The sequence below is a fragment of the Canis lupus genome, chromosome 26 (genome assembly GCF_048164855.1).
Source record: "Canis lupus baileyi chromosome 26, mCanLup2.hap1, whole genome shotgun sequence".
Lineage (NCBI taxonomy): Eukaryota > Metazoa > Chordata > Mammalia > Carnivora > Canidae > Canis > Canis lupus.
Window position 1 is genome coordinate 38,483,539 of NC_132863.1, and position 105,404 is coordinate 38,588,942.

The window sequence follows — 105,404 nt, forward strand, 5'->3', positions numbered from 1 at the left end:
ACAGACCAAAAACACACGTACTAGAAAGTGAAAGCAGGTAGGACAGCCTGTGCTGAGGCCAGGTGCGGGCCTTCCGGCAGGGAAGCCAGAGCTAGACCTCTCCGCGCCTTCCACTCCTGCTCCCCCACCCCCAGCCGAAGAAGGAAGTGGGGAGATTAGATCACACCTGGGACCCAGCTGTGCCCGGGCTGCCAAACCCGGTGCCCAGACATGCTGCTGGGGTCGGGGACAGGGAGCCGCAGGGTGGGGGGAGGCACTCGCACCTTCATCAGCTCCCTCTTCCACCTTTGAGGAGACCTGGGTTCAGAGAATCGTTTCTCTACATAATCAAACTGTGAGTGTGATGATGGGTGGCACTGGAATGAGGGGGACTGTGGCGGAGTCTTCTCAGGCCACCGCTGGCTGCAGGGGAGGCCGGGCAACGGAGCTGTGCCAAGCAGTGTCAGCTTGGATAAGGGAGTCCTGGTAGTAAAAGGAGAATGGATCTCAAGTGGCCCCCCCAGAGGGAGCTGGTATTTTTCGCTCACATTTCAACCTCTTCTCAACTCCTAGGAGAAGCACTCAGGGTGGAAGGGAGCGGGGCAGGGGAGTTTTTCCTTAGAGGCCAGAAAACTCTGGGGGAGGGCCGTACACAAAGGTCAGGGCCCCATAATCCCCTGGATGTCACTTGCAGCAGAAATAACGGATACAAATTCCTGAAGGGAGACAGATTCCAAAACAATAATATATAGCATTAGCCTCTAACAATTAAATTAATGGTGTGTGTATAAATAGGAAACGGTCCAGAAGAACAGGTGCCAAGTTTTTGGTTCTCTGAATGGAAGGATGATGGCAACTTAAAACCTCTTGTTGTTTGCATATCCTTCCTATCCTTCAGAAAGCACAGTCATTCAGTACTCAGGAACACACTGCACGGCATCTTCACGTTTCATAATGTGATTACAAATGAAAACAAATGAAACCACAGCTACAGGAGCAATGCAGTAAGGGGAGAGATTTGATATGATAGAGCACTCGGGAAACGAAGTCTCACTGTCACCGGAGGTGAGAGTCCAAACTGAGAGAATCACTTAGAAAAGCATCTGGCAATGCCTAGTAAAGTTAAAGACATCTGGGATCCCTGCGTGGCGCAGCGGTTTGGCGCCTGCCTTTGGCCCAGGGCGCGATCCTGGAGACCCAGGATCGAATCCCACATCGGGCTCCCGGTGCATGGAGCCTGCCTCTCTCTCTGCCTATGTCTCTGCCTCTCTCTCTCTCTGTGTGACTATCATAAATAAATAAAAAATTTAAAAAAAAATTTAAAGACATCTGTCACCCTTCAATCCAGGAATTCCCCTCCCAGGACAATGCCCTGGAGAGCAAGCAGGAGCAGACGACTGTCGGAGGACCAAACCCCAGCCTGCCTGCCTACGCTCTGTACTACCAGAGAGTGAAGAATGGTTAACATCTCCAAATGGTTGAAAAAAAATTCAAAAGAACATTTCATGACCTGAAAACTATATGAAATTAGAATCTCAATGCCTATAAATAAAGCTTTTAATTTTTTAATTAAAAGTCTATTGGGGGAGCTGAGTGGCTCAGTGGTTGAGCAACTGCCTTTGGCTCAGATCATGATCCTGGAGTCGTGGGATCGAGCCCCACATCAGGTTCCTTGCAGGGAGCCTGCTTTTCCTGCTGGCTATGTCTCTGCCTCTCTCTGTGTGTGCCTCATGGATAAATAAAATCTTAAAAAAAAAAAAAGAAAATCTATGGAAGGGGTGCCTGGGTGGTTCAGTTTGTTAAGTGGCTGCCTTCGGCTCAGGTCATGATCCTGGAGTCCTAGGATCCACCCCAGAGTTGGGCTCCCTGCTCAGTAGGGAGTCTGCTTTTCCCTTGTCACCCCACTCATGGTCTGTCTCGCTATCTCTGTCTCTCTCTCAAATAAATTTTAGAAATCTTAAAAAAAAATTATGGAAAATTTTTTCTCTCTTGTTATGTAAGTACCTACATAACTTTTTTTTCCTCTTGGCTCCCGAAGCCAAAAATACTCACTACCTAGCCATTTACAGAAAAGGCCTGCCCACCCCTGCCCTAGAGAAATTCTTAACACACTCTTGCACCAGGAAATACCCGTGAGAATATTTGCAATAGCACCTGATTGGAAACAAGCGAAATGTGTCTCACCAAGAAAGTGGATAAGCAGTTACCCTCCCCTTCTCGCTTGTATGTGGGGGGGGGGGGGGGGCGGGGGGGGGGTAACTGAGACTCCCTCTCAGTCAAAATTAGGTCTGGTCATAGGTGGCAAAATTAAAATCAGTAATGGCTTTCCTAGAATCCTTGAGAACCAAGATTCTTAGGAAAGAGGTGAAGTAAAAAAATCCCTTGGTCCTAAATTTTAATTAAAGTATAAATATGAACTTATGATGTATTTTGTTTTTTAAAAAATGTAAGTTCTGTTCATTAAAAAGACCTAGAAGCGGGCAGTCCGGGTGGCTCAGCGGTATAGCGCCGCCTTCAGCCCAGGGCGTGATCCTGGAGTCCCGGGATCGAGTCCCACGTGGGGCTCCCTGCATGGAGCCTGCTTCTCCTTCTGCCTGTGTCTCTGCCTCTCGCTCTCTTTCTCTCTGTGTATTCTCATGAATAAATAAATAAAATCTTTAAAAAAAAAAGGACTCAGGAAGGACTGGAAGAGGTCCCTACTGGCCAAAGACAGGAATCTGAGCATCAATAGCAATAATGTAAAGAACTAAAGTATTTAAAATATACTGAAATAGGGGATCCCTGGGTGGCGCAGCGGTTTGGCGCCTGCCTTTGGCCCAGGGCGTGATCCTGGAGACCCGGGATCGAATCCCACGTCAGGCTCCCTGCATGGAGCCTGCTTCTCCCTCTGCCTGTGTCTCTGCCTCTCTCTCTCTTTGTGTGACTATCATGAATAAATAAATAAATAAAATCTTTAAAAAAAATAAAATAAAATATACTGAAATTAAATATATATATACATATATGTATGTATATATATACATATATGTATATATGTATATGTATATATATACACATAGACACATATGCTGAAATCAATGAGTTAATGATACTTTTTTTAAAAATAGTCACTGTTGGGGGACCCTAAGGCATCAACTCATTAAGTAAAAATAAAGACAAAGAGGAGCACTTGGCTGGCTCAGTTGGTAGACCATGTGACTCTTCATACCAGTTGTGAATTCAAGCCCCACACTGGGCCAAGAACTTGCTTAAAAAAAAATAGTAATAAAAAATGATTAAGCATTTATCTCATTTAAACTACTCCTGATGGTCAAGTAACAGCTAATGGCAGTTTCTTTTTCTTCTAAAAAAATAATTATAAACTTACAGGAAGTTGCAAAAAAATAATACAAAAAGGCCTCGTGTACCCTGCACTGTTTCCCCAGTAGTAACATCTTGCACAGCTACAGAATAATATCACACCTGGGAAACTGACATTGGTACAAGCCACAGACCTTGTTCAAATTCTATCAATTTTACATGTACTCCTGTGAGAGAGAGTGTGTTTAGTTCTATACAATTTTATCACATGTGTAGAGTCACACCACTACAAGGAAGTTTCTTTTTATAGAAGTATTCTGGTTGCCAAAAGGAATACTAAAACAATCTACATTTTGCAACTTCCAATGAAATGACTGATCTAAGCACCAAATAATAGTTCTAAAGGCTGATACTGTTCCAAAGGGAGAAAATTCAACATCACGTGCCTTCTGGTGAAGGAATACAACATCTATGAAGTATTCTTATTCCCCCCAAATCAGACCCAAATCTGAGCAAGCCTTAAAAGTCAACTGCCGTGTGATGTACCTCAGTTATAGAATGAAGGACGAAAACCACATGGTTGCCTCAACTGATGCAGAAAAAAAAATTTAACAAATTTCAACACACATTCATGATAAAAACACTCTAATAAACTAGGAATAGAAAGAAATTACCTCAACATAATAAATGCCACATATGAAAGTGTATGTGCCACAGCGAACATCCTACTTAATGGTGAAAGACTGAAAACTCTTCCTCTAAGATCAGGATCAAAGCAAGGATGCCCACTCTTGCCACTTGAAGTCAACACAGAACTGGAAGTCTTAGCCAGAGCAATTAGGGAAGAAAAAGAAATAAAAGGCATCCAGACTCGAAAGAAAGAGGTAAAACTGTATCTGTTCTCAGCATGATCTTATATGTAGAAAACCCTAAACATTTCACATACACACACACACAACTCTGTTAGAACTAATAAATAAGGGCACCTGGGTGGTTCAGTGGTTGAGTGTCTATGCCTTTGGCTCAGGTTGTGATCCCCGAGTCCTGGGATCGAGTCGCACATCAGACTCCCCCACAGGGAGCCTGCTTCTCCTGCCTATGTCTCTGCCTCTATGTGTGTGTCTCTCATGGATAAATAAAATCTTTAAAAAAAAAAAAGAATAAAAGAAATTAACCAACTTGCAGGATACAAAATTAACACATAAAAAATCAGTTGTCTTCTATCCAAACACAATGAGCAATCTGAAAAGGAATCAAAAACAAATCCATTCACAATAGCATCAAAAAGAATAAAATACTTAGAAATAAACTTAACCAAGGAAACAAAAGACTTGTACACTGAAAACTATAAGGCATTACTGGAAGAAATAAAAGAAGACACAAATAAATGGAAAGACATCCTGTGTTCATGGGTTAGAAGACTTAGTATCGTAACATTGTCCATACTACCCAAAGCATTCTACCAATTCAATGCAATCCCTATCAAAATACCAACGGCATTTTTTGCAGAAATAGAAACAGTCCTAACATTTATCTTGGATCTCAAGGGCCCCTGAATAGTTGAAACAATCTTTAAAAAGACAATTTTCGATTCTCACACTTCCCGATTTCAAATCCTATTACATACAAAGCTATGGTAATCAAAATACTATGGGACTGGCATAAAGATAGATTTATAGACCAGAATAGAGCCCAGAAATAAACCCTCACATATATGGTCAAATGAGCTTCAACGACAGTCAAGAACACACAGTGGAGTACGGACGGCCTCAACAAATGGTGGTGGAGGAACTAGATAGCCAAATGCAAAAAATCGAAGTTAGACCCTTACCTTTCACCACGTGTAAGACTTAAAATGGAATAAAGACCTAAATGTAAGACCTAACGCTATAAACTCCTAGAAGAAAACACAGGGAAGAGTTTCGGGACGCAGGGTTTGGCAAGGATTTCTTGGACAGGACACCGAAAGCACAGGTGACCAAAGCGAAAGTAGACAAAGGGGACCCCAGTGAACAAAACGTGCCTCAAAGGGAAGCCCTCTCTGCCGCACCTCCCAGCCTGCACCCCACCGGAGCCACTTTCCTGTCCCTCTACCGGTCTCGGCCTCAGTACGGGGCTCCCCAAAGCCAGCTAGCTGAAGGCTGCCCCAGAGGGTCCTAATCCGAAGATTGTCCAGGCACGGGGACTTCTCCAAAACCAGGCGTCCTCCTATGAGTGAATTTCAGTTTCTCTTTCCTTCTCGGCACAGGTCCAGGGAAGGGACTTGTGGGATACCTGGTCTCTGTGACTCAGGCAGCCTCGCCCAGCCCCATGTGCTCCCCTGGTTCAGGACTGGCCCCACCTACGTGTGTCTGCCTCTCCTGTGGAGATTCCAATTTTCATTTGCCTTTTCACTTTACATACCTCAGCTGGGATTGCCCAGTGAGCCTGGCTAAAAGCAGAGCCATGCGGCAGGGAAAGCAGAGGAGAGTTGGCCATGGCTACAGCTCGGGTCCTGGTGCTGGTGACCGTGGTGCTGGGCTTGACCAGAGCCGGCCCTGTCCCTACTTCCAAACCCACCACAACCAGGAGGGGCTGCCACATGGACAGGTTCCAGTCTCTGTCACCCAGGGAGCTAGAAGCCTTCAAGAAGGCCAAGGATGCCTTGGAAGAGTCGCTCTCCCGGAAGAACTGGAGCTGCAGCTCTCGCCTCTTCCCTAGATCCAGGGACCTGAGACTCCTGCAGGCCTGGGAGCGTCCTGTGGCCTTGGAGGCTGAGCTAGACTTGACACTGAAGGTCCTGGAGAACATGACTGACTCATCGCTGGGGGTCACCCTGGACCAGCCCCTCCGCATGCTGCACCACATCCACTCGGAGCTCCAGGCTTGTGTCCCGGCTCAGCCCACAGCAGACCCCAGGCCCCACGGCCGCCTCCACCACTGGCTGCACCGGCTCCAGAAGGCCCCCAAGGAGTCCCAGGGCTGCCTCGAGGCCTCCATCACGTTCAACCTCTTCCGCCTCCTCACACGGGACCTGAAATGTGTTGCCAGTAGAGACCTGTGCGTCTGAGAACCTGGACCTGCCCCCAGCCCGTCTGGGACCCAGGCCTTATCCAGGCACCAGCCTCACCCTTGCCTTAAGTTATTTCCTCTCAACCCCTTATTTATGCAGCCCTGCCCTGTACCCCTAAGTAAAGTTTATTTTTCTACTTTTGTACAACATGCAGCATATAAAGAATGGAGAAAAAAAAAAAAGAGCCACAACTCTGGAGACTGAGAAAACAGCGGAACGTGTTGAACAACAGTGCAGGCTGCAGTCAGCAAAATGCAATCTCTGACAAACTATGAAGGACTAAAAATCCAGCTCAACTAAAACATTTCAAGAGGAAAAGAAAGAGAAAGCTGGGGTCCCTATACTCTGTGGGGACAGCCTTTAGGGTAAAAGTGATTTAAAGATCTAACTACCAATTGCATTTTGGAGAATTATTTGAGCACTGATAGTTTTTAAAATATGGATTTCTATGCAACCGGACATCAGAACATTGCATACCTATTGCTATTAAAGAATTCTAAAAACTTAGATGTGATAATGGTATGGTGTTTTAAAAGTCCTTGTCTTGAGTTGGCTCAGTCGGAGGAGCATGGTGACTCTTATTGGGGTTGTGAGTTTGAGCCTCACAATGGATGTAGAGATTAAATAAATAAAACTTTAAAAAATAAATAAATGGAAGTCCTTGTCTTTTAGATACACATACTGAAATATTCACAAGTGAAACAGATGTCTGGAATTTGCTTCAAAGGAATTTAGGAGGGAAGTGGATGGACAGGTAGAAAGGAAACCAGGTTGGCTGCAACCTGGTAAAACTGTTAAATTGGGGAATCCCTGGGTCGCTCAGTGGTTTAGCGCCTGCCTTCAGCCCAGGGCGTGATCCTGGAGACCCGGGATCCAGTCCCACATCGGGCTCCCTGCATGGAGCCTGCTTCTCCCTCTGCCTGTGTCTCTGCCTCTCTCTCTCTCTCTCTGTCTCTCATGAATAAATAAAAATCTTAAAAAAAAAAAACAAAAAACCTGTTAAATTGTTGAAGCCAGGTTCAAGGTACATGAAGTTTGTAAATAAAAAGGTTTTTTATTTATTTTTTATTTTTTAAAATTTTTATTTATTTATGATAGTCACACAGAGAGAGAGAGGCAGAGACATAGGCAGAGGGAGAAGCAGGCTCCATGCACCGGGAGCCCGACATGGGATTCGATCCCGGGTCTCCAGGATCGTGCCCTGGGCCAAAGGCAGGCACCAAACCACTGCGCCACCCAGGGATCTCCAATAAAAAGGTTTTTTAAATGAGAAAGTGGGAAAATGTGGATTAAGCAAAGTAATAGCTCATTCCTCTTGTACCTAAGAATTCTGGAGGTGGGCAGGGCAGGCTGGGTCTGATGGCAGCTTCCTAAGCACCTAAGCTTCCTGGCCCCTTCCAACTGCTACCCTGCCCTCTTCCCTTGGCTTCCGCCTCAGTGTCTTCATGGCTGCCCCATTCCAGCCAGCACAGCCCTTCCAGCCAGGAAGGAGGATCAGGGTGGGAGGACAAGATCCTTTGAAAAACACGTCTTGGAAGACACACAAACCACGTCTCTGTCCCAGTGACCAGACACAGCCATGTAGCCATGCCTCACCACAGGAGAGCTGGGAAAGGTAGTCTTTACCATGGTCTTCTGTTACCAAGGGAGAAAGGGTGAGAGGAATTTGAAATGTCTGCCACAGCCCTTATCCCTCTGAGACTGGTAATCAGGCATGTGGGGCGCCACAGATGGGTGCTCAGAGCTGGCAGCAGAGCTAACGGACAGCTGGTGGGCCTGATGATGTTAAATATGCTTGTCATTTATATTCACAGATGAAGCAATCTGCTCTGAAGTCACCACGCTGCTTTGGGTGCAGGAGTGTCTGGCTTCCTCCGCTCCCCCGAGCTGGGTGTGCACCTATAGGAAACCGCCGTTCCCAGCAGCGCCATCTCCTATGTTGTAGCTAAAACCAAACCCAACACTTGGGCCTTTGGCCTGAGGCCGTTGGAAGAGGCTGGGTGTGGCAGGAGGGCTCATTTCACAAGGCTGAGGTGCCTTTGAAGGGCCAGCCCAGCAGTGGTCACTATCATGTGGAGACCATGCTGCTACTGAGCCTGGATGTCTTGAACCACAGCCGCTTGTATACTGCCCTCAAGATTTTTGCCATACATCTTGCTTTTAAAAAACACTTAAATTGATTTTTTAAGTGATCTATCATTGCTGTAGATGGAAGACAGTACAACCTGCTTCAAATAGAAAGTAACTGATTACTTAGCTAAGATTCAGCCTGAGGCTCTGTGCCTAACACCTCCTTCCTCTTTGGTCCAGACAAGCTAGCACTGAACTTGTCTTCCCGATAAGAACTTCCTCCTTAAGGCATTTAAATGGATCAAAAGAATTAAAGATGTCATTAATTTTTTCATTATGTCCTTCAATGTTATTTAATGCCTGCCAATCACCACCAATAATTTCTCCTAGAGTTTGGAGTCCCACTCCTGAGAAACATGGCTGAACTGGCCATGCCTCAGTTTCCCCGTCTGTAAGAAGGGAATCATACATAACACTACCTACCTAGCTTACAAGGGGGCTGAAGACTGTTACATGGAATCATGCAGGTAAAGTCTCAGCATACAAAGTACCTGGCTCACAGGACGAGCACTTGGATGCCGAATGCCGACTATTATTACATATCAGTTTCGTGGAGGAGAAAATGTGAGTCCTGTCATTGAAGGATGCAGCTTAAGCAAAACAAACAAAAAAACCCAATCAACCCAAACTTCAAAAGCAGCAGGGCAGGAGGGACATAAAACCTCAAACACTTGGTTTAATAATGGAAGACGCTTTATTATTTTTTAAATCATCTCTCAACATTTCAATTCTTGGTAGAAATCAAATGCAAAACATCTGCCTTTTTAAATTAGTATATATTTATCCAGCTCAATCACAGCAACCTCATACAATAAGGTACACACCAAAGACAGGGTCAGAGCATTTTCTATTCCAGTCTGTGAACACAATATCTCCGTGATGACACACGCGTGCCGGACTTTCTCTCCCAGGACAAGGTGGGCACTCCTGCTTCTGCCCACCGTACAAGTTACCGGGCATCACGGTTTTTTAAGAGTTCCTGTAGAGCTGGAGCGATCTGGAAATGGAAAACTAGAAAACTAGAGCTCTCGGGAGTAAAACAGGCATCGACACTTCGGAAATGTGGAAAGAAGAACGTCAAAGATGATGACCCCAGAACGGGCTGGTCTTAGTAATAAAGGTGGTTGAAAGTCAGCTGTACATACACATTGAATATCTACATGTGCTCTACCAGACATATAAAAAAGAGCCATAGATTTGGAAAACCTTAAAATCACTCAATTGAGTTGGAAGAACATGAGCAAATTCACAGTGGCCTCAGGATTCAGCCAGATTTAAATTTGTTCAAGAGCTGAATACCTCCTTCTACCAGAAAACCCACTGCATGTAAATTCCTATAATACTCTGTACATCACAAACACTTATGGCTAAAATATAGTAGTTCACAAGGAAGCGGTTCTTTTTTCGAATTCTTGCCCCACTCCTGCTCTGCACCCCAAAAGCAAAATCCAGGGGACAGTCATTCACATGAGGAGTTTAAGGGGCCCTCAGGTTTGGAAGCACTGAGGCTCAGCTGAGTATCTCAGGAGACATCTGTCTGATGGGCACACGCTGACTTGGGCCCACGTTAGTGCAAAAAGATCACTGATGTTGCAGAGGAGTCCTGGAAACAGGCGAAGAGGGCTGAGATTGGGGGCGGGGGAGGAGGCAGGGGAATCCCATAGGATTTTCCTTCCGAAACAAGACTGGAGACATTTGGAGTGCAAGGTTCACACGCAGCAAGTGGCAAAGACCAGGCTGTAGATCTGCAGAGTGAGGATCCTGAAGGTCACCAGGTCATCACAGTCCGCAGGCACACAGACCTCCTGGCCCGCACTAGCCCCCTAAGTGTACACTGGAGGTAGGTATATAGAGATTTATTGTAGGGAAGACAGTGGCTCTCCATCAGCTCAGGGGCATTGTCTGTTCCTCCTCGGCCCCCGCACTCTCCGCCCTACCCTCGGGCTGTGGTGTGTGTAGGATACATGGAAGGGCATGAGACCCTCCCTTGGAAGACTAAAGGACCCAGGTCATTTGTATAAATAGCTACATAATTAATGTTTTAACCACTTTGAAACACACGGCAAGTTGAATATTTATTTAAAAATAAATCTCAAAAATATCTATTTACAGTACAGTAAGAGGGGCATGTGCAAACAACAGAAAGGGGAAAAGTCTATCCCGCCGTGGAAGGTCCACACTTCGATGCGCTGGAGCAAAGTGCACGAACACCACGGGCTGCACTGAGCTGTGCTGGCAACAGGATGCCATTCAGTGAATACTGGACACAGTCCACCCTTGAGACTTAGGTGGAAGTCAGCGTTGGGGGGGGGGGGTTCCAGGTGGGAGATCCTTGTATTTGGGAAGGGGGCGGCCAAAGGATGAGCCATTGGAAGAGGCCCGGTGTGGCAGGAGGGCTCATTTCACAAGCCAACAGGCCTCTAGCTCGGCGCTCCAGGTGGGCATTTGGAGGGCCCTTCCCAGTCCAAGTTGGCTTTGCAGTGGAAGAGGTGGGTGTGGCAAGAGTCTCAGAAATCCTCCTCGAAAACAAAACAACGGAATAGGGAGTGGAGAGATTAGCAAAATGAATCTGAACGGAAGTGCCACCCTCTCCCTTGTCAGGCGACAAAGCAGCCATCAGTTGAAGTATCTGGGTCACCATGGGAACTCCCACATGGTGCGGCCAACCCCGCGATCCCCTGACACCTACATAGTCAAATGCAGGTCTCGGCTTCTGAGATCAACACATCAACACTACTTCCCAGGGGGGAAACCAGAAAGTCAGTGCTGTAGCCCTTGGAGCAGGGGATGCCAGGTCCAGTCTATCTATACACGAGATGGGAGAGCTGGGTGGACTTGTAGTTCAGCTGGTTGTTGGGCATGAACTTGTGCAGCTCATTCTTTTTGCAGCAGGGGTCGTAATGGTAGGCGCTGAGACAGCCGTCGCAGGAGACTTTTGAACACTGGGTGCAGGTGTTGGTGGCACCCGGGCGGTTACAGAAGCCACAGCGGGAGGTGGCTGTGGTGGAGGGCTTGGATTTGGGGTGGAGGTGCGGCAGCCGCTCGAGGCCCTGAGTCTGGCCTGCATACTTCTCCCGCAGAGACGACCCGTGGGCCAGGCTGTCGTGGGCAGAGGACTTGCCAGGGAAAGCGCCTGGCTTGGAGGCTGGGGGACAGGCAAGCAGGCTGTCACAGCGCTGGCAGAGGGAGGAGCTGCAGGACAGCCCGCAGTTTTGGCACTTGGACAGGGAGGACTCTTTGGCGGGGGGTGAGCGCTTGTGGTAGAGGGGGTGGGCGTCATTCCTGACCAGCCACACGTCTGGCCTCAGGGCATCCTGCCTCCGGTATGTGGCCCTAGGCTCTGAGTCTGTGTACAGATCCACGTCTTCCTGAGCGGAGAAGTACGTGCCACGCAGGAGGCCGAGGCCGTTGTTGGGGGAGGGGGATGGCTGGTCATCCGGGCTTCCATGGGGGGAGCTAGATATGGTCAGGAGCGAGGGGGATGGGCGGATGATCTCATCCTTGAGGTCATCTTCCAAGTCTGGTGCCATGGGCTCCTTCCGCAGGCTCAACGAGGCCTTCAGGGGTGGCTTCCGGCTCTCCCAGTAGCTGTCATAGGCATCTACTGACCTCGAGGGCTTGGTCACCCGAGGCTTGTAGTAGTCCTTGGCTGCCCGCTCGCTGGCAGACTTCTGGAGTGCCACACGGGCCATGGAGGCCGTCAGGTGATCCCGGCCCTCAGCCCGCCGCCGCAGGGCCTCAGAGCAGCCACGCACATCCTCCGCACTGCTCTTGCGCTCGCTCACCACGTCCAGCTCGGAGTAGCCCTTGTCCTTGACTTGTGAGTGGATTTCCAGCATCTGCTCACACTCCACCTTGGCCAGAAAGAGCTCAAAGGAAACCATCTTCACCTGGAGGGTCTCTACAAGCTCTTTGAGTTTATACGCAGTCCCTAACTCAGGCACGTAGCCCATGTAATGCAGGATGGCTCGGATGTCCTCTTCCAGTAACGACGACTTGACATAATAAACGAAGGGGCCCGTGTAGGTCTAGGAGAAGGGAGGGGGCAGAAAAAGAGAGGCACGATTTGCTGAGACACACAGGGAGCTGGCTTCAGTGCCCAGTATGCCCAGGGCGGAACGGGAGCACAAGGAGGGGAGGAAGGATCTCAGCAGCTCCTCGCTGCAGCAGGCGGAGGCTACTAGCACATGGCGAGGGGAGCCGCACGGCACTCCTGCCCTGAGCTGAGGGCACAAAGCCACCAGCTTCCCATATGGGGCTCAGCGGCTCTGCTCCACAGGAGGAGGAAACAGGGCAAACGCACAAGAAGAGAAGGGATCAGAGTGGGGGAAGAATGCCCAATGAGCAAGAATATTCCTCTCTGGCATCTCTGCGAAGTTCTGAAGAATAACAGACTGGCTTTGTGGAAACTCTCCTGAGCCACCACTGCCTTCAGAATGATTCAGAATTTTCTTTCTCTCTTAAATCCATCCTCCACCCTCCTGTCTGCTACTACTTAGTCCAAACCTGCTCTCAGAGTACTCCAACATCCACGGCAGCTTCCTAACTGTTCTCGCCGCCCCCCTAGGCTATTTCCCATACAACAGCCAGAGGGATGCTTTCCAAATGGAAACCTGACCCTGACCTGCCTTGCTTCTCAGCCTACTTAGGGCAGATTCAAGCCCTTTGCCCTGGGCTTCAAAGCCCTGCATAACCAGGGAGCTGCCTACCTTTCCAACCTCACAACTTCAGGTGGGAGCTGCCAGGGGCAGGGACCCAGTAAAGAGATGACACTTGTCAGACAGCAAGGTAGGGAGCCTCAGGGAGGGGGGTACTTCTAGTTGTTACATCAAAGGCAGTGGGGAAGACAGGAGGGTCTGCGGGCAGAGGAGGCATGCAATTGGCACAAGCCCTCTCAGGTTGGACCAGGAGGTGAACCAGGGAGACCGGTGTGGACGGCCCTTCCTTAGACCTTACCTTGATGCTTCTGAATTCCTTCTTCCAGGGGTAGAGGAAGAGGTTGACGCCCATCGTTTCCAGCACACTGAAGGCGCAGTGCAAAGCCCGCAGGCTGGAAGAACTGAGTGAGCGCAGGGAACTCTCCACCACTTCATAGAACTGGATCAGCCGGAATCGATAAAAGGGATCCACCTTGTGTAGACTGAGTAGGGTCGAGGCTGCCACCCGAAGGTACTCATCACTGCCAGGCCGCTGCTTGCTGGGGGTGGTGTCCACTCTGCCCTCATGGAACTGCACGTACTTCCGAAATAAGTCATCCTTATATTTTGTATCCATCGAACTGGGCTTCCCCATCTGATTCAGGGACAGGGCAGGGCTACCTTATCTCCTCCATGGTTTCTGGGTTCGAGGCAGGGCCATTGCTAAAAGCACAGACATGCTGCCCACCTGGAGTAGAGGGGCGTGCTCTGGAAGGGGAAGAAAAAAAGCACATCATTTCATTCCTGAAATGGTCCATATACCAGCTTGTGGCTGCTGAGACAAAACCAGACCGACCTGGCCTGAGCCACACCGGGCATCGCCAGCCCTAGGCCCCTTTCTGCTCATCCATTCTGCTAACACACTGACTGAACGCAGACTATGTGCAAAGTTGTAGTGGAAACAAGACAAACAGGTCCTGGACTTTGTTGAACTCAGATAAAGATATGATTAGAAGCACCTAACCTGGTTTTGTGGGGAGGAGAAGTTTTTAAAAGTCCCACCTCCATCCCCACCCCAGGCAGTGACAGTTAGGCTTGAAGCATGAAGAGTTTGCCAAGCAAAGAGGTGGGCGGAGAATGTAACAGCAGCAGTGTCGCCAGGGAGGAAGGCCCAGAGCTAACACTATCACTCTTACTACGCACCGGGCACTGATGCATGTGAATGCATTTCGTCTTCTCAAACAACGCTAGGAGATAGGATCCCCATTTTACAGATGTAAAAATGAAGACACAGAAATGTTACAAGTGTCCAGGGTTACAGAACCACGAAGAGGCAGAGCTGAGAGCCCTGGCAGCCTGGTTCCAAAGTCTACGCCCTTAACCACCACGCCCTGCTTTCCTGAGGCAGGAAGGAGCTTGGCCTATGAACAGAAAAAGGGCCAATGCGGCTGAGGCAGCAAGGGGAAGGGAAGGGAGTGACCAGAGATGAAGCTGCAGGCACCATCAGGACAGGATCCTGTGCCCCAACTGTACATTTTATTCAAGGAGGCACATGAAGCACCTGAAGAGTTCAAAGCAAGGGGGAGAGGGACATGATCTTATCTGCCACTTTAAAGAGAGATCATGCTGGCTGCTGACCCCTGGAGAACATTTTCCCTGGCTCTGACAGCCTGCATTCCCCTCTACCTTAGGAGAGGTTCACAGTCCCACTGGAAGAGGACAAGACATTCTGAGCTGGGGTACACCAAATTTGTACATTCTTGCTGTCTGCTTGGCCCCCAGTTAGTAGAACATGCACAGAGCAAGCAATATTTTTGGTGCCACAATGCCAGGAGCAATCTGGATTCATCGAGGGTATTGCCAGGGCCAGGAGGACAGCACAGCACAGGGGTTACGAACAGATCCCCAAGCCAGACTGTCTGGGTGTGAATCTTGGGTCTGCTTCTCGAGGCTACCTGGGTGAACTACTCAGCCTCTGTGGGCCTCAGTGTTCTCATCCAAAAATGGGGGTTGACAATAGTACTTAGAGTCCAGAATTGGTGGAAGGGTTATGTGCAATCAGTACAGAGAGCTCTTCACAGAGGGCTGGCTGGAAATAAGCCTTTGATACACATGAGCAGCTACTCCTGCTCTCTGAAGGTGCCATTCCCCTGCCACAACGCCAAGCATTCTCAAAGAGGTAAGATCAGAGCGGGCAAGTATGTCCACCCAGGTGGTGGATGAGCATCTTCACCCTCGCCAAGCTCCATGGGCACAGCAATCCCAACTGAATTACTCGTTAAGGTAACCCAAGCACAGAGCCAGACATGGGGTACGTGCCTCCTAGACATCTGCTGTCTAAGTGAAGGAGGCTGCTGCTGGCTGTGCACATAGCAAGGGACCGAGAAGGAAGCTGCAGGGATGGGACAGGCCTGTGCCAGCCTTTAGCACAACTGGCTTCAGCTCAGGAAGTGCTAAAGGCCTATGAATCCAGTGGCAATCAGGAGCTGAATAAAATCATCTACATCTTGAGCCACTCGCCTGGGTTCTCTGGTTTTTGGGGAGACTCCTGAGTATCTTAACTATGAGGTGAGGGGTGAGATGTGCGAGAGAACTGGGGACAGAGAGGCCACCTTCTCCTACCCACTGCCCTGCCAAGGGAGCCCAATTATTCAGGAACAAATACACGTGAGGGGCACAGGGGGCAAACCTAAGTCCATTAGGATAAAATCCCACCTTCTGACCAAAGGTCAAAGGCTTCATACGGTCTACCCCTGCTCATGGCCGTCTTCCCCTTCCCTCTTCCTTCCCTTCTGCTCACAGGGACCCTTCTGTCTGTTCCTCAAACACACCAAGCTCAGTCCTGTCTCAGGACCTTTGCCCATGTTGTTCCTTTTGCCTGTTCCTTCTCTGATCCTTCCCATAACTGGCTCACTCTCATTACTCAGGCCTTAGCTCAAATGTCACCCCTCAGAGGCCTCAGTGACAACCCCAGCTCTAACTCCCACCTTCCCAGTCCCTCGTTATCCCATTATCCTGGGATCATCACCCTCTGACGTTATCACTTTTATTTATTCATTTACTAACTTCCTCTCTTTGTGCCCCCTATTACCCAGGAAGCTCCACAAAGGCAAAGACCATATCTGTTTTGTTCCGTGGTGCCTAACACACAGCCTGGCACACAGCAGGTGTTTGAGAAAACAGGTGAAATGAATGGTGCATTCACGATGCCACTCCTTCAGTTTCTCACTGAGCTCTCCAAGAATCCCGGGAGATCAGCTGGAGAGAGAAGGGACAGAGGCTCCATGATATGACATGCTGTAAGCTGCCAGAGTTAGTGAACCCAAGATTCCAAGCCTGACCTTCTGTGGCACCTGTGTTCCGCCCCATACCCCCACAATTCCTGAGTTCAACAAGTATTTTATGCAGCTCCTTTCTGGTGCCAGGCCCTAGGATGGGTGCAGTGGGGGGATGTAGGGTGGGTAGTGGGGAGCAGTTGGAAAGCCACAGCCCTGCCCTCAAGTCTAGCTGAAAGAACTTCTTATCAAAGTTTGCACTGCAACCTGAAAGACGTCAGTCCTTGCTAATAAAAACCTGTAAGTATTTACCATTTTTTATTCATCTAAGAGAAACGTCCATCCCAGGGACTATTTTTTGATACACCTGAGAAGAATTTAAACAGAGGGACATCAATCCTCCTAAGTACCGCTGTGATCTTTCTCCAAGGAAGTCAGCTTTGAGCTTATAGAGGCTGATTTTTTTTTTTTTAACAAAGTCAGCCACCCTCAAGCTCAGCGTCTGCTGCTCTGTAATCACACCACAGTCCACACCCTTGTTTGTTGCTGGCACACAATAAACAAGGAAAAGGAATCCGAATAGCCCAACTGGTGTTCTAAATCCTGAAGTCAAGGATAGGAAACCAATCTATGATGAATCTTGAACCAATATAAGTAGGTGAACAGAAAAGTGAAAGGAAATGAACACTATGAGAGAATTAAGGAAGGAGAGGGAAATGACTGATTACTGAGGTCCTACTACGCACTAAGCACAGGGCCTTCCACTTTAATTGCATCATCCCATTTAATCCTCACAACAATGCTCGAAGGAAACCAAAGTTCGGCCATGAATCCAGAGAAGCTTCCAACGGTCAGAGCTGTAATTTGAACTTCAGCTGGCAGGCCCTCAGGCCTGGGTTTTTTTCCCCGTTTATCTTACTCATTTATTCTTATAATCTACCATTCACCAAGGGATTAGTACATGAGGGTCCTCTGCTAAGGGCTTGATAAAAATCAACGAAACTCACAGGACAGCCCAAGGTTAAAGAGGAAACTGAGGCTCAGCGAGGCCAAAGCACTTGTCCTAAGTTACAGGAAAAAGGGAATCTGAAGTCCAAACCTAGGACCAATGCCAAAACCCTGACTCAAAGTCTGAGTTGGGGTGCTTCTAGGCAAAAGGTGTCCTGTGGCATCTGCTGGACAGCTCTACTTGAAAGGGCTAAGTTAGAACGTCCTATGGCAGGGAGAGCGGAGTTGAGTTCTAAAAATTCCTATAGTAGCAAAATTCACATCTTCCCACACAGAACGGGGCTAGAAGAGCCACAAATCTCTTTATGATGTAAGCTCAAGGGCCAAGGGAAGAGGCTGGCCAGACACCGGCCAGTGGTGAAGCAGCTGACATCATCCCTCCTGAATACATTTTCTGAGAATACAGGCTGCATTGTAGCTGGCCATAGCTGGTGTCTTTTCTGAGCACAGAGCCAGCAATTTATTCCCAGCACTCTGCAAGAACAACAAAAAACACGCTCTCTGCAAAAACAGCGTGGTTACAGGAGACTAGACAGCGCAATGACAGAAGCCGTTAATTTCTCTAAGCAACCCAAAGATTGGAACACCATGACGTGCCAGTCTGGTGGGGGAAAAAAATGGCACTGTGAACATCCCTAACAGCATCAGGCGGGTGCCCAGAGCCAACAGGCCTGGTCAGCACTCCCTGCGCCCACAATCTGGACTCCCTTTGAAAAACAAGTCAATGAAGAGAGAGACAGTACAAGTACATACACAGTCAGGGAGGTGGTAGCTTTTTAAGGATTATTAGTTTTCCGATGATTATTTTTTTAAGCATCCAAAGGAAAGCTGTACCTGTTTAAAACCCCACTGAAAGGAGCTGAAATGATTTGGAGGTAGCAAAGCATTAGCTTGGCTTTACCTCAGCTGGCCCATTCAAGCAGAAACACTCCCCAGGCAGCATTTGGAGGCGCCCCCTCCCTGCACAGGCAGAAGCTATTTTGGTCCCAGCATCGCCCCAGTCCACAGGTTTACAGATCTCTGGTCGGGCTCCAGCCAGTTCAGAGTTCCCTCGGCCTCCAAACAGCGGCCAGAGGAGAGCCAGCAGTTCAACCCCCTCCATCTCCGAACCGCCACTCCTTTGCACTCATTCCAAAGCCGAGGTTCCTAAGACACAGCGGAGGCACCTTGCACTGGCTGTGAAACACCTGAGGGTCCCCCAGACCCCAATCAGACTCCAGGGAAATTCAGAGAGAGAGAAAGAGGCCTTGCACACCTCTGAACGTAACCTCAGCGCTGCTGAACACGGCCTTCCCCACGGGCAGCTGCGTCTCAGAGGGGCTCTGAAGGGAGCAGCTCCCCCTCCCTGCCGGAGACCGAAGCTGGAGGCTGCTCTTATACCCCACCTGGTAATTCCTACAGCCTCTGAGAGTCTATCCGGTCGTGAAAAATACTCCGGTCCCAAACTCTGGCCCTTTCCGGGTGAGTGAGCGGACAGCAGCTCTCATTTATTGGACGCCTGCTGTATGCCGGAGGCCGCGCTTCACCAGCATCCTCTCATCTCGCCCCCACCACGGCCCCGGCAGGCACGTTCACGCCCATTTAACAAATTAGGCCAAACGACGCTCAGAAGATGAAATGACTTGTCCAAGGTCACACAGCGAGCACAGACCCGGGTCTGGGGCCCGAGACGGGGCTGGAGCCCGCTGCGCGGTAACGGTCTCACGGGGGGCTCGGGGTGGCCAACTGCCTGGTTCGTCGCCGAAGAGGGGGTGTTCCTCCCGAGCTGCCCCGGGCCACCCATGCCGGCCCCAGGAGTCTGCGAGGCAGCCCTCGGGGGAGCGGGGATCCCGGGGACCAGCTGGGCCCTCCGGATGCCGGAAAGGCGGGGCCACCCGTCGCCCCCGCGGGCTGCGAGGGGACCCCCCGCTCCCGGGTCCGCCGAGCCCCGCCGAGTCGGCGCCCCCTGCGCCCTGGGAGGCGCCGGAGGCCGTGTTGGCCCGCGGCCGCCCCGCACTCACCCCGGCGCTGCCGCCGAGGACGCCCCGGCCGAGGAAATCCACAAGGAGCCGCGGCCGCCGCCGGAGCCGGGCCCGGCTGGGCTCTCGTCGCTCCGGCCGGCTGCAGGGGACCGAAGCCAGTACCCCGGGACAAGCGGCGACCCGGAAACACTCGGCCAGGAAGTGACGTCTTAGGGGGCGGGCCCAAAGGGAGGCAGGGCCGCGGCTGCGCGTTGGGCTGGGGAGAGGCCGGTCGTTACGGGAGGCTGAGGGAGAAGCGGGAGGCAGAAGAAGGAGCCGAGGAGTCGCGGGCTCCGGCCCTGGGGCTTGGAGGGCCGCCGCCGCGGCTGACGCTAGACCCGGAAACAAACGGGCCGGACGTGACGCACGCCGGCCCCAGGATGGTGGCTGGCCGGGTTGCCATGGGAACGGGTCTGGAGCCGGGCGGTGGAGGCTGGGAGCTGCGAGCGCAGACCGGGTGATCCCCGGCCCCCGCCTCCCCGGACTTGTCCCTTGTCCACCGCCCGCGAGTGGCGCTCCAGGCTGCACCTGAGCAGGAGCTAACAGTTGGAGCCCTCGCCCCATTTTACAGATGCAAATACGGAGGCTTAAAGAGAGCAAACGAGGGCAGCCCGGGTGGCTCACCGGTTTAGCGCCGCCTTCAGCCCAGGGCCTGATCCTGGAGACCCGGGATCGAGTCCCACGTCGGGCTCCCTGCATGGAGCCTGTCTCTCTATCTCTCCCCTTCTCTGTGTCTCTCATGAATAAATAAATAAAATCTTAAAAAAATAATAAAGAGAGCAAACGAGAACCCCAGCATCATAGATGGAATCTAGCCTTGAGGGGACTGTTGATGTCACTGGCTAGCGTTAAGAACGGGGCTCCCAGCTTTGCTGTTGCCGCTTTACTGGCAGCGTGATCCTGGGCAAGTTACCTAACCTTTCAGAGCCTCAGCTTTTTCACTTGTAAAGTGGAATACTAATAATACCGCCTGCTGGGACCCCTGTGAGAATCAAGTGAGTTAACACATGGGGAAAGCTTATTACAATAATTATTACAATAATTGGCATATAGTAAAGATCTAGGTATGTTTTGTTTTTAAAACCGGGTGAAGTCCAAGGAAACGACCTCTCTCTGCCCTCGATGTCCCTAAGTGGAAGCCAGCGTCGAGGAAGACCAAGCCAAAATATAGCCTCCTTGCTCTGTGACTTTTCACCAGACATCTGGAGTACCTGAATGGTTTACACTGGCATCAGTCATGGTGGCTTCGACTCATGGATTTGTCTATGTACTCCCACCAAACCGTGAGCTCACCGAGGACTCAGCTTTTGTGGGTCACCACTCACTGAATCCTTACTGATTGCAAAGTGCCTAACATACACAAGACCTTGTCCAACATATTTGCGATTGGATCATCATTCTCTCTCTCTAACTTACCCTAGACACTTGTTGAAGACTCAGAGTGGGGTCCCTGGGTGGCTCTGTCAGTTAAGCGCAGAACTCTTGATTTCACCTCAGGTTGTCATCTCAGGGTTGTGAGATCAAGCCCTGCATGGGGCTTCATGCTCAACCTGGAGTTTGGGATTCTCTCTCTCTCTCTATCTCTCTTCTCCCTCTCCCTCTCCCTCTGCCCTGCTCTTGCGCTCTATCTCTCTCTCTCTAAATAAGATCTTTAGTTGGGGCGCCTGGGTGGCTCAGTTGTCTGCCTTCGGCTCAGATCATATGATCCTGGAGTTCTCGGAACTAGACCTGCATCTGGCTCCCTGCTCAGGGAGGAATATTCTTCCTCCCTCTCCTTCTGCCTCTCCCCCAACTCAAGTATGCTTGGTGTCTATCAAATAAATAAAATCTTAAAAAAAAAATCTTTAGTTTAAAAAAACTCAGAGCCCACTCCATGCCATGGCCTCTTCCTCCAACGTGCTCTTCTACCCTTCTTGCTTCTGTGCCTGTAAATGCTGTTCCCTCACTGTAAATGTTCTTCCCCTCATCTCTTCCTTTCTCTCTCTCTCTCTCTATATATATATGGCTCCCGACCCATTCCCATTCAAATAATATATGAATATATATATATATAAATATATATGTATTCATTCATTCATTCATTTTAAGCCTGATACCCCCACAAGACCTGAACTCCTTACTCATCTATGTTATCTGTGTTTCCCCTGAGCTCTACACATGTCTGATCAGGATGTGCCCCACAGATGTTCCTTGATTGCAGGATTCTCTCTCTTAGCCTTTGTGTCCCCAGCTAAAGCTGGGGGTCTTGTCTCAGAGGAGTCAGTGACAATTCACAGGGAAGCATTTGGAGAACCAGCAACCTGCTATTCGAACAGCAGTGACTACTGTATCTGTTGCTATCTGAGCAGTACTCAAGATCTTTGTGTGCTTCATCCTTTATCAGCTCAGGCTTAAGCTCCTCTCTTAATCATCTGCAAATTATTGGTGTTTATAGGAATTTCAGCTGAGAAAAACTGTCCAACAGAACTCTCTGCCTTTGCAACAACTCAAAACTGTCCTTTGGAAACTGTCACAAAACAGCATGAGACTGTTAAGAAGGCCCTTACAGCTCTGTGGTTCCGTGGCAGCCAAAAGGGAAATAGATTTTTAGGGAGGCTTTACTAGTAGGAAACCCTGGTCATTGAGGTATAGTGACATTTTATATCAGAGAGGGCTCAAAGTCTTTGAACAGAGCCATGTTTCTCATCTTTTAGGCAGAGTTGAAGGCCTGAGATTTCTCTGCTTGATGATGTGGAATTATAGAAGCATCCTTTTCAGATTTCATTACATAATGATTAGCAGATTATATAATAGTCATGTGACAATGATTAGGCACCTCTACTTCCTAAGAGCCAACAACACAAAAATCTACCTACTTCTTTCTATTTTTTACTTTTTTTATTACAAAAATAATACATGAATTCCAATGATATGGATGTGTTTAGAACAAAAAATGAAAAAAGAAAGCAATCCTATAACCTAGGAATTTAATGTCTTGGAATCTACTAGATAAATAAGCATCAGTACACAGAAACCTGTTGCATCCTTGTTTATAATGCAAAAGTGAAAACCAAAAACATTCTAAATGTCCAACAATAGGGAAATGAAGTGTCCATACTAATAACTATGACATATCACTTTAAAAAGATGATATAAACCTACTTAATCCTGCAAGATATATCGTGGAATGAAAAAAGAAAGACATCCTCTGAAATGAAAAACAAAACAATAATATATATTTTCTAAAAGTATGTGTATATGGGGGCTCCTGGGTGGCTCAGATGGTTAAGCATTTGCCTTCAGCTCAGGTCATGATCTCTGGGTCCTGGAATTGAGCCCCACATCATCCTCGAGCTCATTGGGGAGTCTGTTTTCTCCCTCTTCCCTCTCCCCCTGTTCTCTCTCTCTCTCTCTCTCTCTCACACACACACACAGACACACAAATGAATAAAAATCTTCAAAAAATAAAAATAAGACAAAAAAGCAAAGGTATGTGTTTATGTATAAAGTCAACAGGGGGCAATAATGCAAATATAGATCATTTGTTTTTTAAGTCAGCCCATTAATATATATAATGTGATTTTTAAAAGATTTTTTCTTATTTATTTATTAGAGACACAGACACAGAGAGAGAGAAAGAGAGAGAGAGGCAGAGACACAGGCAGAGGGAGAAGCAGGCTCCACGCAGGGAGCCCGATGTGGGACTCGATCCTGGGTCTCCAGGATTGCGTCCTGGGCTGAAGGCGGCACCAAACCACTAAGCCACTGGAGCTGCCCATAATTTGATTTTTATTAATATATTTTCCCCCCAACAGTCAATAAGCTCCATAAGGACATAACTGTATGTTTTGCTTACAATTATATCAGCATTATCTGCCATATATACACTACCCCACATGAAGTAGGAGGTTCAACAGTACTTGTTTCTGATGGAAATTATCACTGAATACCAGGTTTGATGTTAACATTTAAGGGACATATGATGAGCAAGATGGACATAGCCCCTACCCTCAAGGAGTGTATAGTCTTCTTATCAGAAGGAGAATAAGAGTAGATGAACTAAAAACCTATAATTCAGGATAGAAGGTGGTAAATGTTAGGAGAAGGGTGTAGAGCTTAGAGAACAGAGAAGTGACTGCCAACAGGGTAAACTGGAGGCAGCCTCGAGGTGGAGGCATTTGAGCTGGGCTTTGAGTGAGCTGAACCTGTGAGGATGTCCAGCTTTCCTTGCAGCTAGATGGAAGAAAGCAATCAAAAGCAAGGATCAGGGGCACCTGGGTAGCTCAGTGGTTGTATGTCTGCCTTTGGTTCAGGTTGTGATCCTTGGTCCTGGCATCGAGTCCCACATCGGGCTCCCCACAGGGAGTCTGCTTCTCCCTCTGCCTGTGTTTCCGCCTCTCTCTCTGTCTCCCATGAATAAAAAATCTTAAAAAAAAAAAAAAAAAGGCAAGGACCAGAAATTAAAACTCAATTGCCTACAAACATATAAAATTGACATAGCTAGGTACTAGAGTACTACATTCTCATATGGTACCAGATATTAGTAGTAGTGTTTTTCATGCTATATAAAAATTAAGGATTTTATTATATGAGAATATATCCACAAGTGGTAGAACTATGAAGGGAAGGGAAGGGAAGAAGAGAAGGGAAGGATTCTGGATAGTGGGATGGGATTGGAAAGAAGCATGTTACAGGTAACATCAGTGTTAGAAATAACAGTCTTTGTGTAGTGAGGTCACAAGTATTCATTTCCTTATGATTCATAACTTGCTTGAATATTTTACATATTCTTTTATTTTTTACATAACAATCTTATTAAAAAAAAAGCCAAAACCAGATTTATATTATTCCCAACCTAAGAGGTTAGTTAGTTTCTTTCTTTCTTTTTTCTTTCTTTCTTTCTTTCTTTCTTTCTTTCTTTCTTTCTTTCTTTCTTTCTTTTCTTTCTTTTTTTCTTTCTTTCCTTCTTCTTTATTCTTTTTTCTGTATTTCCTATCTTGGTTTATGTCGACATCATTTATCTATTTGCTCTGGTTAGAAAATTTAACCACATTTTAAAACTGCTTTTTGTGTCCCACATTCAGTTATAAAACATGTTACCAAGTTCCATCAATTTGATTTTACATAGACTTAGCCCTCGAGTCTAACTCCTTGTCTCTATTCCCACGATAACTGTCATACTCAAGTTTAGAAACCCATCAAATGTGCTCCCTGTCTCCTGTAATTTCCCTGAGGTCTTGTCTCCAACACAGATTTGACTATCATTTTATAAGTAGTAATGTTATTTAGCATATTACCTGGCTCACAATAGGCATTCAATACAAATTTTAGAGAGGACACTATTGAATCTCTACTGTGCTCCAGCTGATTATTGCCAATTTCCCTGCTGATCAGATTAGATATTCAGACTTCTAAAGAGGGAAGTCCAGATTTTTAGGCGAACTTTCCCAATAATAAATTCCATGTGTAATTATACTTCCTAGTTCTGTCTGCTGAGAGAGCCTACAAGAAACAACATCCTTGCAATGATAAGCACCTAGCACCCAGATCTTGCTTTCTAAATGCCATCTTCCACTAAAAATAATCAAGGCTTCTTGGAGAAATGACTGATTTTTCAGGACTGAGGCAGGAAAATTCCAACATGAGCCTGGACCATTTTATTGAGCCAGAAAGTGAGGATATGCCAAAAGAATGATGGGACATATCAAAAGGACTCAAAAGCCAAATTGGAGGGGTTCCCACTGGCCAAATCTGGGACAGTTTGAACATCAAAATAAGTAATGATAGTAATGAATTATAATATTTTAATGGGAGTCAAAGAAACCATGATCCCGTACTGATACTAAATATAACATGAAGTACTATGTTTGCCAGAGAAACACGTCTAGGGACTATATGTAGCTCCAAGTGCCAGGTCTGCCCCCTGTACTAAGGATGGATGAGAAGTAACAAGTAGTTCATCTAGTTAGAGAGATGAATGCACAAGGTGAGGTGAGAATGAGATGATGGGAGATCAGCCCAGTCTCTGAGGACCTTGGAAGTCAAGCCAAGAGTCTGGATTTGACCCTGTGAGCACAGAGGAACCAGTGAAGGTGTGTGAGCCAGATGGATGACAGTTATAGCCCTTGTTCTCCAGACCAGGTGTCTAGTGCTTGGTAGATAAGAGTATGGTGCATGAGAAACCAACATGTAAGGCCCCAAGAAACATGGCACATTGGAACAGAAATGACTGCAGACAGTACACCTGGGTTCAAGTCCCTGGTACTGCATTACATGGCCCCATGAGTTGGACGAGCCCCTCAATCTCTCTTAGCTCCTCTACAAGGCCAGACTCCAGAGCCAGAATGCCTGGATTTGATTTTGCTGCTTCCTATGTATGACTTTGAGCAAAATGACCTAACTTCACTGTACCTCAGTTTATCCATCTTTGAAATGAGAAACATGACAATAGTGCCTACTTCCATACAGGTTGTGAGATAGTCCCTGCAAGCACTTGGCACAGTAAGTACTCAGTAAGCATGATCTGCCATCAAGCCTTTTTCATGAAGTGGGATAATTCATGGAAAGAACTTCACCTTGGGAAGTCCCAGTGCTTGGAAGGGAGTCAACCTGCAACTAATGTTATCCATGATTAAGATCATTGCTGTGCAATGTAAATTTGCTGGGAGCAAAGAATTCCATCTGCTTCTCAAAGCTCAAATTTTATTTATTTATTTATTTTAATTTTTATTTATTTATGATAGTCACACAGAGAGAGAGAGAGAAAGAGAGAGAGAGAGGCAGAGACACAGGCAGAGGGAGAAGCAGGCTCCATGCACCGGGAGCCCGACGTGGGATTCAATCCCCGGTCTCAGGATCGCGCCCTGGGCCAAAGTCAGGCGCTAAACTGCTGCGCCACCCAGGGATCCCTCAGAGCTCAAAATTAAAAAAAAAAAAAAAAAAAAAAAAGAGCCTCAAAATTCATTCTGATCTCCACTGTCAGAGGCAGGACCTGGGGGAAGCTTGTAACCCCAAAGAAAGCATGTCTAGAAATGAAAGCTGGCAAGTCCCAATACTTCACATTCAGTACAAAAGTCTTTCTTCCCCCTTTCCCTTTAAATATAAACTCAATTTGCCAATCACTTCAAAGTCTTTGCCTCTGCCTGGAAGCTGCCCACCCCCAAGTCCAAAGGTAACTCAACTGACTTAAGGCTGTGTATTAGGAGAGCCTTCTAGCCCAGCCCAGCTCCAAGGAGACATAGCTCCTGGGGTTGGATGTGGAAGACTCAGCCAGCACGTCAGCACTTCTTGTGGATGATTCTAAATTGCTGATGAGAACAATAACCCAGAGTTTATGAGCTCCTGCTATTTACTCTACCAGTTCCTTAAGGGATTGGGTTTCAAAGGACCGTTAGCTAGAATCGATCATCTTTGTCCTTGAAGCAGGCCAGGTCTTTGTTCTATAGCTACAATCTCGCAAGGCAGGAAGGTAAAGTAGACTGAAGCCAAGAGGCCTGACCTGAGATACCAGTTCTGCTGCTTTCCAGCTGTGTGACTACGGACAAGCTATATAACTTCTCTGGGCCTAAGTGTCCTTATCAGTGAGGTGGGATACACAAACAAGGATTAAAAAGTATGGCCTCCCCCGGGATGCTGGGGTGGCTCAGTGGTTGAGCATCTGCCTCTGGCTCAGGTCATGATCCCAGAGTCCTGGGATCGAATCTCACATCAGGCTCCTTGCAGGGAGCCTGCTTCTCCCTCTGCCTGTGTCTCTGCCTTTCTCTCATGAGTAAATAAATAAAAATCTTAAAAAATAATGACAATTAAAGATTATGGAAACAATTGCTAAAATATGAAAGCCTATAGATTAGATAATAGCATTGTATCAATGTCACCTTCCTTTTGATATTTGTACTATGGTTTTTTTTTTTAAATTTTTTATTTATTTATGATAGTCACAGAGAGAGAGAGAGGCAGAGACACAGGCAGAGGGAGAAGCAGGCTCCATGCACTGGGAGCCCGATGTGGGATTCGATCCCGGGTCTCCAGGATCACGCCCTAGGCCGAAGGCAGGCGCCAAGCCGCTGCGCCACCTAGGGATCCCTGTACTATGGTTTTGTAAGTAATGTCTTTATTCTTAGGAAATACACTCTGATACAGTTAGAAGTATAGGAACATCATGTCTACAACTCACTCTCCAATATTTCTGGAAAAAGAGCATATGTATGTACAATATATATAAAAGCCAGCCATATGTGTGTATGTGTATATATATATATAAAGAGAAATGGAACAATAAAGCAAATGTGATAAAATTGGGGAATCTGATGAAAGAGGTCTCTGGGAGTTCTTTAAACTATTTTTGCAACTTCTCTGTAAGTCTAAAATTATTTCAAAATATGAACTTACAAAAAGAAAGACCTAGATATAAAATAGTATTTTTTCTGATTTCTTAATAATGTAAAAACTTTATTGTGCTAACAACAGATATTATTATTTTAAAGATTTTATTTTTAAGTAATTTCCACATCTAACAGAGGGCTTGAATCTACAACTCCACAATTAAGAGTGCATGCTACACTGACTGAGCCAGCCAGATGCCCCCAATAAAGATATTATCAATAAAATATTTTTGTGAGAGGAATGTGATTGAAAATATTTCATTATTTTTTTAAAGATTTTTTTTATTCATGAGAGACAGAGAGAGAGAGAGAGAGAGAGGCAGAGACACAGGCAGAGGGAGAATCAGGCTCCATAAAAGATCCTGATATGAGATACCATCCCAGGAGCCCAGGATCATGACCTAAGCCAAAGGCAGACACTCAACCACTAAGCACCCAGGCGTCCCTATTTCATTATTTTTAAAATCTTAGTTCACATTTTTGTGATATGGCCAATTGGGAATATGTTCTTTAGTTTATTTTGATACTCACTTTCTTAAACTTAAAAAAAAAATTTAACTTGGAGAAAGGTGCAGGAATAATGCAATGAACTTTGGGGGAGCAGCAGGCAGAGGGAGAGGAGAAGCAGACTCCCCACAGAGCAGAGCCTGATTCCGGATGGGGGGTTGGGATGGCTCAATCCCAGGACCCAGGGATCATGACCTGAGCCAAAGGCAGATGCTTAACCAACTGAGCCACTCAGGCACCCAACAAAGGTATTTTCTTAAATGACAACTGAACAATTATCAAATAAGAAGTTTTTTAAAAAATGAAGTTTAATACTGATAGGATACTATTTTTAATATACAACCCATATTCACATTTTCCAATTTCCCAATATTTATTTTGTTACTTATTTTTAATGGAACTCCTAGTTGAGAAATCTTCCTTAGAAAGATAAATGATTCCAGATGAAAGCGAGAGTCTCTGCCTAGGCTTACCAAATCAGGATATGCTTTTTCTATTTTTTTAATCTCATCAACCAGTTGGCAAGGTTTGTCTTCATGTTGTGGATGCTTGGGAATTTTGTTGTTGCTTGATGTTTTGCTGTTATTTTAAATGTGGCATTAAAAAAAAGACACAGCTAAGAAGATGGATAGGCAACCCACAGACTGGGAAAAAAATATTTGCGATACATATTTCTGATAAAGGATTTGTATCTGGAATTTACAAAGTGTCCAAAAATTTGGTGCAGTTCTAAGAGTTAGGCCTGAAATAGCTTTAAAGAATTTAAAGCTCACAATCGCTCGTGTGCCATATGTGTGAGTAGGTCTGTAGCAGCACTGTCCACAGAACTTTTTGTGGCTGTAGAGATGTTCTAGATTTGCTATGTTAAATACATACCTGCTACGTGTGGCTCATGAGCTCTGGAAATAATGGCTAGGGAGCCAGAGGAACTGACTCTTTAGATTTGTTTTTAAATTTATTTAAATTTAAATAGCCACAATATGGGATGGTGCAGGTCCAAGGGATAAAGTCTTGAAAATAGAATATGTAAACCAAAGAGTATATGCTCTTGTAACTTAGATAAGTATAGGCAAATTGCCTGTTAAGGAGATTGTATAATCTGTGGCTATGTAATAAATGACCACAAACTTTTTTTTTTTTTTAAGATTTTATTTATTTATTCACAAGAGACACGGAGAGAAAGAGGCAGAGACACAGGCAGAGGGAGAAGTAGGCTCCATGCGGGGAGCCCAACGTGGGACTCAATCCCAGGATTCCAGGATTCCAGGATCACACCCTGGGCCAAAGGCAGGCTCTAAACCGCTGAGCCACCCAGGGATCCCCAATGACCACAAACTTAACGCATGTTGATTATCTCAGTTTCTCATAGGCATGGTGTGATTGGTTCACCTCACACTAGCACAGCCAGATCTCCCTGTGATTTTCCTTAAGATCATTATTTAGTTGAATAACTTTTAGAAGTATCTGCCACCACCCACCTACCTCACTGCCAACTAAAGACCCCATATTTCTCCTCTGAACCCTGCAGAGGGCCTGGCACACAGAAGGCCCTCGGGGATTCCTTGCTTGTCTGAATGAATGAGTCCACACTGGTGGTAAAAATCTCGTCTGCAATGCCTTTGAGCAGGACTGATTTCCCCACTCTGGGCTCACAGCAGATCTTAGATGATGTGGGCAGCCTGAGAGAGGCTGGCCAAAGCTAAAGAAGAGGAAGAGACAGTTGTGGGAAGTAGTTCCCTTAAGAACGTTGAGAAGGGAAAGGTTCACTCATTTCACACACATTATTAGGTTGATTGTGGTTGAAAAACAGCGAGTATTGAGTGTGGAGATGAGGACTGGCAATGTATTTGCAAGCTGAGAAGGGATAATGGGAAGGGATATTGGGAAAGCCTAGGAAAAACAGGAAGGGATAGAGTACATTCAGGCTAGTCCAGCACTGATGGGGGAGAGGGGGGAGGATAGTGTAGGCTAGTGGTTCCCAAAGTATGGCCCCTGGTGCAGCAGCATCAGCCACACCTAGAAAACTGTTAGAAATGCAAATCCTTGGCTCTACCCCCACTGACCTGCTGCATCAGAATCTCAAGGGGTTGTCTCCCACTACTGGTTTCAGAAACCTTCCAGATGACTTAGAGAGGTACTCTTAAATGCACAGGTTCCAAAGCCAAACTGTATGTGTTCAAATCCTGACTATCATTTTCCATCTCTATTAAAAGGTAATTTAATCTCTTCAATTTGCACAGTTGTAAAATGGGGATAATTGACCCTAAGTGATAGGTTGCAATGGGGATTTATTCATGTAAAATGCTTAGGCCAATAAGCACCAAAAAGTTCACTATTAATATCTCAATCCTGCCCTTTTGACTCTATAACTAAGTATATGAGCTCATGGCAAACTCATTCCAAGAGACCAAACTGGAGGCAGTCAATCCGAAGCCCAGGTCTGGGGCTTTCCTGTCCTCACCCCAGGGTCTGGCAGCAGCTACAAGGCTAACACAAAGTCTTGTAAATACCTACAGCACACCTCTGCCCCTGCCAAGGTAACCCCATTCCTGGAGGGGGAATGGCATATTTGGCTGGGAGGAGATCAGATGCACTGGATGCCTGCCATTGGAACAGGAAAAAGAAACAAAGTATAAAAATTGTCTCCCTTGGGCTGCTGTGCATACATGCCAAGTTATTTATCAGTGAAAAGATGCCCACATGGATAGCTAAAAACAATCCTCCTACATTCAATTAACCTGGTTAACAAACAGGATTTACTTGTCCTGTATAGACTCCATACTGTCAGGCCTCTGTGGCCTTTCATAGCAGAGGCTTACTTGATAGTTTATTTCCCTGGTTAAGAAAACCAGGTTAGAATTGTTAGCAGAGCCTGCCTTTTAACAAGATGTATCTTTTGTTCAATGGGCTGTCTACAAGAGCCAATTTGGTGCAGTAGAAAGTGGATGAAGTTGGCATTCAAAAGATCTGGGCTCCAGGTCCTCCCAGTTCTTGTGAGGTTGAGGTTTAGACTATCTCCGGAGGCCTCAGCTTCCCCATCTCTACAGAGCGGGAGTTGGGCCCCATGGCCACGGGTTGGGTGAACACAGCACCAAAGCTTGGTGACTCACTCCCTGAGGGAGACCAGCCTCCCACTTCTGCTTTCACTAGGCCGGCTCGTTTATGGCCATAGCCTGTCTTCAACACCTCTAGTAATGGCTAATCTCCTTTTTCAGTGTCAACGGTATCCGGCATGCGTTAATAAGGCTGTCTTGTTTCTACTTTGTGTTTACAATGCTCTTAGAAATAAGTGATTATTTTCTTATCATAGTTCAGGAGTGATGACAGATCTCCCTTTAAAATTTCCTTTAAAAAAAAATTTTTTTTAATGAGATTTGTTTGCCTAAATTTAAAGAAAAGGCAACTCGATGTGGGGTGAAATCTCAAGTAACAGTAATGATTTAAATTGAGGAAACAGCCGTTGAAACACAAAGCCTGTTCCAATTCTGCAGGTGTCTGGATCTGACTTCCACATTTTCCAGATTTCCCGCGGCCTCGCGCCCCCCTCCCTCCCTCCCGTCCGTCGGGGGTGGTGAGGGGGAGGGGCAGGGGGCGTGGCCCGCCCACAAGCCCCTCCCCAGCCGCGCGTCCTTTCCATCAGCCCCGCCCCGAGCGTCCCTCGCCGCGCAAGGTCCCGCCTTAGCCCCGCCCCGGCGGGCGCAAGCCCCGCCCCGAGCGCGCGCCAGCCCGCGGCCTCGGCCCCACCCCCTCGGGCTCCTCCTTCTCGGCCGCCGTTGCGCCGCTCGGCGCGGCAGCAAGATGGCGGCGCAACAGCAGGAACGTGAGGGTTGTGCGCAACGGGCTGGGCCCGCAGCGGAGTCCGACCCGCTGGGCCGCTTCACGTGTCCCGTGTGCTTAGAAGTGTACGAGAAGCCCGTGCAAGTGCCCTGCGGTCACGTGTAAGCGGCGAGCCAGGGCCTGGTCGGAGGTGGGGGGTGGGGTGGGGGAGACCTGAATGGGGAGGGGCGCGGCCCGGGCGGGGAGGGTCTCGGAGCGGAAGCGCGAAAGCGCGAGGACCGGGCCAGAGGGGCCTCTTCCTGGGGCCCAACGGGGCTCCTGAAGGCGCGTGGAAGTCGGCGGGGCGCTTCTCGGTCCTGCTCGCTTCCAAGTAGCGCGTCGTCTGGTGAGCGCCTCCTGTGAGGGGGCCTGTGAGACTCCTCACCCGCGATAGTGGAAGTCGCACCCTGTCGGGGATCAGGTGGGGCGCCTGGCTCGCTCCTTCAGGTAGAGCATGTGACTCGGTTCTGGAGGTCGTCATTTCGGGCCCCGCTTTGGGCGTGGAGTTCACTCGAAAAATATAAAATCGGCCCTCGGAGAGCCACCGTTATCCTTGAAAGCCTGAGCGTTGCTTCCGAAGTACATGGTACGTATATGGCGCCAGGTGTCCAGTTCTGCCAAGTAATTCGAATGTGCACTGAAGTTGGAAAAACGCCGAAAACTAGACTAAAAGAACAAAAGGGAAGTCTTGATGGTAGAATCTCACCAGGCTGCCATCAACGGAAAGGGGTTGGGAGTCACAGATAGCGATTGTTAGCATTCCTGCTTGTGTCCGAGGTTTGCTGCGTTTTGTTTGAAATTAAGCCTCCCTGGCCCGCATGCCGCTAATACGCTGGTCACAACGGCTGAAGGGGATGTGTGTGAAAATTGCCAATACAGACCCTCGGCTGGGGTAGGTGCTCGAGGTTGTTGGGATTTTTTTTTTTTTTTAAAGCTTTTATTTATTCACGAGAGACACAGGCAGAGGGAGAAGCAGGCTCCATGCAGGGAGCCCGACGTGGGACTCCATCCCTGGTCTCCAGGATCACGCCCTGGGCCGAAGGCAAGGCGCTCAACCGCTGCGCCACTCAGGCGCCCCCTTGGGATTTGAATCTAAGCCTTGCTCCATCAGACACGCCAACACCTCAGTTGAGAGGACTGTAGAAAATGTGGTCACTTCTTGCCACTGGGGGGTTGGCATTTCCTCAGTGGTCTCCTGCAGTGCTTATTATCTTCAGCATCACCTTGGCATTGGTTTTAGGACACCTTTACTGGAGAGTAGACAAGATAGGCACCTGCTGGGCCTCACAGGTATTCTTACTCCTACAGCAGTACTGCAGGGAAAGAGGGTTGGCAGCCATATGGCAGGTGAGGGAACTGAGGCTCACATAGGTCAGGCTCACTATTGTCTAACTCTTCCCACATGAACTGCAGGTGTCTCCTTGCCAGCCCAGAGAATAATTTGGCACCTGGCAAGGGCTCCCCAGCCACAGAGTGCTTTTTGCTTCTTCAAGTACTCTTAAGCTTTTTCTAGTTTTGGGCTGTTCCCACTTGGAGTTCAGGTAGCCTGGAACTCTTCCTGCTCACCTGCATCTCCCCTGCCAGCTACCCCAAATCCTTTCCAGACTTTAAGTCCCAGTTTAACTTAACCTCCCTTATCACTATCCCTACTCGAATTACTTCCCTGCTTCACTCCTGGGGTTTCCTTCTTCCTTGCATAAAGCCAGACTTAGGGATCATGAGGGGCAGTGATCCTATCTGTGTTGCCCCTCTCTGTATCCCCATTGCCCAGCAGTGTCTGAGCATCCATCTTCCAATCTTATATTCAACTGACTAAAGTATTTGTGTGCTTACCATGTGCCAGTGTCTTGGCACAGTAAGAAACAAGATGATTCTGCCCTCAAAGTGTACAAGCCAGTGAAGTGATACTTAGACTAACAAATGTTCAGACTACTGGGAAAATTCAGTGTGGAATGGAGGGTCATAGGGATCAAACTGGTTTGTGGGGGAGAGATCAGGTAATGGATGAATGAACTAAGAAATTGGTGGTGGAAACAAATTTCATGAGCATTAAAGTGAAGGCTAGACAGTGTTTTTATTGAGTCCTTTTTTCTTGGGATCAGCCCCTCACTGCTTTTACCTGATTTTGTGTTAATTCACTGGATTTCATTCACAATAGTTATAAAGAGGCTTGACTCAGCACAGTTTACCAACTGAAGAGCAGCAAAAGTTGAAGTTTCCTTGAGCCACGTGAACCTTCCCTAGGTCAGAGGTCAAGGGGCAGTACTGGGTTTCAAAACTTGGTTCCTTTCTGCACTCACCACACTAGTTTCACGTGTTCATCAATTTTGATGCTGATTGAAGACAGAAGAATACAGCTCTGTGAAGGGAGCACAAATCTCCCTTAGCTCCAGCCAAGTGCTTTTTGCTCAGGCTAGTTAGTGGCAGATTTTTGCTAACTTTTATGCTTAGAAACCAGCATCGTAACTTTGGCTGGCTGGGGTGTTGAGTTTTTATAAAACTTTATTTTAAGCCCTGAATGACTGTGTCCCTCCAGTTTAGCAGAATATAGCTGGAGAGGGGTAGGTGTTGGGAGCCCAAGAGAAGGAACTCTTTACACAGCACTGTAGCAGAAAGGATGGAGCACCTAAAAGGCTCAATTGTATTAAGGCCTATGAAATAGGAAAGGGAAACTGAAAGCCAGCCCAAGATACAGGCACTTTTTAAAACCAGGCTTGCATGTTGGGGATGACTGGAGCACAAAGTGACTCGTGAACATTTGGTCAATGAATTGTCCTGGTGTGTGCTTGAAGCTGCTTTTTTCTACCAGCTGGGATTGGTTTCTCTGGACCCTCTGCTCTCTTGGGTTCTTCTTGTGATCTGCCTTTGAGAATAGTTAAGTCAAATGATGGCCACAAGCCTGTCTACCTGTCCAGCCTAATCACTTAACATCTTCCAGTGGTCTTCATATCATGGTCCCAAAGGCCTCCTTTCTGCTTTTTGGAAATCCCTTTGTACTTGGTATATCCTCTCTTTGTGGAACTTTTTGTGTCCAAGTTCGTGTGACTGTCTCCTCGGAGTTTTAGGTCTTAGCTCAAATATTGCCTCCTTAAAGAAGCTCAGTATGATCCACCTTGGCTGATCTCTTTGCCTTGTTTTATTTCCTTCCTATACTTTTTTAAAAAATATTTTATTTTATTTATTCATGACAGAGAGAGGGAGGCGGAGACACATGGAGAGGGAGAAGCAAGCTCCACGCAGGGAGCCCGACAGGGAGCCCGACGACGTGGGACTCGATCCCTGGTCTCCAGGATCACACCCCAGGCTGAAGGTGGCGCCAAACCGCTGGGCCATCAGGGCTGCCCTATTTCCTTCCTATACTTAAATCACTATCAGAAACTAACTTTTTTTTTTTCCCCTCCACTTTGGAATACAAGCATTAAGAAGACAGGGATTTTGTTTCTTTCTCCACTTTGCTCTCAGTGGTAAATCATTAGGGCCCCTCAATTTCTCCCAGCCTGTTTTATTTTGTGTGGCAGTGTTAACATCTAGCTTTATCACAAAGAGGAAGAAAATACTTAGATATGGTAAAAATTTGTCAGATGGCATAGGTTACCTTTGATTATACATCCTGAGTTCTTCCTGGCAAGTTTTGTTATCTTGCCTTAAATCCCAGGTCAGGTATGTAGCCAGGCTGTTTCCATCCCTTTATTGTCCTTTCTTTCTGTATACCTTATCTCAGCATCACTCCCTGCATAGGTTTCAGGATAGAAACTTGGCCTTTTTTGACTTTCCTTCTCCAAATTTAGTAAGTTCCCAAGTATTACTGACTCCATTCTGAATCATTTCCTGAGTTAATTCTCTGTTGCCTCAGGCCCTTAGAATTCCTTGCCTTTAAAAAAAAAAAAAAAAAAAGAATTCCTTGCCTTAGCCAATCTGTTTGGTTTCTACTTCAAGGCTCCTGTCTTTTCTCACCTAAAAATATTTTTTGAAAACCAACAACTCTCTTGTCCATGATAACCTCAGCTATTTTTCTAAAACTTGGATTTGGCCTTGTTGATATCTTTAAACATCTGGGTTCCTACCATTCATGAGGAAAGATGTTAGACTTTTATTTCCTTAGGTGCGTCATGAATTTTTAAGTCTAAGTGCCTGGAATGCTTTTACCTTCCTCTGCCAGCTGAGCTCTTTTAAGGCTGTTTTGTGAATGCTGCTTCTGAAGTCCTACCAGCACTGTCCTTCTTGGGTCACAACTAGGTGGTCTTATCTCTGTCTTCTCATAGTGTTTTACATTCACCTCTGATGATATAGCACCTCCTATTTGTGGTGCATTTCATATGTGTTTAACACTGTACTGAGGGGCTGCTAAACATACTCCATTCCAGTAATCCCAGAGGTGGCTACTACTGTCTCCATTTCACAGAGGAGAAACTGAGATTCAGGAAACCCCACCAAGATCCCTCAGTGGCAGGTGCTAAGGTTTGAAGACTGTGCCACAAAACCTTTTCACTGTGTATCATGATAGTTTGTGTTTGTTTCTGTTGTTGGACCTGTGTGTTCTTTGCAGGACACTCCCCCATCCCCTTCCTGGCACGGGAAGACTCAGTATTTGAATCAGGAACAGGGAGCAATATGTTTATAATCCATTATTCATTGATGTCTTTTTAAAAGTTTATCCATTTTTGTTGTCTTGTCTCCACAATGCATGACGCAGGTTCTCTGTATGTCTTGTTCTAGCTTTTGCTCTGCATGCCTGCAGGAATGTCTGAAGCCGAAGAAGCCTGTCTGTGGGGTGTGTCGCAGCGCTCTGGCACCTGGCGTCCGAGCCGCGGAGCTCGAGCGGCAGATTGAGAGCACAGAGACTTCTTGCCATGGCTGCCGTAAAAATGTATGTGGAAGTAAAATGGAAGAGTCAGTGTCTTTCTGCAATGAGAGGGGGTAAAACGCAGAGCTGTTGCCACGTTGTTCCTGAAGTTAGAGCATGACTAGGTGACTTACAGCACGTGTGCATGCTAGTTATCTGTGGCAATGGCTGTGCCGGTTCATCTTAGTGACCTTATTGGTTTTGCTTTGTTCTTTTAACAGTTGGTTTAGTGTATTATATATTGTAGCTTTGAAAACCATAGAAGTCCATTATCCTAGTTTTTTCCCTATAAAAGAGCCACTTTTCCAAAGCAGTATGTGTAATTTCCATTAGAATGTAATGACAGAATGCTATTTCTTAATTTTTTTAAGTGTAAAATAAGATAAACATCTCGAAGTTACCTGCTGCAAAAACAAAAACAAAAAAAAAAAAAAGGAAGTCACCTGCTGCAGTGAGCTAGAGGGGAAATTTTACAATCTTTATCATTATAGATATAAAAAATATTTGAATTTTTTAGTACTTGACAGGGAGGAATCATGACATAAAGATTAGGATGAAATTATGTGATTGTAAAAACAATACCTAACATTCGAAATGCACCCGTGCTTTTTTGTATAATCATGCTAGAATCAAGTGTATTTCAACATCTATTATAATTATAAAGGAGAAAAACTACAATCTCGTTTTCCAAGCTATACACACACACAGTCTTACAGGTTTCAAAATTATGATTCTGTTCATTTCAGACCGTAAAGCATATGAAATACTGTAGGCTTGTTTCCCACTCCAGAGATTACCTGTTTAAAAGTGATTGGGTTTAGAAGGCTGCAAAATATTTTCTGCCCTTTGACAAACACAGATGTAGGAATTTTACAAAATAGGAGCATACTCTAGTTCTAGAGCTTTTTCTCACTTTTGAAAAATTTTTTTCACTTAATGACTTACTAGACAACCTGTCCGTTTCATTACTAACATATTAGTATGGATGGCCATAGAATGGATATACTTTACCTTCTTTCTTTCAGAGTGATTTAGCACTAGGGCTGCAGAGTGACTATCATTCTGAATAGGGCTGTTTCCTATCCCTTTTAATTGGGAGCTCTTTGGTTGGCAGCTTGAAGTCAAGTTCTTTAGCTAGAGGTAAGACAGAAGGGAGCATTATGGTAAGCTGGAGCTCAAATAATGAAGCTTTCTTTTTTTTTCTTGTGGTTTCCTTTCATTTTGAAACTCAGGATATTGAAATGAAATTACCCGTTACTTTATCCTTGTACTACATGCATGATGGATTTTTTTGTTTTATTCTGTATACTTTTGATTTTTCTCCATTTTTAAAGATTAGTTATTATATTGTATTATATTTCCAGGTGTACTACTATACCTCCAAAAATGTCTTATCTTCCCTTTACCTCTTCTCTTTCTTCATTCCTTATACTTTTCCTTTGCTTTTAGAACACCTGCGATGAAGCACTCTCCTCTAGGTTTTCTTTCTCTTTCCATCTTGCAAGGACTAGATTTTATAGGGGAAATGGAATTCAGATTTCAGTTTTTTTTTAAGATCATTTATCACAATGTGGCATTCTGTAACTTTAATTAGAATTACTGGTGTTTATCTCTTTTATTTAAATGATTACTTTTTTTTTTTTTTTTTTTACTGCTGTACATAATGAAATGTGTTCTTGGCTTACTATGAGGAGCTAGTTTATTTTTAAAAATTTTTTTTAAAGATTTTATTTATTCATTCATGAGAGAAAGAGAGAGAGAGAGAGGCAGAGACACAGGCAGAGGGAGAAGCAGGCTCCATGCAGGGAGCCCAACCTGGGACTCCATCCTGGGTCTCCAGGATCACACCCTGGGCTGAAGGCGGTGCTAAACCGCTAAGCCACCCGGACTGCCTAGAGGAGCAAGTTAGAATGCTGTGTGGAAAACTTTTAAACCTTCACTGCATTTGGAGTATGTGAGCAGAGAGCATACCTTGAATAAAAGCAAACCTCTAGGAGAGTTATTTTAGAGTGGAAGCAGATGTCCTGGGTTGGTTAAATAAGATTATCAGCCTTGGTATTAACAAAAAGCCTGCAACAAACTTGCTTTCAGCCCTGTCAGCATAGCCAGGAGTCTGGTGAGATTGTTTGCCAGAGTGGTTCAGGTCTGGTTTTCATTTTGACCTTGCTTTGGGACTGTGTTGGTACTGACTAACTTGTGGGCTCTGATTCTTCCTGTCTAAGTTCTTCCTATCCAAGATCCGGGCCCATGTGGCTACCTGTTCCAAATACCAGAATTACATCATGGAAGGTGTGAAGGCCACCACCAAGGATGCCTCCCTTCAGCCAAGGTAAATGACTCAAACACTCCTTTAGGTGGAGGTCATCTTTGCTATGAAGACAGTGGACACTTTGCATGTTGAAGGGTTTAGTTGTAGGAGTTTGGGGAAGTAGAGGTATAATTGTTATTCTGGCTACAGCTGATGTCAGTTTTTGTGTTAGGGGTGGGGTGGGGTGGGGGGTTGTGTGGAGGACTCTGATGCTCACTTCAAGTATTAGCTCTATTATTTTCAACATTTGATCTCATTCTGAAGTGATTGTCAGAATCCCTGTCATAACACATTGCACTTTGCTCCTTTTTTGGGGGAGTACAGTAGTCGAAATGTGGAAAAGTACTCAGGTTTCTTCTGTTTTCCTGCCTTTCATCTTCCAGGAATGTCCCCAATCGCTACACCTTTCCTTGCCCTTACTGTCCTGAGAAGAACTTTGATCAGGAAGGACTAGTGGAGCACTGCAAGTTATGCCACAGCACGGACACCAAGTCTGTGGTAAGATGACCTGGACTTTGTAAATTTTCTTTTATATACACTGATCTCCTGTGTATCCTTCACCTGGATTCACAGATGATAACATTTTACCATATTTGCTTCATGATACTCTATATGTACATATTTTTTGCAGTGATAAGTTGCAGTGATAAATTGCAGGTACTATGACTTTTTGCTCCTGTATACTTCAGCATGTATCTCCTAAGAGCAAGAACATTTTCTTAAAAAATCATGTAAAAAAAAAATCTTATTTTTTGTGTTTGTCACACTCAGGAAGTGTAACATTGACAGAATCTAATATTTAATACAGAATACGTGTTTAAATTTTAACAATTTTAGGGGGTGCCTGGCTGGCTCAGTCAGTATAGAATGTGACTCCTAATCTTGGACTCCTAATCGTGAGTTTGAGCCCTGCATTGGTCATAGAGATTACTTAAAAAAAAAAAAAAAGGGGGGGGGGCGTGGAATACCTTGAAATTTTAATATTGGAATATCCTTCATTGCAATATCTTCCCCCCAAATCCTGGATCTTTGTGTTATATGTAGTTGTCATGTCTCTATACCTCGGCCTTTCTTTTGTTTTTCTTTTCTTTTTTTTTTTTTTTTTTTAAATTTATGATAGTCACAGAGAGAGAGAATGAGAGAGGCAGAGACACAGGCAGAGGGAGAAGCAGGCTCCATGCACCGGGAGCCTGACGTGGGATTCGATCCTGGGTCTCCAGGATCGTGCCCTGGGCCAAAGGCAGGCGCCAAACCGCTGCGCCACCCAGGGATCCCTCCCTCGGCCTTTCTTCGCCATTCATTACTTTAACATAAAGAGGACAGGCCAGTTGTTTTGTCAGATGTCCTTCAATTTGGGTGTGTCTGATTCTTCATCATTAGAGGTGGAGAAGTTCCATGAGCGATGTGTGCTCCGGGTGCCACATCAGGGGTCATGGGATGTCTGTTGCCCCTGTCATTGGTTATGTTAACTTGGATCCCTTGGTGTCCACAAAGTTTGTCCTCTGCAAAGCTACCATTTCCCTAGTTTGTCTGTAGTTGTGGGGAAAGAGAATGTATGAAATGATTAAGAAAGTGCTTATCAGTCTTCTCAGTTTAAGTATCAAGACTGGCATGTGGTTTTGTTTTAATGTGGTCTATGTCTGCAGTATTACCCTTTCCTCTTTTTTTTTTTTTTTTTTTCCCCAAGTAAGCCCTATGTTCATCATAGGGCTTAAACTGAACAACCCCAAGATCAAGAGTCACACACACCACTGACTAAGCCAGCCAGGCGCCCCCTTCCCTCTTAATGTCATTGACAGGCTAGATCTTGATACAACCTCCTCCATAGTTTTCAGTTTTTCCATTTATTTTAGGCTGCTCTCTTGACTGTATACCTAGATTTATAGGCAAACGTCAGCTCCCTTGGCTTAAAAGGTGGTGCATAGACTTTAGTATTTGCATGAGCTTTTGTTAATTGGATTAGGTCTGGTGGCATTCTTTATTTTTCTTTTGCTGCAAATTTTAAGATACAGGTGGCCTGTTTGAGAATACCCTAGATCTTCTCTTGACTTTATTGAACTCCTTACCAAGCCCACATTCCGGTTAATACAGCCACTTTTTACACTGAGCTCCCTGAGCTCTTACTGTTGTGCTGTGACAGATTTGACAGATAAATTCCCTCTGGTTTGCTTTTCCCAACTCCTCTCACTGGGGAACTTGGCCAGTTTAGCTCATTGTGGGTCATTTTCAGCCAGGCCCTATTGCTGCTAGGCACACACACTCTCTGATGGCTGTTCTGAGCACTGTTTGCATTAAATTCGGAGCATGAACTGTTCTCAACCTTTCCACAGGTAACACTAAATCCTGCTTTTAACTTACTTCGGAATATCAGGTGTGAATTCCTTTCTTCCTCCTTCTGTCTCCATTGCTCTCTGATCTACCTCTGAGGTTACAGACTGGCAGTCTGTGGGATACATCTGACCTGTACACATTTTAACTTCCTTTTTAATCTTTAAAAATCCGAAGATTTCTCAGTCTTGATGCTCTACATTTGAGAAACTGGGAGTTCAGGCAAGAGCCAGCTGGCCTAGAGTAGTTGCTGCCCACCTAGATGGGATGGGTTTATACTCATTCTCCTTTGCTCTTGTGTCTTACTAATCTGGTCACTGTGAGCACTTGAATTTGCAGCCCTTCTTCCTTGTCCTTATCATTCCATTTTGTACTCAGGAGAAGGATGCTTTCCAAGTCTGACTCTTACGTGTGTCCTCAGACCCATAGAGAGGACTGAACTTAGGGCCTAGCACAAAGTAAGACTTCCCTGCTCCTGTGGCTTGCCCTATCCTGTGTCTTCACTCCTCTCACCTCAGCTTTGCCCTCTACCGATGCCTCGCCCTTGTTTTCCTTAGATATGCCCATCTTCCCTGGCTCCTTAGTGGGAGGAATATTCAATCTGTGCTCTCTAGTGTTTAGTTGATCTTTTCCATCAAGCTTGTCATTTTCCAGCTGCTGCTGCTGTCTCTTCAAACCCTTTATTCCCTCCAGATTCAGCTTCCACCCCTGATGACATCATGTTCTCCATGGTCCCAGCTGGCTTCTTGAGTCCTTGCTTTCTGAACCATTGCAATTTTTTTTTTTTTTTTTAGATTTTATTTATTTATTCATGAGAGACACAGGGGGAGAAAGAGGCAGAGACATAGAGGGAGAAGCAGGCTCCATGCAGGGAGCCTGATAGCGGGACTCGATCCCAGGTACTCCGGGATCACACCCTGAGCCTAAGGCAGGCACCCAACCACTGAGCCACCCAAGCATCCCTGTAATTTTCTTTCTTTCTTTCTTTTTTTTTTTTTTTATTTATTCAGAGAGAGAGAGAGGCAGAGACACAGGCAGAGGGAGAAGCGGGCTCCATGCAGGAAGCCCGACTCGGGACTCGATCCTGGGTCTCCAGGATCAGACCCTAGGCTGCAGGCGGCGCTAAACCGCTGTGCCACCGGGGGTGCCCCCTGCAATTCTCTTAAGCCTTTTATTTATTAATTAGCGAGCAAGCACTAGCAGGGGGAGGGGCAGAGGCAGAGGGAGAAGCAAGACTCCTTGCGGATCAGGGAGCCAATGTAGGGCTGGATCCAGGACCCTGGGATCATGACTCAAGCCAAAGGCAGATACTTTTGACTGAGCCACCCAGGCGCCCCACTTCTGTACAATTTTTTAAATATATCTTCTTCATATGTAGTCAGTTCATGGTGTAAAAAGTGCCTCTCTGGCCTGCCAGCCTTTCCTGAGATCACTCAGAAAGAATTGATTATTCTCACTCAAAAGTAGCCTCACCGTTTGATACTAATCTTCATCTAACATTTATATCTTTGTTACAGAAACGACTTTTGAAATTTCTGTAGGCAGATGCTAACCTGAAGTGGTCATTGAACCTGTTACTTTTCTGTGGTTCCAGAAACTTCATAGTACATGTTCTTTGGCTTCAGTAGGCAAGATAAGAGTTATGTTCCGTAAAAAACAGAAACAAAAACAAAAAATACCCATAGCCAAGGTTTTAGCCATTTCTTCAAGATGTTTTAGTTGTGGTTCTTAATAACTGATTACTCAGAGGCACCTAGGTGGCTCAGCAGTTGAGCATCTGCCTTCGGCTCAGGGTGTGATCCCGAGGTCCAGGGATTAAGTCCCACATCAGGCTCCCTGTGAGGAGCCTGCTTCTCCCTCTGCCTGTGTCTCTGTCTCTCTTTCTCTGTGTCTCATAAATAAATACTTTAAAAATAAAATATAAATTAAATATAAAAAATTAAATATAAAAATAAAAATCTTTAACAACAAAAACTGATTACTCATTGAAAGAGCAAGTGCAGAAAGGTACAAACACCACCCACCTGCCCTCACTATGCATTTTCCATTTTAAATTTCGCCAGATAAGCTTAACTATGTTAGTAATTATGAAAACGATAATGGATGTTAATGAAGTAAAGTGATAGAGACTGAAATTCATTTCCTATCACCATCCTGCCCTGCACTTCTTAGACGGGAGTGAAGGAAGAAATTTTTGTGCCATCCAAGTTAAGTGGATTGGTCACATTATAGAGCTATTTAGCAGCAGAGCTGGTACTGGAACCAGTGTCCTAGCTCCTAAACCAATTTTCTCTCCAAAACATCAGAAATGGTTCTCTTTTATGCTCATTGGCAGGTCAGTAGTGCTCAGCTGTGTGTGGAAAAATGGAAACTCGTGTAATTCAAAGACATCTGTAGTTTCCAGATGTTCTTGGGAGATTCCTGTATTTTCCCCTTTTTTAAAATTTTTTTTATTTTTTTTTTATTTTTATTTTCCCCTTTTTATGCAAATAACAGCACATTCTACACACTGAATCAGTGTTTTTAACATCTACCCCCACATCTGTACATGTAGATCTGCTTTTTTAATGAGCGTCACAGTTTTCTGTTACCTGTCTGTGCTGCAGTTTAATTGGTCCCTTATTAATGAACACTGAGGTCAGTTTTAGACTGTATCAGGAAATTTGAGTGAGGATTGGGTATTAAATGCTTCTAAAGAATTGTTGACAGGTGGGATTATGGTATGGGATACATAAAGGAAAGTTCCTGTTTTGAGGACTAGTGAAACAGTTACAGGTGAGATAGTGTGTCTTACTTTAAAATGTCTGATTTTTTTCCGGAAATAAGTATGCCAAACTAAAATCTAGGTGTTGGGGATGAAGGATGGATCATCAACGTGCTATCTGCTTTTCTGTAGGTTTGAAATTAATTTGCATGGTAAGTTTTAAAATGCAGCCATAAATTTTTAACACATCTTTGCTTGTGTTTTTTAATAAAGTACAGTCTTAGATGTGTGTTAATTTGGTTAAAGGCTAAGTGCACTCATAAATTTGATAGTGCTAGAGTATTCTGCGGTTTCTGGTATTGCAACCCAATTTTCTCTTTTCTTTCCTCTTTTGGCTTCCTGAAATTCCTCTGGTTGTTCTGTGTCTGTTGAAGCCTCTCTTCCATCAGCTGTTGGCCCTCTGTTCTGTTCCCTTTCCATCTATATATTCCGTAACCGTTAATGTTTCAGCCCTTCCCATTGGAAGCCACTTCTCCGTCTCTGGACCTGACCCACATTCCAGCACCAGCCCAGCTCCTTCCACCAAGGAGTCTTACACCATTTCAGATTGACCTCTTGCCACTCACTTTTGTCATCCTATCTTACTTGTAAATGGGTGGGGTTCTATCTCCACGCCACCACTTAGGCCTGCTGCTTCCCCTGGCCCAGCTCTTCTTTCCACCTCTGAATTTTGCATTCTAGCCAGACCGATCGCCTGGCTGTTGGCCTCTATTGCTGCCGCCTGGCTTCTCTGTGCAACTGCCTGCCTGCTAAAGCACCCTTTCATGTTCTTTTTGTCATTCCAAATACCTCCCAATCGTCAGAGCCCAGATCAACTTATGTGAGGGGTTTTCAGCCTTAGCCCTCTCATCTGAGCGTTGACTTTATAAAAGTAGCACAGGAGGCTGTGTTTTACTTCTTCAGGATATGGTTCATTTGTCATTTCCTTGATTTTCTTTGTGTTTTTGGATTATTTTGTGTGCTGGGTTTAGGCCCTTATTGGGCTGATACACGTCCTGGTCACAGTAGGGTATCAGAAAAGGGTGGTATCATAGCCAAAGCTTTTTTGCATTCTCAGTGTCATTGACCTGAGTAGGAGGCTGACACTATTTTCTAGGATACTAATGTGCATTTGAAGGAATGGCCAGGCCACGGGTGTGTTAGGAAGACTGCCCTGGAAGAAAGGAGGCCAGATACAGGCCACAGAGGGCTAATGTCAGCTCAAATGTCAGGTGTCTAAGACTGTGCTTCTTTGTTGAAAGGTTTGCCCAATATGTGCCTCGATGCCCTGGGGAGACCCCAACTACCGCAGCGCCAACTTCATAGAGCACATCCAGCGCCGGCACCAATTTTCTTATGATACTTTTGTGGTGAGTCTGGAGCCTGGGCCCTGATCCTTCCCCTGGGGGTACAGCACAAGGACCTCCCTTCTCTTGCCTAGAGAACTATGGGTCTCATTGTTGAGTTTGTCACTGATATGATGGGCTCCCAGGAACAGCAGCTGTGTGGTCTATACTCGGGAGCCCAGTGAGTGGCCAGAGCCTTTGTTGTGTGGTATTTATGAAAGCAAACTGGCCAGTCATTTGCAATGAAACATAGTGAAAGCTTGCTCCCTGGGTTTTTTCCCGAAAATTCTTCCCACTTTCTTTTGGTATGTGTAGTTTTTACCTATTACAGAACCTGGCTTAGGATCCTGAAGCTCAGATGCCCATGGGGACCTGGCAAGTAATGGCAGTGGTCATGAGGATTTGAAAGCTAGGCAGTATCCGATATATGCTATGTTGCCATCAGCTCCAGCTGATCGTTACTATATGGAGATACAAGCACAGTAGTGCCAGTCTCCTCCACCTAGCTCAACCCCAAGAAACTGGAAAGGTAGAATTTCATAGGAAGTATCACATTTCTTAAAGTACTTCAAGTCCAACAAGACACCTCCACTCACCAGAAGTGTTCATCTGGTTTGTAGCCTCTCCCTAGAGCTGAGCAGGGTTTTTTTTTTTTTTTTTTTTTTTAAAGACATTTATTTATTTATTCATGAGAGACACAGAGAGGCAGAGACACAGACAGAAGGAGAAGCAGGCTCCATACAGGGAGCCCGATGTGGGACTTGATCCCGGGACTCCAGGATCATGCTCTGGGCCGAAGGCAGGCACCAAACCATTGAGCCACCCAGGGATCCCCAGAGCTGAGCGGTTTTGTTGTCTTGGCATAGTAGTAATAGATTAATTTGGCCAATTACTCAAAGTAAACCATTTGTTTGTTTATAAATATATGTCATGAGGATTTCAGAGTAGTATTCAGTCTTAATGGCTGTATTTCAGGACCTGAGAAGGAAAGCTTGAGTCTTTCCTAAGTTGTCATAAGAATATTTATTCTTAGTCTAAGAGAGTGTCTGAGATTTAGACTTCAAAATAGCTGTCCTTTTTGTTAATGCTGTGAAGAGGCATAAGATTCCCAGGTTCTACCAAGTGGATAACTTGGCCTCATTGAATTAAAAAGGCAAGTTTCACTCCAGTGTACTCCCATTCGAGCACTTGGTCTGTGCCTTGCTCCATGCAGGTGCCCTCTGGTCCTCAAGGTCTGTGCCTGAGGGAGCCATCAGTATGTTCATGGTCAGGATGAGACAGCAAGGGCACAGAGAGGTCAAGCAGTTTGCCCACAGTTACGTGGCTGGCCTTGCAGACTGGAGCTGGGATCAGTCCTGGGCTGTCCTCTACAGAGCCCATCCCACTTCTCCTGCTGAATGTGAGTCTGCCCTGTACCCGGTGCTGAGGCCTAGTGTCTGTGTTTCGCCCATAGGATTACGATGTTGATGAAGAGGACATGATGAATCAGGTGTTGCAGCGCTCCATCATCGATCAGTGAACAGTCTCTGCTGTCCGTCTCATGTTCCAGACCTTCCATTGTGTGTTAGGCGTGAAACATGTGACTCATATACCTTAAATGTACAACAGACCTGGAAGTGAGCTGTGGTGTTAGGATAGGCTCACTTCTAACAGGGAAAGAGGTCTCTAAGTCAGAGCCGTCCTTTCCTTGGGGTCTTCCCTACCGTTAATTTTGTTACATGTCTGGTCTTGCTCCTCAGCTACTTCCTGGAGCTGCATCTTCCTCTCCTGGAGGAGACGCCAGCTTCTCTACCTGTCCCTGTTTCACACTTGTTCCTCTCATTTAGTGTTCATCTCTCAGGTCCTCTGAGCCAGCCAGGACCTTTTCTAGGTCATGAATAGCACAAATGAGACCAGCATCTCCTCTCCTTGTCCCTGAGGTGTGTGACCTCTGGCAGTAGCGTGTCTGATCACTGATGGAGCTCCTTCTGTGTGGTGTAAGTTCTTGTTAGTCGGTCCTTAGCAGCAGCTGCCAAAAACGAGTTTACCTCCTGGGAAACATTTCAAAAGGCCTGTTGGGGTGAATGTTCTGGGTTTAGCATGATCTGATGCTGGAAGTTTTGATTAGTGATATTTTCCTGCCACTCCTGCACACCCGTAGAATTAACTGGTTCAATCTTAAATGCCTGCATGGTGCCTTTTTAGGATAAGGTGTAACCATATATTTTTAGTGAGAATAAGTGTTTTCTAGGTTAGGAAAGTTAAACTCCATTTATCCATAAGTGGGGAGGAGGGTCAGTCAGCTAAGAGCAGTGTGAGGGCCATAGTTTTTTGGTTTTGATTTTTAAACTAATGCAGTATTTTCAAATGACTGGGTCACGTTTACCTTTCTCTTTCGGAGCCTGCTTACGTTCTTGTCCTTTCAGCATGAGGAGTCCTCAAATGAATAAGAAGGAGGGGGTTTAGGGGCTCCGGTGGATACTGTAGTTTGTGTTTTTTTTTTTTTAATTTGGTAACTTAGATTAAACTGACTATTGCTTTTCTATCACAAATGGTTTCCTTATGAAACTGGTTTCCACATGAAAACTTGCTCTCTAAAGCAGAGGTTATAGGAAATCTAGTATCACAGCCTGCTCTTTTTGACAAGACAACACTGTTCAGAAGGCAAATACGTCTCTTGTGGGCACTTGTTGTTGGAAACTGTCTACTGGAAGCTTGCTTTGATAATAGCTCAAAAAACTTGAAGTTCACCATGTTTTGCAAATACTAATAAATACAAGGCTAAGACCTGTCAGTCTAATCTGTAGGAGCAGAACCTCTGATTGACCAAAAGGCATGTGGATTTAGGTTCATTTTTTTTGTGTGTCAGACCTCTCTATACTGACCATGGCAAGTTTTTCTGGTCAGTGGCTGAGGTTGCAAGTGGCAGAGAGCTTTGGGCCTGTGTGTACTGCTGTCGTGGGCCTCTCCCTCTGCCAGTAGGGGCTGCAGATGCCTAGTAACCAGCAAAGACGGGGCCCTTTGGGGGCAAAAGAATTTTTTCTAATGTGATGTTGCTTGGGAGGGCCCAAATGTTAAGGTCCGTGTCTTCACTGTAATTTCTGGAAAAAGTTAACTCAGACCTCCCTGAATGGAGAGGTCTAAGTTTGGAGGGAAATTTGACAAAGCCTTCATTTGAGGGAACGGGTGAGTGTGTGTCCATTTCTCTGGTGGTACCAAGAAACTGAATTCCTTGTATTAAGTGCACTTCATGTATTTCTAATAAGAAGACTTTCCAGAAAGTGAAATTTGTTATGTTCTGGCTTTTAAATGGTGAAATATAAATAAATTTCATAATTTATCTGATTTGCAAGCTGTAATGCCTGTTTTCATTAACCACTTTTTGCTAAAATCTGGGCCTGTGAGACTCCAGAAGATTGTTGCTCTTTATAAGGAGAAGTTCTTGTCTGTCATGAGTCCCATCTGGCTCTGATCTCAGTTCTGACACTTCACCAGCTGGGCCTCACCAAGCTTGTCCTCTCTGGAAAATGAACACAAACCTCCCTTCTCACAGCTGGGAGCTCCGGTGAGGTGAGAAACAACCAGGCTCCATAATGTAAGGCTTTATTTAGACACATGGTTTCAGCTCCATTCTGAAGATTGAGCAGCAGCCCTGAGATGTAGTAAAGGGTTTTGTGCATTAAGATTCGAGGTCATGGAATGCTTTAGTTCTGCACTGTGCCAGTGGCTGTGGGACATCTGGCAAATACTTTCCCTTTCTCAGCCTGTTCCCTACAGTAAAATGGAAATCATTTTCTGGCTTCTAATTTCTTTATAAAGGGGGAAGTATTTACTATATATTAAATAGCTACCATTTATTAATACTTTACTTATCGGTTTATAATTATATAGTTGATTAATGTGTGCCTAGCACAGTGCTGGCACATAAAAGGTGCTTATTAAATAGCATATATGCCTGAATATAGAAGGAGGTCGTTTCATTTTTTCAATAAGGAAATTATAAAATTTTTTTTTTAAGATTTTATTTATTCATGAGAGACAGAGAGAGAGGCAGAGACACAGGCAGAGGGAGAAGCAGGCTCCATGCAGAGAGCCTGATGTGGGACTCGATCCTGGAACTCCAGGATCACACCCTGGGCTGAAGGGAGGCGCTCAACCGCTGAGCCACCCAGGTGTCCCAAATTATAAAAGGTTTTTGACCAAATTGAACATAGGAACTTTTTTTTTTTTTTTAAGATTTTGTTTGTTTATTCATTAGAGACACAGGCAGAGATACAGGCACAGAGAGAAGCAGGCTCCTCACAGGGAGCCCAGTGTGAACTCGATTCCCGAACCCAGGATTACACCCTGAGCTGAAGGCAGACACTCAACTGCTGAGCCACCCAGGCATCCCGCACATAGGAACTTTTACCATTGCAAATGAACTCAAATGTCTACTTACTATTTTTATTTTTTTTTTAATTTTTATTTTTTGAAAGAGTATGGGCACAGCAGCAGGGAGAGGCAGAGGGAGAGGTAGATACAGACTCCCATCTGAGCAGGGAGCCCAATTTGGGGCTCAATCCAGAACCCTGAGATCATTACCTGAGCTGAAGGCAGATGCTTAACCGAGCCACCCAGGTACCCCAAATGTCTACATGTTTATTAGACATGTAGTTACATGTATTTGAACCAAATTTAGAATTATTACTTTTATTTAGCTGTACATTTCCAGGAATAGCTGCCTCTTAAGGATTTTGGGATTCAAGAAGCAGTGTATACAACCCTGGTGTGGTGCCTGCTAAATTATGGGTACTTGCTGTGGTACTCAGCTACTAGACTTATCTCCTGGGTGTACCCATTCCAATCCCAATCCCATAGGAACCTTAAATTTACTATGGCCCAAACTGAGCTCAGCATCTCTAGTTTCCTCCCTCCACACATCTCCCTCTTTACCATTCCCTTTTGCTATGGACAGTACCAGTAAGTACTCAAGCCAGGGATCCGTGAGTCTTCTTAGCCCACCTTCATACATCCACCTTTGGCTAACTACCAGTTAAGTCCTGGACTCTGGTTATATGTGAGAAAGTCACAGTCTGTGCCTCCCCGTCCTCCGGGTCTAACATCACACACAGTGGCTATTATTTGAAATCCCTTGTCATCCAAAACAGGTCAGGAAAGTGACATTTGAGACCTGAGTGACCAGGTAGGGGAAGAGCATTCTGAGAGGGAACCAGTGCAGAGGCCCTAAGGTGGGAGCTCATGTGTTACTCTGGGCCATTGCATTGAGGGAGCTGTCGTGAGGCAACGGGGCTGCGGAGGGCAGATCTGGGGCTTTTCTGTAGGTGAGATGGAAGCATTGGGTGTAGTGAGTGGCAAGACCTGGCCCAGGTTTAAGGAGGAATCTTGTGGCAGCATGTGGAGAAAGGACCATAGTGGGAGGGGTGTGGAGAGTGGAAGCAGAGACCAGGGAGGCTGGTGGCTGCCTGACTCGGCCAGGTGTTTTCTAAAAGGGAAGTGTGAAAGCAGGTGAGTGGGTCAGGAACCACACCAGGGTTTAGGGCCTCGACGATTTGGTCAGCACAGCTGTCTTTCTGATTTGGAGAGAGAACTCCGTGAGCAGCAGTTGTAAGGGAATCGGATATTTTGGGAACGGGTGCTTTGGAATTAGGCTCAGACTTCAATGTTCCATCATCACATAGAGAAAGTGCCAGCTCTCAAGAAACTCCAGGATGTCCCTGGAATGCTGTTAAATAACTAAAAATTACTCTGATGACATTTATTACCTTGGTGCCAAAGATGGGTATAGATCAATTCCTTAAAATGTATGACTAGACAAAATATTTCTACGTTTGATTCAGGTATATAAGTAAGGAAGAATCAGTAGGCATCTGAGTGTTTCTTTTGCAGTGATGAAAGCTCTCACGTTCAATTTTTTTTTCTTTTTAAGATTTATTTATTTATTCATGAGAGAGAGAGGGAGAGAGGCAGAGACACAGGCAGGGGGAAAAGCAGGCTCCATGCAGGGAGCCCGATGCAGGACTTGATCCCAAGACTCCAGGATCACTCTCTGGGCCAAAGGCAAGCACTCAACCGCTAAGCCACCCAGCCATCCCTCTCACATTCAATTTGGCCAAAAAATTTTTTTTAATTTCCTTATTGGAGAAGGATCATTTCCTTATACTCAGACATAGATGGTATAACTGACTAGGTGTTCATGGTAAGGAAGGGATTAATAAATGGTAGTCATTTAGTAAATAGTAAATATTCCTATTTTATAAAGGAACTAGAAGGGGATCCCTGGGTGGCTCAGCAGTTTGGCGCCTGCCTTTGGTCCAGGGCGCGATCCTGGAGTCCCAGGATCAAGTCCTGCGTCAGGCTCCTGCCATGAGCCTGCTTCTCCCTCTGCGCCTCTTTCTCTGCCTATCATAAATAAATAAATAAATAAATAGATAGATAGATAGATAGATAGATAGATAGATAGATAGATAAATAAATAAAATCTTTAAAAAATAAAAAAAATAAAGGAACTAGAAGCCAGAAGTCCGTGGGCCTGCAGTGTCATCTAGACCTTCTCTCCTTTCTCCACCTGGGCCTTCTCCCTCATTCTCCTGCGACATGAGTGTCCCCTACTACTGGCTCTCCTCCCAAGCCATTTGAACATGATTGGATTTCCTCTACCATCTCACTACTGGCCCATCTCTCTCCCATATTCATACTCAGACATCTTGAACCTGTTGTCCTCACCCACTGTTTCAATTTCTCTTATTTCCCGGTTGTACCCTTGAACCACTCCCACGTACACTTTGTACTCTGCCCCTCACCAGAGACGAGACAAGACATGTCACTCATTCCAGCAGATGTGTTAGTCCTCCACTTCCATCTTCAAACTATTTAGTACTCCTGACTCCTCCCTCCTTTCAGAAATAGTTACTTCTGCTGATTTTTCTCTTGTGACACCATCTGGTTTCTCTTCCTGTTTCTTTGCCGGGTTCCTTTTCCTTTTCCTTGGCAGCTGCTGTCTCCTGATTCCCTCCTTTGGCTGTTGGAATTCTTCGGGCTCAGCCCTAGACTCCATCTCATCTCACACCCTGTCCCCAGGCAGACTCCTCCCCAAATCCTCACTCTTCCCTTGGCTTTCACTACAGTCCACGTACTTCTGGGCACAGATCCATAGTCCCAGAGCAGACCGCGCTCTGGTGCTCCAGGCCCACAGAGCCAGCTTCTACTTAGAGCTAGCCAACGTGTGACTGGAGGGCATCTTCAGTTCTGCATGGCCCAAACTAGCTCATCCTCTGCCCTCTTACTACCACACCCTGTGCTAGATCCTTCTTCCCCCACCACCTTGGGGGAGGTGGTGCCACCATCCCTCCAGTTGCTCAAGAGTTAGCCTGAGCATCATCTTTAATTTCTTTGTCCCCTGCTGACACTCTATATTACAAAACTGTGTTGATTTTAGCTCCCATATAATGCATTTGTGTTTTCTCACTATTCCATTGCCATCAGCATCTCAAAAACCACCATGAATCTCACCTGAATTACTGCCACAACTTTCCTTCTGGCCTGTCTAGTGTTCTCTAGCCAACATTCAGTGCATCTTCCACCAAATAGCCAGAAGAATCATATCCTTTAAAACCCTTCAAAGGCTCTAGTTACCCTTGGATAAAGTCCCAACAACTGGACATGGCCCTATGCTCTGCTCCCTGCTTGCCTCTCCAGCTTCAAACTCTTGACACACTCATTGTGTTCCTGCACCTCGAGTGTGTTGCATCTCCCATCTTTCCTCTGGAGGATTCGGTGCTGCCGCCTCCCCCCCACCCTGCCACTTCCCCCATGGTCTTTGCCTCCCAATTGCAGTTTGGATGTCTAGATCAGAATTCCATGTCTGAAGTTCCTGTAGAAACTTCTGGTCCTAATCAGGATATTTATTAAACTCTTGTGTAAATACCCCTCTGTACCCTAAGTTCCTTGAAGGTCAGGATTCTTGTCTTATTTACCTTTGTGATGCCATTGCTCAATATTTGGGTAAATTCCAGGACTCCCATTTATGTGTTAATTTTAAGCAAACAACAAATAACTTTTTAATATAAATATGTATCAAATATTTCACATAAGTATAATTCACTCAAGTCAGGAAATGAATGCCAGGAATATTCATGCTGAAAAATTGTTTGTTCGGGATTCACATTTAACTGGGTATTGTGTGTTTTTATTGGTTATGTCTTTAAACCCTATCAATATGTATTAGAATAAATGTTCTGAACATCTGCTATGTGCTAGGCAACTCACACCTCGTTAAATTATTATCTGTGCAATTACTCATTCTCTTAATATCAAGAAGCTAAGCTCTTGAGGGCAAGGAGTATGCCTGTCTTGTGCACTTCTGTCCTCTGTACTTAGCCCCAAGCACCTTCAATGGTGGAATGAAATGGAACTAGCATTGAAATGGCACTAAAAGGAGGGGCTCTCTTAAAATGGTATTTCTGTTGCCTGGAATCAGGTGCCTGTGCAGTGGTAGGGAGAGCCTGCAGGGAGCAATGTCTCTTAGAGTCTAGAATGGCCTCACTCTCCGTGGGGAGGCTGGTCTCCAAAGTGGCAGCACAGGAGCAGGGCTTGCTGGGCAGAGGGGGCAAGACTCAGGCATGCAGACAAGATAAAATAGCTGCTGCCTGGTGGAAACCTGATCTGTCCACGCCCTCAATGTGTTCCCTGGATGCTTTCTTGCCTATATTCATCTTGTTATCACCTGACCTTTCCCAGTGTGTGTTGAGCGTCCCATATGGGGCTCAGTGAGGAATAACAATGATAGGGACGCCTGGGTGGCTTAGTGGTTGAGCGTCTGCCTTTGGCTCAGGGCGTGATCGAGGGGTCCTGGGATCGAGTCCCACATCGGGCTCCTTGCGTGGAGCCTGCTTCTTCTGCCTGTGTCTCCGCCTCTCTCGCTCTTTGTGTCTCTCATAAATAAATAAATAAAATCTTAAAAAAAAAAAGGAATAACAATGATAATCCTTCTCATCCCTTTTCCTAACACAGTGCCTACCCTCAAATAATTTTGATTTAATCCTCTAATTCTTGAAAGGTGATCAAAGCCAGGCACTCTGGTTACTCTGGAAGTTCATTTCATTGAATCCTCCTAACCAGCCCTTCAGGAGAGACATAATAGCATTCCCATTACACAGATGAGGGAGTGGAGGCCCCAGGGGATGAGTAATTTGCTCAGGCAGAGACCCAATGACTTGGTGTTGTAGCATGAAAGTGTGATTGGATGCATGGTCTCAGGCACCCTGCACAGCCCCCTATTCCCAGCACCCACACTGCTAGCTCCGTGACCTTGGACAGGTTATTCTTATCTCTGCTTTGGTTTCCTTATCATCAGTAAAATGGGGTGAGAAAGTGTCTTCCTCATAGTTATGGGAACCTACTTTAATCACGTAAAGCATTAATACAGAGCCTGGAACAAAGTAAGTGCTTAATACTTAATAAATGAGCTACCAGTGTCACTACTATTTCTCTCATCCATTTCTGAGACCACCCAGTGCCTGGCCCTTCCTAAGCAGCTAGCAGCTGCAAATGTTTGATGACTAAATGCTATTATTTAATGGGGTGTTTCCCAAACTTGGCCTGAAGACGTGAATTACGTGGGAGTCACTTGCTATAAAATAGATTCTCAGGCCCTTCCCTTGGAGATTCTGATTGGTAGGTGTGGGTGGGGCCTGGGAGTCTGTATCTTTTAGAAAGAACCTCAGGTAAAATGCATCCTTAGGCTAGTTTAGGAAATCCTTATATAATGTAAAGGCAGGCTAGTGTTACAACAAACTTCTTGGTGGGGCCCGCAGCTCAGGTGATGTTAGAGTCAGGCGGATAAGCTTAGTTCTTACGGTTGCAAGACTGCAGTTATATCTTGTCTGATTCTAAAAATCATCTCAACTATTTGGTCACAAATTATCTTCAGAGGGAACATTACTGACTTTGTAGTGAAGAAACCTAGCAGACATCTTCACCAAGTGATTAAAGATGGTATCATTGATAATGGGACAAAACATGGATGACTTGATGGGATTCACTGAGGACACAGCTCCACTTCTGAGGTTCCCAGATGAAAAATTTATAATTTGAATCTAGTCATAAGGAATCATCAGGCAAGTAATCCAAATTGAGGGACATTCTACAAAACAGCCAGAACTCTTCCTGACTGTCAAGGTCAGATTAAAAGAACCTACAGAGGTATGACAGCTGGCTGCCATGCTGTGTGATTCTGATTGGTTCCTTGATAGGTGGGGGTTACCATAAAGGATGTTACTGGGCCAATTGCTGACATTGGAAAATGGACTGTGTGTAAGGAACAGTATTTTATCAATGTTAGATTTCCCAGTTTTGACAATTATATTACAGAAGGGGAATATCCTTGTTCTTAAAATATATGCATAGAGGAGTTTAAAAGTAAAGGACATGATGTCTCTATTCTGAAATGGCTCAGAAAAAAAGTGATGCCTGTGTATAAGTATGTAGATAGGACAGGAAATAGGCGCAGTGTTGAAAATTATAAAGCAAATATGCAGTGTTAAAAATTACAATGCTTATTATTTAAAAAAAAAAAAAAAAGCAGAAGACATGTAGGGCAGAAAAATATAAAGAAGAAAGTCGAGACCATTCACTCCACCCCAGACAACCCATCCCATCAGTAGTAGAATACTTACATGTCCTTGGTTGAAGCTTAAAATGGGCGAATGCTCTACTTGCTGTCTGTAACGTGCATTTTCACTCCAACCAAGATGTATCCACCCACATCTTCCCATATCGGTGTGGTGTTATTTTAATGGCTGTGTGTGATGCTCCTGGTGAGGGTGGACCATATTTTCTTTATCAGTGGGTATTTAGATTGTTTCCAACTTGTCTGTTCCAGACTATACCACAGTGAGAATCCTTGCAAATGCATTTTTGCCTGAGTATTTTATAATGCAGAGCTACTGGATCAAATAGAGTTGAGAGAGGCAGAAGTAGGGAGTTAGAGACAGGCAGAGTCAGGGGAGAAACAAGTGAGCCTGAGGAGACAAAGGGAGCCTATGTGAGGCATAGAGGTCTCAGCAGCCTGGCCGCAGGAATCCCAACAGAGAAGTGACTGAGTCACTTTTTGGAACACACCCTACAGATACATTTGTAGGTAAGGTCAGAGTCCTTGATGCAGGGATTTTCATGGGACCATTGTTCTTGAGAAGCAACCATCAACGGGGCTGGTTATAGATTGTGCTGTGCTCATTGACAGTCAGTCTCCAAGTAGGGCTGCCAGATTTTAGCAAATGAAGATACAGAAAGCCCAATTTATTGTGATTTTCAGATAAAGAGTAAGTCTATCCCATACAGTCTTATTTTAAAAGTGTGTTTGTTGTTTATCTGAAATTCTAATTTAATTGGGCTTCTGTATTTTATCTGGAAACGCTGTCCCCAAGAGCAGTGAGAATAGCAAGGTGAGGTTAGGATAGAGGGTGTGCGTGTGTGTACACTTGTGCATGGAGGGCTTCTGAGGTGGCTCTGGAGGTTTTAGCTCCTGACCTGGGTTGCAGTTGTAGCTGAGGGGAAGGGACTTTTCTAGGGTCTCACAACCATGGGTGATAGAGCTAGGCTGGGCCCCAGCTTTGTGCTCTGCAGTAATTTGTGTATGTATCTTAAAAGTGTTAATATAATAAGGACATATATTAAAAAACATTACAGTTTCCTAAACTCCACTTAAACATTTTTGGTTTTAAAAAGTACTGGCAGGGGGGCACCTGGGTGGCTCAGTGGTTGAGCATCTGCCTTTGGCTCAGGTTGTGATCCCAGCGTCCTGGGATGGAGTTTTGCCTTGGGCTCTTGGCAGGGAGCCTACTTCTCCCTCTCACTATGTCTCTGTCTCTCTCTGTGCCTCACATGAATAAACAAATAAAATCTTTAAAAATAAAAATACGAAGTCCTGGCAGGGTCCTGGGGCTCTGCCTTCTGTACTGTTTCCACATCCTGGAATAGTCATTGCCTGCCCATGGTGGCTGTTGGTCACTGCTACCTGAATGTCCTTTCATTTTCCTTCCCCTCTCACCTGCCCTTCCTTGTGACATCAACCTGGATCGGTTTGGATCTCACTCTTCTGACTCACCCTGAGTCCCTTGGGGCTGGTGAGTTGTCTGTTACTGTCTTCCTCACCTGTGAGCTCCATGGGCACAGAGATCTTGTTTGTGTCCTGTTGGGTTATGGCAATATCTTAGTCCCCTAGATCAGGGACCCTCTGCGGCTCACTCACTGTGATTTGGGTGTATCTTGCCTCTGAGCCTCAGTTTCCTTATCTATAAAAAAGAGCTAATAATCTTGCCTACTACTGAGGGCTTGCTGTGGGAGTCAGATGGGCCAGTGTGACAGATGGGAAAGCAAGATGACACTAGGGTCTCTGAGGTGATATTGGAACTGAGGCCAGCTCTAGGAAGAACTAGGGAGGGTGTCCTGGGCAGAGGAGCAGTAAGGGCAAAAGTCCTGCTATGGGAAAGAACCTGTGTGAAGAGGAGCAGAAAAAACGCCAGCAAGGCTGGATGAACAAGGGGGAGAGTGGAAGTGTTATAGCAGCTTGGAGGCCACGAGCAAGGTTTGGGTTTTGTTTTGAGTCTGAAACTAAGAGCTGACTCTGACCTGAGCAAATCATTTGTACTCACTTTCCCCTGCTTGACAATATCTCCCACACAAGGGAGATAGGCACAGGGGTCTACCGGTGTGAAAGGTGGGTGTGGGTGGGGGAGAGAGGAGGCTCCTGGGATTTTTCCTGGAGACAGGGTCAGCCTTCTTCCAGGAAGATGGAGATAACAGGGTGATAGCAGTCCAGTCCAAGGGGTGAGGCTTCCAAGGCCAAATTAACGTTAGAGATGGTTAGAGAGATAGTAGTTTGAGAGCTAGTGTGTGTATGTGAGCCCCTGGTGGTGAATGCATGGGGAGATTAGCAGGGAAGGGTGCACTCCGCACCTAGGAGAGATCCTGCACCAGTGCTGCAGGTGTGGAGAGGCCTGGCTCCAGGGCATCACTCAGCCTACACACACCTACCACCCTTGAGGTCTTAGACAACTGTGTGATCACCTCCTCCTGGTTCCCCAGGACTGTTCCAGAACTCCCCCTTCTTATTACTCCCACTGAATAGATGAAGAAACCACATCTCAGCGGCAGTCAGTGGTTGTTTTTTCTTTTCTTTTTTTAAATTTTTATTTATTTATGATAGTCACAGAGAGAGAGAGAGAGAGGCAGAGACTCAGGCAGAGGGAGAAGCAGGCTCCATGCACCGGGAGCCCGACGTGGGATTCGATCCCGGGTCTCCAGGATCGCGCCCTGGGCCAAAAGCAGGCGCCAAACCGCTGCGCCACCCAGGGATCCCTGTTTTTTTTTTTTTTTCATGAAAAAGTAGTTTATTTGAAATTGTGACACATGTATCTGAAATAAAAGTTTATTTGAAATTGTGACGCCATGTATTTGAAATAAAAGTTTATTTGAAATTGTGATGCATGTATCTGAAATAAAATATTCATACTCTTCAGAAAAGGTTAGGAGACAAAAGAAGCCTCATTCCTACCCTTGTCCATTTCCCTCCTCAGACACAACCAGATTCTTGGGTCACCTTTCACAGATAGTCTGGGCCCATGAGGTGGATATTATTTACTTTTGCACAAAAGGCAACGTATTGGATATGCTGTTCCCTTGAATTTTTTTCACTTAAAAGTCTTACTTTTTCATGTATCCATTCAGCTGATATTTATTAGGCATCTACTGTAAAGCAGGCCCTGTTGGGGTGCCTAGATCACAGTAGTGAGTGAGCCAGTTCCTTCTGCCTGGGTGGAGCCATCTAGAGTAGAGAGTGAATATTTAGGTTTTGGAGGCCTCAACAGTGAGGGGGTGTTCTCTATATAACAAGAGAAACATTTCTGCAAATTTTTTTATTGACAAAATAATATTTAGGGGTGCCTGGCTGGCTCAATTGGTAGAGCATGCAACTCTTGATCTCAGGGTTGTGAGGTTGACCCCCATGTTAGGGGTAGCGATTACCTAAATACATTTTTTTTAATGTAATATTTAGGGGCTCCTGGGTGGCTCAGTGGGTTAAGCATCTGCTTTCCGCTTGGGTCATGATCTCAGAGTCATGGGATCAAGCCCTAGGTCCGGCTCCGCTAGTCAGGGAGTCTGCTTCTTCCTCTGTTCCTCCCCCACTCGCTTGTGCAAGCTCACTCTCTCAAAATCTTTTGAAAAATGTAATATTTAAATAAGATTTTTTGGTAATACAGGTCTAAGAATTCTCGAGAAGAGTGGAATTCACTTTTGAAGATTTACATTTCACTTTGAGATTCCAAGTTAGTGTTCCCCATCCTCAAATCGATTGCAAATGTTCCATCTGTAAAAGCCATTCTTAGTGCAAGGGCCATACCAAGACAAACCTCAGTTTGGATTTGGCCCACAGGCTGTATTTGCCAACCTCTGGTCTAAAGGGCAATCAGCAAAATAAGTAAAACATACACTATGTCAGATAGTGGTCAGTGCAGGGGAGAAAAGTCCAACGGAGTGGGATAAGGAGTCTGAGACTGGAGGGAAAATGGGTGGGGAATGAAATGGTGCCAGAGAAGGCTTGCCTTGAGATGAGAGGGTGAGCCTGGAGGCCATCTTGGGGGAGAACATTCCAGGGAAAAGGGAGCATCACATGCAAAGTCGCTGAAACTGGAGCATGCCCGTAGGTCTATTGTGGCTGGTGCCTCCTTTGCTCACAGGGGCCACAAGGGCCAGACCCTGCAGAACCTCCTGGTGTAGTGGATGGGGGAGATCTAATAGGGAGATCTCTACTAGAAAGATGGGAGCCGTGGAGGATTTATGTACGCAGATAGGCTTTGACATTTTAACAGCTGTAAAATATTCCATTGATTGGACTGTTATGTATTTAGTAAGTCTTCTCTTTTGCTACCCTATTAAAATTAGGCTAATACTTGCACATGATAAAAAAAAAATTCAGACAAGGGATGGGGCATGTAGTAAAGCCTCTCCCTCCTATCCCTGCCTGGCAGCCTCCCAGATCCCCTCCTCAGAGACAACCACCATTACCAGTGTCTCCCTCCAGAGGTGCTGTGTCTCTAAGAAATATCTATATATTTCTCCCTGTTTATATGCAAATGGTATCACAGTGCATGCTGTTCTGCACCTGCACCTTGCATCCATTATGGGTAGTGCTTTGTCCTTTTTGAAAGATGTGTAATATGACTGCACTGTCATATATTAACTGGTCTCCAGGGGGGCCTTGGCCTGAGTGGAGGAGCATCAAATACCACCTTAGGATGCTCAGGAGATATCCATATGAGTGAGGCTCCTACACAGAACCAGGCACACAGCAGGTGCTCAGCAAATTGGAATGAAAAGGGTTTGTACATCTTTTCTTGGAGTCCCTAACTCTGGGCCACACACAATAGACTTGGACCCCAAAACTCCCTTGAAAGCCATTTATATCCTGGGATGGTGATTTTCACTCCTTCAGAGGGCCTATGGAGTCAGGCCCAAGGCTGAATCATTACAAGTGCAAGACACTCAATAAGTTTTGTTTTTTAAATCAAGGAAGGATAAGGGTGGAGATTGAGCCTTGACTCATTCCTTGAACTCTCTGTAGACAATGTCTTCTTCCTGGTCAAGATTAACTCTTTGATTTGCTCACGGATGAATGATCTAGTCAGCAGGGGCCAGTTGGCCTAATAAACAAAGTGAGCTTAGCAGTTAAGAAATTCATCAACTCTGTGACCAAAGGACTTGAAGGGATTCTTTGGGACATGGAGAAACAGAAGGGGGTTTGGAGCATGTAAAAAATGCTCCACCCCAATCATGTGAAATGCACGTTGTAACTAGGAGGTCTCACTTTCCCTTATCAGATGGGCAAAGATAAAAAAGTCAGACAATACCCTGCCTGGGCCAGGTTTTAAAAAGGGGCCCTCACCTCACTGCTGCTGGAAGTATAATTTAGTTTAACCTTTTTTGGAGGACATTTGGACAAATGTATCAACACTTTATATAACATACTTTTGACCCAGAGTGCAAAGATGCGTGTGCAAGATAGTCATTGAAATTGCCACTTTGTTTATAGTAGCAAAAAATTGTAATCTAACTGAAAGGCTCAGCACCAGTCCTCTTGTTAGATAAATTGTGTGATGGTGGTATACTCCATACAATGGAAGAGTCCTGCAAAAGATTAAGGAAGCTGGTATAATGGAACAATTTTCTTTTCTTTTTAATATTTATTTATTTGTTTATTTATCTATTTATGATAGACCTAGAGAGAGAGAGAGGCAGAGACACAGGAGGAAGCAGAAGCAGGCTCCATGCCGGGAGCCCAACGTGGGACTCGATCCCGGGACTCTAGGATCGCGCCCTGGGCCAAAGGCAGGCGCTAAACCGCTGAGCCACCCAGGGATCCCCTGGAACAATTTTCAAGACACTGAATATTGTTACTTGGGAGGAAGAAGCAAAGTGTAGGCTAGCATGTGGGCTCCCATTTATGGTACATAAAGAAGGTATATATATATATATATCCTTGTTTCTATAAAGGTCATCTCTGGAAGGCCCTGCAAGACACTGGTAGAAATGGTTGCCTTTGGGGAGGCTCTATGGGATGAAGGGGACTTTCTGCTTTGGTTGTCAGTCACGTTTTTAGTTATTGTTTAATTTTTTTTAAGATTTTATTTGAGAGAGAAAGTGCTCGAGAGAGCGAGCACGGGGGTGGGGGGGTGGGGACGAGGGGTGTGGGCAGGTGTAGAGGGAGAAGCAGACTACCTGCTGAGCGAGGAGCCCTTTGCCAGCCTCCATCCCAGAACCCCGCCCTGGGATCATGACCTGAGCCCAAGGCAGACCCTTAACCCACTGAGCCACCCAGGCGCCCCTATTGTTTTTGCTTTTGGTGGGGGATGGACACGTGTGGAAAATGCGAGCCTGTGTTCAAATTTATCTTCCCCCTCCGAGGCCTTTCCTCATCACATGAGGTAGTCCCAAGCTGTTCTCCAAGGCAGGTGTACCAGATTTCACCCCCCTTAGTGGCCTGCGTGCCCGGCCCCGAGGAGGGGTGGCCCAGAAGCGGGCTCAGGGAGCACCCGGGCCAGCAGAGGGCGCCGGAGGACCGCGCCCTGGGGCGTGGGGCGTGGGGCGTGGGGCGTGGGGCGTGGGGTGAGCGCCGGTCCCGGCGGGGTCCGCTGGGCTCCGCCGCAGAGGCCGCCCACTTCCGGGAAGACGTGACACCACAGCATCTCAAGGGTCGCCTGGCCCTTCCCTGCTTGGCAGCCTGGGGGCAGCACCCCGGAAAGCTGGTCTGTGGCCCCGGGGCCTTGTTCGAAGCCCCCTCCCACCTCGCCGTCTCCGCCGCTTCCAGGACGAGGGGAGCGGGGCGGGGCAGTTCAGTCTTGAAAGGAGGGGACAGCCCGGATCTGAGAAAGGGACCTCCGCCGCCCTAGACCCCCTCCCGGGCGCAGGTACCTGGCCAGCCAAGGACGTGGAAAGCCAGACGCCCAGGCAATGGTGTCAGCACTGGCGGCCCCTGGGCTCTACCCATCGGCGTCTCTTCCGTTATGGGCTTGTATCGTGGGGTTGTTAATCCATGATATCGTTAAACATTTGGGTCGCTTCCAGATTTTTGCTATTGGAACAAGAGTTCAGTGAATATTCTCGTTTCTTCTGAGTTTAGGGCTGGGCAGCAGTTCTAAGCGTTGCTCACTAGAATCACCTGGAGAGTTTTTAAAAAATGCTAATAAGGGAGGCCACCCCCACCCCTACCCCCACCCCTACCCCCACCCAGGCTAATTAAATCAGGATGTCTGTGGAGGTGGGGCCCAGCCTTGGGTGTTCCCTAGCGGAATCTAATCTGTGGCCTGGGCTGAGAATCCCTGGGAGCAGATTGGCCTAGGAGTAAAATGGTGGGAGGAGAGTCACCTGTTACTAGCTGATGTCAAACCTTTTCAAAGTGGTCATGCCCATTGACACTCTCCTCAGCATGGGACAAAAGTCCTGCTGCCCTCACACCCTCATCAACACTTGATATTGACCAAATTTTAACTTTTTGTTCTTCTGATGGGTGTGAAATGGTATCTTGCTGTGGTTTTAATTTGCATATCTCTCATTACTAATGAGGCATTTGGTGAAAATGATGAAACAGACAGAGAAGGAGCCTGCCAGGTGAAGATCTAGGGAAGAGGTAGGTGGAGGGGTGGCTGGCAGGTGCCAAGGTCCTGTGGTGGGAAAGGGCTGGGATGTGGAGGACTCCAAAGAAGTGTGGAAGGGGTATCACTGTACCTGGGGAGTGGGAAGAGTGGCTCAAGACAGGGTAGCATAGGTCAGATCAGCTGGGCGGAGGGCTGTGGCGAGGACTTTCTTTTACTCTGGGTGAGACAGGAACATGGGAGGGTTTGAGCAGGGGGAAATGGTCTTACTCCTCCCTCTGGTTTCGTGAGGAGAATTAGGATATTTGGGAACTAAATTGACATAGGAGGGGAGGGTGTTCTGTATGGCCTGTCTCCCCCACCCTACCTTCGACTCACCAACTAGAATACAAGTTAGCCATGCAAACAGACAGCTGTCCTTGCCCTCATTCTAGGTGGTGAGTAGGGGGACTTACAGGTTTTCATAGTCCTTGCTTCACAGATGGAAACCAGTTGGGTGGGACCTGTGGATTTATTTCTGTGCCCCCACCCCTCACCCCAGGCCCGGCATGGCCTTGTCTGGAGTTGGTGGGCTCACAGCAGAGCTGAGGGCGAGGCTCCAGCCTTAGGTCCTTTAGACACAGGATGGATGACCCCCAGGCAGGTGAGAAGACCCACCTCGGCCCCTCCCTTCCCTACTTCTTTCTCCCACCTGCCGGAGTGATCTTTCTCAAGCAAGCTCTAAACAGGTCCATTCTCAGCTGAAAATCTTGTCTTGGCTCCCACTGTCCCTGGGGCAAAGTTCAAACTCCTCTAGGCCCTGCAGGCCCAGCAGATCTGACCTCTCCCGCTTGCCCACCCCACCCCCATCCCTGGGAGCTGCTCTCAGTGACTCTGAAGTAGTTACTGATTCTAACCTCGGGCCTTTCCCCTCGGTATTTCTTCACTTCCTCTGGGAAGTTGCCCCGGACCCCTGTCAGGTGACCCGCTTCTTGACACAGCGCCCTGTGGCCTCCCCCCCATCAAAGCACACTTCCCTTTGCTTAACAATGTTCACTTCGTCTCTCTCTCTCTTCCCCACCGAAGGGAGGTGCCCTTCGGTAGAGACCCCGAGCATTTTGTCCAGAACTGTGTCCCCAGCTCCGGGAATAGTGTGACTGGCACGTAGCGGGTGCTCGGTAAACATTTGCGAAGTGGAGGAACGGATGCCTTCTGCTAGATGATGCCAGATTGCTTTGCAAAAAGGCTGTGGCATTTCACACTGCCGGGAGCCACGTGAAGGTGTTCATTTCCTCGCATCCTCCCCCGAAATGTGTATCGTCCCTCGTCAATCCTACGCTCTTCGCGAGGCGCCAGCCTGACCGAGGAAATTTCCGCCCCCCTCCCCGAGCCCGAGGCGGGGGCGGTTTCGGAACATCAGGTGCCCAGACCCGCGGCTCGCGCGGCACAAGGGGGCGCCAGAGGCGGACGACCGTGCCGCGCTGAGCTGGCGGGCGCGCGGGGTCCCGGAGGGGGTCCGGCCTCGCTTGGGGGCTCCTGGCGCCGAGCGCGCGCCCCCGGCGGTCCGCTCGCGGCGGGGAGATCCGCGCCGCGCCCGCCGCGGGGCCTCCGAGCCGCCCGGGCCCGGCCCCCAGCGCCACGCGGCGCTGGCCCCGCCAGCCCCCGGCGCACCTGCTCGGGGCGTGGCCTCCGGCGAAGGCGCGCCTCGATTGGCGGGAGGTGACAAGGGGCGTGGCCCCGCCCGGCCCCGCCCATCCGGGGGCTGGAGTACTTAAAGGAGTTGGCGGCGCGTCTCCACTCACAGCGCAGCGGCACGGCCTCACGGGTAGAGTCCCGCGACCCCTGCGCGACCCGGCGACCCCGGCTGTGTCGGCCACCATGCCGCGCTCTTTTCTTGTCAGAAAGTCCGCCTGCTCCCGCCGGAGGCCCAACTACAGCGAGCTGCACGACTCTGCTCCAGGTGCGTGGAAGGGGGAGAGGCCCGGGGGGCTTCGGGAGACCCGCGAAGGCCGCGTGGGGGCGCGGGGCGCGGGGCCCAAACCAGGCCGCAGCTCGGGGCCCGGGGGGGCGGGAGGGCGTGAGGAGCTCGGGGCAGGTGGATGCGGGCGGCTGGGGGAGGGCTTTCCGAGGGCGGGGGTCTGGCGAGAGGAGGCTGCGCGGCGGCCGAGCCCCGACGGCGGGGAAGCCGGGAGGCTCCTCTGGGGGCGGGGAGGCGCCGGCGGGGGCGGGGGCGGCGGGGGCGGCGGGGGGAGCGCCCCGAGTCGGGGCTGGACGGCGGCGCCCGTCGCGAAGATCTGGAGGCCGGGGCGGCCCCGTGAGGAGGGGCCCGGGCAGGACGGGCCGCCCCGGCCGGCCGTAATCCTTTCATTCCTCCAGTAAGTACTGAGTGCCGGCCCGCGGCCCCCGCCCGCAGCAGGCTACTGTTTGTTGACTGACTGCTCGACCGCATGCCTGACCCTGCCCTTTTCTCCGTCTCCCCTCAGAGTTTACCTTCCAGCAGCCCTACGACCAGGCCCACCTGCTGGCGGCCATCCCGCCTCCCGAGGTCCTCAACCCCACGGCCTCTCTGCCCACGCTCATCTGGGACTCTCTCCTGGCACCCCAAGCCCAGCCGATGAGCTGGGCCGCCCTTCTGCCCCAGGAGGTCCCCAAGGCCGTGGAGCTGACCTCCCTGTCGGACGAGGACAGTGGGAAAGGCTCCCAGCCCCCCAGTCCCCCCTCACCGGCTCCCTCGTCCTTCTCTTCCACCTCAGCCTCTTCCCTGGAGGCCGAGGGCTATGTTGCCTTCCCAGGCTTGGGCCAGTTGCCCACGCAGCTGGCCGGGCTCTCCGTGGCCAAGGACTCCCAGACTCGCAAGGCCTTCAACTGCAAATACTGCAACAAGGAATACCTCAGCCTGGGTGCCCTCAAGATGCACATCCGAAGCCACACGCTGCCCTGCGTCTGTGGCACCTGCGGGAAGGCCTTCTCCAGGCCCTGGCTGCTGCAGGGCCACGTCCGGACCCACACCGGTGAGTGTCCCTGCAGGCCCCGCTCTTCTCACCGCTGCCCCCCCTGCCTTCTCTGCCATCCCTGGGTCGGGGGTGGGGTGGAGACCGGGCTTGCTGTGATTTTCGGAGAGTAGAAACTGAGGCCAGAGTCTCCTCTGACTTCTGGCTCTCTGAAATGTTTGGCAGAAACATTCATTCATTCATCAGCTAAGCAGATGGGTGAAGTAGGTAACTTTTTAAGTCTCCGAAGTCTCCATCTCTCCACCAAATGGATTGGAGTCGGATATGGGAGAGGTGCAACCAACACCTTGCTGCCGGGGCCAGGTGTGAAGGGGCCCCCCCCTCTCTCCACCTTCCCCTGGCCCATCCCCACCCCAGCCAGGCAGGATGTCGTCAGACCCCCCACCTGGCTCTAAATCCTGCTTCCAGAACTTCACACCTTGAGCCAGTGTTTCACCTCTCTGAGCCTCAGTTTCCACATCTGTAAAATGAGCATAAGGACATTTTGTGGGGTTTCTGTGCCAGTTAAATGAAAGAAAGCGTGCGGAAAGCACGTGGGCCACTGCTTGGTACATGATAAGTACACAGAAATGGTTTTGATATTTGCTCTGCTTCCATACTGCTTGACCTTGGGCAAGCAATGTCATGTCTCTGAGCCTCGGGATTATGCTGGCATAATCATATGGGGTGGATTCTGATAGCGTTTTATAGGGTGGCCGTCAAGATTCAGTGGGTCCTTAATCACTTCATGATAATTTGTTATCATGCTTCTCAGATCTGCTCTCCCCATCCCTGCCATGTAGTAGATAAAACTCAGTCTTACTACACAGACCTAGGAAAACAGTTATGTCTTGATGTTTCAAAAACAACACTAAATGTGTAGAAAATTGTGAAAAGAAGGCTTTTCTATCCTCTGACTTTCTGGAAATGTGAAAGAGGTAAACACAGTAGCCACTGTGTTTTCAGAACTTGAAAGGTGGAGGCTCCCATATTTGGGGCTGCTCTTTGGGGAGTGACTTTGGGAGAAGGTTCAAGGGTCATAGCTATCAGCTTTGGGGTCAAGCTGACTGGGTTGGAGACCTTAGTTCTGGCATTTCCTGGCCCAGTGGCTGACCTCTGAGCTGTGAGGGTCAGTGGGGCAGTTTGTTAGGCCTAGTGTTTCATTTTGCAGGCATTATTGATGTTGTCATTACTCCTCCAGAGTGTCCCTGGCATCCTCCCCACCTTGCAGACTATGGCTCCCTGTTTCTCTTACTTTGTGCACACATAGCCCTGATTTCAAAGGGACCTGACGTAAAGGTCCAACTGCCTGGCCTCTGTCCAGGGTGGTTGCCCAGCTGAAGAGGGCTCTCTTAGGAGGAGTCAACCCTTGGGGTCCTCCCCTGAGCCCCCCAGCTTCCCCTCCCCACACACATTATTTTCATGTAAAGGCACGGCTGGGACACAAAAAGCCTGTTGAAATGCACCATCACCATCTTCATTGACTCCCATTGTGTGCCTTAATGGTGGGCCCAGTGGGTGGGGGCTGGGGGTGTGGAGCAGGTGCATGGGCCAGTGGTGCCCAGCACCTGTTCCGGGCCGCAGCTGCTGGCCCACAGCGTGTCAGGCCCCTTTAATCCGGGGAGTATCGCATGTACAGTGCCCCCCTCGGCGGCCTTTGTCCCCGCCGGCCTGGTGCCGATTTCACACTCGCCAGGATCACCATAAAGACGTCTGCGGGGGTGGGGGATCTGCAAGGGGTGCAGGTTTGTGCCTGCTGCTTAAACACACAGACCTCCACCCCATCGCATCCTATAAGGCCTCCTTCCTCCTTTGTTCACGTTCATGTCTAATCATACATGACATAAAGGTAATGTTCACCAAGCACTTGCTGGATGGGAGGGGCAGGGCATTGCCCAGGTCTTCCATCACCTGGGTTAATGCAGTGAATCGACAGCCCTAGGAGGGGAGGTACTGTTGTAACTGCCACCTTACAGATCAGAAAACTGAGGCACAGAAGGAAATCACTTTCCCAAAATCTCACCTCTGAGGGCTGGAGCCAGGGCTCCTTAACCTCTGCCAGGCAGGTGAGAGGGAAGTGGCTTTCTGCACCTTGGGGAAAACAGGACTCCTTGCCCTTATCCATATCTGCATACAGTAAGCCCTTCCTTCACAAGGGAGGGTGTGAAGGAGGAAGAACTTCACTTGGGCCTTGTAGTGCAGTTAAGTCCTTCAGGCCTAGTATGCAGAGGGTGCTCAGTGTCAGAGCCAATTCACTCAGACATCCCTTCCCGAGTCCTGCTAAATCCCCTATCTCCGTGGGCCTGTTTCCTTGTGTATCCATAGTCAGCCTCAGGCCTCTGACTCCCGGACTCCTCCCTCCCGGTGCCCAGTACAGGGCCCCTGGTACCCAGTAGGCTGAGGCCATTCGCTTATTCCCTGCTCTTGAATTCTGACACTCGGGTTTAACAAATGGCCTGTGGCCTCAAGGCATATCAGGCTGGGAGCTGGAAAGTAGAATTCAATTTTTTAGTAAAGAGTGTTCAGCATTATTGCCTGGCACGGAATGGAAGATTGATAACTACTCGTTTAATGAGTTATTATTTGGACTTTTTAGTTAGGAAATGCTGCACCCCCAAAGGGAAAAAAAATACAACATTGTTGATGTTTTTGGACTGTGAACTCTATTGTCTTAGTTGGGGCAAGAATTATAAAAAGTTGGTGAATAGCATTATCTGGTGGTGATTGATGGGTCAGGTTCCTCTGAGGCTTTAAAAAAAAAAAAAAAAGACTTACGTGTTGTATAATGACTTATTGAGCACTTACTGTGTACCTAGCTCTATGTGCATGATTCGTTTTCAGTACCACCTTGACCAGGCAGGTGGTGTGAGGGTGACAGGTGGGAAGGGGTTTTTAAATAAGTCCTAAAGTATTTCTGTAGCCTCTTGGGGGTCCCAGGCCCTGAGCCCTTGGAATGAATTCAGGGGAGGCCCCTGCTCTAGTGGGACTTGGTCTGTTTGGGGGACAGACAAGGCAGAAATTACCAAACTGGTCAGAACATGGTCAGCCTTGTGATGGAGAAGCAGCTCAGAGAAGTGGCCTAACCTGCTGGGAGGAGGGGTGTGGCAGGGAGCCTCCTTTAAGGCTGACTCAAGCTTTGTCCTCAGATGAAGTAAATCCAAGAGTGATCATGAGGGACACCCACTACAGCCCCCTTAACTGAGAGGCCTTCTGTGTTGTTGGAATCAAGGCTCTAGAGTCAGGCTGCTTGGTTCTTGCTAGGTGACCCTGTGTATGCCACTTGGCTTCTCTGTGCCTCAGTTTCACCATCTCTATAAGCTGAGGACAAGGGTAGGATAAAATAAGTATATGATGCTCCTCACCATCCCTGGCACAAAGTGTGTGTTCAGTAAATGTAGTTGTCATCATTGTCCCAGCTGGCTTTGCCTGGAGAAGGCTTTATTTACCATCTCTGGGTTACCAAGTCCTATGGGGGCGGGGGTGAACAGCTCCATTTTACGGATGAGCAAATGGACACTCAGAGAAGCCACATGACTTGCTCCAGGTCACATGGTGGGAAGTGGCCGAGCTCCCAATCCTATGAAGGGCTTCGGACACTAGATATGGCCTGTTTTTTTCTGGATGACAGGATTCCTTCAGGGCTGGGATGATCTGGGCTCTGCAGGCCTGGGTGGGTGGACAGGCATTTCGGTAAATAAATGGCAGCTGTTATCCCAAGTGGTTTCAGCGCTCAACTCTCCTGTTTTCCTACCCCAGGTGAGAAGCCGTTTTCCTGCTCCCACTGCAGCCGTGCCTTTGCCGACCGCTCCAACCTTCGGGCCCACCTGCAGACCCACTCAGATGTCAAGAAGTATCAGTGCAAGACCTGTTCCCGAACCTTCTCCCGCATGTCCCTGCTGCACAAACACCAAGAATCAGGCTGCTCAGGGGGCCCCCGCTGACCCTCAAGGCTCCTTCTGCCTCTCCAAGCCCTTGCCCCATTGTAGCCTCCCCAGCTCCAGAAGGAAGGCATCCCATCCTTCTCATTGCCACAGAATTCCCTTCTGAGTGCCCCCATTTGGCTGTGTTGGCCCCACAGGACTTTGAGGACCATTCCAGTTCTCTCTGCCCTAGGTGCCCAAGTAGGCTCTGAGTATGGCCTTTCTGTGGACGGCTGATAGGGGAGGTGGCTTGCAGCTGAGTGTTCTGGAGTCGGCCTCTCTGTGTGGGTTTGTGTATCCAAAGGTGTTTGGATACAGCTGCTTTGAGCTCCAGGATAAAAGCCGACAGACTGATAGGAAGTTTCCCCCCTCACTCAGGGGAACCCGTTCCTCCCCCACCCGGAACCCTCAGGCCACCCGTCCAGGAGGCGTGACTAACTATGCAGTAATCCACCCCCAGGTTCAGCCCAGGGGCCTGTGGGTGGCCACTGACACAAGGACGTGTCTAGACCCCAGGATGCCCCCAGGCCCGGGCAGCTATGTCAGCGTCCTGTTTGTCACGGTGGCACCTGTCTCATGGGCAATTTAACAACAGTCCCAAAAGGGACTGTGAGTAATTGCTGTCACTTGTTGGGGGCCCGAGTGGGGTGCTTCAGCCCAACCAATGTGTCTCCCAGAACTATTTTTGGGGTCTGACAGGTGGGCCTGGGAGGAAGATGTTTACATTTTTAAAGGTACACTGGTATTTATATTGCAAGCAACATTTTGTACTAAGGAAACGTTTTGTATAGTTATATGTACAGTTTATTGATATTCAATAAAGTGGTTAATTTATGTATTAAAAAAAGTCTACTTAGTTTTATAGAGGGGTGAGTGTTTTAAAGGGCCTTCAGGAAGGGAGGAGGGGGCAGGGATTCATGGAGCTCAGATAGTTCTGACATGGGCTTAAATCCTGTTCTCAAACATGTGGCTTTTGGACCTCTGAATTTGTCGGGGACCTTATTTGTGGGTTTTCCTCTGAGCCTGGGTGTCCTGTCTGACGTGGAAGCTGGGAAACACCTGCGGGCCAGTGAACAGTAGGGGTGTGTGTGTAGGTTCCTCATACTTTACACTGTGACCCTGATTTATTCTCTCATCCGTCCATTTTGAGGCTGACCAGGCCTGCAGAGTGAGAAGCCAGCGCCCTGGGTCTCATCAACGAGACAGGCTGCTGAGCTTTGCCCCAGCACCGCAGGACTTGGGGAGGGATTGGCTGCTTCTCCCAGATGAGGCATGGAATGCAGTGAGCAAGTAGGGGACAGAGGATGTCCTTCCTGTTTCCAAGGGCTCTGGGCCCCACTCTGGCCTCCCTGTCGGACCCACACCTCTGTCTGGCTGCTGGGTACCAAATGGCCTTTGATGCACGGAAATTGGCTGGCTGGAGCCGAGAGGGTGAGAAGCCAGGCCAAAGGGTAGGGGTCATTCAGCTTCCTGCTGGAGGACAGGACGGGAAGACGGTCAGCTCGCGTCCTGGGTTGGGATCATTCACTCCTGGCTGGCTATCATGGTGACCTCACCTCTGGGGCCCTCCTGGGGCCAGGAGAAAATGAGTGTCCTTTCTGAGCACAAAAGGTGCTGAGGTGCCAGTTTCCTGCGGGGAGCTGAGCAGGCGGTTGCAGGCGTCCCAGAGCTCCAGAGCCCCAGCGTCAGGCCGGGGGTGGGGGGAGCTTCATGTTCCAAAGGAGAGATGATTCTTTCTTCTAAACAGGAAATGGTGACCCGCAGGCCGGGAGCAGCCCTTAATGACTTGCAGCTTTCCTCCCAAAAGAAAAAAAAAAAAGTTCTCTAACAATCGCCAAATTGTAGCTGGCCTCCCTGAAGGGAAGTTAGGGGGTTGCGGGGGCTGGGGGCTGGGCACCCATTTGCTGAAGGCCTACTGTGTCCCATGTCCCTGTGCTGTCATGTACAGACACCCCACAGTAGGTGCTGACACCAGTGGTGAGGGGATACATGGCTTCACACACTCCTGGGGTGGGGGTCGCCTGTCGCCTCATGGAAAGTCCCCCGCCCCTCCGCATCCAAACTGGGCTGTACCAGGCTCTGATCCTCCTGGGAGTCGGATGCCTGGCTCGTGCCCCTGTCAGGGCCTAGAGCGAGGCTCTTCCCCTCTGGGACCCCCAGTTTCTGCCTCTATAAAATGGGGGCCGTGATGGTCGTGCCTTCCTCCTTGGAGACTAGAACGGGGCTTTCATTCCGCCGGTCTTGATGAGCACCATGTGTGCCAGGCCCTGTTCTAGGCCCCCGGGGCAGAGCGGTGAACAGAGTCCTCCCTGCACTCATGGAATCTAGCTTCTCGTGACGGACATAGGAAAAACCAAACAAGTGACTAAATAAACATGCCGCTTTCCTACAGTGATGGTGCCAAGATGGAATTAGAGCGAGCGATAGGGCAGGCCCGCTTGATAAGGCAGGCAGGAGAACCAGGGCCCTTGCTGCGCTGACATTCCAGTTGAGACCCCAAGGAGAACGTTCCAGGCGCTGAGGGAGCTCAGAGGCTGGAATGAACTTGCTCTCCGACAGCAAAAAGGGTGAGGGGGGCTGGAGGGCAGAGGGACAGGGTGGGGGACGAGTGAGGCGCCCACATCCTGCAGAGGGAGTGTGCGGTGTGAGGAGTCGGGATGTAGTCCAGCTTCAGGGCAGCCCTTGGCACCTAAGCAGGGGAGTGGGTGCCCTGGCTCCTGGTGCAGCACGCACTTAGCCAGAGTCAGGGCAGGAGAGAAACAGCTGGAAGCCCGGAAGTCCCAGGCAGAGCCGGTGCTGGCCTGGCCCAGGGTGATGGAGGCCGTGGGGTGAAGGCTCACTCAAGAAGCAGCGTGGCCGGGGTGCACACCTGAGAGCTTAGTGAGTGAGGGTTATTTGGGGTTATTAAAAAGGGATGTTGGCCCCCAGGGGCCGAGATGGGGTAGGGATAAGAGGAATGAGGAGGGTCCCTGCGTCCTGATGGGGAGCAGTCCCCACTTAGTCACATTGCTAAGTGAAAAAAGTAACATGCAGTACATGCTCCCTTTGTGGGAAGAAGAGGAAACAGGCATGCTCTTCATTTCTGTTTGTATTTCCATACAGAAACAAACTCTGGAAGGATCTACGATAGAAATATTAAAAGCATTTCTCTAGGGAGTCGCAGGAGGGGAAATGGGGCTGCTGAGACAAGAGAGAAGGAGCAGAGAGACAGTTTTTTAGATTTTTTCTTATTATTTTAATGACTTTTTTTTTTTTTTTTTAATTCAGGAGAGACACACAGAGAGAGGCAGAGACTTAGGCAGAGGGAGAAGCAGAATCCTGATGTAGGACTTGATTCCAGGACCCCGGGATCACGACCTGGGCCAAAGGCAGACACTCCACCACTGAGCCAGCCAGGTGTCCCCCCCACCTTTTTTTTTTTTTTAAATTAATCCCTACGCCCAACATGGGGCTCGAACTCACAACCTGGAGATCAAGCGTCGCATGCTCTACCGACGGAGCCAGCCAGGCACCCTAGTTTTTTACATCTTGAAAACACGTTTTATTTTGAAATAATTTAACCTGACAGAAAAGTTGGGAGAAAAACACAGCAAACTAGGATCTTTCATTCAGATTCTTGAAAATATCGAACATTTCTCCTGCTTGCATCTTCTCTCTCTGCACATGTACACACCTTCCCACCCGTCGTTGGCTTCGGAGTCATTGGAGAGTAAGTTTCAGACGTGCTGCCCCTGGACTGTTAAACAGTTGAGCATGGATTTTTTTTTTTTTTTTTTCTCCCTTTTTTTTTTTTTTTTTAAAGATTTTATTTTTTAATCCTTATTTATTTATGATAGTCACAGAGAGAGAGAGAGAGAGGCAGAGACATAGGCAGAGGGAGAAGCAGGCTCCATGCACCGGGAGCCCGACGTGGGATTCGATCCCGGGTCTCCAGGATCGCGCCCTGGGCCAAAGGCAGGCGCCAAACCGCTGCGCCACCCAGGGATCCCTTGAGCATGGATTTTTAAGGTCAAGAACATTCTCTCCTATAACCATAGTCCAATGCTCAAGATCAGGAAATGGAACATCGGTGCAATACTATTATCTAATGCACAGACATGATCAAGTTTCCACAACTGTCCCAGGGATGTCCCCCCCACCCCATAGCACGTCAGAGGTGAGGTGGAGCGAGGTCCCAGGCCACACACCTGTCCTGTCTCCTTATTCTGAGACAGTTCTTTTCTTGATCTTCCATGATTTCGACTTTCTCGAAGCATTAGGACCAACCGTTTTGTAGGATGCCCCCCGATTTAGACTCTTCTGATGCTGCCTCATGATGAGGTTCAGGCGGTGTGCTTTTGGCAGAACCACGGGAGTAGCGTGGTGTCTTTCTCGGTGCAAGGTATCATGAGGCACATGGGGTCTGCTTGCCCCGTTACTGGAGACGTCGACTTGGACCACTTGGCTAAGGAGGTGCCTGCCAGGTTTCCCTGGGATCGAGTTCCTTTTTTTTCCCCTTTTGTACTTAATCCGTATCTTGTGGGGAGACATTCCGAGACCATGTGAATATCCTGTTACTCCTCAAACTTCCACCCCCAGCTCTTAGGCCTCACTGGCGATTCTTGCCTAAATCAATTATTCCCGTGGTGGCTGCCGAGTGGAGATTTTTCTAGCTCCCGCGTTCCTTCTGTTTTTCCTGGTCGGCTTTCTATGGTAGCACAGGACCTGCCCCGCGTGTCCGGGCCACGCTCAGAGCCGCCGGGTGCCCAGAGACGGGGTGGGCAGTGGCAGGGTCCCGCAGGGCCATTCGAGCCTCCCCTAGGCACTTCATTAAAATGAGTCCAGGACATAAACTGATGGCCACGCGGGGTCCAGGCCGGGGCCACCTCTGGGCACCTCTGGGCCCCATTAGTGATTCGGCAGCTACTTCTGGGCATCCCTGGAGCTGGGATGGGGGGTCTCTGGCAGGCGGGGATCCGGGTCCTTCTTGCTCTTCTTTGCTTTCAAATCATCAAGATGACATGCTATGGGGATTTATTCTTTAACAAAAAAGAGAGGGACCCCTGGGTGGCTCAGTGGCTGGGCACCTCCCTTCAGCCCAGGGCGTGATCGAGTCCTGTATCAGGCTCCCCGCATGGAGCCTGCTTCCCCTCTGCCTGTGTCTGTCTGTCTCTCCCTCTCTCTCTGTGTGTGTGTCTCTCGAATAAATAAATAAATAATAGATAGATAGATAGATAGATAGATAGATAGATAGATAGATAAATAAATCTTTAAAAAAAGAAAAAAAGAGATTAGATGTGAGGCTCATTTATGGGTGATTAACACACCTCATTCTGGTGCCTCTACTGCACTCAGTGTGGTGCCACGAGAAACTCTGAAATTAAAATATAAACATATCTATGTACATGTGCCCAAGCTCCAATCTCAGCCACGGGGACAGGCCGGACTCTTCCCCTGGGCCCACAGATGCTGACTCAGGCCCTATCACCTCTGCCTCAGCCCCTCCCCCATGCCCTCACTCCTCCGGCCTCCCAAGCCCTCTGCCACCTCAGGGCCTTTGCACCTGCCTCCTCTTCTCCCATCAGAGAAACACACCAGCTCCCCAAACCATTCCTCTCCCGTTTGCTCCCGGTGCCTTCCCCTGTTGAGATGTGTTTCTCCGTAGTGCTTGCCATCCTCCGACAAACCATATTTTCACTGTTCACAGTTTCTGTGTTGATCGTCTCACCCACCAGAATGTAGCTCCCTGTGAGTGGAACTTTTGCCTGCTTTGTTCACTGTCCAATCCCTGATGCCTCATGTCTCTTATGCAAGGAGGTGTATACTTGGTAAAATTTTGCTGAATGGTTAATGAATACACGTGTGCCCCTAGGAAAGACAGCATGGTCGCCACACTTGTAGGGTACTTTTTTTTTTTTTTTTTTAGATTTTACTTATTTATTCACGAGACCCACAGAGAGAGGGGCAGAGACACAGGCGGAGGGAGAAGCAGGCTCCCTACAGGGAGTCCAATGTGGGACTTGAACCCAGGACCCTAGGATCATGACCTGAACCAAAGGCAGACACTTAACTGAGCCACCCAGGCACACCTAAAACTTCTTAAATTGCGGTGGAACAGATTCTGGGTCTTTATCTACTGCCCCAGCCTGCCCAGCAGCTCTGGCACAGAGGGGCCCTGGTCTTCTAAGAAACCCTACACATCCTTCTCCAGCCAACTGTGTGTGGAGACATGGGAGTGGGGTGCACAGGGTAAAGAGAGCTCAATGCCCAGCGGTACCTCTGTGTGGTCCCTGCAGACCAGGAGAGAGGCTTCCAGAGTGGGAGCTCTGTGACCACCCAGGCCCGATTTCCCCCTGCGCCGTGGGCCTTGGGCCCACTCTGGGCACCCCTCGCTGGGTGATATAGTCATTTCCCTCCTTGCCTCTCCTAGCTTTTGGTGGCTCCTGGTGATCCTGGCGTTCCTGGGCTTGTAGCTGCATCGCTCACTCTCCACCCCTGGCTTCTTCACGTGGCCTCCTTCTGTGACTTTATTTCTCTGGGTGTGTCCTCTCCTCTTCTTATAAGGACACCAGTCATTGGGTTTAGCACTCGCCCCAGTTCGGCATGACCTCATCTTGGTTTGATTACAACCAAGACCCTGTTTCAAAATGAGGTCACATTTACTGGTTCTGGAGGCTGGGACTTGAAAATACCAATTTAACCCACTACAGGGGGCTATAGCCAAGGAGGGGCACGTCTTCCTCGGGGCCTGGATCTATTTATTATCTTTTCCCAAACCCTGAGGGAAGGTCTGGAATGGGCCTGGAGGGTGGGGCCAGGGTGGGGGGCATTAGGAGCAGATCTGAGGAATCAGACTTGGCCTTTGTGCTTCCTGGGAGGGAGGATGCTTTAAGCAGCCCCCAGTCTCAAGAGTTACAGGGTGTGCAGGTGGAAGGGGGTGGGGAGCACAGAGGTGGGAGAGGTCAGCTGGGACTAGGGTCTAGGGGGTGAGGGGATTTCACGGTTATCCTGAGGGCTCTGGGGGGGCCACAGCAGGGTTTGTGCAGAGGAGGAACATGAGATTGTCTGGGTGGCTGTGTCGGGGCGAAGCCAGCAGCAGGGAGCCCCCTGCCCTCTCCGTGGGGATGAGGAGGAGGGAAGGGTAAAGTTGAGGGACGTTTGGGAAGCTTGGTGACCTGCAGACAGGAAGACTGATGGAGAACACAGGGAGGATGATGCTTTGTCTAGATTTTTCAGCAACTGAGGGAAATAAAGATCCAGCAAGGCAGAGAGCAACCAGTTGGGCAAAATCACCGTAATAATGATGATAATAGTAAACATCTCATGACGGTTCACCATCTGTTTTGCACAGATCACCCTCACAGCAACCCTGGTCCCATAGCGGGTAAGAGCTTGAGTTCTGGAGCCAGACTGCCCCGGTTCACATCTCTCCTCTGTGGCCTCCCTGCTGTGTGACCTCGGACAAGTTGCTCTACCTCTCTGTGTCCACTTCCTCATCTGAAGAACAGCCCCTCCTTCTGGAGGTGGTTGTGCAGATTAACTGAATGAATGTTTACAAATTGCTTGGCCTCAGGCCTGGCTTTAGAGTAAAGCCTCAGTAAGCACTGGCTGTTCTTATGTCCATTTTACAGCTAGGGAAATCGAGGCTCCGAAAGAGTAGAGAACTTCCCCAAGATCACACAGGATCATCCTACTCTTTCTGGCTCTTGGAGTGGCCCTCAGTGAAAACTTGGGTCCGGGCTGGCCTGCCCACTCCCAGAATCTGGTGTCTTGCCGCGTCCCCTGGAGCCTTGTGCAGCCAGGGCCCCAGGAAGCGGAGACTCTCCACTCAAGTGTCCTGTTGAGTGCACCTCTGTGGGTACAAGCGGGAAGGCCTTGGGTGAGCGACACTGGTGTCCCGGACGCAGTTCAACTGAGCTGGTGCTATGGCCCGAAATAAATGCTTTAGTGGGGGCTGACAAGGCAGCAGCAAGGAGGAACCCCATGCTCATGGGGGTGCTTGGGGCAGGACAGGGGGATTGCCTGAGGACCTCGATGCTTTCCCTGCAGGTCTGAGCACCACCAGGGCTTCACTCCGTGACCCTGGATGAGTCCCTGCCCACTCGAGGCTTCGCTTTGCACATCACTAAAAACGTGTTCCACCTTTGACCTAATAACACAATTAAAACTACATAAACTCAAAAAAAAAAAAAAAAAACCACTACATAAACTCATTCTGCACAGCATTCCTCAGAAGAGCAGCACGTCCCCAACATCCTCAGTGCCCAGCACAAGGGGACTGGGTATGTTAGCTGGGGTCCTGGGGAACTCTGAGAACTGGCAGCTATTGTAGGTGATGATACAATCTTTAAAATATATATATATTGCGTGTAGCACCCGAGCAGACAAACACAAAATGCCAGGCACACGGAGAGTGCTCCAAATGTTTCTTGAGTGATCGTGTAAGTGAATGAGTGGTTAGTACTCAAGGAATATCTGTCGACAGGAAGGGAAGAAGAGCAGGAAAGAGAAGGAAAGAAAAAAAGAAGGGCCTGGAAGAAATGTACCCACTGTTCGTAGTGATTTTCTCTGGGCACCGGTTCAAGAGCTAGGGAGGCGGAAGACGTTTCATTTGATATAATTTTCATTTCTATTATCATTGCTTCTTTCACTGAGCATCTCTTGACTTTCAATCAATCAATCAATATTTTAACAGAAGCTAGATGCTCCCAGGGGGACTTGAAAGGTACCCATGTGCGCTGGCACGTGCAAGCAGCAACTTGCAGAGCAGCCTGAAAAAAACATGGTATGATTCCATTTATGTAAAATTTTGTCTCTGTTTCCACCCACGTACCTTCGTACCTTCGTGGCGAGGGAAATGCGTGCCCTGGGGGGTCAATGGGGCTTCTGTCTAGATGGCACGGGCCCGTCGCTGGGGTTTTAATTCTCTTCTCGAGAGATCTCTGAATTTTCTGTAATGAGCCTGTGATTTTCTTTCTAAACAGAAACCCCCCCCACACACACACAGTGAAGAAGCGTGTTCAAGAGAGGGCAAGGTCCCAGGCTGAAGAAAGTGGCGCTTGGTGATCGCAGCCGCCCCGTCACTTTCCCTGGGGCCTGCGGGGTGACGTCTGGCTGCCCTTTGGGAACCATCTGGGCACCGCCCGGGAGCCCCACTGCCCTCGGCCTCTGAGCTCGGGCAGCCCCTTCTGCAGCCGGTGGGCGCTCGCTCCCCGAGGGCACGGGTAGGGGCCGTGTGGGGTCTCCACCCGCTGCGCCGGGCGCCCCGAGTGGGAGAGCAGGCCGCTGGAGCTCAGGAAGCACACGGGACTTCCCCAGGAACACACAGCTGGGAGGCCGCTGGTGGCAATGGCATCGTTTTTTTTAATGGCTTTAGATTTTTTTTAAAAAATGGTTTTATTGAGCACAGTTCAGCGCACAGGGTTGTGCAACCGTCCCCACCACCTATCCCAGAACATTTCATCACCAGGAAAGGAGCCCCCCCCCCGCCCCCGGTGCCCATTGCAGCTGCTCCCCATCTCCTGCTCCCCTCGGCCCCCCGGGCCCAGCGATCTGCTGTCTGCTGTGAGCACTGGTCTATACCGGACATCTCAGGTGCGCGTGCCACCTTATGAGTGAACACACGCGTCGCCGTGTGCCCCTTCATGAGGGCTTCACAGCATCCTGCCGCTCCTCCACGCGGCGGCTCGTGCTTTGTTCTTTCCGGCCCTGCCACCTGCCACTGGCGGACGCTGGGCATCCTGTCTATGCGGGCAGCAGGGTGGCTCCCTGGCTCCGGCTCTGCGTGGGGGGCTGCGGCGCCCACTCGTGGGCCTGACTGTGTGCGTGGACCGGGCTTCCGTGAGCGTCCGCGCTGCCCTGCACCCTTGCCTGCACCTTGTTAGTATGGGGGGGTATTGTTTTCCTTTAGCCGTTTTGGCAGGTAGGTGTGTGCGGGTGACAGTCTCCTCAGGATGTAACCGACATACAGACTGGCAGACAGACTGCCACATGGAAAGTGCCAATTGTGGGGGCGCCTGGGGGGCTCAGTGGGTTAAGCATCTGCCTCCCTCTCTCTCTGCCTCTTCCCCTGCTTGGGCGCTCGCTCTCCCTCTGCCAAATAAATAAATAAAATCTTAAAAGAAAAAAGCACAAATTGTAATTTTCAAAAAAATTTCTCTTGGGAAATAAAAGGAGTGGAATTTGGGTGCCAAGCAGTAACTCTCTTTAGACACCAGGGTTGGAATGGGATCGTCCCTGCCCCGGGGTCAGGGTGATTTCTGCTGGCGGGGCCCACTTCCCACGGGGAAGAGAGGCCGGGGAGCCCTCCCTCTCCCATCTGGGTCTCTGCTCTGGGCGGAGGGCAGGGGTGCAGAAGGTCTGCGGCTCCAGCCCTGGGCCCCTGCCACGGTGGCTCCGTCCTCCCTCATTCAGCACGCGTGCGCCCCGCCCCTACTCTGTGCCAGGCCCTGTTCCAGGCGCTGGCGGTGCAGCGGTGAGCGGACAGGCAAGTCCCTGTTCTCAGATAGTCTGGGGGCGGGGGGGGCAGTGATGCTGCCTGGCAAGACCGCAGGGTGCCGTGGGAGAGCAGCAGAGGTGCACCAGGTCGGTCAGGGATGTGGGGGGTATGTGGGGAGCCTTCCCAGTGATGGTGAAGGAGGAGGGGGTAGTCTGGCACAGAGAATTGAGTGGGGGGAGGAAACTGCGGGCAGCGGCAATGGCAAGTGCAAAGGCCCTGAGGTGAGAATGTTCTGGGTGTGTTCAAGAAGTGGCCAGTGTGGCCGGAGAGGAGAGAGGTGGGAGGTGGGGTGGGAGGGGCTGGCAGCGGCCCGCCGGCCGGGCATTGTGGGCCGGGTGTTCGGATCTTATTCTTAGGCATGGGAAGCTGCCAGGGGATTTTACACAGAGGAGTCACTCCTCTGTGTGTGGGAAAGAGACTGAGGGGATTGAAAGGAAGTGGGAGACAAGAGAGGAGGCACCTGCAGGCCCTGGCTTCCGCTGGAGGGTCAGGAGGAAGAAGGGGTGGGACACATCTTTTGCCTGTGCTGGCAGGGTGGGGGTGTGGGGGGCATGACATGACATAGAGGGGGGACTCTAGCTTGGCCAGCTGTGGGCTTGAGCCCTGAGAAGGGGGGCGGTGGATGGTGGTGCTGGTTGACAAAATTGGGCCCTCCGGAGAGGAGACGGGGAGGGAAATGATGAGATGTCTCTCCTTAGGACGCTCTTCTCACCCAACCCTCTCCCAGCTGTCTCCACCAGCCCCCCAACGACCCCCACGTTGCCTGAGTCCTGGCCTCCGACTCGGTCGGTCACACCAGCAACCGAATGGACAGACCCCAGACTCTGTGCACCCCTCCTCCACTGCCTCCCTGGCCCACCACCCTTCCCCATCTGTGAGCTCTGAGAGGGGCATGACCTGGTGCAGCACGTGGCACACAGCAGACTCTCCACAAATAGTTGTTAATTTAATTAAAGAAGGCTGTGGATGACCTTGGTGGAGAATAGAGTACTAGGGAGCCATAGAGGAGTTTGGAGGGAGGAGGGAGGACTGAGTTCTCTCACTCTCTCTCTTTCTCTTCACCCAGGACTATGGGAGGGCAGAGGCTCTTTGGGATCTTGACTGAGGTGGAGCAACAGGAATGAAGCTTTATCACAACAGCCAGTCCTTGGGGGAAATGCGTACCCCATTACTATCACATCTCCATTTTACAGAGGGGGAGACTCAAGTCCCAGAGGGAGGTGGCATTTGCCCAAGGTGATCCCCACATGATAATGGCGGAGCAGGGATTCAAATCTAGACCTGCCTGGCTGCATAGTCCTCATCCAACCTTTTGTCCTCAAAAAGGATTTTTAGAAAAATAAAAATAAAAAGTAAGGACCCAAGGGGCAGGGAAGATTTTCTCTCTGTAGAGGCCTTTCTAGAAGATTTCAGGAGTAAATACAGACATGTGTCAGCATCTGTGTTTGGTGGACTCCGTGGAAGAGACTGGAGACTGGGGTCTGGGCAGGAGGAAGACTGACTTGTCACACTTTTCATTCTGATCTCTCTGGATGATTATGATGTTAAAAGTGTTAATGAGGGTATAACAATCGTACAGAGATGCAGGCATCTGAACCGTTCAACTGTTCAGCTCAATGACTTTTTTCAAATTGAATCCACCTGTGGGACGAGCACTCAGGCCAGAAAACAAGAAACAGAACATCCCAGTCCCACAGAAGCCAGGTTTTACTCAGCAGATTTGTCTGTGGGACTCATCCACGGTGTTGAGCATATCCATAATGTGATCCCTTTTCATGCTGTTTGCATATTCCACAGTGTGTTTATTCACTGAGTTGCTTCTGGTGTTTTTCAGTGTTTTTTTTTTCTTTTCTTTTGCAATTATGAATAAAGCTGCTATAAGCATCCACATGAAGATTTTTATGTGAATGTTAAGTTTTCATTTCCTTGGGGGAAATACCTAAGATGGCATTGTTGGGTTGTATCGTAAGTTATGTGTTGGACTCGATAAAAAAAAAAAACCTGCTGAACTGATTTCTAGAGCTCTGCCACTTTGCCCTCCCACCAGAAACGTGTGAGAGAGTTCCAGTTGCTTCATTCACATCTTTGTCAGCACTTGGTATTCTCAGTTTTTTTGGTTTTGTTTTTATTTTAGCCATTCCAGTAGGTGAGAGAAGTGGTATCTCATTATATGTGCACCTGTGTTTAACAGCTTCCTCAAAATATAATAAAGTACGTATATAAAGGTCAAAATTTGGTAAGTTTTGGCACATATCTACATGAGTGAAGCTAGCACAATTTTGACAGTGAACATATCTGTCACCCCCAAAAATTTCTTTATGCCTCCTCTTTGACTTTCCTTGCTCCCTCCTTACTATTAGCCCTGGCCCCAGGCAGTCAATGATCTGTTTCCTGTCACTATTGATTAGTTTTGCCTTTTCTAGAAATACTTTATTTATTCAGGAGACACAGAGAGAGGCAGAGACACAGGCAGAGGGAGAAGCAGGCTCCCTGAGGGGAGCCCAATGTGGGACTCGATCCCAGGACCCTGGGGATCACGACCCGAACCAAAGGCACATGCTCAACCACTGAGCCACCCCCACCCAGGTGTCCCTGCCTTTTCTAGAAATTATATAAATGGAGTCATGTGAACTCTTCTCTTTTGTGGTCTGGCTTCTTTCACTCAGCATAATCATTTTGAGGTGCATCCATGTCGCAGTGTATATCGACAGTTGTTCCTTTTTGTTACTGGGTGGCATCCCACCGTGGGGATGGGACCAGTGTGGGGATACACCCTTCACCTTTGGAGGGATTTCTCGGTCATCTCCTGGTTTTGGCGATCACAAACAGAACTGCGAGAAGCATCCATGGGCACGTCTTTGCATGGGCATATGTTTTCATTTCTCTTGGGTAAATGTACAGGAATGCAACTGCTGGATTGTTTGAGAAGAAACCTTTTCAGAAATCATTAAACTCAAAAAAAAAAAAAAAAGAAAAGAAATCATTAAACTCTTTTTCCTAAGTGGCCACACCACTTTGGCTTTCGGGCCAGCAGTGCCCGAGCGCTCTAGTTCCTCCACGTTCTCGCCCACACTCGGTATGGCCAGTCTGCTAGATTCTAGCCCTTCTCCTGGGTGTTTAGTGGTATCTCGTTGTGGTTTTAATTTGCATTTTCCTAATGACTAACGATATTGATCACCCTTCCACATGCTTACTTATAACCCATATATTTTAGTGAAGTCCCACAATACTTAAATCTTTTGTCCATTTCTTAATTGATTTCTTTTCTGGGGGGTGTGGTTCTTTATATATTCTGGATACAATTTTTTTAAAAATAAGACATCTGGGAGCACCTGGGTGGCTCAGTAGTTGAGCGTCTGCCTTCAGCTCAGGGCAGGATCCCCGGGTCCTGGGATCGAGTCCCACATTGGGCTCCCTGCAGGCAGCCTGCTTCTCCCTCTGCCTGTGTCTCTGCTTCTCTGTGTCTCTCATGAATAAATAAATGAATAAATATTAAAAAATAAAATAAAATAAAATGAATAAAAATAAAGATCAGATATATGCTTTGCAGATACTTTCTCCCTAGTCTGTGGGGATTTCTTTTCTGACCATATCCTCTGCCCACTTTTTACTGGGCTAATTGATGGTCTGACTGATGTTTAAAAGAGTTTTGTGTTTTTTTCTAATCTTCACTTTTGGCCACAGACCTTGTGTGTCCTAGCTCAGGGGGCTGCAGTGGGGGCGTGGAGAGAGGGTTGTTTGAGAGTTTGGCATTGGAGAAATTCCACCCCTGCCCTTTATAGCATCTCATGTGGCCTCACTTCCCTCTCGTGGGGACTGCTAAGCGCCTCTCCTGGGCTGATGCAGTCTTCACATACCACGCTTAGGAAACACTGGCTGGCAGTCTTGTTACTCTCGTTTTCATCACTGTGGTTGTCTGGACCTGCAAGTGTGAGGTCCTAATCTCAGCCCTTCCACTCCCTGACTACATGACCCCTGGCCAGGGCCTTCGGCCAGGTCTCCCCATCTGTGGAGCAGCCGATGAGGGGTGAACATACAATGCACATAAAGCACTTGGCATAGAGTAAAGGCTGCAAAAGCAGGTACTACTCTTTTTTTTTTTTTAATGAAAATCAAACAAGTTTAATGGGATATCAGATTTTTGGTTAGTTGTGGCTGGAGGTGCTGAGAGAGCAGGTCTGTGTCTGAACAGATGCGGGGATGAAGCACCTGTATCACCATCCCCTCACATGGATCATCTTACTTAACCCTCATAGTGGCTCTGAGTGATCAGAGCTGATGACCACATTTGACAGAGGAGGAACGAGGGTCCTTCATGGCTTCACCTCCCTCCTCCAGGACCCACACCTGAGCCTGGCCTGTGACACTGTGCAAGGGAAATACCATGTCTCCTCCAAGGTGTCTGGGGGCTGAAGAAGCACCAAGAGAGGTGACACCTGGGACTCAAAATACTAATGAAAGCATGAGCGGGGGGAGTTGATGATCAAAGTTAGGTGTGACCAAGCCTTGCTTAAAATAACCCAAATGGAAACAGGAACAATGAGAGCTATACCTGTGTCCATCTGGTAGAGTAAGGATGAAAATACTTTAAGAATTTAAGAATTATTTTAATTATTTTTGTCTTTCCTACACTTGGCCTGACCTGTGAATATGTGAACATGTTGTCATCTCATCAGTCATAGTGACAATGGCAGGTCAGTGTCAGGGATAGGTCAGTGACAGTGACATGAACCAAAACCGTTTTCACATTACTGGTTGCTTCTGAAAGTCACCATCAAGGACATCTGGGTGGCTCAGTCAGTTAAGCATCTGACTCTTGATTTTGGCTCAGGTTGTGATCTTAAGGTCGTGAGATGGAGTCTTGAATCAGGCTCCAAGCTCAGTGCAGGGTCTACTTAAGATTCTCTCTCCCCCTCTGCCCCTACATCCATGCATGCACTCTCTCTCTCTCTCTCTCTCTCACAAATAAATAAATAAAATCTTTTAAAAACAATGAAAAAAAAAAAAAGTCATTATCAAACACAGCCAAAATCCTAGTTGGCAGTTGACTAGTCGATTATCTTCTCATGGGCTCTTGATTGAAAACCCAACAGTCACTTAAAATATAAACATATATTTATTATAAAGGAATAGAATATGGTCCTATTTTAATTATTGTGAATGTGGCCAAGGGTATTAAAACAAGAAGTTTCAAATAAATAAAATCTAAGAAAATAAATCAATGGTTAGTACAAAAGCAATAACTTTGGATGAAACTTGGAGTTTTTTTTTTTTTTTTCTGGAGCAAATGTTTTCAAATAATTAAATGATAATGAGTAGCAGAACAGTAGAATTAATTCTAATACTTGTATCATTATGTGGTTTGCTAGCTTTCATAACAAATAATAAAATTCATATTAAGAATATAACCTTTAAGAATGTAATATTCTTCAGTTATTTAATTTCCTCTAGGTCCCTGAGACTGTTAGGAAAAAATCTTACTTGGGCCTATTCAGAAAATGAGGGAAGATTTGGAGAAAATGAGGAACCTATATGTCCTTTGTCCCCGTCAATCAAATTTCAGAACAATGGACATCAGGAGGGAGGCATAGGCATATACTTTTTTTTTTTTTTTTAAGATTTTATTTATTGGGACATCTGGGTGGCTCAGTCAGTTAAGCATCTGCCTTCAGCTCAGGTCATGATCTTAGGGTCCTGGGATGGAGCCCAGAGTCAGGCTCCCTGCTCAGCGGGTCATCTGCTTCTCCCTCTCCCTCTGCTGCTCCCCCTACTTGTGCTCTCTTTTCCTCTCTTGCTTTGTCAAATAAATAAATAAAACCTTAAAAAAAAAAAAGGCAGTTTCATGAGCAGGGGGGAGTGGTAGGCAGAGGCAGGGGAGCCCAATGGGGGGCCTGATCCCAGGACCTGGATCATGACCTGAGCCAGAGGCAGGCATTTCACCCACCGAGCCACCCAGCCGCCCCTAGGTACACACTTTCCACACTGTTTCTGTCCTCAGACTCCAGCGCTGCACAAGCAATGTGCTGTACTTCTCCCTACCAGATGCAACTACTTCACTAGCTGAAAAGGAGTATCTTTAATTTGCCCAACTCTTGATTCCTGGGTAAATGTTCCAGTACGAGCACATGTTACTAGGAAGCGTGTCTGGGATCTCACAGCCCTGGTCCCAGGGAATCAGTGACATCCTTCAATGTTTCCATGGAGAGGCGTCATCTCTTCAGTGTGTCCCAGGCAGAGTGGTGACTGGGCACTAGGAGGGGGTCCTCAGGCAGCCGACAGCGTGAAATAATCTGCCCAACAAGCTCACACCTTGATGACTAATCAGGGTGATCACAAAATGGACCGATTGCTTGGAACTGTCTGATAGAATCTTGCATTCCCTTCTCTTCCATATTCGTTCCATTGGGTGGTGACAGCCTCAGTCCGTGTCCAGAAAATAGATGTAACCCTCAGAATGGCAGCAAAATTTATACCCAGGGGAGGAGTGGCCCAAGAGGGAGTGGGGGTCGATGCCCTGGGGGAGACATAGCTCACAGTGCAGGTGGGTGGGTGCATGGACACAGGGGACAAGCTGGGGGTTGATGGTCTGTACGGAAAAACCCAGGGACAGAGAGCAGAAGGGGTGGTGACAGAAGACGTGCAATCAGTATGGGTCTGAGCACAAAGTGGGGAAGACCCTAAAGGGTGGAAACAGAGGGGATGACTGGCTCACAGGGGACCGGAGGAGCCCCTGGTGAAAGGAGCCAGGAGCAGAGATGAAGTCAGGGGAGGGCCGGACAAAGGTCAAAGACAGGTGGGTGGGGGCCAGGGGCAACATAAATGCAGGCGATGATGGGCATCAAGATGTAAGTGGATCTGGGGACGGATTAGGGTCTGAGGGGAGTAAGGGAATAAGAAGATGGAAAGAACTAGGTGGGGGACTCAGAGTTATAGAGACAAGGTCTCTGGGAGAGGTGGCACCAGTGGGAAGGATGGGAGAGGAGAGGCAGACACAGGGGAGGAAGGAGGGAGACAGCAGGAGGGGACATAGAGAGGGGAACACAGGGAGAGCCCAGGGCCTTTGCACGTTCCCCAGGACGGTGCAGAGGGAAGCCTGGCATCAGCGGGAGAAGGATCAGAGCAGCAGTGGATGACAGCAGAGGGAGGCTGAGGCAAGGCAAGGGCCCGTGCAGGAGAGGGCAGCGGGACACAGTGGGAAACCAGACCCAGAGGAGGAGGGAAAGATGGCTGAGCCATGTGAGGAGGTGAGAGGTGGGAGCCAAGAAAGCTGGGAGCACAGGGAGTACCTGGGTGCCGGGGAGGTTGTCCAAGGCCTGCAGGTGAGACCCTAGGGAGGAAGCCGGTGAGGTCTGTGGGTTAGGAGGGGTTTCCTGTGGGTGGCTGACTGTCACAGAGGCAGGCCCGGCTGCAGGGCAGCTGGGTGACATGGGTGGTTCTCCGAGCACAGTGGGAGGACAGGAAATGGGGTACCCTACTGGGGAGCAACGGGACTCTGAGGGATGGCCAGGGAAGGCCGGGCGGAGCAAAGGGACTCGGAGACTGTCCACTGTCGGGTCTGCTCTGGAGAGGGAAATGTGAGGCTGCATGGTAGGGGGGATAGTGAGATGACGCCGGTGTCACCCTGGGAACAGCGTGACATAGACTGGGGTCCCTGCAGCTGCCTCTTGGTTCTGAGATGCCTGGAGTGGAGAGCTGGGTGGGGCCGGCAGCTGGTGGGGGAGTCAGGGCTGGGGGCCCCTGCGTGGAGAGGCCAGACGGCACCCCACTCTCCTCAGATGGGCTGCAGCCGAGAAGGCCCCAGCTCCCAGGACCCCTGACCCCTCTTTGGCGGCAGAAACGGAGGGTCCCGCGGTGTGCATAAGCCAAGTGTGGGAGAGCGTCCTTGAAACAAACTCAGAAACAAACAGAGCAAGGCAGACAGGTTCCCTCGCCCAAGTTTTGTCCTTCTGTCCTCTGGATTCCCTTCCGGGTCCCAGAAGCTGCAAGCACCACGTGCAGGTGGTGCAGGCTGGTCCAGACGCTGCCATCCTCTGCGAGGCCCTATAGGTGTGACTATTGTCGGAGCGTCTTCACATAGAAAGGGGCCATCACGAGGAGTCCCACCACTCCTCGGTGCAGGTGGGCACCGACCTGACATTCTCCCTCCCTTTGTCCCTCCCCTGCTGCCCTGGCCAGTCCCTGTGCTCAGAGACGGGGAATCAGACCTGGCCTTGCCCACGTCACATCATTGGACGTCATTATGAGTACAAGAGATTGGTTCACATCCTGGCTTGACTACCACCTGCTGAGGGGCCTCAAGTGGCCCCTTAACCTCTCTGAGCCTCAATTTCCTCAGCTGGAGAGATGAAATTATACAGATTCCTGGATTGGCAGAGTGGTGGAAAAAAGAATGGGAGAAAAATGCATGGGAGGTAACTCGAGTAAATGATCAACAAATGCTGGCCAGGCAGGTTCCTGCCTCAGGGCCTTTGCACAGGCTATTTCTTCCATCTGGAATGCCCTTCCTTTATTGATTGATTGATTGATTTAGGATTTATTTGTTTGTTTTAGAGAGACCCAGGAGGAAGGGCAGGAAGAGAGGTGGAAGAGAGAATCTCAAGCAGACTACCCCTGAGTGCAGAGCTCCCACAGGACTCAGTGTCACAACCCCAAGACGGTGACCTGAGCCCAAACCAAGAGCACAAGCTTAAGTGACTGAGCCACCCAGACGGCCCAGGACACCCTTCCCCTAGAGGCCCACATGACTCCAACTTTCAAAGAGACCTTTTCTGACCATCCCGTGACCATTTCATGCACCCCTCCCCACCTTCAGTCCTCACCCCACCCTTTCCTGCCTTATTTTCCCCTACACTCAGCACCACCTGACACTTGATGTTAGGTGTTTATTTGCCAACGTCTGGCTCCCCCGCTGGAAGGCCAGCCGCAGGAGGGCAGGGGGTGTGCCTTCCCCTCAGCGAGGTACCCAGGTATCCTGTACCGCATCTCCCTAGAGCAGCGCGGGGCACACAGTAGGTGCTCCCCAGAGGAGCCTCCCGGGACGCCACCCGCCCTGTGTGACCGCGGACGCTATTTCAACTCCCCAGCGTGGCTTTCGGGCCTCCCCGCCCCTCGCAAGTTTGCCGGGAGGGTCTGGGGCGCTCGGGGCGCTTCTGGGCTCGCCCTGTATTTTCAATCGCCTGTTTGCAAATGTGGTGCTGGAGCGCTCGGCGCGTCCCCGGGAGGGGCCCGTCCTGCACCGCCCCCCCCCCCCCCCCCCCCCGCCTCGCAGGCGGGCGCCCCTCCAGCCCCCTCCCCGCCGGCCCCCAGCGAGACGAATGCAGCACACGGCCGCCTTTATGGGGCCCGCAGACAGCGCGTCGCCAGGCTAACCCTGCGTGGAAAATTCGGAGGTGGAAGGCAAGGCGCCTTAATGAGGGGCCCGGCGGCGGCGGGGGGCGGCGGGGGCAGGGGGGGGCGGCCCCACCGGAAACGCGAGCCGCTCCCCGCCCCCCCCCGCCCCCCCCCCCCGCATTCCCGGGCCGCGGACCGCGCGCTCCCTGGCAGGTGGAGGGGGGCGGCTCGGCAGCTGACCCCCTGGGTGACACGGTCGGACCCCCTGGCGGGGGAGGGGGGTCAAGGGGGGGGACACTGCACCAGCTGACCTGCGGGGGGGGGCGGGCGGCTCGGCAGCTGACCCCCTGGGTGACACGGTCGGACCCCCTGGCGGGGGAGGGGGGTCAAGGGGGGGGACACTGCACCAGCTGACCTGCGGGGGGGGGCGGGCGGCTCGGCAGCTGACCCCCTGGGTGACACGGTCGGACCCCTTGGCGGGGGAGGGGAGTGGACACTGCACCAGCTGACCTGGTGGGGGGGGCATGTGGGAATGTACGGATGCAGTGAACATTACCATTTCACTTTCACCAGCTGCAAGTGGAGGCCCAGATATCCAGGAGACGGTGGCCCCTTGGGATTTCCTGCCTGTGGTGGGACTTGAGTGGGGACTTGAAATCGCAACAATCCCTGAAGACCAGGCCAGGAGGTCAAGGTTATGGGCTGAGCCAGGAGAGGGAGGCAGCTGAGTGCCAGCCGCCCCCGCCCCCCACCACCACCACCGGGGGAGGCTGGAGTCAGCCAGGGTGTCACTCTGTGGGACCTGTTTTCTCCTGTGTTAAGTGGGTCTGGGCCAGGCACCGTGCCCTGGGCTGCGGGACAGCAGGGGCAGGAAGGCCCAGCCTCTGGACTCCTGGGCTTGCCCCAGTAGGGGTGACCCAGGAATTCCCCTGAAAGAGGAACACAGGTGTGCACAGGAGCTGCTATAACCACCCTGAGCCCTTGGGCTGGAGAGAGAGGGAGGGAGGGCAGGTGACTGGGGGTGGGGGACTTGGAGACCCAACTCACCCAGAGCCAGCAGAAAGTAAGGCCCGAGGCAGCCAGGCAGCAGCCTGCTCCGGCTCCTCCCCGCACTCGGGGGCTGTTCTTCACCTGGTATCCCCTCAGCTCTTTCCCTGACTTCTTTCAGGTCACCTCCTCCGAGAGGCCTTCCCAGGCCACTATCTCAACACACTCCTAGCCTGGACCTTTCTCTCTGCCCTGTCCCTGATTTATTTCTTTTCATTACATTTATGTACTTTTTGTTCATGTTTTTTAAAGATTTTTTATTTATATGAGAGAGGGGGAGAGAGAGGGAGAAGAGGGGAAGCATGAACAATGGAGGGAGTGAGAAGCAGGCTCCCCAAGGAGCAGGGAGCCCGATGTGCAGCTTGATCCCAGGACCCCGTGGTCATAACCTGAGCCAAAGGCAGCCCCTTAACAGACTGAGCCACTCAGGCACCCCTGTTCATATTTTTTATCTGAATCCTCCACTTGCCTGTGAGCTTGATGAGGATGGGGACTTTGTTCACAGCTGTTGCCTCTGCACCCTGCCTGGCACCAGTAGGTGCTCAATAAATGACTGAGGAATGAATGAATGAATAAACGAATGGACGGAGCCAGGCAATGGGGGGGACAAAGGAAGGCCCCACCTCTTTTCTGGTGATTCTGCTTCTGGCTTGTATGGGGCAGTTTCCTGAGCTACAGACAGGCAGACAGAGGTCAGGTGAATAGAGGGACAGGGGACGGAGAGCCCTAGGGCCCACCGGCCATTCCTTCCTCCAGGGGCCCCACGATGGGAAGCTCATTTTCAACATGTGTGCAGCCCCAGCAGGGCCTGCGAGCTCGGGAGCCGGGAGCCTGCTCTGCCTGCCTTTGCCACCGGTGAGAAATCTCACACGTTGTAAACGCAGCTCGGCTCCCTTCTGGCTGGGGCAGCCCTCTGGATCTGCCTTGGGTTGCCCTGCTGGGTGCTGTGTACGGTGGGGCTCCCAGGCCCCGGGATTCTCTTCCTGGGGTTGGGGCACGGGCCTCAGCTTTCCACAGACAGGACAGCAGCACAGGGCTCCAGGGTGAGCCCACCTTCCTGGGTTCAAATCCCAGCCCCACCATTTGGAGCTGTGTGATCCTGGGCAAGCTGTCCAACCTCACTGTGTCCTATAAAAGGTATCATGATAGTAAAAATGTGAAATAATGTAGTACTTGGGTTTAGTTCAAGGGCTCCTATTTGCTTTCGTGCTGTGGATCCCCTTTCATGTTTATCAATCTAGATTTAAATTTACAAAGTGTATACAATTAGAAGAAAGCCAATTATATCGAGCTAGGTTTATTTAGCTATGTAATAGCGAAGTGCTTGATACAGTGACGGCTGTCCTGCTTTGTTAGTGCATTTAATGACAAGATCTGGCCGCAGGCTCACTAATAACTACAGTCATTTTGAAGCCGGGAAGAGAATAAACGCTATTTCTGTGATGCTGTAAAGGTTTGTGGAAATGCCTGTGATTTCCGACTGACAAAGTCACAGTCGAGCTACAGCCGCTGTGCTTCATTTGTCATGTCTGCCCGCCCCCTCCCGCCCCCCCGGGAAAGGAAATGCCAGATTTCAGCTGGAGGTTACTGGAAATCAAGATGTACCTTCCTTCCCCAGTGCAAGTTCATGGGTCCCTGAACTGCCCTGTGGGGCCCTGGTGCCGTGTGACGAGGTCTCTCCAAAATAGTCTAGGTGCCCAGGAGCCCAGGTAAGTCAGGAGGGACACCCTCAGGTGTTCTAAGGAAGGCACTGAATGCAAAATCCTTTGGGTCTGAGTCCACATCAGCAGTGACTGCCGGTCCCCCAGGGCTCCTCGGCCTTTTGCTCTTGGCCTCTGGGAGGGAAGGGGCCAGGGTTGCAAGTGGCAGATGGCTGGCAGAGGAGCCTGGGCCCTGGAGAGCAGCTCCCAGTTTTGGGGGCTGCAGGAGATGCGGGGGTGGGAATGGGGCTCTGAGAGACGGGAGCATCCACTCTGTATCTGGCAGCCTCTCTGGGACCAGGGCCTGTGTATAAGTCACTGTTTCGAGTTTGTGTCATCTGGTGGGGGCAGGGGTGTGTGTGTGTGTGTGTGTTGAGGGGGCACGATTCAGGATGGTGCAGCTGTTTGCACGTCGGTGGAGGAGCCTAGTGTGATTGGATGTGTGAGTCTGTGTGTACATTTGTAAGTGGGTTTGTGTGTGGGGGGTCCATTATGGGAATGGATTGTTGAGTGTATGTGTGTATGTGTGTGTGTGTGTCAGTCAAGGGTTGGTTGCAGGGTGCGTTCTGACGGAGATCTGTGTTCAGGTTGGATGTCTTTGGTGCTGGTGTGAGTGTGAGAGCGTGGGTGGATTTGGGGGCAGATGGAAGGGTGGATTGTGTATGCACACTCACATCAGGGCTGGTGGGGGGTGTCCGATGTGTGTCTGTGTGAGCGTGTGTGGCCCTGTCACCGCCGGCTCCAGGCCTGGCCACATAAACTTCACACCCCTGCGGGCGGGCTCCGTCGGCCCCGCAGTGGCCGCGTCAGGCAATGGGAAGCAGATGGGCCGGGATGGAGGCCATATGGGGCTGGGGGTGGGGGCGCATTCCTCCCTCCCAGAGCCGCCAGGAAGCCCCCTGCCTGCTGGCCCCCCATCAGGGTGGGGGCTGGAACTGACACAGTAACAAATGTCCTGCAGCCAGCATGGAGCCTTGGGGCGGGGCGGGGGGAGCAGCCCCAGCCCCACAGGGGAGTGTGTGTGTGTGTGTGTGTGTGTGTGTGTGTGTGTGTTGGGGGCTGGTCCAGGAGATGCCAGCTGGGCGAGGACACTGCCCTGAGAAACCACAGCTACCCCTGGGACTGTGCAACCTTGGGCACTGCACATACTCTCTGTGCCTCAGTTTCTCCAGCAGGGTCACAACAGGGTGGCCATGTGGGATGGGACACTGGGAAGTTTGGGCCTACCCTACTCCCCAACTCAGAGTAGAACCCTAACTCCAGAAAGCTGGGCAGATCCCAACAGGAGGGGCAGCAATAAGCCTCGACTACGTGCGGGGCGCAGGAGAGTGGTTAAGAGGTGGGCTCTGGAACCAGCCTGGCCCGTGTGTTCTGACCCCTGCCCTCCTCCCCCTCCTCGGCTGTGTGACCTCAGGCAAGGCAGGTCTCTCTGTGCTTCTTCCTCAGTAAAACAGGTAGTAACAGGAGCACTCCGCTCCCTCCGCACCGTCTCGAAGATGGTGAGTTAATCTGGGCAGAGTGCTCACCGCCGTGGGCATCCCAGGCCACGCTGGCCAGGCTGGGGCCCCGGAGCCATGCCGCACGGCTTTTTATTAAGTGCTAGTTGTGGGCTTCAGCTCACCCGAGCTTCTGGGAGCTTCGCCACGACCCCAGGGGTAGCTCCTGGGCTTAGGGCCATTTTGCAGGCGAGACCTAGAGATCTGAAATGCTCACTCTTGCCTGCAGTCACGTGGATTTAAGGGGCAGAGCTGGGCTCAGACCCAGGCCTCCTGTCCCTAGAGGCCACTCTTCTGCCCACCTTCTCGGGGGCCTGGCCCTGTGGCAGGAACCAGCCCTGGAGGTTCTGAGTGGACTCAGGCAGCACCAGGTCCCGAGCCTGGCTGTCCCTCCCTGCCATGTGGCCCTGGGCAAGTACCTGGACCGCTCACGGCCCAGGAGCTGGGAGGGGTGGGGGACAGGAAGACAGGCTGAGCTGAGGAATCAAATGTTCTTACCGCAGTGCCGTATAAATCATCCTCCTGGAGGTTGAGATGAGAGAGGGCAGGGGTGGAGGGGAATTGAGGCCGGTCTAGGTAACCTTGGCCTGGTCCGCTCCAAGCATCCTCCAAGGGGGTTGTCAGGAAGCCTAACAGGAACACATAAATAAATAAAGTGGCACAGGTGGGGTGCTCTCCTATTCAAATTCATACCCATTCTGGGCCCCTGTAGGGGAATCCGGTGTTGGTTGCCAGCCAGCACCCATTCCACTCCTCTGATCCTCAGTCCAGGGGTTCTGGGTGGAGCCAACTCCATGGGGGGGGTGGGGGGGGGTGCGGGGCATGTGACCCAGTACCGAGCAATTGGAGCACTGCATCTTCTCAGCCAACGAGAGGCTGGCCTGGGATCTTGACCAGAGCCATAAGGAATGAAGCCCTTTCTTTCTGTTGGGATTGCGGGCTGGGGGGGCAGCCTGGAGTGTGGAGCTCTTCTTGCCTCAGTGAGCGGGGAGTTTGAGAGGAGCCAGCAACAGTGGACAGAGAACAAGTCCTGGGATGACATCTAAACACCTAGATGTAGCCATGCCTGGTACCATCATGGTTCCTGCTTTGTGGGTGAGAAACTGAGGCCACAGCCAGGATCATACAGCCAGAAAGGGGCAGAGCAGGGATTTGAACCCAGGCGGACTGGCGCCAGCGGCTGTGCCCTGACCCTCTAGACTCCACAGAGCCCTTTGGTGTAAATCCCTCCCCCCGCCTGGAGTCCTCTCACCCAGCCTAGTGTTTGGACTCTGCTATTTCTGATCATCCCAAGGGAGAATGTTTCCTGCCTCTGGCAGAAAAATCAGGGGAGAAATGAGAGCCCTGCGGTCTGGCCCCAAACTCAGTTTGGGCAATCTTGGGCCAGATGAGAATTCTTTCCTTTTTTCTTTCTTTCGTTCTTTCTCTTTCTCTCCCCCCGCCCCCCTTTCCTTCCTTCTGTCCTTTTACCCTCCTCTCCCTCTCCAAAATACAATATTGCTTGCTGCAGCCCACTTCACACCTGGATGGTGCTCTCACCTGTGCCTGGGTGACCTCCATCTCGGCCCTGCTCCAGGCCTCGCGGGCAGCATTAGGCCCCAGAGCAGCAACCATCAGCAACACTGATTAAAATGCAGACCCCCAGGCCCTGCATGGACAAAGGTGTGTTTCCCCACTGGGGGTGGGGCCCATGGAGACAGCACCTGGCGGAGGTTCGGACGCAGGTGATCCGCTGGACACTGCATGAGGGTGTCCTTGTAGGGCCTTGAACACTGATATTAAAAGCCTGGAGCAGGGAAGGGGCTGGGGAGCTGGCCCCTCTGAGCTGGAATAGAGTGAGTGCGGATCGCTTCCTGAGGAAGGGGTCCCTTCAATCCTTTGGACATCCGGAGTCAAGTTCCACCTTGACTAGTCTTTCATGCAGGGCAGGTGTCATAACTCCCCTGAGTCTGGGCTCACTCAGCTGAGAAGGGGAGAGTAAAAAGAATACTCAGTACGTGTTGAGCAGTTAGTGTGCACCAGGCTCTGTGCTGGGCGCTTGCCGTGGAGGAATGTGTGAAATCCTCAGGACCCCGTGAGGTGGGCACTGTTATTACTTTTTCAGAAAATAAAACTGGGGCTCAGAGTGGTCAAGCTACTTGCCCAAGGTCACACAACTGGTAGGTGGCAGAGCTGGGACTTAAACCCAGGCATCTGGCCTTCTCCGGTGCTGTACAGAGTTCTGGCTTTATTTTCTTCACTGCTATGTCCTCAGTGCCCCGTACGTGCGTCTGGTGTCTGTCCATCACTGCCCATTCTCCCTAACAGGAGCGATACTGAAGCATGTGCTAATCCTCGCTCCCCACTTTGTGTGACAGACATGGTCGCAGCCCTGCCACTTAGGGTCATCAGGAGCATTGCAGGAGAGGAGTCCGGCACCGCAGTACATGCTCCGTGGTCGCTAGCCAGTTTGGTCGACGGCCTGGTGTCTTCATTCTGCTTTCCTGGTCTGATCCTGTCTCGCTCACAGGCCTGTGCTGAGCCCACAGTAGGTGCACGGAGGGAAAAGGGTAGATATATGAGTGCCTCGCTGTGTGTTGGGCCTTTTGAATACTTCTCATCCCACTCTCTCCCCTGCAACCGACCCAAGAGGGGGGCCCAGGGCCTGGCCCGCAATAGACCTCTGTAGATGTTTGTTGAATGACCCAAAGAGATGGAGAGCTGGCCGCAGGGGCGGAGTGTGTCTGGCCCAAGCCCCGCCCACCACCCACTGTTTGCCAGCTCAGAGCCAAGCCTGGTTTCCACATCTGCTGGTGCTGCCAGGAGGTGAGCAGGCCTTGGGGGAGGCAGTTCCCGGCCGTGGAGCTGGGGATCGTGGGAAGGCTGCCAGCGGGAGGAATTTCCTCCATGAAGTTAAACTGGGGCTGAGTAAGTCCTCGTTGGGTCCTGGTCCAGCAGTGGCCGGGAGGGCAGGCAGGGGGCCGTGGGACTCACCAGTTAGAGCCGAGCCTGGAGCTCTGCCAGCTGCAGCCCTCGGGCCCCAGGCTCTGCCCCAGGACGAGGAGCAGCATCCAGGAAGTGCCACTGTCAGCTTGGATTAGTCCCATCGACTTTCTGAGCCTGTTTCTTCGTTGGCACCACGGAGGGGCAGCTGTCCTAGCGTGGTGTGCTGTTCTGAGATTCGGAGGGATCCCAGGTGTCAAGCTGCGGTGGGTTTTACCATTGGATGGAGGACAGGAGCTTCCTGGGAGTGAGGATGGGCCTGGCCTCAGAGGCAGCAGGCCCGGAGGGCCCTGGGTGAGTCACTTCCCTCTGCAAGCCTCGGCTTCCCCCCACAGCCTGAGCCTGAGACCGAGGCAAGAATGTTGTCAGAGGCAGGAACTTCTGAACCATGAGTTCAACCACAATGAACAGATTTAGCAAACACAAAAGCAAGATCGACAACAAGAGACCCAGGATGCCCACTTACATTTGAATTTGAGATAAGCAATAAATAGGTTTTTTTTAGTGTAAGTATATCCTATGTAATATGTTAGTGTACGTATATCCTGGGTAATATGTTAGTGTAAGTATAGCTTACAGCAAGCCCCTTGGGAGGCATTCTGTTCACACTGCCCCATTTCTTTCTCACACAGTCCTGTGAGGTGAGAATTATCACCCGTGTCTACCCACAAGGAAATGGAGGCTCACAGAAGTGTGTCCACCTGCCCAGGATCACTCGGGCTGGGCATCCTGAGGGCCATTGGCCAACCCGCCCTGACATGGGCACGCTCACCCTCTACTCAATTCCCAGAAGGCAGTTTCGGGAACACAGGGCCAGCCTGGCAGCTGCCCAGCACTTTCCCCCTGCCGCAGCTGTCACCTGCTGGGGAAGTCCCTGTGGGTCACCCAGTGCTGGAGGCTGTCACAGTCAGGATGTGGGCTACGGAGCTGGGTGGACAGGACCCCCAGGACGTGTGAGCAGAGGGGACGCCCAGAGGGAGGGAAACAGATGGGCCTGTGGTCACCAGGACTAGCTTGGCCCCCGCTCCTCGTCAACAAGCCCCTCACGGATTTCCTGGGTGTGGCCTGGGTTGATAGGGGTCCCTCGAGGCAGTCCTGTCCCCTCCTGCAATGCCCTTGTGGCATTCTCGGCCCCTTTCATGGCTGAGCCCCATCCCCTCTACAAAGACGCATTCATTCGTTCATTTGCTCACACATTCACTCATTCATTTATTTGTGCTTTATTCCCAAGGTTATTTCTGGAGCACCTGCTAGTTGCCAGGCATAGGGCACCAGGGGATACACCGGAAAACCAGACAGACAACAAAAGCCTTGCTATCGTGGAGCTGATGGTTTAGCAGAGGAGATGGATAACAGACACATAAAGAAGATAATTTCAAATGGGAAAAGTACTAGGATGGAAACAAAGCAGGGTGTGGTGATGGAGCGTGATTTCAGGGGCCCCTTAGGACAGGGCAGTCCAGGAAGTCCTCCCTGACGAAGTGATATGTGAGGAGTCAGCAGAGAAGCAGCTCGTCTGGGGCAGATATGGGGAAAGTGCTCCAGGTAAAGTGAGAGGCAAGTGCAAAGGCCCTGGGGACAGAGCAAGTGAGACAGTGAGAGAAGGTGTTGCTGGAATTCAGTGAACCAGAGAGAGCCTGGTGGGGCTGAGGGGGCTGGGTGTGAAGCATGCAGCACCGTGCAGGTCACAGATGGAGATCCTCTCGGTTCCTTGAGTCACCTGCTCCAAGGAAGCTTCCCTGACGACCCTAGCTAGACTAGCCCATTTTCGTTCTTCCTCTCATTGCTATGTGGCACCACAGTCTCCGTGTACTGAGCGTATGGGATATATTGTCTTTCTTTCTCCATAATTACAAGGTCAGCTGGGCAGAGGGACCCAGAGTCACCTATTGGCTGCCATGTGGCACGGAAAATGTGACCACAGGGACCCAGGCCTGGGTGCCGTCGACGGACGGCAGGGAAAATAGGTCCTGTGTTTTGTGGATTGTGGCTTTGCCTCGATTTTGGTCTCACAAGCCAACTCTGGAACCCAAGCCTTAAATACAACGAGATTCTCCCAAAATGATGTTAATAATCGTGGTTGACTTTCATTGGATGCTTGCTGTCTGCCAGGCACTGTGCTAAGCACTTTTTAAAAATTATGGTAAAATACACATAACATCGACCGTTTTGAAGTGTGCAATTCAGTGGCATTCAGTACACTCACAACGTTGTGCAACCACGACTCTCCCGTTCCAGAACATTTCCATCACTCCAAAAGGAAGCTCTGTACCCATTAAAGAGTCACTCCCCATTCCCCCCCTCCCTGCAGCCTCTGGAAACCACTAACCTACTTTCCATCTCTACGGGTTTGCCTCCTCTGGGTATTTCACATCCATGGAATCACGCAGCCTGTGGCTTTTTGTGTCTGGCTTCTTTCACATGCTCATCCACGTTGCAAAATGTATCAGAGCCCCATTCCTTTTTATTGCTGAATAAGTCTATTGGATGGATATAGCACATTTTTTATTCATTCATCAGCTGGTGGACATTGGTTCCCCACCTTTGTCTATTGCGAATAGTGCTCCCGTGAATAGGTTTTCGTTTGGACATCGGGTTTCGGTTCGTTGGGGTATGTACCTAGGAGTGGAATTGCTGGCTCAGGTGGGAATACTAGGCTTAATTTATTGAGGACCTGCCAGCTAAGCACTTTTCTGAGCGTCTGCCGCCTTGGCAGATTCTCACCACGAGCTCCTGAGGGAGGCTCTGCATTGCCCCCCATTCTGCAGATAAGGAAACTGAGGCTCAGAGAGCGGGAATTGGGAGCCAAGGTCACACTGGTGAGAAGTGAGTTGGGTTTGTTGGATTCCAAACGCCCTGGAGCCCAGGCTGAGATGGGAGAGGAAGGGAGAGCGAGAGCAAGGCGGTCTTCCAGCCTCGTGCGGAGGACTCTGAGCAACAAGGTAAATGCCAGCGTTTCTCTGTCGGACTTGCATGGGTTTTGATCCCTCTTGCTGTCCCCTGCCTGTGTGGCTGCAGGCCGGCGGGTTCCCCTCGCCACTCTGTATCCCCAGGAAGTGGTGCTAAGGAGACAACTCCCGCAAATGGTGGTTCTAAGAATGAAGCAAGAAGCCTGCCTCTGCTGTCAGCATTATGCTTTTTCTGACCCAAGGGGAGGAGGGTTTTTTCCAGCCCTGAGATCTCATGCTCTTGGTTTAGGTGGGGCTGGGGTGGGGGGACAGCAGGGACTCAGGGACTCCCAGGATCTCCTCTCCAGGAGGGCTTGGGGGGCGGGGGGCGGGGTGGGCAGCCCAGGCTGGAAGTGGCATCCACCTCGAAGTCCCATGTCCATAATGACATTTGGATGGGAAAACAGTGCCTCGTTTCCCAGAAATGCTAGGGATGCCACCTCATCAGAAGGGAAAGTAGCCTGGGTCCATTAATTTCCCCAAACCGCACTGTATTTTAGGCCAGAAAGAATAATAACTATGGGTTGTTAAGTGGATGCCAGAGAAGAAAAATCTAACTTGGACATGTAACTCTAGCAGGAGGGACAGGGTGACTGAGGAGTTTCACAGATGAGCTTTCGGTGTGGGCACGGGGTGGGGCGCCCGGCCGTGTTGCTCCACTCGGCACGGACTCAGGCTTGCGAACGTGGAGGATCACGGGAACCCTCGCTGAGCGCTTGCCGTGTGCACCGGTTCGTTCAAGATGCAGAGCAACCCTGGAAGTTGTAAGTCCTGCAATACAGATAGAGACGCCCCGCGATTCAGAGGGGGACGCCCCACTATACACATGAGGCCCAGAGAGGTGAAGACACTTGCCCAGGATTGAACAGCTAAGAAGTGGCTGAGCTGGGGCTTGAACCAAGACAGCCAGGATCTGGCTGGAGCCCGTACTCTGAATGACCATGAGCCTTTTTCAGAGAAGGCCAGAAAAATGTTGTGTCGGGTTCTGCAAAATTAAGCGACCTTGAGGTCACTGGCTGATGGGCAGGAGGTCACTAATGGAGGAGAGTGGGAGGGGACAAAGCCACCCCGGGAAGGGCCCCTTGTCCCATTTGCTGGGTGTTTTCCTTCCCGGACTCTTGGTCAAGTTGTTTCTTGGTGTGGGTCTGAGGGCTAGTGAGAGAAGGGTGAGCCCAGCTCTGAAGTTGGGGGACAGGTCGGCAGCCCTGCCTGGGAGGTGCCTGGGGAAGCGTGTGGTCTGTCTACACTGGTGAAGGCTCGGCTCCACCCAGCCTGCCGCCTTGGACTTGCCAAACGGGCACTGCCGTTGCAGGCACCATAGCCCCGCGATGCCAGGTCTGCTGGGTGACCCAAGCAAGTGGAACAGCTTCTCTGGACCTCGGAGTCCCGCACTGGAAGGTGGGGACAGTCCCTGCACGCGGCGGGCAGGGTCGCATGGTTGGGGCGGCCGCTCTTGTTCCCGCCGCCGCCAGTAGGAATCCACGTGGAGCGTCTGCCCCGCCGGGAGGATGCCCTTGGCCGGAGCCCAGATGAACGTCAGGTGGGAGGGTCCTCGGTGGCAGCCAAGGCTGGCTCCTGCCCGGCCACCCGCCCAGACGCCTGCCCGGATGTGGAGGGAGGGACGGGGGAGGGAAGGGGGAGGGAAGGGGGGGCAGGCCCCTTGTCTTCCAGACTCTTGAGTCACAGTTCCCGTTCTGCCAGCGGCACCAGGCGGGAAAGGCGGGAGGTGGGTGGAAGAAGGGGGGCAGAGGGCGGAGAGCTGAGATCCCAATTGCGGCTGCTGTTGGGTGGGACAGACAGAAAACCGTCAGGGAGGAGCAAGTCAGATACTAAGGGGGCCTTGGGGTGTCCGGGTGGGATCCTTGCACCGCTGGGTTACAGGCAGCAACATCAATCCCCAAACTTGCCCAATCGCCCTCCGCCCCCGGCAGACCTGCACATTACACCCAGCTTCATGATCCTCTCTCTATGTCTTGAGTTTGTGGATTAGGTTCTTGCCTCAGGGCCTTTGCACTTGCTATCTCTGCTGCCTCGAACACAAACACTTGGAGGGACTGGCTCTCTTTCAACCTGAGGCTTCAGCTTCAATGTCACCTCCTCAGAGATGCTCTCCCTGAACACCTGTGCTTTAAAATGTGCCCTTCCTACTCCCCTTCCCGAGTTCTCCAGCTCAAGCCTCCACTCACTGATCTGCCCAGACTATACTGAGCACCTGCTGTGGGCCAGACCTTGGCCTGGGCACACGGGATAGAAGAGTGAGCGGAGCAGACAATCTCCCAGCCCTCGTGGAGATGTCGCAGTACCAAGGGAGGTGGACAAGCACCGGTGAATATGTAGTACAACGTACAGTGGTAAGGGTCAGGAAAGAAGAATCAAGCACAGCTGGGAGAGCCAGCATGCTAGAGAGTGATCTCCATGTTGGGCGAGGAGTGAAGCAAGACCTCTCTCAGGAAGTGATGCCAAGCAAAGATTTGAAGGCAGTACGGTGCGTGGGGTGGGGTGGGGGGCATGTAAATATCTGGGAAAAAGAGTTTCAAAAAAAAGTTTCAGGCAGAGGGAAGAGCTAGTGCAAAGGTCCTGAGGCAGGAATTTGGTTGCCATAATCAAGGAACAGCAAGGAAACCTGTGTGGCTGGAGCGAAGTAGGTGAGGTAGGATAAGGTCATCGAGGAAATGGGTAGATCGAGCAAACCACAGTGAGGATTTGGCTTTTGCTCAAAGAGGCAGGAGCCCCTGGGGAGGATCCTGAGCAGAGGGGCAATGGAGGTGGTGAGACGTGGTCAGATTCTAGATAAATTTCGGGGGAGCATCACCCTAGCTCAGTGATGGGTTATGGTGAAGGCTAAGGAGAGAGGGAGAGGTGCCAAGATAATGCTCGGGTTGGGGTCAGGACCTCCAAACCCTCCAGGCAGACAGGCAGGGTCCCCCTACTGAGCCCCTTCCCTGCCAGAAGGCCCAGGCTTTAGGCCAGCACCCCACGCGCCAAGGGAATGAAGGCTTCCTGAATTGTGTCAGGTAGGGAACAGCATCTCACTAGTCAGCCTTCCCCCATGGAGGGCTTCTTGGTGGGGGGTGGTGCCCCACATCTTCTCTTCTCCTCTTTCCTAACCAGCAGGGTAGCCAGGCCCTTGGTCAGGCCTGGAAGCGGGGCTGGGTCCTCGCAGAGCCGAGCTGTGGGCCGGGGTGAAACAGAAGCCACCAAGGAGGGGAGCAGCAGGCTGTGGCCCGCCCAGCACCCACCCTTCACATAGACTCGGTGTCTCATCCCTCTGGCCCTGGTCACCCACCCCCAGCACGATTAGGCCCATGGGATCCTGTTTAGAGCCTCAGCCAGTGACTCAGCAGGAATCACCCCAGACAGGAGCCAGTGCCCCAGTGCCCAGACCAGAAACCACCCCTGACCTGTCCGGCTGGACAGGAACAGGGACCAAGTGGGCGGAAAAGCCCTCAGACTAGGGGAGCTAGAGGGGAGGTGGCATGGGGAACCCTCCCCCCCAAGTCCAAGTGCAGCACTGAGCCACCTGTTCCCAGTGGTGCCCACCTGGGCCCTGGTCATAGTTTTAGGTGGAGGTTCTGCAGGAGGGAACCTGACAGCTTCTCCGGGTCCACTGAAGCTTGAGGCTCCTCCTGGCTCTTCTGGGTCATGTCGGGTTGCCACGTCCATTCCGTTGTTCCTGTTCTCTTGTATGTTCTGGCCTGTTCTAGAACCTTCCATTCCTTCCTAGTCTGTTGTGTTTCATAATGCATTCATTCAGCAGATATTTTTTGGGAACCTACTATGTGCCAGGCAGTGCTCAACTTTGCACAAAGAAAGAGCCCTGCCCCGGAGAATTCACAGGGAGACGGGCATCAAATAAAAGAATGTCAGGTGGTGGTGAGAGCTGTGGAGAAGAGCAGGGGCCAAGAGACAGACCATGAAATAGCGCTGCATGGGGAGGGGCCGGCAGCTGGGGTCGGGAGTGGCCTCACTGAGTAGGTGATACTTGAGCAGAGACAGGAAGCAGGAGTTATCCCCTCTGGGGAGGGAAGCACACCCGTTCCAACGCTAGCAATAAGCAACAGCCCCTCCCTTTCCTGAGCCTTTACAGGACGGGCTGGATCCTCCTCGACAGAACTGTTATGTTCCTGTGGCTCAGCTGGGGAAACGGAGCCATGCAACTATCCGAGGGTCAGGAAGAGCGTTCTGGGCAGAGGGAAGAGCAAGTGCAAAGGCCCTGAGGCAGAAATGTGCCTGCTGGGTTCAAAGAACAGCCAGGAGGCCAGTGTGGCTGGAGCAGATACCAAGGGGGACAGTCGAAGACACCGAGCGGGAAGACAAGTCTGCATTGTGCATTTTGAGCAACTTAAGGATTTCCAAGGATGTCTCTGCCTTTGCACCAGATAGAGCAGCAAACGTCGCCACCTGAAATGAACCTGCAGGCATTTTGGTCCAAGCCTTCCCTGGTTAGGATCTGATCTTGCCAAACAAGATCTCGCTGCCTCCTGGCGCTGGGCCAGCTGTAGCAGGGCCCCGGACTGGTTCCTTCACCCTTCATGCTCTCCTGCGCGCATTCATTCACTCCACCAGCATCTATTCAGCTGGAACAGTGAGGAGTGAGACAGCCCCGGTTGCTGCCCACAGGGAGCTAGAAGTCCAACATTGGAATCCCCGACGGAGGATCCCAGAGAGCCCGGTGAGAAAACTGGAAGCTCCAGCTGCCCCTGGGGAGGGGATGAACACCTGCTCCTACAGTAATGAGGACCGGGTGGTCCTGGACCAGCTCGTTGGTTCTTATA

The 105,404-nt window shown here is 49.5% G+C and overlaps 3 protein-coding genes, 2 long non-coding RNA genes and 1 pseudogene across 6 annotated transcripts; 4 read left to right on the forward strand and 2 right to left on the reverse strand.

Annotated features, from left to right (window-relative positions):
• The first annotated feature begins 4,974 nt into the window (after positions 1-4,974).
• On the forward strand, positions 4,975-6,659 carry LOC140618608 (interferon lambda-1 pseudogene; annotated as a pseudogene).
• A 2,477-nt stretch (positions 6,660-9,136) lies between these two features.
• Positions 9,137-19,585, reverse strand: SPATA2 (spermatogenesis associated 2). The gene is made up of 3 exons (XM_072801401.1): positions 19,382-19,585; positions 13,418-13,866; positions 9,137-12,489 (listed from the first exon to the last, which is right to left on the reverse strand). Exons 2-3 carry the CDS (start codon positions 13,751-13,753, stop codon positions 11,263-11,265), a joined length of 1,563 nt encoding a protein of 520 aa, XP_072657502.1. The 5' UTR covers positions 13,754-13,866; positions 19,382-19,585; the 3' UTR covers positions 9,137-11,262.
• Positions 19,586-31,986: 12,401 nt separating this feature from the next.
• RNF114 (ring finger protein 114) lies at positions 31,987-48,956 on the forward strand. Its single transcript, XM_072801403.1, has 6 exons — positions 31,987-32,186; positions 36,781-36,931; positions 39,130-39,236; positions 39,599-39,713; positions 45,549-45,656; positions 47,086-48,956. The coding sequence occupies exons 1-6, from the start codon at positions 32,047-32,049 to the stop codon at positions 47,149-47,151; spliced, it is 687 nt and encodes a 228-aa protein (XP_072657504.1). The 5' UTR covers positions 31,987-32,046; the 3' UTR covers positions 47,152-48,956.
• A 16,563-nt stretch (positions 48,957-65,519) lies between these two features.
• On the forward strand, positions 65,520-71,496 carry SNAI1 (snail family transcriptional repressor 1). The gene is made up of 3 exons (XM_072801404.1): positions 65,520-65,699; positions 66,223-66,750; positions 70,486-71,496. Exons 1-3 carry the CDS (start codon positions 65,618-65,620, stop codon positions 70,668-70,670), a joined length of 795 nt encoding a protein of 264 aa, XP_072657505.1. The 5' UTR covers positions 65,520-65,617; the 3' UTR covers positions 70,671-71,496.
• A 21,578-nt stretch (positions 71,497-93,074) lies between these two features.
• Positions 93,075-99,796, forward strand: LOC140618614 (uncharacterized). The gene is made up of 3 exons (XR_012018681.1): positions 93,075-93,212; positions 97,057-97,226; positions 98,913-99,796. It is a non-coding gene; the product is annotated as an uncharacterized lncRNA (long non-coding RNA).
• On the reverse strand, positions 95,177-104,314 carry LOC140618613 (uncharacterized). Of its 2 annotated transcripts, none has more exons than XR_012018680.1 (5): positions 104,170-104,314; positions 100,011-101,400; positions 97,673-97,922; positions 96,403-97,210; positions 95,177-95,328 (listed from the first exon to the last, which is right to left on the reverse strand). It is a non-coding gene; the product is annotated as an uncharacterized lncRNA (long non-coding RNA). The 2 variants fall into 2 exon arrangements; XR_012018679.1 differs by having other exon boundaries at positions 96,403-97,215.
• Between the last annotated feature and the right edge of the window lie 1,090 nt (positions 104,315-105,404).

What these genes read in the sequence shown, in the direction of transcription:
- SNAI1 (XM_072801404.1), top strand. Translation starts at nt 65,618, where the DNA reads ATGCCGCGCTCTTTTCTTGTCAGAAAGTCCGCCTGCTCCCGCCGGAGG. An exon ending in GCTGCACGACTCTGCTCCAG is followed by an intron (nt 65,700 to 66,222) that starts GTGCGTGGAAGG and finishes GTCTCCCCTCAG; the next exon opens with AGTTTACCTTCCAGCAGCCC. An exon ending in CCACGTCCGGACCCACACCG is followed by an intron (nt 66,751 to 70,485) that starts GTGAGTGTCCCT and finishes TTCCTACCCCAG; the next exon opens with GTGAGAAGCCGTTTTCCTGC.
- RNF114 (XM_072801403.1), top strand. Translation starts at nt 32,047, where the DNA reads ATGGCGGCGCAACAGCAGGAACGTGAGGGTTGTGCGCAACGGGCTGGG. An exon ending in CAAGTGCCCTGCGGTCACGT is followed by an intron (nt 32,187 to 36,780) that starts GTAAGCGGCGAG and finishes GTCTTGTTCTAG; the next exon opens with CTTTTGCTCTGCATGCCTGC. An exon ending in GCCATGGCTGCCGTAAAAAT is followed by an intron (nt 36,932 to 39,129) that starts GTATGTGGAAGT and finishes TTCCTGTCTAAG; the next exon opens with TTCTTCCTATCCAAGATCCG.
- SPATA2 (XM_072801401.1), bottom strand. Translation starts at nt 13,753, where the DNA reads ATGGGGAAGCCCAGTTCGATGGATACAAAATATAAGGATGACTTATTT. An exon ending in AGGAATTCAGAAGCATCAAG is followed by an intron (nt 12,490 to 13,417) that starts GTAAGGTCTAAG and finishes CCCTTCTCCTAG; the next exon opens with ACCTACACGGGCCCCTTCGT.